Below are 144,179 nucleotides of genomic sequence, written 5' to 3' on the forward strand. Positions count from 1 at the left end.
CGTCTGCACAACTCTGCTGGTTTGACAGAACCCTGTGAATAGAACATAATTGTACCATATTGTTATTATACAGTTACATTTAAATAATGCCACTTGAAACCTTAGTAGCCTTAGTGTTATGAACAGCTATGAAATAAATTGTATTATGTATGGAGATATCACCGTTTTTACCTGTCAGACAGATTACGAAAGCAGCAATGGGGATCATGATGAACACCAAAGATAAATGAATAGCGACACACAGAACTTCACTGATCTACAGTATGACAGTTTGATGACATCACTACAGAAGATGGGCCAAACCTCCAATCACTGCCTCTTATCTTGTCACCTCTCCTGTGCTGTCCCCGACTCTAGAGATGATTATTGTTCCATTTGAGAAGTAGAGTAACGTTTCTTATGATTATATTACAATGATAGAAACAGTCTCACTATAAAACCTTCAATTATACAGTGAAATATTGCACTGTTGGGTCATCCTACTATGCACCACGTCTCTGTACGTGTGTGTATGTCTGTAATCCACGTAACTCGAGAACTATTTGTCCTGCCGACTTCAACATGGCATTCCACACCACCACACTGAGTGCAGTAGCCGGTGTGGAGTCCATCCGATAGTGATAGATTGTCGTGTTGAAATTAGCTGAGGCTTTTGTTTTAGATTGTAGCTCGATCTCTCTATCATTTTGTTTGCTAGATGTAGATGCCTAGAAATACTCTAACGTCTTCAGGTCTCTGCAGTTTTAAGACATGCTTCCTTCTCTCCATCTCCACTGATATTCCAGTGGCTTTAAAAGATGTCTCAACACTTGGACGTTTGTAATACACGTGAGCAATAAGCTTGAAGGCAGTGTCTCCCACTGAGAGCTGATCATGTTGTAGTTTGGGGTGCTGTGGCTACAGGACAGGTTGACTGAACTATTCATTTTCTCCAGCAGGTCAGCTGGTGTCTGATGAACAGTGTTTTTCTTTACTGGGTGACAGATCTGTCGAGAGAAGAAATGTATATATGAGTATATGATTAAAGTAAATATACTTAAGAGTTTTACATCAAATTGAAATATTCACTCTTTGGAGAAAAAGAAAAGATGTACCGATACAATATGATTGCCATATTGTATCAGTAATGGTAAATGCATTATAAGTTAAAAGGTATTATTCGGCATAGCAAATGTCAACATAATATTTAATATAAAAGACTGGTATCTCAGCTTTCTAGAGGAAAACAGCTAGGCTACATTTAATTAAACGTTTTACAAATGAACCTTTTATTCAGCAGTGTGATGCTGAATTTGATTTAATGCAATTTTATTTCTGCTGCTTGTATATCCTATCAGCTTCAGGGCAGTGTCTCCCAGGGAGCGCTGATACCAGATAATAGTCTCATAGCTTTGGATGTTGTGGCTGCAGGTCAGATTAATATGATTGTTCAGTTCACCTACCGTCCTACCACATCAGCTGGAGTCTGAAGAACTGTTTTTTCTCTGCAGAGTGATGCTCCTGTAGAGAGATCAACAGACAATGAAAATGTTACCTACTGGTCAAATAGGGCTGGTGCCATTTGACTGTCAGGATAAAATACAAGAGTGATAGACATTTCCTGGAAAAACAGCCTTTAAACTGTATGGAGACAAGTAACTCACATTTAGAACAGAGACGACATTACATTTATACCAGCACTAACAATTCAATACAATATTTTAAGTGATATATCATCCAAGCAATGCAGCATTAATTTCAGTACAGAGATGAGAATACTAAAGTTACCATTAATCCAAAACAGTGGGAGGATCCTTATGAGAGCTCTTTCCATGTTGAGTGATGGCGTTGACGCTGTAGAGTGAATGAAGCGTGAATGAACTGAGGAGGAACACACCATCCCACTCAATTATGCTCCTTGCTGAAGATGTGCGCGACCAACCTGTAGAAGTCGAGAACGCTGTCCCATGGCGTCTTTCCGCCAACTTGTTGGAGCTCCTGGCAAAGCAAGCCAGAGCGCCATGGAAGAATCAAACCCCATCTCCAGTCAGTGGTGGGCAGCCAATAATTTCATGATTAGGACGACAACAACAGAGGTCTTACTTGTTCATCTTCACTGCGCCTGTACATCCTGGTACACTAGCACTACCAAAACCCTAAAAAACAACTGCACAAAATAAATGTCAGATTGATTTTACCCTCGGTGGCCTTGGCTGGAAGAGAGTCAGTATCACCATCAATTGTGTAGGGTGGAGAAGATGCATAACAATTTAGCTCCTAGGTATCAATGTACCTGTAATTTCACAATCACGCCACTAGAGAGAGCTCCACCAATTTGGTACCTTTTACGTTCAAAATATTCTACTGTTAAATGTTCTGTCTACCTGTAGGCTATAACTAAGTTTATTAGCTCGTGAGTTATCTTTACGTCCTCCAAAAAGAGCTGTCTCAGCAGCAATAGAAGCTTGTTTTAAATAGAAGGTAACAGAGTCAATAAGCCTATTTATTATATATTTTTGGGTCTGTGTTTAAAAAATAAAGTATATATTAGCCTATATGATGGGTATATGTTAGGTATTTTGTATGTATATTATATTGTATTCCATGATCAAAAACTCAAACTGATGATGCTATGCTACAGTAGCCAACTTGACTGAGTAGGCCATGTCTGATCATGATTCATGATAATGTCACATGTGTTGAGACCACCATGTCTCCAGTATGATGTTAGTAATCGGTAGGGTTATCATAGCAATATGAAGACTTGTCAAAAGTTGTCACTATAACAAATACAGGTGGAGTGTCCCAGCATTGTTGTGGTTTGTAATCAACTGTATTAAATCTTAACCGCAGAGTATTAATGAGACTCAGGTTGCCCCTACAGGACACTATGAGAGAGACTTTAATAATAAATACCCCACTGGGGTTTTTGTTCAGCCCATCTGTTTGTCTGTATCACTGTGGTATCACTCACAGCACAGAAATACAATCCATTGTCCTCTGGGATCAAAGTCTTCACAGTGAAAGTTCCACTGAAAGCATCAGGCTTGGTGGAAAGAGGATTTCTCGTCAGTGAAGCCATGTTGATATTCAAGCTTCTTGTATGGCATGGTGAGCACTACTTGTTTCATTCCTTCTCCTGGGAGCTGTCTGTACCAGTCCATTTGGAAGTAGGAACCATCTTTAGTGTGACTGCAGTTTATTGTAGCATTGCCACCCATGATTTTCCATACTATGGTGGGCTGGTTGACAACAGCTGCATCAATAAGAACTGTGTGCATGATAGTGAAAATTGCCATTAGTGAAGTATTGCAAATAATTTTGTTGGAAAATGTTATGCCTTGATATAATTTATGTCAATAAATGTGTTGATAATGTTAATAATTCAGTCCATGCAATAACTTCAGTATAGCCTGCTAGCTAGGTTCTGCTGCACAGCATTCCTTTTGCGCTTCTCTCCTGCAGGACATTCAAGATTCAGTCAAGATTGCTTTATTTGTCATTCTTTCCAACTGCAGCAGCAGAAAAAAACGAAATTGTTTTTTATGTTTTTTACATTACTTGTGATGCAGAACAGCACTAATATCAAGCTGAGTAGGCTAAGTTTGAACATGATAATGTCCATGTGTTGGAAGACAGAGAAGCCAGTTTCCAGTATGACAGTCTGTCAGCAATCAGTGTTATCAGGGATATGAAGACTCGTCACAGCGCATTTGCTATGACAACAGGAGATAGGAGTGTCCCAGCATTGTGTTGATGTGGTTTGACATGAACGACAAACCCACAATAGCAAATGACACTGATCACCCCCTCAGTCACAATAACCCCTGATCACCCCCTCAGTCACACTAATGCCACCAGGGCAAAGATTTCCGATCGAAATAGGAAATATGACGCTTTTATAGTGAACTGTCTCGACATATTGTTGTGTCTTAATATGGATGTACCTGGGAGATTCTATGTTATCGTCTTACCATGTTCCGTTCGTTTTGTTGTATGCTACTGTTCCTTGTGTCCCATGTTGAACAGGCTGTGAAAGCAAAAGATCCCTCTGGGACAATAAAGTCTCTTCTATTCCTCATTCTATTGATCGTACTCTAATTATAGGAAAATCAACCATTGGATTCATAACTATTAATGAGACTGGATGTCCCCCTTCCCCCTACACCTACAGGACAGAGAGTACTGCAGACTGGTACTGTGTCACCATGTTCACTTACAGCACAGAAATGCAATTCACTCTCCTCCAGAATCAAATGATGTGAAACTGCCACAGAGTGCATTATGCCTGGTTGCAGATCATTTCTCCTCACTGACAGAGTTGTAGACTGTAGAGGGAAAACCGGAAAGGTGTGGGGTGTGTCAGTTATGCTCACCACCACTATAGTATCCGATAATAAGATACGGTAGGCAGGCTCAATTGACCTAATCAGAGCACTAAGTAAATGGAAGTAAATAGAAATCATGCTTTACCCTGGTGGCACAAGGTTATAGGCTATGAACATTAATTTATCCCACCCCAGTGAGTATATGAAAATATTACAGTAATTTGACAGCACTTCCCTTGAGCGTCCTGTAGGGGGACCTCCAGTCTCATTATACTCAAACTGCAGTTATAATCACATGGTTGAGTTGACAGTTTAATAGAGGATCAAACCACACCATCACACAATGATGGGACACTCCCACCTGTTGTCATGTCAAATACACCATGAAGCACTATATAGGCCTACCACTGAATGATGACTACCGATTACTGACAGTCTGACAGTCATACTGGAGAGACTATGGTGCTGTATCCGTCTTCCAACACGCCAACATTATCATGATCAAACTTGGCCTATACTCAGCTTGACAGTAGCACTGTTCTGCATCACAGGTAATCTAACATAAAAAGACACTAGACTAGGTCATGAAGTCCAGAAGAAAAATGCAGATGTTTCATGGGAAGCTGTGTATAAGTTACAAATAGTTTTCAAGTATATGCAAATGTGCAAATGTACATTTCTCTTTACAACAAACATCATCATAGAAGATCATATTGATATAAGTGATTTCAATTAAACGCTGTTGCATTATTGGTAACTAACTCATGCACACATGCAGGTATAACGAGTCACAACATCATGATCAGTTTAACATATCGCCAATACTCTTGCTCATTTGACTTGATTGACCCCTAGTGAGGTAGTAATTCATCCTCTCTGTGCCCATGTGTTTGGGCCGACGTACTAACAGTTCGACAGGCAGGGCAGGAGTCTCTAAAATGCTTTTTTATGTTGGCTGTGGTGACCATGCATGTATTAACATTAAAGAAAACTGGCAGACTACTGTATAAATGGGAATCAGGGCGGTGCTTAGTTAAGAACTTTTGAGCCCCTCCTGATGGTTTTAAAAGGCTCACGTTGTGCATATTCCTATTCCGATCTGTGGATATGAGGTTCTTCTCAGTTGTGGGAGTTCTCCTCTTAGCTAGTAAGACATTTTAAAAGGCATCACTCAAATGAATTATTTCATAATTTGAGTATATTATATTCATGTATTTTAACCCTACCTTACAGAATTCTCTCGTAGTGTGGAAATTCAACAGACACCATTTGCCCTGAGCCTCAAGGGGGATGCCTCAGTCACTTTGCACTGTGAACAAGATGATGACCAGTTCTACTACATGTATTGGTACAGACAAAGAGACGACAAGAAACTCCAAGTACACACTGTCAAGACCTCTGGTGCTGAAATCCTTCCTAATGATACATGACGTTGATGCCAAAGATTTGGCACTGTACTACTGTGCCTCAACTAAACCACAATGACTCAGAGAGCCTTCACAGCTCAACAACAACCCCAACAAGCCATAGCAGGAAAAGAAAGGGTGCATATCATGGTACAATTCTCAGTCAAAACAATTCTGCATGACCTGGGAGCAATGCAAGTTTCTCTGTCATACTGCACCATAGGCATTAGGCACAATTCATTCTCTTTTCATTTTCATTAACTAAATTGAGAACACTCAACTTAGTTATGAACATGAAGAGTGAATTGTGCCACTGCTTCAGCATGACAGATACATGTGTGATTGTGCCTAGTTCTTGTAAAATAAAATTAAAATAACATTTCAGAACATACACCAACCTTAACAGGGTACATTTAAGATTACACACCCATGGAGTAACAGGTACAGTCGCTTATAATACTTGTTTGACAGCAATGTCATCATCAATGTGTAAATTAATGTTTGTTTTCTATTAATAAGTTGTATTCATGAAAATTAAAAGTTCCTATGACAAAGATTTGGTGACCCCCCTGTAGTAACTCTGAGGACCCCCTAGTGGTCCCGGCCCCCCTTTTGAAGACTCTTGGCCTTTAGGGAGTTTGAATCTGACCACCTTCGCATCTGAAATAAAGCATGAAAATGCCAACGATATAACTTAAAAACGAAAAGTCTTACATGTAGTTTAAAAAAATTCTGAATTATAATTAGTTTAGATTAGAATGATGCAAGTGGGGAACAATGCATGCCCCATCTAGTTATGCAATACCTAAAAAAGAAAATGCATCCGTTCTAACCTCTATTCTCATTCCATCTCAGTCTGTGCCAAAACACAGATGACATATTTGAACAGGGAGGTTCCTTCTGTAGCCCCCTGGTTATGATAACTAGTCACAGCATTTTATTGTGTCTATACGTTGTGTAGATTCCGCTCTTTAAAGGCCGGGATTAATATGATTACTCAAATACTTTTGATTACTTTTACTTAAATGATAAGGCAAAAGCATGGGTTTTCAATACAAATACAAATGTTTGACCAGTGACTTATCACTCAATGATTATTGATCAATATACAATATATTGTATATTTGCAGTCTTTCAGTATACTACAATATTTTGTCCCCACAGGTCAATGCCAGGATGTCACCCAGTTCCCTGAAATCAGCTGGAGCAATGCATACAAATCTGCTGAGATGAACAGTACTGCAGTAATACAGTATATATAATAAGATAGCTATCTATCATTCATATCTACTGTATGATGATATGTAGTATGTACTGGTACAGACAGGGTCCAGGAGAGTCCATGAGGCTCATTGTCTACTACGCCTTTGCTGGTGGTCAGATTGACTATGGGATTTATAAAGATAAATATTTATCCACAAAGGCCTATGGGATTTATAAAGATAAATATTCTTCCGTAAAGTCCTTAAGTGAGCGTGTGCTGCGTCTCTCCCTTACCGTTAAAGACTTGCAGCCGGAGGTAATTGGCCACTTGTGATGTGGTACATTTTAGAGGAATTTCAAAATTGAAAGTCATGCGTACTGCTCATAATCAAATTGTGCAGTTACAGTTAATCACACTATGCAGACAACATCTTTAAATGTGCCAGCATTGCTATTCAATGGACATGCATGTCCATTGAACACATTGAGACTACATGTACTGTAGTCTGTAGTGTACCATAGTGTTTCCACGTCACTTCCTTTCTCCTCCTCAAGCATCAGGAAGCTCAGCCGACACCCGACAGGCATATACTGTATATTCTCATTGATGTAGCTAGCCACAGTCATATTCTACTCAGTCTCAACTTCGAGTTAAAATTAGCTCTGTGTTCCGTGTTGGTCTCTTAACCAATTCACTAATACATTTGGCTTTGATAAAACATTTTAACCACTCACCATTTCAGTAGTTTCTCTTATGTACAGTATCAGGCTTCGGTCTCAGCTTCAACATCCACCAGACTTCATCTGCACTCTTCAGAGTCCCAGGAGACAACACAGCTGATCTGTACACATGTGATTAACAGACTATAGAATGATGCTGTCATTGCTGTGGTACCAGAAATCACCTGGAGAGATAGCCCTAGAACGGCTCTTGTTGTTACATACAGTATGTACAGTATTTCACATACAGAGCCATATAACACAATCCTTTATTTGTGGTAGACCGTTACCATGTGCGGCATGAATGTGATAAATGCTCCGTTTGTACTCACCCATTAAATTATTCCAAAGACGTGGAGTGAAAAATGGTCCTCTAGTTTTATATCCATGTGAAAGTTCTGGCACAAAACGCGTATTTAGTGAATTATCTCCACTTTTTCAAGAGATGCACACGGACGCCTTTCTCTCCGGCGAGGGGACAATTTTAGATACTTCCTGTTGTTTACCATAGACACACAAAAGTTTGGGTCACACAATTGGCAGGTGGTGTGATTAATTACCCAGCACCTATCGCAAAGCACCTGCCAATTGTGTGACCCAAACTTTTGTGTTTCCTTGGTCAATTTGTGATGACGTCTTTGGTAAACAACAGGAAATATCTAAAATCGTCCCCTCGCCGGAGAGAAAGGCGTCCGTGTGCATCTCTTGAAAAAGTGGAGATAATTCACTAAATACGCGTTTTGTGCCAGAACTTTCACATGGATATAAAACTAGAGGACCATTTTTCACTCCGTCTTTGGAATAATTTAATGGGTGAGTACAAACGGAGCATTTATCACATTCATGCCGCACATGGTAACGGTCTACCACAAATAAAGGAGGGTGTTCTATGGCTCTGTATGTGAAATACTGTACATACTGTATGTAACAACAAGAGCCGTTCTAGGGCTACTGGAGAGACAGCCATGAAAATCATTGGATATCTCTAGGTCAAGTCTGTAACAACGGAAGAGTCGTTTAAAGAGAATTTCACTGTAATTGGTGATTTGAGTGGGAATACCTCAAAGAACGAGTCTCTTTTCAAATATCCAATTACTGAATCAAGCTAATTATTGAATTAAAGCTAATTATGCTAATTATGAAAATTGCTGAACATATTATGCAAGTTGCATCAGGCAGTTGCTATACATGCTGGGGATTCAGGGAACCATAGGCTACTCAACATTTCTAACATAAAACGTGTTGGTCACGGTTGGTGTAGGCCTACTCATAGTCAACATGTCCGGTGGGTGGTGTGATTACCCAGCACCAATCGAAACCCACCTATCAATTGTGTGACCCAAAAATGTGTGCTTCCCTGGTCAATTTGTGATGATGTTTGTGGTGAACACTGGTGATCAAAGGACGTTTTGGAAGTTCGGTCCATCGGTCATTCTGGGCCCCTTGCCCGGAGTGAATAGTTCGAGGCTCTGGAAATTTGGAAAGGATAAAATAGGCTAACAGTTGACTAACATTGTCCCCATGTCAAAAACCTTCCGACAGCGTCCTATAGCCCCCCCTCATAAATCCTCATAAAAACCTTCCGAACTCTGTAAATTAAATATAAAATGCTCTTCGTTAAAATATATCCCCATATCAAACTCTAACCCCAATCAAAATGAATTAAGCATCAACATTCTTTTCACTTCAGGTTTTCTTACCAAGTAGCTAGGTTGTAGGCTATGCCTACACCTCATGCCTCCAGGTCCCCAACAAACACTCAAATCAGGCTTCTGGACAAAAATGAGGCCTCAATCAACCTGGCCATCCCTTTTAAGCACTACCCTTAAAGGGGCAGTGCTACAGTAGGGTGTTTGTTCATTAGCAGGAGTGTATAGGTGAATCGCAATTCAGGGTGTTCATTCACCCTACAAGGTGCGGTAACGTTAATGCATGGCCTAATGAGAAAGATAAATGTGCTTGCATGTCAGAAATTTCGTTACCTGTGTGTTTTGAAAGAATTTCTTTCACCACGGCAAGAGATGTCACATAAGGTGGAATTTTATTCATGACTAAAGTTTCCATAGTTGAAGTAACTTCCTTTATAAAATCTCCCAATATTAATGACGGTAGGGGCTATAGCCCATGTTCAAAAATGATGAAAAACGAGGTTAATTGTTTTTTTTTTTATAAAAAAAACGATGGGCTATAAACCATGTTTTTAGATTTTTTTCAAATCCTCAAAAATTATGAAAAACGGCGTGCTATAGTATGCCGTACGGTAGGGGCTATAGCCCATGTTCAAAAATGATGAAAAACGAGGTAATTCTTTTTTTTCAAAAATTCAAAAAACGATGGGCTATAACCCATGTTTTTTTAATTTTTTTCAAATCCTCAAAAATGATGAAAAACGGCGTACTATAGTATGCCGTACGGTAGGGGCTATAGCCCATGTTCAAAAATGATGAAAAACTAGGTTAAAAAAATATATTCAAAAAACGCTGGGCTATAACCCATGTTTTTGAATTTTTGATTCTTTTTTTTCAAATCCTCAAAAATGATGAAAAGCGGCGTGCTATAGTATGCCGTACGGTAGGGGCTATAGCCCATGTTCAAAAATGATGAAAAACTAGGTTATTTTTTTTATATTTTTTTTAATGATGGGCTATAACCCATGTTTTTTGATTTTTTTTTTTTTTTTTGAATCCTCAAAAATGATGAAAAACGGCGTGCTATAGTATGCCGTATGGTAGGGGCTACAGCCCATGTTCAAAAATGATGAAAAACGAGGTTAATTTTGTATTTGTATTTTTGTATTTGTATTTTGTATAAAAAAATAAATCCATTTCTGTGGTAATTACTTTTAATATTCTGCTCAGATTGTATGTGTTTCTAAACATATGCATAGACAAGTGTGAGGTGAAGTTAAGTAGCAGTACAGGAAATCATTGTTCTAATCCTTGAAAATGTGAGGGTTGTTGGTGGCAGATGTGAAACTGCAGTGGTGTATAGTACAGCACTAAAGGAGAGGATGTGGTCACACAGCGTAGGCTGTATCATGTTTAATTCCAAGAAATGACAGATGTTAAACCTTCAACCTTCAACCACAAGCCTTGCAAAGAACATCTGCCTTTCTGCAACCACCATCTCTGCACTCTGCAGGTATCTGTGCAAACCTAAAGTAGTAGAGGAGGCTGAACAAACAGTCAAACCTAAAGTAGTAGGGGAGGCTGAACAAACAGTCAAACCTAAAGTAGTAGGGGAGGCTGAACAAACAGTCAAACCTAAAGTAGTATAGGAGGCTGAACAAACAGTCAAACCTAAAGTAGTATAGGGAGGCTGAACAAACAGTCAAACCTAAAGTAGTAGGGGAGGCTGAACAAACAGTCAAACCTAAAGTAGTAGGGGAGGCTGAACAAACAGTCAAACCTAAAGTAGTATAGGAGGCTGAACAAACAGTCAAACCTAAAGTAGTAGGGGAGGCTGAACAAACAGTCAAACCTAAAGTAGTATAGGAGGCTGAACAAACAGTCAAACCTAAAGTAGTAGGGGAGGCTGAACAAACAGTCAAACCTAAAGTAGTATAGGAGGCTGAACAAACAGTCAAACCTAAAGTAGTATAGGGAGGCTGAACAAACAGTCAAACCTAAAGTAGTAGAGGAGGCTGAACAAACAGTCAAACCTAAAGTAGTAGAGGAGGCTGAACAAACAGTCAAACCTAAAGTAGTATAGGAGGCTGAACAAACAGTCAAACCTAAAGTAGTATAGGGAGGCTGAACAAACAGTCAAACCTAAAGTAGTATAGGGAGGCTGAACAAACAGTCAAACCTAAAGTAGTAGAGGAGGCTGAACAAACAGTCAAACCTAAAGTAGTATAGGAGGCTGAACAAACAGTCAAACCTAAAGTAGTATAGGAGGCTGAACAGTCAAACCTAAAGTAGTAGGGGAGGCTGAACAAACAGTCAAACCTAAAGTAGTATAGGAGGCTGAACAAACAGTCAAACCTAAAGTAGTATAGGAGGCTGAACAAACAGTCAAACCTAAAGTAGTATAGGGAGGCTGAACAAACAGTCAAACCTAAAGTAGTAGAGGAGGCTGAACAAACAGTCAAACCTAAAGTAGTAGAGGAGGCTGAACAAACAGTCAAACCTAAAGTAGTATAGGAGGCTGAACAAACAGTCAAACCTAAAGTAGTATAGGGAGGCTGAACAAACAGTCAAACCTAAAGTAGTATAGGGAGGCTGAACAAACAGTCAAACCTAAAGTAGTAGAGGAGGCTGAACAAACAGTCAAACCTAAAGTAGTATAGGAGGCTGAACAAACAGTCAAACCTAAAGTAGTATAGGAGGCTGAACAGTCAAACCTAAAGTAGTAGGGGAGGCTGAACAAACAGTCAAACCTAAAGTAGTATAGGAGGCTGAACAAACAGTCAAACCTAAAGTAGTATAGGGAGGCTGAACAAACAGTCAAACCTAAAGTAGTATAGGAGGCTGAACAGTCAAACCTAAAGTAGTATAGGGAGGCTGAACAAACAGTCAAACCTAAAGTAGTATAGGGAGGCTGAACAAACAGTCAAACCTAAAGTAGTAGGGGAGGCTGAACAAACAGTCAAACCTAAAGTAGTATAGGGAGGCTGAATAAACAGTCAAACCTAAAGTAGTAGAGGAGGCTGAACAAACAGTCAAACCTAAAGTAGTATAGGAGGCTGAACAAACAGTCAAACCTAAAGTAGTAGGGGAGGCTGAACAAACAGTCAAACCTAAAGTAGTATAGGGAGGCTGAACAAACAGTCAAACCTAAAGTAGTATAGGAGGCTGAACAAACAGTCAAACCTAAAGTAGTATAGGGAGGCTGAACAAACAGTCAAACCTAAAGTAGTAGAGGAGGCTGAACAAACAGTCAAACCTAAAGTAGTATAGGAGGCTGAACAAACAGTCAAACCTAAAGTAGTATAGGGAGGCTGAACAAACAGTCAAACCTAAAGTAGTATAGGAGGCTGAACAAACAGTCAAACCTAAAGTAGTATAGGGAGGCTGAACAAACAGTCAAACCTAAAGTAGTATAGGGAGGCTGAACAAACAGTCAAACCTAAAGTAGTATAGGGAGGCTGAACAAACAGTCAAACCTAAAGTAGTAGAGGAGGCTGAACAAACAGTCAAACCTAAAGTAGTATAGGAGGCTGAACAAACAGTCAAACCTAAAGTAGTATAGGGAGGCTGAACAAACAGTCAAACCTAAAGTAGTATAGGAGGCTGAACAAACAGTCAAACCTAAAGTAGTAGGGGAGGCTGAACAAACAGTCAAACCTAAAGTAGTATAGGGAGGCTGAACAAACAGTCAAACCTAAAGTAGTATAGGAGGCTGAACAAACAGTCAAACCTAAAGTAGTATAGGGAGGCTGAACAAACAGTCAAACCTAAAGTAGTAGGGGAGGCTGAACAAACAGTAAAAAAGGACACGCACATCTATACCTATATAGGCTGGGTGCTGGATCAAAATAAAGTAATGAATGAAGAAATGAAAAAATCTGCACACCAATTGATGCTCCCAAAATATCTTCACTGAATGGTAACGTTTCGGGCCCTTCCTGTGTGTGTGTGTGTGTGTGTGTGTGTGTGTGTGTGTGTGTGTGTGTGTGTGTGTGTGTGTGTGTGTGCGTGCGTGCGTGTGTGTGTAAAATTGTGTCACCGCTCACCAGCTTTAGAATCTGGTTTATAAATACCATGTGTATTAGTCTGAGTGGAATACAAGAGCACAGATGCAAAACATGCAGGTTTTTGAGATAGCTTTTTCTTCAGAATCACATGCATGGCTGTGAATTAACCATGAGGACAACACCAAAACTATATTAATGTAATATAACTATATTATTATAATATAACATAATATAAATGATCAATGTGTATGATATTGCTACTTTTAACATTACTTCAATAAAGGAATATAATATTTTGTAGTGCACTGAGATCCCTATGTAGCTAGCTGTACATTGTACACATTTAGCCAAAAAATAAAGTGTATATCTGATTATCACCACTTTTACATTTGTATACAATTCGTTTTTCTTCATGAAAGTTTATTCAAATGTTGAGTGAATTTCAGAAACCTTGGGCAGTTGAAACCTGTTCAATTTCCATTGTATAAATCGAAGTCAGTGAGAAAATCATCCCTGTTTAATACATCATCTGGGGCCCTATTTAGTCATTTGTATACTGTGCCCAGGGCCAAGGTCAAGTGTCTAGATTCTAGAAGAGTGTTTGTCTGTAGTGTACACAGTAACATCCCAGTCCATGAGTACACTTTTTAAAGTTAAAGTGATGAAAATATTTGTTTGTTAGAGTAAAAGGTGGAATGACACGTTGCAAAGACACTAAACCACCACAGAATTAAGAAAAATATCATTCTTATTATCAAATAATTACAAAGAAACAAAACAAAACACAAATACAAGATACAAATCACGGTTCTGGTGTAGTCACCTCACAATAGAATGTACAATCCTTGAATGAATATTTTATATCTGCATTAGAGCACTAAAACACAATTGTCTGAAATGGTACAACAATCAAAGAAAACTTCAATGGGAATGGATTGGTATATTCTTTGACTGAATCTCTTTAAAATAGAGAACATGTTGCATACTATGGGTCCAACAAATAAAAGAAAGAATACATGAAAAATTAGGGAGAGATAGAGAGAGAAAGAAAGAGAGTCGGAACAACGTGTGTGTGTGTGTGTGTGTGTGTGTGTGTGTGTGTGTGTGTGTGTGTGTGTGTGTGTGTGTGTGTGTGTGTGTGTGTGTGTGTGTGTGTGTGTGTGCACGTGCGTGTGTGTGTGTGTGTGTGTGTGTGTGCGCACACGTGTTTGCGTGCGTGCAGTCGTGCACAATGTACATCTTGCCAAAGTTTTGCTGTTTGCAGTCATCAAATATACTATTCACAGTGACAGCTAAACTTGCTTTGGCAACCAACTTCTTTCTATTACCCCCAGTTCCCATTCCTCCTAATGTTTTAAGTAGCAGTATTCAAAAACACTCCCTGAACAAGCATAATTATGCTGTAGATTAAATTCAATCTGACAGATGTTCTACCTATCTACACCTAAAAGCATATTGTTGCTGTTGGACAGATCATACTAGTGTACTGTGTCACACAAAGTAACAAAACTAGCTGATCTACAAGCACAAAGAGAAGGAGGTAAAGTGTGTCTGTGAGTTCCATATAGAACCAGCTCGTGACTAAATAATGATACATTGTGATCCATTGGAACACAGTTTCTTTTTTTCATTTCCGGAAAAATAACAGTTTGACAAGATTTCCGCCAATATGTCCCTTTTTATGCATTGTGCATGTTTTATCACACAAGTCCAGTAGGATTAGGGTTGTTGTGGTATTTTGAATCCTGTTGCCACTTGCCAGTTCCATAAGTTCAATGTTCAGATGTTAAAAACGCAACATGCAGTCCTCCAAGTTGGTCCTCCAATGTTAGCGACAGTGATTTACCCCCATTCCGTCCAATAGTCTTTTTTCCAGTGTACGGCTCTATCCCAGCCGGCCAACCTTGTCATTCCTCTGGGAATGCCTGGTACAGCTGGCACAGCAGAAACTGTTGTAATAGTGGTTGGAGCAGAGACGGGCATACACTATCAATTCACAGTTGGCAAGCTCAGGCTGGTCCACGCATTCTGGCGGCACGTCTATAACTAGATAAGACATAGGAGAGGAAACCTGTGTTATTTTAGGTCGAGAAAATAACAGGTTGAGATGGATTTTCATCGATAGGTTTGAGGTTGTGATGGATTTTTATCAATAGGTTTACAGTCTTTAGTATAATGTCAGATTTTACACACATCGAGATGATCAGAGGGTAAATAATTACACTTTTTATTTCACCTTGCTGAGTGTCTTTGTGGACCTTGACTTCAGCCGTGGCACTGACAGAGTAGATTCCAGTGTATGCGTTACAGGTATAGGTACCCTCGTCCACCGGCTGCACATTGTTCAAGATCAGACTCCCGTCTGACGACATCAGAACATTCCGACCGTCTGGACGCACTGGAACACCATTTCTATGGTGACACAGGAAGAAGCCATGACCCAGTTCAGGCTAACTGGTCTTCTGATATTGTTAGTGGTTCAAGAGGTTTTTTTTCCTCCTTTGATAAATCTCCGTGAGATGGTAAATGGTAGAGGCATGACATTGAGTGGAAGTTGTGTGCATTACCTCAATTGGCCTGACACCATAATTAAAGTTCATAACTAGTCTATCTGTGGGTCAATATTAGACAGAGCTTATAAAAACTGACATCTTGTTGAGTTTTAACCCATTCTGAACGGGCACACATTTTGGTGTTGGCATCATATTATGCTTTAGCTATTGAACAATAGCAGATCTACAAGCTCATAGCGCGCCACCGAGTGGCGCGCTACGAGCTTGTAGGTCTGCTATTTTTGAAAAATCGAAGAACGACTGACATTTTTTAAATCTGATCTCAGGTCAGAATGGGTTAATAATGAAACTGTCCGGATGTAATAGACATTTTTTTAATCTGATCTCAGGTCAGAATGGGTTAAAGATATTTACCAATTAACTTCAAAAAGGCATGGCACGGCCAGATAGGCCAATAGACTAAAGTAAACATCCGTTGGGCTACTTTTCACAAAATGTGCAATTTTTTTTGTCTGGATTAAGACATGAGAAACAGTTCAGTCCTGTTCGGTCTAGCAGGATAAACTTAGGACATTGATGTATTGAATACCTGGACCATCCCACGTTGACATTTTCTCCTGACACCACACAGGGGAGCACGGCATTGCTGCCCTGAGACACCTGGATGTTGTTAGGAGCTGTGGTGATCCTCAGTTCTGCTACAGAATGATACCAGGTCAAGATGAACAGCATTATTATCAACTTGATAAATGAATGTAAATACTGTACAGAGGAGATATCCAAAGGAGGACTGACTTGAAACCATGTATTTAGACATTGAGGTGAGGTCTGAAGGTGGAAGTACTTTCCAAATGTTGTGATATGCACCTTGACTATCCATTGTTTCATCTGGTCAAATACACTAACTTAATGTTTTGTAATAATGTTATTTGATCTCAATCTGTATGGTAAGAGTACATTAATACAATATAAGTAGCACACATAGAGGTTGGAGGTGGTGGTCTCCCTATTGTTACATTGAGAAATGTAGACCCTGCTGTTGGGGAATAGGACACCTATTGGTTTACAATGTCACAATCTGTTTACAATCTGGAAAAAATGTCAAAAGACCTGTCTGGGAGCATCATTGTCACAAACTAAAAAATAAATAATCAACTTTGTTTTGAGCGCTTTACTCATTTCAGCTAGTCAGCAGATGGTGCTGATGGTGCCATCAGTATACCTTGGACTCTGAGCTGTAGCTGCCTCTGCTCCAACTGGTGGTGGGTAGAGGCAGTGCAGGTATAGACCCCTGAGTCATCAGACTTGAGCTGGGTAATGGTCAGGGTGCCATCTGTATGCTGTGTGTGCCTGCGATGAACAGTCAGACAGTCAAACAAGACTCATGTTGACAGTGGTTCTCAAAGTGGGGTCTACTGTGGGGAATGGGAACCACTCCGTGACCAAATGCATACCAAACAGGGGGTCCTTGAAATTAAAAAAGTGTGAGAACCACTCATCTAGAACAGTGGTTTTCAACCCTTTTCATATCAAGGTCCGTTATTTATTCGGCATTTGAGCCACTCAGACCACTGGTTGAAAACCACTTTTCTAGAACATGACAAGTGGTTTGGAAAAGATTGAGAAAATGAGTATTGAACACTATAATGCAAGCTACATCAGTCAATGTTACCTGGATGAGCTGAGGGCCTGTCCGTCTCTGGTCCAGTGAATGTTCACAGAGGCGAGGGCTGAGGCAGGCAGGATGCTGCAGGGCAGGGTGGCGGTTTGTCCTGCTCGTATCTCCAGCAGAGAAGATCCTGATCGCTCTATGCTGAACCTCAGGGAGTATCGATTCACAGGTATAGGATTTAGTTTTTGTTTATGTGTGCATGTCCCGTTCACCATGTTTGGACCTGCACACACGAGCACATACCATACAGTAATAAAATAGTATTCATAATATTGAACCTGTTGTCCACAATTCACTTCTGCACATGGATGTTCCTAATATAAGGTGAGGGGAAATTACTTCTCTTTCATTTGACTCATTCTATTAGGATCAATGAGTGCACTGGGAGCAATTAGGGGTTCAGTCCATGTCTTGCTCAGGGACACCTCTACACAAAGCCTGGACATGGACTACCTTCTGAGCCACTGGCGCCCCCTAATGGATATACAGTATACTGTACAGTAGAGATTAAAGATGGTGCTTACTTGGAAGATGGTCCATCACCTGGCAGCGGTGGAGTTGGGACAAATGGAGGTTCTGTGTCGCCCGCCCGCCCGCCCGCCCACACGCACGCACGCACGCACGCACGCACACGCACGCACGCACACACACACACACACACACACACACACACACACACACACACACACACACACACACACACACACACACACACACACACACACACACACACACACACACACACACACACACACTTTAGAAGCTTTACAAGATGTGCATGTTGTGATACACTATGACAGACTTTTCACAGTATTAGTTTAGATTTATACAGCATAGGTTACACATGATTTTGGATTGACCCTTCAAATTATTGCAAAAACGTACAGTATTTTAGTTGCTACAGTCAATCTTTTCTAGAGAAACCAGATAACCAAAACCAATTTCAATTTGACTATTCACAGTTTGAATGGGCAATCATTCTGATGTCAAAAAACATATATGCATGTACATATATACACACACAAATACATACACATACACATACACACATTATTGTTTGCATTCACTGTGTTGTATACTATTATACTAGAGGGGTGCTATATTACCTGAGACACCTAAGTATATGTAGCGGTGGTCTCTAGTCTGTTCACGAGTAGCTACACACAGGAACCAACCTGAATCTGACTTCATGAGAGGACCAACTAACAAAGAGCCATTAGGCTGCTGGTGATGCCTGGGAAGAATATGAAAAATCACACCTGTGTGAAGTGAGGGGCGCTCTTATCATCATACATCATCATACACCACATTTCGTGCTCAGCTAATCAAATCATCACTACGTGGTACACACAAACACACAAAGCTGGGCATCAAAAAGGGAAGTGAATTTAAAAAATCACACAAGTGAGCGGCGCTAATATATTAAAGTCTAACTCATGTTGATTAGGTGATGTAATGGTGATATAAAACGCCCCTCAAAACAATTCAAGATACATTAAAAAAGAATCAGAATGAGTTTAAATCAATTGGTCTTATCTAAATGCCTCTTCAAATGAATCCATGAGCGGCTGTGTGATTTCACTAACCTGCTAGTGGAGAGAGGAACACCATCCATTCTCCACTCCACTATAATGGTGGAGGAAGGAGGTGGAGTGACTCTGCAGGGCAGAACCACTGTCTGGCCCACCAGAGCTTCTACTGTGGAGGGGTCCGTCTTATCGATGCTCACTCCTCCTAGGGTCAAACTGAAGGAAAGTAATGGGGTGCGAGACAGAGACAGGAAAGGAAGGAAGGGAGGAAGGAAGGAAGGAAGGAAGGAAGGAAGGAAGGAAGGAAGGAAGGAAGGAAGGAAGGAAGGAAGGAAGGAAGGAAGGAAGGACGGACGGAAAGAAAGAAAGAAAGAAAGAAAGAAAGAAAGAAAGAAAGAAAGAAAGAAGTCACTTTATGCTCTACTCTTGGTACTAGTGCTAGTGATGATCACCAAAGCAGGCATAAAGATCAGCCATAGTCTGGCTTTCAGTAGAGGGCTGAGAAAGAGAGACAGCCTTGGGCTGTATGAAGAACATGCACTGACAGTACAACCCACCCAGAGAAAAGGAAATTCACATACTCAATCTACCTCCAAGTGTTAAGCTAAGGGTGGTCTACGGGAACACTAGGAAACTGTTTGGACAATGTAGATATGGAACCTTCCCAGTAGCATGAAAGACAATAGGAACTAAGAACAAATATTTGATTACAATAACAGGTTCCTCATGTAATCAATGCAATAATTCCCAGGGATATTTTCCTGCAATACTGCCAATTGAGGCTGCCCAAAAAGTTGTCCTATACCACATCTACTAAAATGAAGTGCAATGTGTTGTCATAGGAAAGGAACTAGCATGGAACAGGACATAATAAAGGTGTGAACGTGGAGTTTAGTGACTACAGACAAACTAGAACGAATGGAGCATCACAGCAGATCCTTTTATTTGTTTAGTCGGATGACATCAAAAGGTGACAACAATACAAGACACAGAACTGGTGCCTGACACAGCAGTGAGGTAGCAGGCACCAGAAGACGGACACAACCGTAAGGTGTGAGCTACGAGAAGACAGCAGAGAGTCCCAGAAACAATGCAGAAGTGTCCATTTAAGGTCGCTGTGAAGTCCTCGACTTCTCCTGAGATTTTAAACAGGAGGTGAAGCATTGGCTGCTCAGGTACAGTAGGCATGAGCGAGAGAGAGCTAGGCGAGAGTCTGTGGCGCATTGGGTAGTGTATAGCGACAGTGTAGCAAGTGGTGTATTTCTCAAAGCAAAGTACAAGCCTGAGCAAGCAAGGTTTTATAATAATCATCCAAAAAATGTGCATCTAACTAAGAACATGTATGCATAGTACTGTATGTGTATATTATTACACTACAAAAGATTGTGTGGGTGGGTGAGTGCATACGGTTTGTCTTTGGATCGTGTGAGTTTGGGCTCCTTTCGGCACACCCTGGACCTGCTCAGACTTCGGGCGAGGCCAGGACCGAAAAACGGCAGGTTCCTTCAGATGGAGTATGATGGCAGCTGGCCAGAGCGGGAGGCCACTGGCAGCAGGAAGGTTACGGGGGTTGGGTTGGGGTAGAGATGACTAGGCTTCGATCCCAAAGTCCAGATAGTATCTTACCTGGCTGCTGGACCCGTGTGCTGCACAGCAGGAAAGGAGGCGGGCCTACGGGCATGCATCCTGATCCTAGCCCGGTGGGCGTGGGTGGCGGCACTGGAGCCCTGCCGTCCGCTGGGGTTTGAGCCGCCTTGTGTGGTGAAAACCCTGCTCATGTCACGGCCAGCAGCGGGCTGCACGGCTGTGGACCCTCCAGCAGTGGATCCTTCTGCTCTAGACCCAGTAGCTGTGGTTCTTCCACTTGTGGCTCTCCCAGAGCCTCCAGAACCCCTGGAAGTGGCCCCTCCACCGGTAGCGACAGGTCCCGGGACCTGTTGGCCCGGTCTGCCTGGCTGGCACGCCCTATGGCACTCGGCGCGAGTCATGAAGTTGTTGTTGTTGCCATGGCAACCCCCGTACCAGAAGTGGACACACTTGGCAGTGATGACGTCATAATGGTAACGGGTTGTCCAGCCAGAGCAGGAACCGGCAGCACGGGGCAGGGAGCAGGTAGTGCGCTCAACTGCGGGACAAGAACAAGACAAATTCAATCAAATCTCTGCATCTTAACTGAATCATTAAACATTTTGTCAACTCTTTTTTTGCATACATGCGTAGAACAAGAGCAGGGCAGAGGCAGTTATTTACAGTACACACTACACAGATTGTGACTTTGGCTTCACAGAGAGACAGCATACAAAACAGAAAGCAGCACAACAAAGACAAAATAACAGAACCTTTAGTTAGTATAGTAAATATAATAATAAGTAATAATAATTCAATTCTAGGACAACTGGTACAAACCAATGATATCTAGCACCAGCTCTCTTATTTTGCATGCATCTTGCAAAACCTATGGTTATTGCACCATACGATTACACATTGTTGTAACTTCGAGCCAAGCAAGACTAAAGGAAAACAGGGACCAAAGTTTGCATGTGAACTGAACTATAGCCTGAGGAAATACATGAGGGTTTAGCACCATGCAATCTCTTCAACTAATTTGGGTATCCACAATAAAATAAAAATACTGTCCCAAATGTAATCTTAGGTTGCATAAACTCACTGTTATAGAAATTACACAGTACAGTACCACAGCTCCAAGTGTCACAACATAAAATGAGAATACCCATAGATCGCCAGGCAAAGTGTATAAAGCAATATCCCTGCCCTCAACAACCACCCCTGGGTGAGGCACTTAAACCAGAGTTATGCTTTGATGACAGTGTACGACCATTGCTCAACAAAACCAATGCATTTTCAACACTGATCTACAATAACTTAAATATGGCCGCCTACCTGTAGCAACTTCCAGTGACTTATCCAGGGTTTTTTTTTAGATCTGTGATCTTTAAGATTTCCTTTGGGCATTTAATGCTTTATTCAGCAGGTCAGTGTAGAGAGACAAGAAACCAGGGGAAGGGAGACGTGCGAGACAAGACAAGGGTCGGTCACCAACTGCCCCATCCACCATACATGTGGTACATGTGCACTAGCCACCTACTACATTGTGACGGTGTATATCCATGTCTTGCCAGTGTTCACTGCATTCTCATTGATACGCCTTTGCACAAATATCCTTATAGTTATGCTTATGTATTTCTGCTTTAATTTGATTGTGCCAGTGAGAAAGAGACAGAAAAAAGCAGGGGAATGACACACGGCAAACCGTCCGGCCAGCCGGAATTAGAGAAGGAATTTTGCGCCCACGTGGTAAGCACCCTAACTATTCGGCTGTGCGTGTTTTCTTGTGCTCAGTAAGAGTGACTCCAATTTGAAATCTTACTGTGGTTGGGGGGGTCTGGGCAACCCTCTCCATTGGCACCTCCAGCAGGGGTGGTCCGGTCGAAACAGCAGCCGTAGGTGGTGGTGCGACACTCCACTCCGTTCTCAGTGGGAAGGGACGGAGCGGCCTGAGGGAATGTCAGAGACAGAGGAGAGGGTGGTGATGAGAGCCAGCCATCATAAGAGTCCTACAGAGTCCTAGCCCTATATTTGTTACTGTTCTATTGATGCACCTTGTTCTACAGCTGCATCTGCTGCTATACCTATACTGCACATACCTGCTATTATATATGCTACTATATAAGTTATACAGTATGTAACTAGACCATGAGAAAATCTGATTATTTGACCAGTTTCTATGTCTAGTCTTCCTCCCTTTCCTGAAAACTACAAATGATGGATATTCATCTTGAAAAAAGTGTAATAATAATCACCCATTTCCATACACCTGTAAACCTGTGATATGACAATAAAGCTGATATGGTATTTAATCTGTACTAGTGTACATTTACATGTACATGACATTATACTTCCATATGTCCCTCATCAACAAGGTTTGCTTACAGTGGGGACCCTGTACTCCTGACAGCCCTCCATGTTGAGACCCTGGGCAGTGGTCAGGCCATCTTGACAGCAGCCATATCTAAACACACAGTAGAGAAGGAAGCAGACTAAATTTACTTAATCTAACCATGGTGTCAGGTTCAACACAAACTTTGTCAAAGAGACCAGCATCAGAATAGAAACAAAATTCCAAACAATGATCAACAACAAGATAGGCCTACACAACAAGTAAATCACAACCATTCACAAGCAATGTAAAAAAAGAACACCAGTGTTCCTTTATAGATATAAGCAATGAAAACAGTTTGTACTAGACAGAGCCACAACATTTCTTGGCTTGGCCGCCGAGTAGTAATTATCGTGTTCCATACATTACATAACAGGAAAGAATTCCCTGGTTATGGAGGTGGTCACTTGAGCATAAAAAACCTCACACCCGTGAGAGACACTCTGTCTACAACAGACCCCATATTTTTCTCAATATGTCCCTCTCTGGGAGCCACAGAGTAATGAGGGGTTAGGTTAGGGTTCGAAAGCTTGGTACCTGGTGTTTGCGCAGGAGGGCAGGGCAGGAACATGAGGAGCAGGGCCGGGGACTGGGCTCTGTGAGCAGCCCTGTCCCGTTGGGCCCCTGGCAGCGGTGTGTCCGTCGAGGCAGCATCCATAATAGGACTGGCTGCAGTGGAGAATAGGGGCGGAGCTGTGAGGGTCGTAGACTGTGTTGCTTTCGGTTGGATCTGCTGTCTCTGGCCTGCGGCCTGAAAGGGAAGGCATGCAGGAATAAGCAGGTTGAATTCACACACTAAACACAGTCAGTGTCAGCTGTCAATAACGTAAAGTTATTTTTTTCTTTTGTATGCTATGCTATGCATGCGTCTGTCTGTCTGTGAATATCCTCTTTCTTTCTTTCTTTCTCTCTCTCTCTCTCTCTCTCTCTCTCTCTCTCTCTCTCTCTCTCTCTCTCTCTCTCTCTCTCTCTCTCACACACACACACACACACACCATGCATATTTCCGTATTTACAGCTGTACATTAGGGACACAGAGCCCACACTGTGTGATGGCCTCACTTAACGACATGTTCAGCCACCTCCCTCCCTCCCTTTTAGATGTCCTCTCCATTTTATTAAACTATCTCATTAGGGGAAAGAATGATGAGAGAATATTGGGACACAAAGCAGAACGAGACCACCACTACAGTGTCAAAATGCAAGCAAAGAGGCTGACATAGCACGCAACAAAAACTTGCAACCTCTCAATTCCTGGCCACTGGTGCATTACGATGCTGGAGAGCGCCCAGTACATGCCAGAAACACCAGAGCACTGCCCGGCACTCACTATCACACTCCAGTGCCTCGCAGATATTTTAATCAGGCTGACAATGACCACGGCCCCCCTGAAAACATGCCAATCAGCCTTGGATAATTAGTGCTAGGGACAGTGGGCTGGGTGAGGACAGGGGACCAGTTGGGAGGGACAGCGGTGCCATAAGGAGGGCCTGCCAATGATTCAAAAGAGATCGTTTTGGTTACAAACTAAACGTAGTGCTTTAGGTAGACTATTATTAAGTAGAATATTTGTATAATTATAATAGCATGCATGGCATAGATTCTTCGCACGGTTATATTCTAGACCAAGGAAGTGTCATGTCATGAGGATTAATGAATACACAGCCATCTGAGTTGGAATACAACCATTCTCTCAATCTGATAAGGTTTACAGTATAATGGTGTGTTCTAAGGCCTTTAATTAGAGTCTTGTTACAAGACGAAAATCCTAGAAGATGAAAGAGGCATAGATCCACACACCAATGCAACTAGACACAACTCCTTGCAACAAAACAGTTTTAAGGACACTCCACAGTCCACACCAATGCAACTCCTTGCAACATGCAACTACTCAGAACCGTTTGGTTGCAAGGAGTTGCATGGCGAATCATTGGTGTGGTTTGGGCTTAAGGAAATAAGGCTATCAAGTCCAGTGATGTATTTTCAATATCTTCTCAAAACACCTTTATAGACTTTCTTTTACTACATGATTGGTCTGTTTTGCTGCTTTTATTATGTTTCAAGGACTCTCATATCCATTTATGCAATTTTTTTGTTTTCTGTGCACATTTGTATCATTATATGTGCTTTTTTATTTTTCTTGCATTCTCATATGCTTTTATATTTCTTTCATATTTGTAATCCTTCCTATATTATGTTTCTCGCTCAATTTTCATATTGCCTTTCATATTTACAGTAATACTGTGTGAAGTGCTTTGTAGCGCTTTTAAAAGTGCTGTATGAATAAAGTGTATTATTATAATAAAATAATAATAAATCTGATGCTGAGATCAAAGGCCAACCTGTCGCACGGTCTGGAACGTAGGCCTGGAATCCTGTCTGCGTGTTGTCATGGCCTCTTGGGTCCTGCATGCTAGGCACCACTGGACACAAAGTACACATGCAAAAATTAGTCAAATAGGTCAGCCTTTTAAATACCTTGCAGCAGGTTCACAGTGAGGGCCACCACAGTAGAGTTCACTGAATTTCTGTGCAATTGAATTAAGTTAACACCCCGATCGCCTGGGGTTATTTAATACATTAAATCATAGTGCCCGGCGTTTTATAGTAGCGGAGCACTTTTACCGACGGACCGGATGTTATCCTGGCTGTGGCTGTAGCAGCTAGATGTAGCCAAACGACAACAATGGTAGGTATGATTAAATCTACCGCGACTAGCGCCGGGACCACGGTGGGCCGTCTAATACATGATCTTTGCTTAGAATTAGACGTTATGATTTAGATCGAGAGTTATTAACGTTTTAAGATTTTTGGCTAAACAGGGGGGGAACATATTCGATGACGTCCCACTGTTGTGCAACATCGATTGTTGCGCAACAGGCGCTCCCAGGCTGTGGAGAGATGCGATCGGTTTTGATATCAATAACCGCCGTCTTTTTGATCAATCTTCGTCCTGGGTGTTACTAATTGAAAGGACGGTGAACTTCGTCCTGGGCGATCGGGGTGTTAAGTAAAGTTCACTTCACTTCGGTTTAATGCAGAGTTCAGGGTTAGCCAAACACCCAAAAGGAAAGCTATAGAATCTCAAAGGGATTATTCCCGTTTGATCTTATCCTAAATGATTCCATGTCTCCTCACCCTGTGGGCTGTGGCAGGACTGGGTGTTACAGCTCTCCACTGTAGAGGGTTTGGGGTTGGCGTTGCACAGTTCCACTGGATACAGGTTCCTGTCTCTATCTGAGCAGAACACCTGACGCTCCCGAAGACCAGAGGCACAGCTCTTAGAGCACTGTGCAGAAAGATGGAGGGAAAATCATCACTGATGGAGGCTGGTTAGCTGAAATGCCTGTTTCAATCTAAGGCATAATATAAACAAAACGGTTTCTGAGTGCTACCTTCCTCTTTGAGTTTGAGAAAATCATCAGTAAATCTGTCAATAATTATTTATATTATATCCAGCTATATGTATCAATATCTATAATGTGTGTCTATATCATGTACTTTGTGTGGGTTTATCGTTGTCTCTTCACAGATGTGTATTGCACACTTGCACAGTATAATATTCACTCACCAAACCCCAATCTCCAACTTGCCAGCTGATTTGAGGTGGGCAGGGAGTCATCTCGCATGGCTGGATTGAAGCCGGGCGAAATAAGCTGCTGCAAGAAGTCTCCTCCAGTTTCATTCCCCCGGGACCAATACAGGTAACCTCCCTGGTCTGCTCCCCTGTTCCGCAGGTCACTGAGCACTGCACAGGTTAAATTACACTTAATGCCAGTGATTCTTAAACTTTTGCATGTCAAGGACCCCTGAGGGTCCCTGGACCCCACTTTGAGAACCACTGCTTAATACAACACAGCCTTGCGGGTTACATTTGTCACTATTCCTCTTGGATTTTACAGTGCAGTTGTACACGGTTCATTGGAAGGGTTCATTGTATGCAGGATAAGCTGAAATCAGAACACATTGACTCACCACAGTCCACCTTGCGACCCGGTACTCAAAACATTTCTGCATGTTGCAGGTCTGCAGAGTGGGAGGAGCCTGTGAATAGGCAGCGCAAATGGCGTCCTCCACCACACGGGGTCCCGAGGTGTCATGGGAGGCACACTGAACGCTGCGCAGCTGGGAGCCTCCGCCACACGTCACAGAGCAGGTGTTCCACTCGCCAGTTTGCCAGCTGGGATGAATGACCACCATGAAGTGGAAGTTAGGTGACAGATCAAACATGGCATTGGCAAAATGTTGAGTTTCATTCCAAGATTTGATGTTAAAATCCTGCTAATTTAGTGCCGAAGATTGTACAAATCGATTTGGAGTTAAATTAAAGGTAGCGTAAGTGATGCAACTAAAATATTTGTGGAAAGGTTAAAGCTCTACACAGAATATTAACCATTGCTATACACTTTGTTCAATAACAGTCTCTATTTAATAAACAGAAAATACATTTTCAAGTGGGTTTCACCCAAGAAGCCCTTTTATTTACCCGTTAATCAGCATCAATTTTATATTGTTATTGATACTGAATGTTTAAATTTGTCTGCACATTTCTGTGTCATCCTTTCCAATTTCACATGTTTATCCAGTATCCAGTAAATTGGTATCTATCCTCTATGAGTTATTTTCCAAAGAAAATAATGAATGTGACATTACAACCGTTTGTTGTAACAAACAGTTGTAACATGCAACCCACTGTGCCCAACTAGACATGTGTTCTCAAGCAAGTTACAACATTCACCCATCCAAGTAGCCAAGTAGCCAGCTGAGTAGCAGATGGTTTGTATTCCTGGTTAGTAACATACACTATTTTCTAGAAGAAACACATATTGTAGAACAGACAACAATAACAACAAATAAGGACAAACAAGTTCCAACTATTACAAATTAAATACTAATATACTAATATATTATACATCATATCACAAGGATGTGTGTGAAGAGAACGATCTGAGATAATTTTTAAACCACATCTTTAAGCTGGGGACTAATAATGCCTGATTTATATAGTTGCATACCGGTGTCTGTCTACAAGCTTACAACGCATATAAGTGCGTTGTAAGCTTGTAGATCGGCTATTTTTTTGTGTGCAACACCTGCACGAAACTAAGTATAACTCAGGCTTATGGGTGTAGTGATCTCAACTCGAGGTTCAAAGGCGTCTCAGATTTCTGAGCAGCCGCTGCATCAAAGTGGAGGACCAGGAAATACCACAGAGTCACTGGAGCCCCGGCTATTTACTACCAGGCCTCTCTGATGGTGGTGGTGCCTCCTTTCATGGCTGCCACACTTCACTGCCAAGATTAGAACTATAAAATGATTAACTTGATTGTTTTTGCTAGATGCTGTGATTATGGGTATTATACATGATTGTAACGATTATAATGATTAGCAGAACAAAACTATTTCATTGCTTTTTCTGGTCTTACAGTACATCAATGTCAGTGCCAATTCTAGAGAGTTAAATTACAATACACTATTGCCGTATATGAGTCTATGAAATCACTTGTAACTGGCTTTTTATTCAACCCGGTGCTTCTTTAATGTGGATCTACTTAGGACCAGTGGTTGCCCAACAACCACTTTGTCTTTTCCGTACAACTTTTCCCCCAAACATGCTGTCATCTCCACATGCAGCACCCATCACACAGCACTCTGGTATGTACACATCCCATCTCCTTTTGTACATTTTGATTAACAAAATAATAGTTCAGCCATAATTTACCTTGAGATCTCCCATCCTTGTAATGGCTGTAACAAGAGGTCATAACAACACAGCTCAAGGCCCCTAGGCTACATAACCCTTAACCCACAAACACCTCATGTGTGCAGTTAACATTGACAACTACATTAATGGACACAGACAAGAGCACTTTATAGACTTGACTGGTTTGCAAAAGCAGTCAGACAGCAGCCCAGCTCAGTGATCAGAGGACGGGGCCAGAGGTTAGAGGTGAAAAGTCGGGGAAACCTTTGAGGCAACTGGTGTCAAGTGGCCCCTTTCTGACTCAGGGAAGATGTCTTAAGTGTGTCTAACATAAAACGAGGGCATCAAAACAGTTTAAAGAGGGATCTCTGAGCTGGACAGTTGTCCCAAGCGGTTGTTCTCCTGACCCCAATGTGGAAGAACAGACTCTCATGCTAAAACACAGACACTAACTGCTAAAGTCAAACACATCCGAGGAGGAAGACTATGTGCAACTTTGAGCTAAAGTTATTGACTTAGATATTGACTGATTTCAGAAATTGATCAACAACATGCATGCCCTTGAGTAGCTCAGCTTCCAATAATAGAAGACTATAATAGAAGGCATGAATGTATGAATATAAAGAGCATGCATGCTCCAAAGTTTCCCTGAGTAAAACCAGGTTCAATTATCAATTATTATTAGCTTAATAAATGACATGGTTTCATAGATCTCCCCCTGTGTTTGAGGTGACACACAATTTCACTAAGACTACACAAACCCTGTGTTACCTGAATATATAAGTTCTGGGTCTTTCTGAGGGCCTCCACAACTGTGGTGGATACAGGTACGCCATCCTTTTTAGACAGTCACAACACGCCAACAAAGGTGAGAACTACACTGAGCAACATCTACCTTAGAACACATGCAAACACAAGAACACATTTTAATGTATTGTGTTTTGGATGTATTGATTGTACTATGCATGTATATTGTAACCTTGGCTACATTGGAAATGAGGACTTGCAATCAATTGTACTTCCAAGTATAAATAAAGGTGTTGTAGAATCCCGAAAACTTAATTTGATACACTTTAACTACACAAGTCTGGGTTTCCACCCAAACAATAGCAGTCAGAACAGTGAGTGAGTGATTATGTGTTTTTGTCACACATGTTAAACACATGTTGTCACACAACTTTTACAATTTGACACATTATATAAAAGACTGGGTGTTAAATTTACTTCCAATGGTTTTCATTTCCCTTACAGCTGCTGAACAAAGATGAACCAGGTCTCCACATCATGTGTTTAGAAAACCCACTCCTAATCAACTCATGATCTGTGAAGGACTTCCTGTCTCACCTTTGAGTTGTTGGGCACAGATGAGGGTTGCAGGTGCGGTTGTTGGCGGGTCGTGGCAGAGCAGCACAGAGGTAGTCAGGGTAGGCCTCATTATCAATGGCACAGAACACCAGGCGAGACTGGTAGCCTGATGGAGGACAGGCAGAGGTTTGAGTCAGTAAAACAAGGAAGAGGCCAGGTTGTAATTTCAGTTGACGGAACACTATATTATACAAACCGTAAATAACAGTGCATAAATGTTATATCCTCTAATGGACACATTATAATGTGTTATAATCACATTATAATCACATGTAAATTAAATTATAATAAACTTTTTAGAAACGAGCTAGCATTTTAGAGCAAAACAGTCATTGGAGTATCTTTTGTGTGTGCTACTGTGAGTCATTTAATGTTTTCTTGTCAGCCAACGTTTCCTCCACAACTCTGACCTGATCCACACTCCTTGCTGCAGGCAGTCCAGGAGCCAAAGCTCCAGTAGTATCCCTGTCTCGAGCGTCCAACAGGCAGGTAGTATTCATACTCCACACCCTCGTTAGGCTCCTGGCTGATCAGCTAACAGGACAGAGACATGTCATCAGTCATCACACTCTGGTATATTGAATTGTTTTGGGTCATCGCCATATAGGTATCACTCACTATAACAGGTTTTTAATTACCGGTAATATGATATCATGCAGGTAAGTGTTGGCAGATGTTGAACCAAATATCTTTCTTTCAGTGACAGTTATAGTTAGTTCAATTCAATTACATAGTATTGATACAGGTCACAATTAGAGAACAGAACTGCACTGAGTGCACTCACAGTGTGAAGTCCTTTATAATAACTGCATGTTTATGAAGAATTATGAAGATAATAAAACAAGACAAATAAAATAACAGCAGGGTAAAAGCGGGCATTCAAAACACACAGTCATACATGTCTTACCTCAATGACAAGGGGTTCGGTGGTGGGACCACGACCAATGATGGTCTCAGGGGTGTTGTCACCCTCAGGGCCACGCTGGTAGTACAGCATTGTGCCAGCGACAGGTGTGGCCCGTGAAAACTCAATTACCCAGTGACCATTCAGGTAGTACTCGCCACGCAGATTCTTGATAGCTAAAGAGACATTGTCATTAGATTAACTAATGTCTAATCTTTCTGGTATGCAGTAGAACTATACGGTAATTTTATAATCACATGTGTTTTGTATAATAAACAGTTGCTCTCAAGGGGAGGTCCCTCTACAGACCAGAGAATTGAATCATTCTCTCATAATGTGTTATGTTGTCAGGTCTTGCAAGGACTCACCCAGGTAGTTGCGTGTGGGAACCGTTTCCCTGATGCTAATGGAGGTGGCTCCAACAGGGATGATGAACACCTGGTTGTAGCCTGGGATATAGAAGAGATCATTTTTAGGTGTTTCATAAAACAGTCCAAATCGATCTTCTAATAGTCTAGCTGTGAGTCAAGTTTGTAATAATGGTAATAATAATAATAATAATAATAAATATTGTTCAATTTTGGTAGTTCAGTGCAAAGCAATTAATCTACCAGAAATTATAGATAAGAACAGAAAAAGAGAAAAAATAGTCATGTCTGTGTAGTGTGTACCTGTAGGCAGCGTACGCAGGGAGAAAGTGTTCTTGACAAGAGAACAAGATTGGCCATTGCCCCCACACTGCAGGCAGGGGTCCTCCTGCTGGTTTGACTCCAACATGTTGTCACATCCCAGACGCTGAGGTCAAGGAAACGGGAGAACAAGCATTAAGAGGAAGGCTTAAAAGGGTGGAAATATTACCAAATCTTACCAAAAGGCTATCTAAGGTGGTAGACAGGCAAACATGTGTAAACACAAACACAATAAGAATTGGTAAGTGCAAAGACAATATTTGCTATGCAATGCATTCAAAAGGCAGACAAGCAAGATTAGGATCCAGGCCTGTATAAATCTGGATTTAGAAAGGTTTTATTTGTGAGCATGGATGATCTGGGGAAATGGAATGTGTTTTGATTTGGAGCAATCTGAAAACTAGGTAACAAAAAACATGACACCGGAGGTTAAGGTATTTTCTAACAAAGGTTACGAGGATTCAAGAAAAAATATAAATTGTCATTTGGACTGTAGCCAGACAAAACATTGCTGAAAACAACATTATGTTGGAGTTTAAATGACTGAGGCATTGAAAACTACAAAAGGTTTGCTGCGATAATTATGTGAGAACTGAATGTGTTTGGCCAATGGAAAAGAGCTTGATTTTGATATGCCACACACTTTTATCCTGCTGGTAAATCCTATTCACTGGGTTTATTCTGGTTAATACTAGTGTATTATTTGACAATTCATGAAAGGAATTCAAGCACTGCTGTGTACAAAGACAAAATAATTGAATCATGTGTATCTCGACTCCATGACAGGTCAAATTTTGAGCCCCCTTGACTTGCATTATAGGAATAAAGTTTAAATATATATTTTGTTAAATATGTGAAAACAAATGGTCAAGCGGTTTGTAAGATTAGCTCTGAACAGAAACACAACCAAAAGCACACACACACACACACACACACACACACACACACACACACACACACACACACACACACACACACACACACACACACACACACACACATACACACACAGGGCTAATCCACTTCCGGTCGAGTGAAAATGTGGCTTTTCAAAATAAGAGCTCAACTGGAAAAAATGCTGGCGTGAATTAGGTCCTAGTTTTTCAATAAATGATAGCAGTAAATGGATATTGTCCCCATCCAGTCCCATGTAAATATCACATGTCAGCCCGTCCACAGTATCTCATCTGTATCTCATCCCACGTGCCTACCTTGCAGACGCCATCCACACAGACATCCTTCCGTCCAGGATGGCAGGGTGTACCATCGGCCACAGCGCTGCGGTGGCGGTAGAAGAAGTTTTCTCCTCTGGGTATGCAGTTAAGCTCACATGGGTTGTCAGCTGTAAGGGTTAGAGACATATCTTCATTTATTTTGAATTCTCAAATAATCAATCGCCCAAATACATTGTTAGGTTGGCCCAATAAGCAGCTGGAAATCAGCACAGAGTCAGGAGGTAAAGTGTAACCATATAGAGCGCCGAAGTCCTGACGTAACTCGCTCATCCCGACGATTCCCCTGGTTCACGGAAGTAGTTTCTCTATGGAGAATAACATGGGGTGATCTTAATATCGTCTACTATAAGCGTTGTGGTCCAAAAATAAACAAGCTGTCTCGGCGTTATTGTCAGGGAGGTGTCTCTGTATCGTTTGCAACAGTCAGTCACTCATATATGATACAGTCTGCTTCTAGCGAAAATCTAACTAATTCAGCAGCAGTAACATTAGCGTTTTCTCTCAGTCAGTTGATTCTTCATATCCATGTGAGTGAAGCGGCCGGGATGACATGTTTATTTTTCAAACACAGTTCTTATATGAATCAATCTAAAACTCCTCCTATGGTGATTTCAATGCAACTAAACAAATACATGAACCTGGGGACTGACGCCCTCTACTGAAAGTGACGTCAGACTTCGGTGCTCTTTGCTTTATTCACCAACGTTTTACAGGAATTTGAAAATGGCATCAGCAGCAAAAATGGCATAGTGGCAGCAGGCAGCACCACCATGTCCTATCACTAACTAAAAACTGAGTGCTTCTTTTTGTTTAATGGCAGTTGGCATCCAGCTTTTTGGTGCATTACCGCCACCTTCTGATCCAAAGTATGGATCAAACAAAAATCTTACTGATAAAACATAACTACACACTATTGCAAAAAAAAAACATAATTATAACAATATACACTAGATATATTGGACTTGCCCATCATGACGAAACATTTCTTTGTTTCCCCAGGTGCCAGCGCAAACATTAAACGCCATTAACAATAAAGAGACAATATGACGTAATGAGGCACATTATGACGTAAGTTTTCCCTTCATTGTCAATGGCGTTTACAAAACAAACATTGAACTAAAGACAAACATTAAACTATATTGGCTTGATTTTACTTGAATTTGACTGACTTTAGACACCGACTGAATTGGCCCCTGACCACTTCTGTGAGGTGCAAACTAAATACACACCCACCAACGTCCGAGAAACCTGCTATTATTGGACTATCACTGGCATAATGTATTTTCCACTTTAAAAATCTATTGACTGTGGAGTGTCATTTTGGGCCCATTTCGACAGGCGCCGTCTTTAAGGAGAGCTGGTTTTCTCTGCGGAGAGAGTTCAGCACCACGGACAGTGGCTAGTCCGTGGCCGTCTGATTGAACCCGTTCGGCGTTCGTACCTGTTCACCTGCTTAATCAAGTGATGGCATCTGTGTCTGATTAGGAAGCGCTGACACATGGGTTCAGCCTTGGGCTATACAAGTTGAAGCGCTCCTCGCAAAGATACACTCACTCTCCTGGGAGAGGTTAAACACTCCACCTTTGTCAGATGTTATGGTTTTCTGACTTTTTTTATGGAATGTTAGCCCTCTCTTTCAGGCAACATATAGGACATCACCTCTACAAATCCTTTCTTTACTGGAAACCTCCCGAACGAGGAATAACTTTGTACTTTGGATGCCTTACCCTCTTTGTTTTTTGTTTGTTTTTTAACTTAACTTTTTATCCCACGATTTTGTAACCCATTTTTCACCCCTGTGTCAATTATCTAATGTGATCCTGGGCTCTACACACCCTCCGCCAACCTAGTCCCCATATATGAGGGACATGGGGAGAGCAACGGACATGAACTCATGCTTTCTTCATGCCTGAGTGTCCAAGTTGCTCCTTTACACCTGACAGGGGGAGTTCCTTTCCCCTCCATCAGGCGCCCCGGCTGGCCAGGGGGAGGCAGTTTAGTGACCAGGATTACTGCATGTTTTTGTGAGGGTACCTACAGTACCCTAGGGGAGAACATGGAAACTCCACACAGAAAGGCCCTTTCGCCAACCCCGCCTCGGGTATGGGCACTGATGACGCGGAGGAGGAAACACGCCGCCAGCACCCACAGCGTTCCGAGTGGGAATCGAACCCAGGACCTTCTAGCTGTGAGGCGACAGCACTACCAACTGTGCCACTGTGCCCCTTACCCTCTTTGTTAATTTCCCTTAAAATAAAATACTTTATTGTACACAATAAAATGGACTGTGCTTATTGGCATAGGTCAGCGCTTACCTGACCTACACAGTAAACAAACAGTACTATAAACCACACAACCTATAAGTGCCTGCGTGGAGTATGTACGTATATGAATTCCGGTTTATACTCCGACCCATACTCAGAATTATCAGTCCCATTCCCTCCTGTTTAGTTACTCACCTCCATAGTATGGGAGCCACTTGTAGCGTTTTCCCTGGAAGTCAGTTCCATCAAACTGGGAGCACTGCTCTTCTCTGAAATCTCTAGATCCCTCTGGACAGTCCTGTGTGGAAACAAACACATAATGGAGGCGCAAAAAACCACTGAAGAGGGTAGTTTAAGTCTTTATGATGACATCATTGATTGATTGATTGATTGAATACTTTGTTAACAGTTTTCATGGACAAGCACAGGGTTGCACAATACAGTACAAGGTCTGCTAAAATGATTTATCCAAGAAATCCTACTGATTTATCCAAGAAAGCCTACGGCTTGTTTCCATTGGTGTCCTTTTGTACTCAATACATCAAAACATTGATTTCACGATAGACAAATATACAATACCATGCTAAAACATCATATAAACGAGTAGAAAACAAAAATAATAATTAATTAATAATGAATTAATTCATTGGTGAATTAATAATTATTGAGTCATGTTATTCACCTGGATGTTGCAGGAGCGGTATGACTTCTCTGGTCCCACACAGTTGTGACCTCCATCAGTCCTATTATGAGAATGACAATTAACAATTGCACATTCCACTCAGCCTGCTGATACAAAAACTAAAACATGTCAAAACAGTCATTACACCAGTGGTTCTCTATTTAGGCCACAGCCCCCCATAACAAATGGACCCACCCTTACCCATTTGGTTCCATTATACTGTTCAGAATTGCAGACATGTTGTACAGTAAGGCTGCATTTGTTTTTTTAAACATAATGCATTTAACTGTTTTTAACTGTAATAAAGTGTCTTTTGTACTAAGTAATAAATGTATGTGGCCAGACTGCGTGTTACGCCTTTTGCACCAACAAATCATAGTAATATCATTCACATTGATGTACATGGCATGTATAATCAGATTAGTAAGTAACTTTGTGTTGAAATAGGCTGTGAAACAGAGCGGTGCACTCATCATGCTGAGCTCTACTGTAGTGCTTTTGCAAATGTTACACTTCAGAGCAATAGTTAACTTTTATTATTGAATCGAGTGCATGTGTAATGAAAAGGTTTCTAAATATATCAGATATTCTCCATTGGTAAGTGACAAGTGTGTGTTTCCTATTGTATTTGTAAGAACGAATGACAGCGATGGAGGACCCATGATTTGCAAAATTGTCCTAGAATTCATTGCATTAAACTGGAGCTCAAGGTGAGAAATCACTGCTTTGTTTTCCGCTGGAGGTAGGCAATGCGCATTATCTGTGTTTAACTCATGTAAAGCATGCATCTGCCAAATGATCTTCTAGTTGCTGCATTATTAACATGTAAAGCTCTATCTAAAGCTCTAATGACAGGATGCACAGGTGCGTCTTATGACTAATCAGCCAGACAAAACTAAACACAGACCAGACCAGGCTCCATTCCCACTCTCATTCTTACTCAGGTTTATCGGAAAATAACCTCAGTTCCTGAGTGAGTGAGTGACTAACTGAATGACTAATTGGGCATGTCAGAAACAGTGCCAGCTGGAATACTGTAGTGTAGTGGGATCATATTTATAGGATTGTTTACGAGGATTACAAGGATTAAGGACTTTTATCTTCCCTAATGTTTAATAAATGGTATTTTCATAATATTAGGCCTTCAAATTAATAAACACACTTCCAGACACCTCAAATAAAAGTGAACTATGCCACAATACAGTGCTTCTTAAAAATGAGTATGAGTATTGTGTATGTAAATGTCATTTAGGTAATATATTGTAATAATATACACTGAGGCAAATGGCGATATGGCTCAACTATGCACAACAATAGGTTGTCCTTGTTCTTAAGTTGTGCTGTCGGAAAGAACGCATACTGTATCGCCTCCAAGTACATACCAAGTTCTGAACTATCAGACGAACTGTGCTTGAGCATGTTTGCAGTCCCTCCTTCCAGTGGAAATAACCCATATTCTCATAACATATGATTAAGAGGCACATTGTCACACTTTATTTCAAAATAGAAGTAGTTAGTCCAAAGTACTAAGATAGTGGATTGATTTCAATTGTTTTTTTGTATATGGCTGTTATAACTAGGTTTAGATTTTCTCAAAATCTTAAAGGTATGGCAACAGATAAGGCACTTTGGTCAACTCTGTTGTTTTTAAATGTGCACTATAAAATAAAGTTGGATTAAAATATATGTACATAGTCATACTATAGTCCATATCGATATCAGTTGCGGAATTACCTGCTCAAAATGTATACAATATATTTATGTTTATGAGACTGTGTGTGTGTGTGTGTGTGTGTGTGTGTGTGTGTGTGTGTGTGTGTGTGTGTGTGTGTGTGTGTGTGCGTGCGTGCGTGCGTGCGTGTGTGTGTGTGTGTGAGTGGCTTTGGAGGAGTTATTACATCTTGGGGAAGAGTGGTGCAGAGGAGAGGTTCACAATTTTCTGCCTCATAAATGCATATCACTTCATGCAATTGCAAGAGGGAACATGCCACCTGGATTCCAGCAATATGATTTATGAACAGAGCGCTTACTATTTGAGCTGGCACAGGACAACCTGGTCTTCACTCTATCCTATTTATTTTTTAGATGCTCTGGAATGTCAAGGCAATTAAGGCAAACATAACACTGCCGGGTTATATTGAACATGTCATATACTATAGCGTGTGATAAAGAAATACATAGAACATCAGATTTTGGTTCAACAATTCCTTCACAGCCTTTGCCTTTAAGATTTCTAACCTGTCCAAACCAAACCTTCAACCCATCCCCTTTAGTAGTCAACGCCCAGCTCAGATGAGTCCTTTTCATGCTAAACAACCACTCCCAGTAATCAGTTCTGGATGTAAGACAAGCCCACTTCCTGTGAACCTTTTCACTGCCAAGAACACACACAATCTACTTCTGAACCTCTCAATTAGCTGCATTCTTCGAAGATGTCTGTGTACTCATGAACCTCACAATAGCACATGCGTGCGTGCGCACGCGCGCGTGCGTGCGTGCGTGCATGGCATATTTGAGTGTTCACATGCCTGTGGATGAGCTTTGGCACGTGCGTTTCAACGTGTAAGTAGGCCTACATGAATAGTATACAGTATACATGGGGTTATGAGCATGAATATACAGTATATATATGGGGATATAAGTACATGAATATAGTACAGTACATGGGGATATCAAAGCAGAAGTAAACAAACATTGTCTTACCTCACAGTGACGCAGCGCCTTGTCCTCACAGTCACACCACTGCCACAGCTTCGACTGCACTCTCCATATGGACCCCACGCCTCCCAGTAGTCTCCATTGGGTACCTGATAGACAAATATTTTAGAGTTAAATAAAAAGAGATTACACTTCAAGCTCCAACATATTCTAAGAACAAACACTAATGACTAATAAGGGTGAGCCAGCTGTATTATGTTTTGTGCAGGGGTCATCGCCATGCTAGCTTACGGGTCCATTTGGTTCGATTTGTGAAAATAAAACATTGGGGAACCACTAGTGTACTAGTTGGACTCCTAATGTCTTGTCTTGTCTTGTAGCAAATAAGTGTCATACATATTTTGAAGAAAACCTGCACTCTTGGCATTCAGTAATTGGGTCTTATGATCAAAATAAGAACATTATGATTATAATGATGTGTAAAACAGAAAATCTAAAATTTGCCATGGACAAGATCAAGTCTTTGCCACAGACACAAATTGACTCAAAATGGACCGGGAAAGGGTTAAGGTTAACTCATTTTAACCTTGACAGAAAGAAAGCAAGTGAGTAAAATGACAGAGAGAGGGAGAGACTTAGTGAAAGAAAAACAAAGAAAGAGAGGGAGAGGTACATCTTTACATCATCAGCCAAGAATCCACTACACAGTCAAATCCTCAGTGTTGATTTAACTGAGAGTGTACAATACATTTGTACACTCTCAAGAGTTACAAATAGATCAATTAACACTGAGAACTTTACTACTGTGTACCTGGGGTTTTTGAGTTCTGTACACATTTTCCCAGCATCCATGTACTGTACTCTGATGCATTCATTCAGACTGAAGGGATATTTACCATAAGAGCTGGAACCAAGAACAGCTGAAGGACAGCCAGAGGCGCCAGCATCTTCATTGTTCACTGGAAAGAAACGAAACAGCAACAGTTAGTCATGATGACTAATATACTGTATACCCGAGGCGGGGGTTGGCGATAGGGCCTTTCTGTGTGGAGTTTGCATGTTCTCCCCGTGTCCCCTAGGGTAGATACCCTCACAAAAACATGCCGTAATCCTGGTCTCTACCTCCCCCTGGCCAGCCGGGGCGCCTGATGGAGGGGAAAGGAACTGGTCGGAATAACGTGTCCCTTCCACGCGCTATGTCCGGCCAGGGAAATTCCCCTCTGTCAGGTGAAAAGAAGCAGCTTGGACTCCTCATGCATAGAAGGGGGCATGAGGTCAGTCCGCTGCACCCCCAGGTTGGCAGAGGAAGTGTAGCGCCCAGGATTACATTAGATAATTGGCACTGGGTGAAAAAGAAAAACTGGGTTACAAACTGGGTTTTAAAAAAAAGAAGAAAAAAAAAGATGACTAATATAGGTTCTTATACATTAGGCAACCTTTCAGAATGCATGCCAGGACAACAACTCTGTTGACAGGAATCAAAGGGACACCCGGGGGCAAAAATATGACATTACCCCATTTTCCAAGTGCAATCCAAAATCCTGAGTATTCATTTAACCACATGATACCTAGTGTCACTATTCTGGTGTGGACATTTAGCAAAAATAGCCAATTTTGTGAAATTGTAGATCGGCCATTTAAGCAAAGACATTTAGTGTAGAAAAATGAGTTGGTCCCCTGGACTGAGAGTCCTGGGGACCCCTTTCAATGAAGTAGGCCTATATAGGTTTTTTGTGAGGAAGGGTAGATTTATTCTTTAGAATTCTGTTATGCTTTATTTCAGATAGTTGAGTGTAGAGAGAGAGAGAGAGAGACAGGAAACACAGAGAGAGAGACAGGAAACACAGAGAGAGAGACAGGAAACACAGAGAGCGTAGGACCGTGCAAAAGGTCTGGCCGGCTAGGAATCGAACCAGGGACTCGCTATTGTTATCGGGTCACTCTGGGTGAGTTAAATAGACACTCAGGATTTTAACCAGTTAACGTGCATATACCACATTCCACATAATTGCATTTGCAGGTTCCACTTAACCTTAAGATTCAAAATGTGTCACATGTTATACCCTCTCTCTACCCTTCTATTTCCCCGATCTCTCTCTCTCTCTCTCTCTCTCTCTCTCTCTCTCTCTCTCTCTCATTTGTTATATAGCTTTACTAGTGATTTATAATAGAGAGCAAATGTTAGTTCCCAGGGAACCATTGCCCTGTATTGTATATCCTTGGTACAAAGACACCGCAAAGTTTTACATGCCAGGGAGCTGTCTAGATTAGAAGGATAGAGCACTGGTAGATAGATTCATACAAATTGAGGCTATCGGTCCTTGACATTTCCCCAAACAAAATCCAAGCCCCCCCCTCAGCAAGAGAAATTGGAATGGTATTACTAAACAGCAGCCTTAATCACCTTCCAGCATCTCACTTACATGCTTAATTGAGATACGAATTTATGCTTCAGTATGTGTACAGTATGTGAACAAACATGGTGTAGCATAATTGTTCAGTTCAGCAAGACGAGAGTTTTTAGAGTTTGTTTTGTACCATGGGATTTTCCCTGGCAAAACAACAAGGGGGGCAAAAATGGATGCTCCTGCCAAGACATTTGGCAGGAGACATTTCATCTGCAGTCGAGGACACATGAATATGCGAAAGGTCAGTCTCACGTCAGAGAGGGATTGGGACAGGCCAGTGTCAGACCAGGCCAGACCAGTGTCCCATTTACAATTTAGGCATTTAGCAGACGCTCTTAATCCAGAGCGACTTACATTTAAGCAAGAACAAAGCATGGGAATACATCACATAAAAAGCATTTATCATGAAACATGCGTAAGCTAAGAAAGTAACAGTGGAATATTTATATAGTGAAACTATACATACACTATACATATAAACTATACATCTTTACTACTATGCTATATATGTGTACTATGGCGTGCTATGACTACATACAATACAATTACAGTGCTGTCTACATAACATGCTATAAGTCTGTATCAAATGCTATATAATCCAACAGAAATGCTATCTAAGGGTTTAGGGTAAGTGCTAAGGGCCATGATGGAGTCTGAAAAGGTGGGTTTTCAGGCTACGGCGGAAGATTGGGAGTGATGCTGCAGTTCTGACTGCAATGGGAAGTGCATTCCACAGTTTTGGAGCCAGAAGGGAGAAGAGTTTGGGACGTGTGGAGCGTTGTCCCGGCGTTTTTAGTGAGGGTACTTCCAGCTTCCCTGCGTTGGCTGATCTGAGTGCGCGGGAGGGTTTGTAGGGTTCAATCATACTTGTAAGATATGGGGGAGCCATACCTTTGGTTGCTTTGAATGCCAGCATCAGAGTTTTGTATTCTGTGCGGGCAGCGACCGGGAGCCATGTGTTGTACACACAGATTTGACTGCTCCATGTGATTTGGACAAGTTATGGTGAGTCTTATTGTAGCTACACAAACCACTATTCTCTCAGCAGAACATACACAAGTGTGCACTGCTCTTCAGAAGACCTATAGGCTGCGTGGAATGGACATGGACATAAAGGGGAACCAGTGAATTTCTGATTCCCAGATGGCCGCTACTAAAACTATGCCTTTACCCAAATGATTTCTAGCATACTGAAATAAGATGCACACTCTACACACAGAATAGATAAATGCATGCAAGCATGCATGCACATACAACACACACACACACACACACACACACACACACACACACAATGAGGTAACAGACAACAGATCTGTCACTTTCATATCTGCATCAATTCAAAGTTAAATGTGGAATTATTGAACCATTTAGTCTTAGTAGCCTAGTAAGGCCCTAGTTAATTACATCATAGTTTACTTAGCTATATGATAACAGTTCACATCAGTGGGTACCGCGCGTAGGCTATAGGCCTATGGAACAATAAAGGTCAGTGCAATGCAAATTAATTATGCAATGCAATCCTTTATAATAACCACAATCACTTAACCACTGCCACTGCATGGGCAACACATTGCGGGTGCTTTACAGGCCGTTTTGCCTGCTGTTGTATGCCGACTTGTGTGGATTTTTTTTTTGTTTTTGTTCGGCACCACCAGCATCGTGCTGGTATTCATTGAACGCACGTTCGCGGTCAGCGGCCCAGATCTTGATTAAACCAGAGTCAGTGAGTAGGCCTATGTGAAATTATTCCATTTAAAGTAAACCCTTTTTTACATAACAACTTTAGTTTTGCAAGCCTGTTTCGCTCCTAAATGGTCTCAAACCATGCCATCCAATAACACTATAGATTAGAACATAGAACGTATAATTATAAACAACTCACCCAGAAAAAGACGTTTAGACGTGTTTCTTAGAACTCCAAAACACCTGGTGGGTGAATCCTCGCCCCGGGACTCAGTCAGCAGCTATCAAACGCGAGTCTGATCTGGTGTGAGCTCAGCGTCCTTTTCTAAAGAAGCGCTCCGCTGTGCAAGTCGGGTTTGTAAAGTTGAGCCCCCTTTTGCCCTCGCTTGTTTTCCAGCACTAAATTGACAAGAGGAAGAGCTTTTAAAGTCCGGTGGGTTAAACCTCCTCTGCCGGCGTCATCACTCGGCTTATAATCACCGCAACGCGTACAACGCAATTATGGTGCGCTGATGACAGAAATGGGAATCGTTTTCAGGGAGACAGACTGTAATTTCAGACTATAAAAATAACAGTTAATCAACGTGTTCGTTTGTTGTAAGATCGCCACAAGCATACACTAGATGGGGTTTGTGAAAAAGTTTATTTCCACTTTTCCCTGACCAACGCATCATTATCATGCGCTCCCACGGTGCGCTTTTGGAACTGGGTAGACCTACTGTTGTAATACCAGGGTGCCAGCCAGGGTAATCATCCAAACTTCTAAACTCCAAAGTCATCTCTTTTGAAGATTTGATCCACAACACATGCGCACAAGAACATCCCATAGCCAAATTAAGACAGAAGTCTATAATTATTTTTGTTCATCTCAAATGTGAAATGTCACATTTAACCATTCCCAGGGCGCTGGCCTATGTGGCCAATATTGATGGGCTGGGCGTGTTCTCTTAAAGCGCAAATAACATGCATTTTAAAACTGCTTTTAATAATCATATTGTCTATGTCCCTCAAAGTTATTTCTAATGGTTTGAGCCTCAATCACCACTCTGATATAACCAGGCCTTGTCAATTCTTTCTGGACTTTGAAAGCAGTTTTAGCTGCAGTACCACACTGTCCTGAGGTGGAGAGGGTGCTGATATGCAGATTATTTAATATTTGAGTCATTATAATACTCATGCTAGATAAAACCAGGCTTGTTTCCATTCCATGCCAGCTTGGAAAATCAACAATGGTGGACATTGTAAACAAAGTGGAAATGCAAATTTGCAACTGAAGACTGAAGAAATGGAGGAATTATACAAAGTAGGGTGACATTGATGACATCACGATGAGGCCAAAATCAGTCGAGCTGTTTCTGAGAGCAATTTCCATTAAAACACCCATATGACATGAAGGCCTGATTGTTCAAAATTGGTTATTTGTGGGGATAGAAAACACATATGGGAGCCCCAGAAACACAAAAGAAATTGAAAAAGTAGAATTTTATGTTATAGGTTCTTTAATGTTATTGTTTTATTGTCGTTATGTTGTTATTATAATGTGATAGGGAGCAAGTTGAGCAACCCCTATAGGCCTACTAGTGGTTTGAGCTTTGTGAGCTATTTTGCAACAATAAAATATTATTTAAATAAGTGACTAGACTGACTTTGACCCTGCATGGGGTACTTTTGTTTAATCACTCTCATCGTCATATGCACAGTGATACATTGATTACTTTATCAGATAGCTGACATCTGTGCACAATGACATTACTGGCCTTCGGTCATGTATTCTCCATGTGTGTAATAAACTTCAGAATTGATACTGCTGGTGTCATCTTGTTCTGCACGCACGTGACTAAACTGAAACATCACTCGATCAGCACCCTTAGCTAGAGGGAGACGTATAGGACCACTGACCACATGGTTGGTCAACTATAAATTCACAACAGTAATAATCATGGCAATTCCTGCAGATATTCAACCCACCAGTCAATTTGTGTCAGAGTGACCAAAGTTATCCTGATATGCTGCTGAAAATGTGCCCATAAGGTGCCAGTACAGATCAAAGGCACCAGAATACCAACAAGCAGTGTCAACTCTGTATAGGAAGAAAATTGTTGACCATTGAGTTCTACAGCCACCACAGTCCAAGCTTTGGTGGTTCCCGTTTTTTTGAGGGGTGCGTGCAACACCTCCAAATTATGTCATATGGCAGCCAAGGTGGGCCAGTGCCCTGGGTGGTCTGCATTAGTGCTGGATAAAGAGAGCAAGGCCAGCCTTACTGTCCTTGACAGCTTGCTTTACAGATGCTGGCATACACTATAGGGACAGCAAGTCGCAGCAGCTCCAAGGGGTGCCCCCTTGGTCTCCATGAGATGGCCAGAAGCACATGCGGTTCGAGACCAGAGCATAATAGTGACAACAGAACCATTAGCATCCCGGGAAAGTCCAAGGGAGATTTTCCAATAGGCCTATGCCCCGGGGTGCATGTGTGTGTGTGTGTGTGTGTGTGTGTGTGTGTGTGTGAGTGAGCTGGCAATTTATTGACAACATGATAGTCACTCACATGTTAAACACGACATGAAGTCTGGAGAGATAAGACATTATTTTGGGTTTTAAAGAGGAAACCGCTGTAGCCACCATGAAAGCTATGTTTAGGAAACTGCCACCATATGTTTCACAAAGCTTTCTCTCTCTCCTCCCCCTTTCTTCTTTTGGAGTTAGGGTTTTGGAAGAAAGGTTCAACCAAGCTGCAATTGTGAAAAGTCCTGTGGTATGGAAAATATGTATTTGGGTGTAATCTTAACAGCTCTTGCACTAACTTTCTACTGTTTACAACTCTTAATGATTGCCCTGTTTGTTCTTAGCTTACATACATACAGTATACATATACAGGTGTGAAGGAAACCGTGGGGCCAAAGGTTCCTCTCATATATAATGTAAACAAACCAATGGAATAGTCTTAAAATGCCAAAGATGCAACATAATGACAATGCCAACTACTGGTGTTTTCCTCTTATGACAGACATTTATTGTGGTGTGGCTGTGGATGTGGGTTTTATTATTTTACTTTGTTTTTTGACATATTTAACTATTAAAGAAATGTGAGGATCAATAAAAGGTTAATTTTATCTTAAATGCCCGATCATTCCTGCCAGGGCGATTACTGATGATTTAGTTTTCCTGGTAAATGTATTGAATGTAAGAAATGACAAAATTAATTGGAAAATGTCAATGTTGCTCTCTGCCCCTGTCTCTTGCAGGATTTGTATTGCACTCAAGAAAGCTAAATGTATAGGAATAAAATACCCATTGGTTAAATACTTAAAATCTTTAAATACTTGAGTTTATTTTTCTGTTTGTTTGTTAATTTGTTTTTTCCAAGCAACATTTTACAAATCCTTTCCTCTGGCTTTCATTCTGATCCGGTCTGACCCTCCTATAAAAAGACATTTTTAGCACTTTGATTCTTCAAAAGACTAAAAAAAGGTGGCCACCCACTTCTTCGGGTCACTCAATATGTTGTGATAAGCAAGGTCTGCATTCCAATAAAAATCTTTTATAAGGGCAGTGTAGTCTGGCTGCCAAGCACATTCCTGCTGTTGGTTGTTTAATTATAGAAAACTAATGAGCTCACAATGCTGTATGTGTAATCTATTGACTGCTTTGAAAAAGACCCTCTTCAACCGAGTTCCACATTTTCCACATCCACTTTGTTTTTTTTGGAAGCCATCAATTTTGATTCCTGGTCATTACGTCTAGCCGTGGCTTTAAAAAGAGCACTAAGCCACAGCATTTAAGTTAACATTGGAATTACCTCAGCTTTACATTGGTCCTCTACACTGGACAAAATGTACACACACAGACACACTTGTGACTCAGACATAATTTAAACATATACATTTGCTGTACATTCAGGAAAATGGATCTGCCCGGCTTACACGCCCAATCCCTTGAAAACCTGGCACAAACGCGAATGTTTCAGTATTCAGTTGAGTATGTGGAAATGGAAAGGCTGACAGCCTTTCCATTTCCATCTTAGATCCACCTATAGAGCCCGACGCCAGCCCTGCTCCCATCCACTCCCTCTCGTCTCTGAAAACGTCCATTCATGCTTCTTCGCATGACCACGACTGTACAGTACATGCAGAGCCCGCTCTAACAGATTTTGAACTATCATGCATCACATTAAGTTTCACAAATCTGTTATATTTTGCATAAGTACAGTATGGTTTTAAAGATGCCGGCTGAGCTTCCGTGCCTGTCTCTCTTTGGCATTGAAGGAGTGCTTGGTTTCCTGTAGCTGATCTATGATCTCCTTGGCCTCTTTCATTTCCACAGCAAGCTGATTGTATTTCTCCACCAGCTCCTGGTTCTCCCTGCGGAGTTCCACCACCAGCTGGCTCAGCTCCTCGTTCTGCTTGCCACAATGCACCTTGAGCTGCTCCATCTCCATTAGCGTCTCCTCCATGCGCTGCACAAGGCCCTCAAGCTTGTCCTTCGACATCCTTCACGCTCCTTCCTTTCTAGTTTCAACTTCTTCGTTGTTTTTTTCACGTCTGGAAATACAGATTGGGGTAGAATATGGCGGTTTTATAGTCTCCTTTCGCCCACTCAACTACTTGAGTGTCTGTGTTATCTGTCTTTGTGGTTACTTACAGTAAGTCTAATCCCTCCAATTCCTTGCATGTCTCACATGGAAAAGTATACCGTAATCCCCTTAGAAGAACTATCCTGGGAGGCTTCTGATCCACACAGGTGGTCACGCACAATTCACTTCAACACACCCTCCACTTCACCCAGTCTGAGGATCTGGCTCCTAATAATTGCATCCCAGCTGAGCTACAACATTCTTATACCACATTGGAGACACGTTCTGTGAAACCACAGCATGGGATTAAATAATCGGTGTAAACAGCCATATTGTGCCACTGTCTTGGCCCAGTGGCGAGTCCAAATGGTCCCCATGGCGAAAGTTAATACTTTCAAGCATTCTAGGCGGAATGCCAATCACTTTGGTGTCGAGCTGGCAACGGGGACAGGCACGGAATGAAATGCCAGTATTCACCAGTATTCCATGGAATCTCTGCAATGTTCAATTTCCCGGTTGTGCAATTCTGTTGTGTCGAACCAGATGAGCCTATGCTCAATATGGACAAAAGAGGAGACTTAATAACTTGTAAAGAAAACAGCAAAGGTATAGTTATATATATATATATATATATATATATATATATAGATGATTTCAAGTGAAATGGCCACAATCAAAAAGTGGTGTATACCCCTAATAACCACAAAAAGAATTAGGGATAACTTATGTAATCATAATTTAAAAAAAGATAATATATCATTATATAGCATAGAATATAGCATTAGCATTGAAAGAATAAAGCCGTTAGTGATTTATACTGGTTGAGCTGCACAAAGATAAACCTCTTAAGACAAATTCCAAGTCCAATCCAAGCAAGCCTAATGTAATTTAGACAAAAATATATACTTAGTTTTGTTTTATTTTTTATTTAAAAAAAAAGGAACAAAATCTGAAATGAAATTGCATACACATGTGAAATACAGAAAAAATAAAAGGTCAGTCACCCAACCTTTTTCATGGAAGAAAAACAGTCGCAGCATATGTATTTTAATATTCCCATTGTGTGCAGATTTTGCCCCAGGAAGGAAGCATTACATTTGAGTGCATTTAAAGAGCAATCATTGAAACCTTATCTCATGTATGAGAAGCCATGGATCCTAGCGCTTGCAGGGTTCCTACACATTTCTGCAGGTTCAAAATCCTCTGACATTTCAGTGGCTGTTTAATGTGATGGAAACAGAGCAACAGGGCCACTGAATTTAGTCAACACTACTAAATATCACTTAACTTAGGATAGTTTTTCACAGCTTTATGAACCGATATGGTGTCTACAGTACCAGACTGAAAAACTTTTTTTTGGTCCTATTCCAACATTTTCCAGGCTGTTAAGGCATTTTCTCGACCTGTGTAGGAACCCTGTAGGATAAGCCCCAATCTTAAAAGTTTCACCTCTGCATATCTTAACAGCATTTGCCAATTTATTCTGCATCATTTAAGTCTTCGATGCATGAAGTGCACAGTCCAAGACAGCACCAGGAAAGCAAAGTGGGTGCAGCAGTAGCCTGAAGGTTAGAGAACGGGCTCGTAACCGGAAAATTGCAGGTTTGACTCCTCAAATGAGCTGGGGAAAAGTCTGGGCAGGGCAAAGTGAATAAACAACACTGTTCACTGCCCAAATGTCCACTAATGAAGTGCCCATGAACAAGGCACTGGACAGGTCCCAGATGAGACTGTGGAAAACCCTACCCTAACCCTGAAACTACGTACCCACACTTTTTATTCAATTATTCGTTATGTGTGAACTTGGTAAAAAAAAACGGTACAAAGGTCAATAGTGAATCTCTTGATGAGGCCACATCACAACATAAATCTAAAAGGTAACTCTACACACGTTTTCCACATCAAAATGATCAACATTTTCCATATATCCTGTTGTGTATGAGCTGTTGTGCAGAGTGTCTGATAAACCTTGGGCTACACAGGGCACGCAACAGATGCATTCTGTTCACGGAGGACCTGCTGGAACCAGCTACACTGAATGCAAGAATCAATGTATAGGTCGCGTTTAAGCTTTGTGGAGTTCTGCGCAATAATTTCAAAAAAGTTTATATTTTTCAATGGTACGCTTGCCAGAGGGAGGCTACGGGTACATCACCAGGGAAGGAATGAGGGGATTACATATAAAATAAACGGCTGATATGGAAAGTTGTATTATAAAACCAATAAAGGTGCAATCAATAATGATCTGGACAGATATGCAATGCGTATGAAGAGTAAACATGCATAAATGAATGCTGCGTACTGTTCCTCGGAGCGGACCACCCAACCATTCCCGGGACCACATGGCGGTAGTCTCGAGTCGGGACCAATTGAAGTGTACTCAGATACGGATCGCTGTAATGTGAAAGCATTGAATATAGTTGAACGAAGTGTACTCGGGTGCGAGGACCAGGCAGTCGTACTCAGTAACAGTTTGAATCAAAGAGATGCAACAAAAGGCACACCTATGGGCACATTTTCTCTGTTAATCCCCATTCAATTGTCTTGTTTAATTGTGTATTTGTTGCATTACTCTTTTCTATTTTATAAAGGATGAAAAAAAAACATCCCCTCCCACAAGCCAACCATTTCCCCCAACAAGCAGCAGGAAAAAAAAGAAAAAAAGATAAGACTCATTTAAGAGTCACGGTGGAAGCATGCTCTTATGTGACAGCTCATACACAATGGAAGAACTGGAAACACTCAACTTTACAATTCCAGTATTATCATCATTATTACCGTTCACAGAATGTCACATTATGTCCATAAAAATGAAATGAAGGCCTTGGAGACATTGCCATTTTATGAATTAGTCCCTCATATTTCCTCATACTTGGATTGCCTTTGGTAGGTAGAAGTAGTTCAGGTCCCAAAGTCAAGCAAACCTCCCTCAAGCCGCAGTCAAACCATGGCCACACATCGCCTCATAAGAGGCGCAAGATCACTTTTGCAAAACAAATGATCAAATGAAGGAAATTAAAAATCATAGCTTAAAAACAACAATTGTTGTTATCCAAGGCAGAACAAAAAAATTACTTGTGTCCAGTCATGAACACACACGTAAGAGGAGACGGGTTCTTGTGAAAGATCCGGCAGGAAGTGGGGAGGCCCCGAGGCTGCGCGTTGTTCCCGATTGTGAGGGGGAACACAGCTTGTTCACCAGACAGTTATGGGTGCGGTGGGTGGTGGTTGAGGGTTGCATGGAGGCCAGAGTCCTGCTAAATGTAGTACTGATGCAGTGCTAGTTGTTCCATGAAGGGCCGTACCAGGTTGTCTGTAGCGAAGTAGAAGACCAGGCCGAAGAAAATAGAAATGGGCAGGGCTGGAAGAGCCTTCTTGAAGATGGCGAGGAGGAGGAGGGTCAGACATAGGCCCTGTGTGGAGGAAGGAGATTTTCCAATCATGAAGCATGAAAAGAGAGCAATGACATGCACATCCCCAACCCAAGTTTTGGCAGGTGCTGAGTGCTGAGTGACGAACAGTATACAGAATAACAAGAAAACGCTCACACACTGAGGGCTCCAATGCAATCCAAACATGAATCATATCACATAAAATCTAAATGTGATATCCACCATTTTAAAGGATACATCCAATGATCACTGCAGTTAAGTACATTATGAGTTACTGATCTTTGCTTTTGAAATATTTGTTTTAGAATAGAATCTTGAATTACTGGACATATTTATTCTAAAATGCATTTACACTACTTAGAGTATGACTGAAATCATACATAGGAGAGTGGTTGCAAAACTGATTCCGCTCTGACAAAAATAACACCGTTACTCAGCCTAAAAACTCCTACACAAAAGTGTTGAGAGACCGATATGATTGTGGTCGAGTCAGGCACCAAAACAAACTTAGGTTGTGTTGCAGTCATGACAAGAATGGCCACAAGACTTTCCATCTGGGCCCTCAACATTTGAGAATGTTCTGTTGCCTTGTTTTCAGTTTATTAAAGTGACTGTTAAGGTGCTCCTGTAGTGCACCAAATGGTCTCTGTATGCCATTCTGTGTAAATAAAGCAAACATGACTTAAAATGAATATATGGATGTAAATAATTGATACTTACACCAAATCCTTACAATACATCCTTGCAGTTTGCTTGCATGAAATTAAGACCTTTCTTTTAACATTTTAACTCCTTCCCATATGCGATTAATTTCAAGGTTGGGTCTGTCACGCCACACTTTTCAGTCGCAGAGAGCTTATTTTGAAGAGCCGCCAGCTGATTTTTCATTTCCGGGGCAGCCGCTAGTTACTTTCGCTTTCGTCAGAAGCGCTAATAGTGCCGCGAGGTCCTGGGGATTTTTTATTGAGCTCCTAAACATCGTTCTGTATGATCACCTCAATCAGAGCTTCAATTCCGAGAAAAAGATAATCGCTAAAGATACAGTGGACGGTGGGTAATTATTCAATGACGTCACAACGCGGAAGCAAAGCGTTGCCAGAAGACGGAGACGCCAAGAACTGGTAAATATAAGACTGGTGATTCTGGATTAATAATAATAACTTGTTCAATGTCGTTCTTGGCGATCGGTGACTTTTAATAAAACTCTGTGTGCAGTCTGCTTTATATAACTTCATTACCTTTGTCAACAATTACATGTCCCATTTGACACTGGGTTATACAGGTAGACAGAGACATCTTATCAGCACTTTACAGTCCTCTGGGCTGTGGGGATCCACAGGTTGAGAACCCCTGCTTAACAGTATATGGTTTGCATCATGGGAAAGTATGTGTACCAGTCTCAGCTCAGTAGATATTATCATTCTGTACCAGAGTGGCAGTGCTGCCTATTTGATCAAGTATTTAGTTGTCCCTACTTGTTTACTTAGAGTAGACAAGAGGCACCTCTTAGGTAGCAGTATGATGGCTTCGTCAGCCTGAGTTCTCTGTGTATATGGTTACAATGTCTGTAAATGTTTGGGACAAATATGAATGTATTGTATATATCTTATGCAATGGATATACTTTGAGACTTGTCCATATCACTTTTGTCAAAGTCACCTGCTCGGCGACAGTAATTGGGACTGAAGGTTGATGGGCCAGGTGTGGTATGTCACACTATATAAATTGTCTACTCATTCCTTGAAGGTCTGAGGAAGGGCTGCAGCCCGAAACGTTACCACTTCAATAAAGATATATTTGGGAGCATAAAATGGTGCAGATGTTTTTCATTTGTGAATTTATTTTGATCCAGCAACCAGCCTATAATATTAGGTATATAGATGTGTGTGTCCTTTTTGTTCAGCCTCCTCTACTAAGTGCTGCCTAGCCCAACACTAAAGTAAACGCATGTGGTTACTCACAATGAGGATGGCCACAAAGCAGGCAAGTGTGGTGTTCCAGTCTCCGCTGGCTGCAGCCGAAGCCTTCCCCACCAACATGCTGTAGAAGATGAAGTCTCCCAGGCCCAGCTTTACACCCCCTGAGAACACAACCGCATTCACTTTTAAGCATTTTAATGATTATTTCAACTTCTGCTCTGTTGGAGATTACAGTGGAGAGACGGGAAGAAGACATTATAGAAGAGATCTAACGTTACACAGGTCTCAAGATGGATTCAAACCTGGGGTGTCACAATTATGTGGGTAATAGTGCATTGTGGATTCACCTAGCACATCCATGTTTAAAAGGTAGTGTAAATGTATGTTTTTGGGGTAAAACTATATATTTGTTAGAAAGGTTAAAGCTCTATATTCTAATAGTAGTAATTGTTATAGTCGTGTTCCTTCAACAGGATCTCCCTTTCTCTCCCGCTCTTTAGTAAACAGAAATTTGCCAATTTCAGCCAATCAGAAGAGAGTACCCATTTATCAACTTCAATTTCATATAGTGTTCTAAATTCCAATGTTGTCTGCTCACTTCTTTGTGTCTTATCACCAGTATCCAATCAGGAGCGAGAACTCCTAAATACTGTCTAAACAGCTGGTATAACGACCTGGAAATGCATTTTTGTTTATTTTAGAGTTGGAGAGCAGGGAGACCCCTTATACCGGGACAAACACTCTATAGCAATGTCTCTTTATCAGAATATAAAGCTCTTTAACACCTTTTTTAACAAAACAATGTGTCTTTATTAATGCTTGCTTGACCACCTTTCAATGCAAAATGGCCGCAGCATAATTGTTCCAAGATATCTACATATATGACCAAAATCCCAATCAACCAGTAGTAAGGAGAGCAAGGCTCTGACAATTATTCCTACAGTGATCCTAACAGTGGGGACCCACAAATGGCAGGGCGCCACATTTAGGGAGGGATACAAATTTGCTTCTGGACTGTAATTATACAGTAAAACTTGGGTTCCTACCTAGTATTTTCTTGGGAGGCTTCGTGTGAGAGAAGGAACAGGAGGGCCCCCCGAAAAGTACAGTTGTGAAAACTAGTAATTGGTGTGAATAATCACATTCAAATCTGCCATTACCAAAACCAGTCCCCGCTGTCAGACATAAAAGGTTATTCAGAGACATGTTCAGGAACACACACGCATTCATTTCACAGAAAAAGAGAAAGTCATAAAACATTCCTATAAAGACTGAGATTAGGGAACTGGAAGATTACTACATGTAGCAATGCAAGTAAAGACTGGTGTTCACAGAATTTGTCTACTGTGAAAACAGGGCAGAGATTTATACTGAGGCTGGGGCAAGCAATAGTAAGAATAGTAAGTATTGTTGTGGTTGTGTAGATATGACAGTAAAATGTTTACAATTTATGGAAGTTCCATAACATTTTCTGTTTTGATTGATGTTATATTAATTAAGCTTTATGGTCCGTAGTTTAAAGATAGATGGATATTAGTATAAGCCCAAAGCACACCAAAGGGTCGCAATGCAACTCCTTGCATCCAAGCGGTTGCGAGTAGACGCATGTAGTTGCGTCGACATGCGCCACCATGTGCCGACATGCAACAGGACATATCATACCGCTGACGAACGCTAAAACCGTTTTGTTGTGTCTCGACAAGGAATTACAGCGGCCAAGACAAATGCCACTCAAATACCCACCCCCACCTGCCTCTGATTTGGCATACCGAACGTCCGCTCTGTGACGTACATGGAAGCGTCTGTGGCTTCCTTCCCTGTAAGATGGCACTTGAGAGACCCCAGAGCCAAAGGACCTTTCGGTCTATGGCTAGGAGACGCATACAACCGGAAATGAACTGGAAGTGAAAATTTTGCCTGGCATCCGCCTCCATGTTATCAGATTTAGAAAAATACATTTATCTTGGGTTCAGATCGCGTTTTTGGTCAAGATTTTCATGATTGGCTGGCCTCTATGGGAGACTAGCCCTATACGGCCAATGGGACACTAGCCCCACTGCCAATGGGACACTAAGCCCGCTCTCCTCTCCCCCACCACACCATATTTTTTTTTGTGTTCAGGAGGGCTGGTTGTCTGTGTGTGTTTAAAAAGAAAATGTGTCTGCTGTAATGATGGACAAGTTACAAAGTATGAATCATTTTTGTTACAAACTCATTTTGGACATCAATCTTTGAGAACACATCTAAACTTTAATCCCTGGCCATCGGCAACCAGTATTGCCAGAAGATATGAGATTTGATAATAAAATAAGTCACTGTAAAATTATAAAAAATACTACAGTACAGAATGAAAAAGAAAATATTGATTTACCTTTGAACTTTTCAACCCAAAAGGCCGCCTATACATATCATCCCCCACCAAGGTCCATGAAACTCCACCCATCCATAGTACCAGACCTTTTTTGTTCAGACAGCAGTGCTTATAATACCCTGGCTGCCACGCATGTATGCATGAGGGGTTAAGTACGACAATTCTAAACGTGATTACGTCTGAGGAAGACACAGAGCACCTCCCAATTCCCTGATCGTAATTCACCCTGTGTATAGTGGCAAATACAGTAAATTATAGATTAGGGGATAATTACTGTCAGTTCCCCATAACTTACAGTGGGCCTTGACTGTGGAAGTTAGATTCACATTGACATAAATGTAACTACATTCTCTGCAATTTCAAATGCAACAGTGTGGTGAACATCAGTTATTTTGCCTTGCTTTGGTGCATGCATACACTTACACACTCATGTGTGCATGGCTGAACAGGGTTTTATCTGTATGTGTATGGACGCATGTCTGTCCCGTTTAAATTAGACCAACCGCAGCTCATGCGGCTACGGCGCTACGTGCATGACGTGACAAAACAGAAGCACCTCAGTCCATGGAAGCATGAAGTGCCTGGTGAAGTAAAAGTGAAGATGAACTTGAAAGTTGGGTTGTATTTTAAAATCTACTTATGCATTGTATGTAGCCATATGATAGCACGTCATAGTACATATGTATAGCATAGTATAGTATATATGTATAGTTTATATGTATAGTTTCATTATATAGATATTCCACTGTTACGTTCTTAGCTTACGCATGTTTCATGATAAATGCTTTTTATGTGATGTATGATGTTTTGTTCTTGCTTAATGTAAATCGCTCTGGATTAAGAGCGTCTGCTAAATGCCTAAATTGTAAATTGTAAATGTATGTGCTATCTTAGTTATACAAATAATTTTGAGGGGTGCTAGCCACTCCTATGCACGGCTTTGTGTGTTTGACACTACTCATGTCGGAACTTACCCCCAATCCATTCCGTGATGCTGAGTGCCAAGCAGGGAAGCTTTTGGTACCATTTTTATAGTCTTTGGTATGACTTGGTATGCCAAAGACTATTGAACCCCCGACCTACAAACTCAGGGCATATTCTCCAACCACGAGGCCTATCTATCTATACTCACAGTTCAACCACACCGGGTGGTCCAGAGGTGTAATGTCAACTCCATACATACACATAAAACAGAAAAGGGACCATAATCATGGCATTGCCCCTTTAATTGCAAGTCTCCATCCTCTTTAACTTCTTGATGCTTTAGCCTTCTCTCATGGTGGTCTTTTGTACTATAATGTATGTCACCAACTCAGGGATTTTCACTTTGTTTTATTGCCTATTTATATCATTCAGTGATGCCAGCATTACTAAGAGTTTTATTTACTTGACATTAATTAATTAATTCTGAAAACGAACTAACCTAAACTAAGAATTGATGCACTAAATGCAACCAAACTAAGTAGTATTGAGACTTTCTGCACTCACTCTCCTCATCGTCATCCTCTACAGGGGGGCGAGCAGAGGGCATCTGTTGAATCTGTCTCCTAGTTTCCTCTGTGGACTGGAGGGGCCCGAGCTGGTGCTGCTGCTGCCCCACCCAGTTGGGTGTGAATCCTCCTTCCTCCTCTGGCGGAGGACTCGACGGCGCCGGGGGAGTTGCTACTGGAGACGATGGATTTGAGTCTACAACACGTACAGACAAATGACAACAGATTACACAGAGTGCAGAATTAGAGTAAGGGATTGGATAAAGGATATTTAAGAATCCATCCAATTATTTACACACACACACACACACACACACACACACACACACACACACACACACACACACACACACACACACACACACACACCTTGACTCTCTTGTGGAGATGCTGCTTCTGTTTCAGTTGAATTCCTCTTAGGAGGCGGCCATTCTGTATCTGCCATATTGACTAGCCACACCATGGTAGCTGTTATCAAATGACGACAGGCATACAAAGAGTTATTTATTCAGTTCATGAAAACAGCACAGCTTGTGTGTGTTATTCCCTTTGCCACAATAAGTGACCATATTCCCCACCATTTCACATTTGAACATACTATACTTCACCCCAATGAATACAATTCTTATTTATGCGTTTTATTTATTAGCCAATATCTCTGTGCTATCACCATGCAAATATATAATTAAATCTTAACAGAGAGTAAAAGATAAATAATAATAATAAATCTTACAGGAGTAAATGAGAGCTGGAAAGATGGGCTCGTCCCGCTCCTGAGCCGTCTCCACCAGGATCCTCAGAGGGCCTTTGGGACACAGGACGGCTAACAGATCTGTGGAGGAGTGGGGGACAGATTCCAGACAGACCATGTTATCAGAGAACAGACAAAGAGCTCTTTGAGAAGGTCAGTGTGCAGAGATGACATATGTGATAACCAGAGGCCTGCGTTTTGAGTGATTACATCCCGTGTTTCTGGTTTCACTTACGGTGGCAGGGCAGCCTTGTGCTTAAGGGAGTCTATCCCTTATCATTAGATCATAGGTCTGATCCCTACAGCAGTTGATGTCAAACTTTATTTGTCCTTTGGCAAAAAGCTGGGCCCTGTCCTGATGTTTATTTCTAAAGCTGCCATGTGCTGTATACAAATCCCAGCTAGATGACTAAAATGTCAACACAAGCAAAACATTTAACATGAGGGGCTCAACCTAACCTGTTCGAGGGACCTGATGTAGTATGGAGTTTGCTTGGCACAAAAAAAACAAGAAAAAAAAAACATACAGAAATATACAAATACAGTACTAAATTAATAAAACAAAGAAAAGAGTCGCCACACACTAGCATGTGTTTAATAAAAATAATGTAACTTTCAATAAATAAAACTTGTCTTCAGGGTAATAATGATATTCTAACACTATTCACATTAACATGTACTGTTTATGCTGCAGTGGTCACATTTGTTTATATCTCTCAAAGGAAATCACATTATTTCTATGCCGTCTCAGCAACGTTTTTGGCAGACTGAGAAACTGACAGTGTATCCAATGGTCTACCTCTCTGGAAGAAAAGGCAGCTTGCAGGCACTTCTCAGATTTGTTTCCCCACATTTTCTGTTTGCAAGTGGCAGCCCTGAAGCCACATCCCTTACTCTCAGTAAAGCATGAAGAGATGTTTGTCATCCCTTATTGTGACACTCTACACACCACTATACCACTAACCTTTATTGTGACACTCTACACACCACTATACCACTATCCTTTATTGTGACGCTCTATACACACACTAGTATAAAACCACAGTAAAAAAGACTTTTCCGTCATCACTTTTTATCCTCAATATGTACTTTACTCAGCCAATCAAATCATCTCTATGGGGTGATCAGCCAATCAGATCATCGCTATGATTCACACAAACACATGTTCATATATGGCCATGGGACCCTGTGCATTGACTGCATTGAACACCACAAGTTCTGCAGCTGCACCCAGCATGTGTCAGGGGAAACAAAGCGTGAAAAATCGCATCGTGAATCTGATATCAGTGAATAGTTAGGTATAGAACTGCAAAACATTGAATGTGCATTCACTGCATCATGACATATCGATCACGATATCTCTGAAACGGCATATTGTGGAGACATTGTATAGTCAACTATGTTTATCACAATATCGCCCACACCTGGCGGATGGTAACCGCAAGGTTCCCAATTCGAACCCGGGCTTCCCCAGAGTTAGTGTCGAAGTGTCCTTGAGCAAGACACTGAACCCCTAATTGCTCCCGATGTGCTGGTTGGTGCCTTGCATGGCTTCCGCCGCCATCGGTGTATGAATGGGTGAATGTAATGCACAATCTATGTAAAGCACCTTGGTTAAAGGCACTATATTAATGCACCATTTACCATTATTAGTTTATAGAGGGTATGTGCATGCATAAAGTGAGTGGCAAACTAAGGTTGGGCGATATGCCAATCGTCTGTCTAAAAATCGGCGATTGACGATCTATTCGTGTCATTAAAGTAAAGTGAGAACAGCTCACTGCAGGTCGCAAAAAAGCCAGATCTACAAGCTCTCAAGGCGCCGCGTCCTGCCTGTTTTTGCAGCTCTGTTCGCTACGCGTTGAGAGCTTGTAGATCCGTCTGACGTCTGGCGTCGGAGGCTCAGAGGGGCGCCCACATGCTGCTGCTGATTCACAGGCTCTGAAGGCGCCGCGTCCTGCCTGTTGCTTATACAGTATAGGCTCGGGGATCGTTAGCTTAGCTTAGCGTTAGCTTAGCTTGTAGCTACTGATTCAACACACTGAACTTCATCTATACTAACACTATCAGCCTGTTTTTTTTTGTTTTTTTTTCCCCCGACTTCACGGGTGGCGCATTCGGATTGTGATGAGACACGAGACAGCAGTGTGCATTCTGTTGTGACTGTATATTATTAAACTGCATGGGTCTGGACTCCGGAGCGTAAACAACATGTAGGCTACAGTACAGTAACAATAGCCTTCCTCGGCTCGGCTCCCTCGGCTCACAGTGAGCAACTGAGCATCTGGGCTGCGGGGACTGGGAGTCGGGACCATACCATTATAACGGGAGGAGGGGATTTCCACCCGGCCGCTGTTAATACTTTCCTGGCCCAAATTGATTCATATGTTGCGCACACTTTACAGGTTAAAAATCGTCCCGAAAAATCGCCTAATAAAAATATTCGGCGATTGGATTCGTATATACGCGATTGACGATGTATTCGTATCGTCACCCAACCCTATGGCAAACCGTGTGGCAATGTGAGTTTACCGTCATTTAATGCAAACGGATAGGACTTTTTTTTTGATGTATGAGCTGTCAAGGCCAGAAAGTAGATTTTTGCCTCTCAGTAGGGCAGGCGTTCCCTCACAACTTCCGGGTATTATGATGATGTCACGCGCATACCCTCTATCTGTTTAACTCATTGAGACAGATTCTACAAATGCATTCTAAATCAATAGCCAAGACAGACACACCAAGACGGTGTGTGTGTGTGTATGACCTTGCATGAACCATCGTACTGATCGACTTCAAATCGGCTCGTGCCAAACAAAGTAAGTGGGCTGGAGGGCCAAAGACATGGAAGGCGAAGGAACATGTATGTTTTACCATAGACGGATATGACGGCCAGTATGAGCCAGGCGGTCCACTCTGGCAGGTACTTGATGAAGACCAGAGCCATGAGGGCACTGATCATGATGAGGTAGGCCTGCTGGAGACGCAGGGGCCCCTTCCAGTGGATGCAGATCATCCCCACTACACCAAAGTTCCAGATGATCACCGCCAGAGTGATGTAGTCCATGGCCACATTGTACGTCTTGAAAACCTCTCTGTCAGAGAGAGAGAGAGAGAGAGAGAGAGAAAGAGACAGTTAAAGATGAAGGGAAAGAGACAGTGGAACAGAGAGAAAGAGACAATGAGTGAGAGGGACAGTATAGGAGACAGACAGGAGTAGAGGGAGGGGGGACAGAGAGAAAAATGTAGAGAAATACAAAGAGACAGACAGAAGGGAGGACAACAATTTAATCCAGAGCAGAGTTGCGTCAGAGACACCTACCTACACCTACTTAATGATGAGAGAGTGCAGGGAAAGGTCAACATAATGTCTAACACTCTAACTCTACTTGACCTTTATCTTTTCCTTTGATCTCAATCTAAGGGGAAGCAGGTTTACGGCCCAAAGGTTATGAATCTTTACAATATGTTCTTGGACAGGAAGGATAGGAAAAACCTAGAGGTTAACCACATTCACCCTCGCTCCCTATTTTGGTAAGGGTGAGTATTATTTGTAGGACTGACTGGACTTACTTGAGGTAGATGTAGGAGAAGAAGAACAACAGGAGGAGAGAGGAGAGGAACAGCCAGCCTTGAATCACCTGTAGGGTCAAGAGGTCAAAGCCATGAGGTCGGAATTACCATGGTGTTTCTACCCACAGACACCGCTGCAGTTCATTGGAGCGATTTGCATCTTATGGAGGCCGCCATATTGACTATCCAATATGGTGGAGGCAAAGCACACTGCCACTCAAAGTGACTACTGGGGCCTGGGCCGTGGCTCAGTGGTCCAGGCACCTTGGCTGGTAATCCAGTCTGGCAGTGTGCCGCGGGTTCGACTCCCGATCCCGACGGCCTTTACTGCATGTCTTCCCTCCATCTCTCTCCCCATTTCCTGTCAGCCTACTGTCTGTCCCTCCATAAAAAAATATAAAATAAAGGCGAAAGCCACAACAAAAAAAAACATTTAAAGTGACTACTGGCCAATCACAGCGCGTCATTTCTTAAGTAGGGACACTAGGTAGCCCATACTGTACCTTGTAGCAGCGGTTCTTGTAGAGCAGTACCAGCACCAAAGTCATGACGATGATGACACTGATCATGATGATGGCGTTTAGAATAGAGTTGAGGGCTTTCTGCCCTACGGTGTCCGTGTCTTCAGTAAATGGTGTGTATATCCTATGGATTGCATTAGAGAGCATTATTTCAGTGACATGTCCTGACCAGTGATGGTGTACTTGTTCAAGATTATTCGATTAATACAAAATGTAACAGAGAGAATAATCGCCATAAAAATACACTTATATTGGTCAATAGATTAATTTTCCATACATTTTCTAATAATTAATACACATTTTAGTATTTTTTGAAACATTTTATATATTCTGTATTTGAAAAGACAACATTTACATCATAATATTTTAGCAACGATTTGCATAATAAAAGCTCTATAATAAATTGCTGAAGTTTTGATTGAACCATTATGAGTGTTCTTTATTATAGGCCGTTCAGTAATGTGGTTGATATGTTTGCAATTATACAGCATTGTCTCCATCTAGTGGTATGGCACAGAACTATTTTCTAAAAAATCTAATAACAGATTCCTAGCTCTGAATTATATATATGGGGTCCAGCTTCAGCTTGATATTGTTGGCAGGTGGATTGTTGAAGGAATTAATAACTACACTTTCAGCGTTTATCATTATGCTTTTGCCAATTTGCTCCTTCATTACTTAAAATAATTGAAACAAATGCCTTTGACAATCACTGCATACACAATCACTTGTCAAGAGTGTAAAATTAAACACTGTTAAGGCTCATTCATAGTCTGGATTTTCAGTGGTGAGGTGACCACCGGAGCTGAAATAACGTTGAGCGGTGGTGAGTAAAAACAGAGAGAAGGGCTGGGGCGGTGGTTTTCTCTTCACCGCGGCTCGAGACGTTATGTTGTAGTTCGGTGGTCACCCCACCACCGAATGAATAATGCTTTACAGTGAGCCCACAATCGTCAGAGATTATTAAACATATTCATGCAATAGCTAAACTCTGAATTAATCAAAAATACAAGTCAAGTGTAAATTTAAAATGTTGTTCTGGCAGGACACTAAATTACACTATGCAGTGGCTCACAATCACTGTGTACAAAACTTAAAACACTAGAATTACTGCTGCAAAACCTCATCTACTCCTCCAACTCCATCCCTTTGGTTTTTGACACATGTGCACCCTGAATGGGTTTCAGTTAAATTAATCCCCATGGGCCACAAGGCCATGAAGTGCTCCCTTTGTTTAATCACATTCTGTGCATTTTTCCATTGTGTTATGCTGTATTGCTGCTGGAGCAGGGCGCATCCCTAAGTAAGAGTAGAACCATGCTGCCATGCTCTACTACCATCTGACAATATAAGGTTATGGGTGATACCTGACAGAACTGCAGTAAAGCTTACATGGCCCACTTCTAACATTTAAAACATTAATCCATGAAGTCATATACTTTGATTCTATACTGTTACAACTAAAACTTACTAATGATCATCTTCATTTGCTCTTGTGAGCAAACATTACTGGAGTTCACCGCTAAAAGTGAACACTAAAACCTAACTAATGCCACCGCACTCACAGTCGTTGTCCGTCGTTCTGCGTGTAGAAGCTGACCGACTTGATGGTCGCCACGACGACCACCATGCAGAGGGTGACGGGGACGAAGAGCATGATGACGTGCTTGGCGCCGTACTTCAGCGTCATCTCCTCGTCCTCCTCTTCCACGCTCTCCACCACCCGGGGCTGTCGGGCTGTGGGGGGCTGTCCATTCTGCTCTGCCCCAGTCCCACTGCCTCCTCCATCAGTACCACCATCAGCTCCTCCTCCTCCTCCTCCTCCCCCCCTGGACCGGACTCTCGTTACACCAACCTCTTCGGATGGCTGACTGGGCTCTGTTGCCTCGCTAGTTGGCTGGGGGGAGAGGGAGAGCAAAATCTATAAAAAAAGACAGGGTATTGGTCTTCCACACAGTACCTGGAATTACATAAAACAATAAAAAGAAAATCACACCTGTGTGAAGTGTACTCTTATCATTATACATCATCCATCATCTCATAAACAACTGAATTGATTTATGATTGGTTAGCTCGTCTAAATAGGATGTACATTTTCCCTTCATTGTCAATGGCATTTAATGTTTGTGTCACCACAAATTTACAGCATATTTAGCAGACAAGCCAGACATTCGACATCATTTCTCCTTTCATTGTCAATGGCAAATATGAGACGTGTGGGACAACATTTAGGTCATATTTGGCGGACATTTGACCCATTTCTCCTTTAATTGTCAACGGCAAATATGAGACGTGTAGGGACAACATTTACGTTAGAGACCAGCGGATGAGCTTTTTTGTCACCCAAATCCACGTGCGCATTTTCACCACCGTGGTTTATCCAATATTAATTTATAATATATTTGAATGTCCCAAATCCACCCTAAACTGCGATTACCCGCGGCAACCGCGGCTAAATCCGCCACCCGCTGGTCTCTAATTTACATCATATTTGGCGGACATTTGACCCAATTTCTCCTTTCATTGTCAATGGCAAATATGAGACGTGTGGGCTGTGGGGACAACCTTTACATCATATTAGGCGGACATTTGACCTAATTTCTCCTTTCATTGTCAATGGCAAATATGATGTGGGGACAACATTTACGTCATATATTGCAGACATTTGACCCAATTTCTCCTTTCATTGTCAATGGTAAATATTGAGACGTGTGAGGACAAAAGCTGTATATAGGAGGGGCTAGTGCCCCTCAAAAAATATATACATTATCTACCTTAATACCAGCGGTCATCAGCCACTGGAGTAGTGTGGTGGTGTTTATGTAGAAAAACACATTCTCACTGCATTGATGTTTTCACGTTTTGTTTTGCTAGTCCAAAAACATCGCTGTCTATGAAAACAAACCATGTAAACACCAAAATACAGCGAGACTCAGGGCATTATGTTTGATTGATTTAAGTATTTATTAACAGTTTGCAGAATGGGTACACAACTCTAATACAAGGACTGTTACTGTGGACGACACACTGATAAAGCATTACACTTTTACGGGGGGGGGGGCACAAACTGCAGGTTGAAAAGACCCTCAGCTCTGAACTCGGTAGAATCTGCACCTGGCTCGCTGATAACAAACTATCCTTACACCTGGGAAAAACTGAATCCATTCTCTTCGGATCAAATAGTAATCTCAGCAAGGCAGATGGCTTCTTGGTTAGAGTGGGTGACAATATTATCACACGAAAAGATCAAATTACCTACCTAGGTTCCATCCTGGAGGCCAATCTTTCCGGTGATAAAATGGCCACCAACGTAATCAAAAAAGTCAATCAAAGAACAAGATTCCTTTACAGGATCTCCTCACTGGTCAGCAAAAACACCTTGAAGACCTTAACAGGAGCCCTCGTACAAGGTTTCTTTGACTATGCATCCACCTCTTGGTACCACAGCACCTCAAAGGCCCTTAAAACAAGGCTCCAGACCTCCCAAAACAAACTGGTCAGGCTCCTACTTGGCCTCACCCCTGTAAAATCCCCTCTGTAAAATCTGAATCCAATCCCCCCCCCCCCCCCCCCCCCATTTCCCCTCACTGTATATGTATCTTTTCCCTTTTTGCTTCCTATATGATGAATTCCTGTTCTGTTCTTTAGCTACATAGAAATGTCTATTTGTATGTCTCTAAATGTTTTGATGAATTGAACAATGTGGACCCTGTTGTAAACAAGTGTAATGCTTAATTGAGTCATCCACTCACAGTTAACAGTCTTTGTATTGAGTTTGTGCTTGAAATGTACTGTAAATTCTGCAAACTGTTAATAAATATTTCAATCAATCAATCAAAGTTTCGAATTGCAGCCGTCCTTTGGATTTTGGAGGCAGTTTCTGCAGGTAAACACCACCACAAACTCCCTCCAGTGGCTGAGGGAAATTAACTATATATTTATTATTTCATTAAGTATTGTAAACACAGGGAAAAGTTACATACTATATAATATATATGCTAACATAGTTATTTGGCCATGCAACGTTTGTTTTTCAGCCTTAAATATATGTAGGAGATTCACTGAGCAGAGCACTGCCCTCATTCCCACTCACTCAAATGTTATGCTTTGTCCCTGCAGGCGAAAATAAAGAGAGCATATCAAGGACACAACAAACTAAACTTGCCTGGCAAGTCAAGACACGAGGAGTTTCAAACAACCTTGGCAGGTACGCATAAACAGAGACATATCTCCAGAGACCATTCTGCATAATTTAAGAGCCATTCTGCAAAATAAGAGCCACTGCTTTACAATAGTGTGTTGTTTATGTTCGTCAAACCCAGGGCCAAATGCAGAGGCTGGTCTCTTTACTATTATGTTCCCCCAGTTGGTTAGGTGGCATAGATATACTGTAAGCTATATTCTGAAATCGCTTTTAAGCCAAGAATTTAATGTGCCAATATAGCTGCTGCTTCAGTGAGACAAAAACTAAACTTTGCCTGTCCCTCCCATATAAAACCCTAGATGCCTCATTCGCCACCGCAGTTCATTGGAGTGACCTGTATCGTAGGGAAGGCGGAAGTGGGCCGGAAGTGCTGCCACTTAAGTGACTAATGGCCAACCAGCGCGTCTTTTCTTGGACGTATCAATTCAATTCAAATGAGCTTTATTGGCATGAAAAAACTAAATTACATTGCCTCTGAATGATTGGCCTACCGAACAACCCTTATGTGACGCGTGCAGAAGCTTGCCTTCCTCGAGATACAGACGATGGAGGAGTCAACCTTTCTATGTCTATGGTGTTTTAGCACTGCTTCTGTGAAACCTATTAAAACCAGGAAGGCATCCGTGTCATTTTAGTGTTGTCTATTACAGAGTGGTACATCTATTTTTGGAAAATTTGAATTAAAAGAAATCTTGAAAGTGTACGAATAATTATGAATTACGAAAACGTTTAACTACCGATATAGAAGGCATTTGTGGAATCAGCCTCAGGTCTTAATGGGTTAATACAGCTAAAGTGACATTTAGAATAGGAAACATAATTGCTGGACACAATAACTACCACTCTGCTGGGTGAAGAAAAAGAAAATTAGCTGTTCATTTCCCACAATGAATGTCTGGTGTGTGATAAACAGTGGACATTGACTGCTGCCACTCAGTGAACTGTGACAGGACTTTGTCCACTCTGTTGGTTAAGGAAGACACGCCTAATCAAAGAACAGTGACTGCATAGAAACATTCATAATCATATAAGATAAGATGAACGTTTATTGATCCCCCGGGGGACATACTGCCATTAGTTTCTTATTTACTTCCCCATCACTTGTTAGCTCAAGATGAGTCATGCCAGTGCCTGGCATGTTATGTCAGGCTAAGAATAACATTCAAATGGGTAACTTAAAAACGTATACTGTACAAGGCTTTCTACTAATTCAAACATCTTTGTAGAAATTGTCAGTCTTGCATAAATAAGTTGCATATTGCAGGTAAACAGCAGCAATTTCTTACTGTGGTGTAGATGTTAGCCGCAATTTGTAAGACTAGATTTATTTTTATATATAATGGGATGAATCTAAAATTGCATTACCCTCCATTGACCAAATTGAAATTTGACTGAATGGGTCACCTGACTTTCATTGACTGAATTCCGACAAGCGCTTCCAAACTCCAACACATAAATATAATCACCTGCATAGACAGAAAGTAGCTCATGAGTCATTACATGTATTGTCTACAGTGGATTTTTATGAAACAAACACTTTTGAGGATAATTCAAGCTTGCCCTACAGCTGCAATGTTGGTGACTTTAACGTTGTTAATACAAGCAATTTCAATTTGACCAATGGGCTGTCAATGGAGGGTATTGCATTTGCAACTCTAGATTCATCCCTTTTTTTTAAAGAATCTAGTGTTGCAAATGTGCTAGTGTAGATATGCAGCTGTTTGTGCTCCATTAGCCTTTCACTGAAACGCAAATCATTTAAAATGCTAGCTCAGTTATTAGGAAACACATTAGAACTGCACCGTTAGACAGAAAGGATGGCACATTCGTTTATACTGACCATATTGTTTTCAACATCCACTGCATTGTTCGCCATGGTTGGCAGGGCAGATACTTGTCCTCACATGCAAACCAAATTCTTTCGTCCTGATGAGAATAAGAAAGAACGTTTGGAATGGATAACAGCACACCAGAATGGAGTTCAAAGATACATCTTCGACAGAATGGAAAACAATGTTCAGAAAATCCAGGAATTTAAAATCGAGTGACCGTTCGATTGCACAAACAGTCAATTTAGGAATGAATATGAAAGCAGCCATCAATAGGGACCCGGGCTGGTTTTACGTGTTTCTTTTGTTGTAGTCCCAGCTGTCATTTATCCAAACCACGATTTACAGAAACAGAGCCCAGTTTAATGAACATCACACTTAGGGACTTCAATATTAACACATTCACGAGCTGTACGGTACTTTTGGTGAGATGAACTAGCTTGTTGAATGGAGAGTCGGCTATTCATTCACACGGACATAAATACATCATGCTGGTGACAGTGGTGAATGTGCAGCTGTTTAATCTCATGGTTAACCCGATGGGCAATGGAAGCAGGTGCCACTGCTGCCACAGTATCTGCCATTAGTACGACCACTAGGTGTATGTATCCACTGACAGGTGGGTTGTATTAGCAGTAGCAAGCTAACGTGGCTAGTTAGCCAATAATGTTAAGATTGCACTGGGTCGGCGGCAGAAAACTTGGTTTGCTAAAGCCCAACGTACTGTGCTGAACAGGGCTCTTACCTATGATCACCAACAGAGAAGATGCTTGATGTAGAAGTTTGAAGTGATTTAAAGAAGCGTTCACACCGTGGTACTTTCCTCCAGTCTCTTTATTGTTCCTGCATGTCGGCAGCGTCTAGTGAGCTAATCTAGTGAGCTAATTTAAGACTTCCGGTGGACGATCTCTTCAAAATAAGAGTACCCTCTAGAGTATTGAAAAAAAGTTTAATTTGCACATTAAAACTACAAATTAAGCATTTAAATGATGCTATATGATGCTATAAGACACACATTATGTTTCTGTGTAAGAATAAGTAATTAAATCCTTATAATAATAATAATAAAGTTATCTAAATGGATAAATGCTATTCACTGGAGTGCATGGACTTTATAAAGTGGACACTGGACAAAAGACGGCTCCGCAAGGCAACTATCTGGACATACCCACGCGTTCGGGGAGATGTCCTATACCACACCCCACTCTCCGCTAAGCGGGAGAGGTGTAAAATTCACAGCAGCAGACCTTCTACTGGGGTCAAGGCTGACAAAAAGTACCGTTTCCGGACCCAGAATGGACACTGGACAAAAGACGGCTCCGCGAGGCAACTATCTGGACATACCCACGCGTTCGGGGAGATGTCCTGTACCACACCCCACTCTCCGCTAAGCGGGAGAGGTGTAAAATTCACAGCAGCAGACCTTCTACTGGGGTCAAGGCTGACAAAAAGTACCGTTTCCGGACCCAGAATGGACACTGGACAAAAGACGGCTCCGCGAGGCAACTATCTGGACATACCCACGCGTTCGGGGAGATGTCCTGTACCACACCCCACTCTCCGCTAAGCGGGAGAGGTGTAAAATTCACAGCAGCAGACCTTCTACTGTGGTCAACGCTGAAAAAAGTACCGTTTCCGGACCCAGAATGGACACTGGACAAAGAGGCCTCCGCGAGGCAACTATCTGGACATACCCACACGTTCGGGGAGATGTCCTCTACCACACCACACTCTCCGCTAAGCGGGAGAGGTGTAAAATTCACAGCAGCAGACCTTCTACTGGGGTCAATGCTGACAAAAAGTACCGTTTCCGGACCCAGAATGGACACTGGACAAAGAGGCCTCCGCGAGGCAACTATCTGGACATACCCACACGTTCGGGGAGATGTCCTCTACCACACCACACTCTCCGCTAAGCGGGAGAGGTGTAAAATTCACAGCAGCAGACCTTCTACTGGGGTCAAGGCTGACAAAAAGTACCGTTTCCGGACCCAGAATGGACACTGGACAAAAGACGGCTCCGCGAGGCAACTATCTGGACATACCCACGCGTTCGGGGAGATGTCCTGTACCACACCCCACTCTCCGCTAAGCGGGAGAGGTGTAAAATTCACAGCAGCAGACCTTCTACTGGGGTCAATGCTGACAAAAAGTACCGTTTCCGGACCCAGAATGGACACTGGACAAAGAGGCCTCCGCGAGACAACTATCTGGACATACCCACACGTTCGGGGAGATGTCCTCTACCACACCACACTCTCCGCTAAGCGGGAGAGGTGTAAAATTCACAGCAGCAGACCTTCTACTGGGGTCAAGGCTGACAAAAAGTACCGTTTCCGGACCCAGAATGGACACTGGACAAAAGACGGCTCCGCGAGGCAACTATCTGGACATACCCACGCGTTCGGGGAGATGTCCTGTACCACACCCCACTCTCCGCTAAGCGGGAGAGGTGTAAAATTCACAGCAGCAGACCTTCTACTGTGGTCAACGCTGAAAAAAGTACCGTTTCCGGACCCAGAATGGACACTGGACAAAGAGGCCTCCGCGAGGCAACTATCTGGACATACCCACACGTTCGGGGAGATGTCCTCTACCACACCACACTCTCCGCTAAGCGGGAGAGGTGTAAAATTCACAGCAGCAGACCTTCTACTGGGGTCAATGCTGACAAAAAGTAACGTTTCCGGACCCAGAATGGACACTGGACAAAGAGGCCTCCGCGAGGCAACTATCTGGACATACCCACACGTTCGGGGAGATGTCCTCTACCACACCACACTCTCCGCTAAGCGGGAGAGGTGTAAGATTCACAGCAGCAGACCTTCTACTGGGGTCAAGGCTGACAAAAAGTATCGTTTCCGGACCCAGAATGGACACTGGACAAAAGACGGCTCCGCGAGGCAACTATCTGGACATACCCACGCGTTCGGGGAGATGTCCTCTACCACACCACACTCTCCGCTAAGCGGGAGAGGTGTAAAATTCACAGCAGCAGACCTTCTACTGGGGTCAACGCTCAAAAAAGTGCTGTGCCTTGGGGCATTGACATGAAATCACTTTCTCTACGCAAGCTAAGTCAGGTCAAGGAGTTACCTCTAGCTTTGGAATGGGTGTCACTTGTGTGCGTTGATTGCATCTGTCTGTGCATTTATGCATTTGTTTGTCCTGACGAAACTTGATTATTTCTCGACTGTTTATTTTCTCGTATGACACGACATAGAAACTACTTGTGACTACTGTCTTTGTGTGCTGTCGAGCGGATGTTCTTTGCATCAAAGGTATAGCCTGCTGTGTCATTCGATTCATTTGTCCAGATATGCCATTTATGATCTTTAAGGATGTACAATGACGCATATGGTGGCCTGTCGAAAAATACACACATACTGGTCAAAGCATACTCATTTTGGTGGTACAGACAGGATAAATTGAACGTTTTTGGAATTTTTGTGCCAGCTCTTAACAGGAGAAGTAAGGTCTGTGGGCTGTTAATTACTTCATATGTTGATAAGCTCTTTTCCTGCTGACATGTTTCACATTGTTCAGATTGAGCAGGTAATATTTGTGCAATAGTGTCTAAGATGCCTTTTTGTGACACGTCAAGTGGCTGCACTATGAATTGTGACATGTTCTTTGTAGATGGTAAGGCCTTGTCACCACATTGAGTACAACTATACAGACTAAGACTTTTCAGGCAAAGCAGGTCATCTCCAAGGAAAGGAGACCGAAGTGTGTATTCTACAAAGCTGTTTAATATGGTGCATTCTTCTGTCCTAGAACATTTCTGAGACACTAATGACACTGATGTGTTGGCTAGATTGAATTTCTCAAGTTTCCGTCTAAATGTTGAGTCCTGCGCTGCTGCTTCTTCAAGCCGTGTGTGACATTTTTTGATAGCAGATGTCTGTTGTAGAAATGTTAGAATTGGTAATGGTATAGCTTCACACATATTGTCATTTAGACTTTCATTGCATAAAACCACATCATCATCATCTTCTTCCAAATTGTCCTCCGTTATTGTTCTGTTAATTGCTTTCAACTGTCCAGGCACAGAATGTACAGATGTCTGTATGTTTTGCTTGAACAACTGTGTGGACACCACACATACTCAACCAAACTACTAGTTTGTGTATAAAATCTAATGGGTCATTGTGCATTCCTAAGGCCAAGTAAGATGCTATTCACTAGTTGTTGAGTGACACCACAGATTGTTTTGCAATCAAATGTGTGACCTGGATTTTGAAAAAACGCTTGAATGAGAGCTGCTAAATTCCCCGGCATAGATGACAACTGAACCATCGAAGTAGGTGTCAATGGTTTCAATTTATCTTGTACTACTTGTAGATGCAGTATACCCACGCGTTCGGGGAGATGTCCTGTACCACACCCCACTCTCCGCTAAGTGGGAGAGGTGTAAAATTCACGGCAGCAGACCTTCTACTGAGGTCAACGCTCAAAAAAGTGCTGTGCCTTGGGGCATTGACAATTATTTAATTAACGAATTAAATAACCTTATTTTATTCTGAAGGCAACCGGATGTCTTAAATTAGCTAGCTCTCAGACAGGAAATTCTAAATTAGCTCATCAGACGGAGCCAAATATCTGTCTGAGAGTGGAGCCTGCCTGGCAAATTACATGGGGGGTCCTTTTTGTGGGCTTGGCCGAAAGTGGGCGTTACCAAAAGGTGGGCGTGGCCATGGCCGCCAGAAGTCTGTCAGATTTTGACAGCTTCAAATTAGTGTTAAACATAATATAACCCAATTGACTCCAGTCCTCTCTGTTTAATATATCTATAATGAAACTATATAAACTATGCATATACCATGAAGTGCTATGACTACTAGCTCTGGTCCATAGCTCTAATGCGTTTCATTTAGAGCTATGTTACTCTAAACTTCCCCGCTCGCATGAATGCAGACCAGCCTCTACTCTTTGGCGTAAATAAAAAGAACGTTTTTGCTACACATAAAAACAAAGGCGAGTTGTGTCATTAGAAAGCCTACTTTGGTAATTGGTTCTAGTTCTAGTGAACAGAAATAATAAATAAATAGACTTGGTAACCTAACTGTAGGGAGTGCAAACACATTAAAGAACCTGGGGGTTATCATCTATGAAAAGGCAACACAATGAGCAGAAAATAAAAATGAACCATGTAAATACAACAAATTGAGCAGAGCACTGCAGGGAGTTGAACCCCATTCCGGTAAGCCAGAAGTACCACAACCAGTGCCTTGGTTTTTGTTTTGTTTTACGAGGTCCATTCGTTGAAATGTAAATGTTGCATTGCAACGGTAAAGTAATTTCACAATTGACATTGTAGGCAATAATTAATAACGGTATGGCACCAGGCCAAAGCCATGGGGATAGAGTATGTTTTGCACTCTGAGTGAGTGTGTGTGTGTGTGTGTGTCCGTCAGTTTGTTAACAGCTAATCTCCAGCACCATTAACCCGGTCGATGCCAAATTTTGCACACACACTCCCTGGATGCCAACGATGAACCTCTGTCCCAAATTTTCCAGAACGGCCTGTATAGCACCACACATTTTTGTATGCCCTCCGAGACTATGGACTATAGCCTTTCGCTTTTCCGCGATTTAACCTTTTTTCAAATCGTGAACAATGATGAAGAATCGCGCACTATAGCATGCCACTTAATGACCTTGGGGTCATCAAGGTCATTGATATTGATCAATAACCTTGAGCAGTATAAATGACCTTCAATAAGACTAGTAAATGACCTTGACCAGTATAAATGACCTTGACAAGTACAAATGACCTTGACCAGTATAAATGACCGTGACCAGTATATGACTGACCAGTATAAATTACCTTCATGAGACTAGTAAATGACCTTGACCAGTATAAATGACCTTCATAAGACTAGTAAATGATCTTCACCAGTATGAATTACCTTGACCAGTATGCGGTCCGTGACCATGGACTATAGCCTTTCGCTTTTCCTTGATTTTCACCTTTTTTTTTTAATCCTCAACAATGATGAAGAATCGCACACAATAGCGCGCCGCTCAATGACCTGAGACCATGGACCAATGAACCATGTAAATATAACACATTGAGCAGGGCACTGCAGGGAGTTGAACCCCGTTCCGGTAAACCAGAAGTCCGACACCAGTGCCTTAGTTTTTGTGTTGTTGTTCATTTACAGGTCCAGGTGTGCATACGCATGTGCGCCTGTGCGTGTGTAGGTGCATTTGTGCATGTCTGTGCACGCTTCAATGACCACTGTTGGACCCCATGGGGATCAAGGACCTCAGGGAGCCACCCATAATTCACAACGGTCACAGCGAACTCTGTTGCATCACAACTGGTGGCCAACAGTCGTAACCAACACCGCCACCGACCCACAGGAGAATACCACCGCACAGTGGTATCAGACCAACCACAATCAGCCAGCCCTCAAACCAAACCCTTCGACCTAGAAGAACTCGAAACTGCAATGGGAAAGTTGAAACCCGGAAAAGCAGCAGGGATTGATGACATACTGGCAGAAATTATACAGCACCTGGAACCTAACGCAAAGACCTGGCTCGTAGGGATGCTGAATACATGCATGGCACAGAAAACCATCCCTTCTGTCTGGAGAACGGCCAAAGTGGTTGCAATCCCTAAACCTGGCAAAGACCCATCATCCCCAAAGAGCTACCGACCCATTTCCCTCCTCTGCATCACCTACAAGAGAGGCTGCTACTCCAACGCCTCATGCCACTCATAGACACCAAACTGACTAAAGACCAAGCTGGTTTCCGTCCCGTCCTGTGCTGGACAGAGCTCAACCTCACCCAACACATTGAGGATGGGTTTGAGGGAAAACAAATAACTGGAGCAGCAACTGGAGGGCGAAGCAAGCACGCAGGCAGCTTGTGCCTGCCTGCGTGCCTGCCTGCCTTCCTCATGTGGAAGCTGCATAGTTGAGTTTGTGTGTGTGTTTCTTTTTCTGTCTTTCTTTCTTAGGACGAAGATCAAGGTAGACGCCGTTGGAAGGCTCAACACAAGCCGATGCCCCTAGAGATCCATCCCAAAGCTTCCCTCAGGGAGTCCAGCAAGCCAGCTAGCCAGCAAGCCCGCCCAGTCAGCCAACGCAGCCAGCCAGCTCCGCCAGTCAGCCAGTGTAGAAAGTCAGGCTGCCAAGCCAGCGCACATCAGCCCTTGCAGTCAACCATTGTAGCCATACCAGCCTTGCTCAGTCAGCTCAGCCAGGCCTCTCTCGAGGCCTGGCTCTCTGTCTGCCTGGCCCGGTCTGCCCCGCCCTGCCTTGCAGCAACAGAACCAGCCTTGCTGGCAAGCCAGCCAGCTCAGAATACGAGCTCAGCAAGCCAGCGCAGCTGGCAAGCACGCAGTTAGTCTAAACCAGTTTCAGACTGGCAGGCCAAGGCAGACAGACAGGAAGACCGAGGCGCCTAGGCAGGCAGACAGGCCAGGAAGGCAACAAAGTGCAGGCAGGGGGACTGTCCGGCCTAAGGCTGCGCTGCAAGGGTTGGAGCCTGGCCAGCTCCTGCTGGTCTAGACTGAGTGGCTGTGGCTGCACAGTAAGGCTGCGGTAACCTAGTCTGGGCTTGCTGCTGCACTGGCTTGCTCAGCTCGCATTCTGAGCTGGCTGGCTTTCCAGAAAGGCTGGTTCTGTTGCTGCAAGGCAGGGCAGGGCAGACCGGGCCAGGCAGACAGAGAGCCAGGCCTCAAGAGAGGCCTGGCTGAGCTGACTGAGCAAGGCTGGTATGGCTGCAATGGCTGACTGCAAGGGCTGATATGCTCTGGCTTGGCAGCCTGACTTTCTACACTGGCTGACTGGCGGAGCTGACTGGCTGCGTTGGCTGACTGGGCAGGCTTGCTGGCTAGCTGGCTTGCTGTGCTCCCTGAGGGAAGCTTTGGGATGGATCTCTAGGGGCATCGGCTAGTGTTGAGCCTTCCTATGGCGTCTACCTTGATCTCCGTCCTAAGAAAGAAAGACAGAAAAAGAAAGACACACACAAACCCAACTATGCAGCTTCCACCTGAGGAACCGAGACGCAAGAAAAGAACTGAGCGTCACTTGGGATGGTCACAAACTCTCCAACCATACCCACCCCATGTATCTTGGAGTTACACTGGACAGGACACTCTTCTTCAAAAAAACACCTGGAGAACACAAAAGCCACGCTGCTGAACACATGCATAGCACAGAAAACCATCCCTTCTGTCTGGAAAAAGGCCAAAGTGGTTGCAATCCCTAAACCTGGCAAAGACCCATTATCCCCAAAGAGCTACCGACCCATTTCCCTCCTCTGCATCACCTACAAGCCTATCCCGTCACACCAAATTGGTCGACACAGCCCTAAATGACACCTGTGGCATCATCATAGGATGCATCAAGACAACACCTGACCCTGTCCCAACACCTGTTTACATTCGAGGGTCGCCGGTCCTCTCGAACGGAACAGTTTAACGTCATGCCCAGGACGAAAAGATATAGAGAACACCAACATGACAAATAACAGCAGGAAGGCATGGGCCACAATCCACCGTCTTGGCAAAGACCACACCACCCATAATTCACAACGGTCACAGCAAACTCTATTGCATCACAACTGGTGTAGTTATTGGATGGAGCCCGCACACCACCAAAAAAAAGAAAAACAACATACTATAGTATGCCCTCCGTGACCATGGACTTTAGCCTTTCGCTTTTCTGCAATTTAACCTTTTTTCAAATCCTCAACAATGATGAAGAATCGCGCACTATAGCGTGCCACTTAATGACCTTGACCAATATCAATGACCTTGAGCAGTATAAATTACCTTCAATAAGACTAGTAAATGACCTTGACCAGTATAAATGACCTTGACAAGTACAAATGACCTTGACCAGTATAAATGACCTTCACCAGTAGAAATGACCGTGACCAGTATATGACTGTGACCAGTATAAATTACCTTCATGAGACTAGTAATTGACCTTGACCAGTATAAATGACCTTTAGAAGACTAGTAAATGATCTTCACCAGTATAAATGACCTTTAGAAGACTAGTAAATGATCTTCACCAGTATAAATGACCTTGACCAGTATGCGGTCCGTGACCATGGGCTATAGCCTTTTGCTTTTCCTTGATTTTCACCTTTAAAAAATCCTCAACAATGATGAAGAATCGCACACTATAGCGCGCCGCTCAATGACCTGAGACCATGGACCAATGAATGAAATACAACACATTGAGCAGGGCACTGCAGGGAGTTGAACCCCGTTCCGGTAAACCAGAAGTCCGACACCAGTGCCTTAGTTTTTGTGTTGTTGTTCATTTAAAGGTCCAGGTGTGCATACGCATGTGCCCCTGTGTGTGTAGGTGCATGTGTGCATGTGTGTGCACGCTTCAATGACCACTGTTGGACCCAATGGCGATCAAGGACCTCAGGGAGCCACCCATAATTCACAACAGTCACAGCGAACTCTGTTGCATCACAACTGGTGGCCAACAGTCGTAACCAACACCGCCACGACCCACAGGAGAATACCATCGCACAGTGGTATCAGACCAACCACAATCAGCCAGCCCTCAAACCAAACCCTTCGACCTAGAAGAACTCAAAACTGCAATGGGAAAGTTGAAACCCGGAAAAGCAGCAGGGATTGATGACATACTGGCAGAAATTATACAGCACCTGGAACCTAACGCAAAGACCTGGCTCGTGGGGATGCTGAACACATGCATGGCACAGAAAACCATCCCTTCTGTCTGGAGAAAAGCCAAAGTGGTTGCAATCCCCAAACCTGGCAAAGACCCATCATCCTCAAAGAGCTACCGACCCATTTCCCTCCTCTGCATCACCTACAAGAGAGGCTGCTACTCCAACGCCTCATACCACTCATAGACACCAAGCTGACTAAAGACCAAGCTGGTTTCCGTCCCGTCCTGTGCTGGACAGAGCTCAACCTCACCCAACACATTGAGGATGGGTTTGAGGGAAAACAAATAACTGGAGCAGCAACTGGAGGGCGAAGCAAGCACGCAGGCAGCTTGTGCCTGCCTGCGTGCCTGCCTGCCTTCCTCATGTGGAAGCTGCATAGTTGAGTTTGTGTGTGTGTTTCTTTTTCTGTCTTTCTTTCTTAGGACGAAGATCAAGGTAGACGCCGTTGGAAGGCTCAACACAAGCCGATGCCCCTAGAGATCCATCCCAAAGCTTCCCTCAGGGAGTCCAGCAAGCCAGCTAGCCAGCAAGCCCGCCCAGTCAGCCAACGCAGCCAGCCAGCTCCGCCAGTCAGCCAGTGTAGAAAGTCAGGCTGCCAAGCCAGCGCACATCAGCCCTTGCAGTCAACCATTGTAGCCATACCAGCCTTGCTCAGTCAGCTCAGCCAGGCCTCTCTCGAGGCCTGGCTCTCTGTCTGCCTGGCCCGGTCTGCCCCGCCCTGCCTTGCAGCAACAGAACCAGCCTTGCTGGCAAGCCAGCCAGCTCAGAATACGAGCTCAGCAAGCCAGCGCAGCTGGCAAGCACGCAGTTAGTCTAAACCAGTTTCAGACTGGCAGGCCAAGGCAGACAGACAGGAAGACCGAGGCGCCTAGGCAGGCAGACAGGCCAGGAAGGCAACAAAGTGCAGGCAGGGGGACTGTCCGGCCTAAGGCTGCGCTGCAAGGGTTGGAGCCTGGCCAGCTCCTGCTGGTCTAGACTGAGTGGCTGTGGCTGCACAGTAAGGCTGCGGTAACCTAGTCTGGGCTTGCTGCTGCACTGGCTTGCTCAGCTCGCATTCTGAGCTGGCTGGCTTTCCAGAAAGGCTGGTTCTGTTGCTGCAAGGCAGGGCAGGGCAGACCGGGCCAGGCAGACAGAGAGCCAGGCCTCAAGAGAGGCCTGGCTGAGCTGACTGAGCAAGGCTGGTATGGCTGCAATGGCTGACTGCAAGGGCTGATATGCTCTGGCTTGGCAGCCTGACTTTCTACACTGGCTGACTGGCGGAGCTGACTGGCTGCGTTGGCTGACTGGGCAGGCTTGCTGGCTAGCTGGCTTGCTGTGCTCCCTGAGGGAAGCTTTGGGATGGATCTCTAGGGGCATCGGCTAGTGTTGAGCCTTCCTATGGCGTCTACCTTGATCTCCGTCCTAAGAAAGAAAGACAGAAAAAGAAAGACACACACAAACCCAACTATGCAGCTTCCACCTGAGGAACCGAGACGCAAGAAAAGAACTGAGCGTCACTTGGGATGGTCACAAACTCTCCAACCATACCCACCCCATGTATCTTGGAGTTACACTGGACAGGACACTCTTCTTCAAAAAAACACCTGGAGAACACAAAAGCCACGCTGCTGAACACATGCATAGCACAGAAAACCATCCCTTCTGTCTGGAAAAAGGCCAAAGTGGTTGCAATCCCTAAACCTGGCAAAGACCCATTATCCCCAAAGAGCTACCGACCCATTTCCCTCCTCTGCATCACCTACAAGCCTATCCCGTCACACCAAATTGGTCGACACAGCCCTAAATGACACCTGTGGCATCATCATAGGATGCATCAAGACAACACCTGACCCTGTCCCAACACCTGTTTACATTCGAGGGTCGCCGGTCCTCTCGAACGGAACAGTTTAACGTCATGCCCAGGACGAAAAGATATAGAGAACACCAACATGACAAATAACAGCAGGAAGGCATGGGCCACAATCCACCGTCTTGGCAAAGACCACACCACCCATAATTCACAACGGTCACAGCAAACTCTATTGCATCACAACTGGTGTAGTTATTGGATGGAGCCCGCACACCACCAAAAAAAAGAAAAACAACATACTATAGTATGCCCTCCGTGACCATGGACTTTAGCCTTTCGCTTTTCTGCAATTTAACCTTTTTTCAAATCCTCAACAATGATGAAGAATCGCGCACTATAGCGTGCCACTTAATGACCTTGACCAATATCAATGACCTTGAGCAGTATAAATTACCTTCAATAAGACTAGTAAATGACCTTGACCAGTATAAATGACCTTGACAAGTACAAATGACCTTGACCAGTATAAATGACCTTCACCAGTAGAAATGACCGTGACCAGTATATGACTGTGACCAGTATAAATTACCTTCATGAGACTAGTAATTGACCTTGACCAGTATAAATGACCTTTAGAAGACTAGTAAATGATCTTCACCAGTATAAATGACCTTTAGAAGACTAGTAAATGATCTTCACCAGTATAAATGACCTTGACCAGTATGCGGTCCGTGACCATGGGCTATAGCCTTTTGCTTTTCCTTGATTTTCACCTTTAAAAAATCCTCAACAATGATGAAGAATCGCACACTATAGCGCGCCGCTCAATGACCTGAGACCATGGACCAATGAATGAAATACAACACATTGAGCAGGGCACTGCAGGGAGTTGAACCCCGTTCCGGTAAACCAGAAGTCCGACACCAGTGCCTTAGTTTTTGTGTTGTTGTTCATTTAAAGGTCCAGGTGTGCATACGCATGTGCCCCTGTGTGTGTAGGTGCATGTGTGCATGTGTGTGCACGCTTCAATGACCACTGTTGGACCCAATGGCGATCAAGGACCTCAGGGAGCCACCCATAATTCACAACAGTCACAGCGAACTCTGTTGCATCACAACTGGTGGCCAACAGTCGTAACCAACACCGCCACGACCCACAGGAGAATACCATCGCACAGTGGTATCAGACCAACCACAATCAGCCAGCCCTCAAACCAAACCCTTCGACCTAGAAGAACTCAAAACTGCAATGGGAAAGTTGAAACCCGGAAAAGCAGCAGGGATTGATGACATACTGGCAGAAATTATACAGCACCTGGAACCTAACGCAAAGACCTGGCTCGTGGGGATGCTGAACACATGCATGGCACAGAAAACCATCCCTTCTGTCTGGAGAAAAGCCAAAGTGGTTGCAATCCCCAAACCTGGCAAAGACCCATCATCCTCAAAGAGCTACCGACCCATTTCCCTCCTCTGCATCACCTACAAGAGAGGCTGCTACTCCAACGCCTCATACCACTCATAGACACCAAGCTGACTAAAGACCAAGCTGGTTTCCGTCCCGTCCTGTGCTGGACAGAGCTCAACCTCACCCAACACATTGAGGATGGGTTTGAGGGAAAACAAATAACTGGAGCAGCAACTGGAGGGCGAAGCAAGCACGCAGGCAGCTTGTGCCTGCCTGCGTGCCTGCCTGCCTTCCTCATGTGGAAGCTGCATAGTTGAGTTTGTGTGTGTGTTTCTTTTTCTGTCTTTCTTTCTTAGGACGAAGATCAAGGTAGACGCCGTTGGAAGGCTCAACACAAGCCGATGCCCCTAGAGATCCATCCCAAAGCTTCCCTCAGGGAGTCCAGCAAGCCAGCTAGCCAGCAAGCCCGCCCAGTCAGCCAACGCAGCCAGCCAGCTCCGCCAGTCAGCCAGTGTAGAAAGTCAGGCTGCCAAGCCAGCGCACATCAGCCCTTGCAGTCAACCATTGTAGCCATACCAGCCTTGCTCAGTCAGCTCAGCCAGGCCTCTCTCGAGGCCTGGCTCTCTGTCTGCCTGGCCCGGTCTGCCCCGCCCTGCCTTGCAGCAACAGAACCAGCCTTGCTGGCAAGCCAGCCAGCTCAGAATACGAGCTCAGCAAGCCAGCGCAGCTGGCAAGCACGCAGTTAGTCTAAACCAGTTTCAGACTGGCAGGCCAAGGCAGACAGACAGGAAGACCGAGGCGCCTAGGCAGGCAGACAGGCCAGGAAGGCAACAAAGTGCAGGCAGGGGGACTGTCCGGCCTAAGGCTGCGCTGCAAGGGTTGGAGCCTGGCCAGCTCCTGCTGGTCTAGACTGAGTGGCTGTGGCTGCACAGTAAGGCTGCGGTAACCTAGTCTGGGCTTGCTGCTGCACTGGCTTGCTCAGCTCGCATTCTGAGCTGGCTGGCTTTCCAGAAAGGCTGGTTCTGTTGCTGCAAGGCAGGGCAGGGCAGACCGGGCCAGGCAGACAGAGAGCCAGGCCTCAAGAGAGGCCTGGCTGAGCTGACTGAGCAAGGCTGGTATGGCTGCAATGGCTGACTGCAAGGGCTGATATGCTCTGGCTTGGCAGCCTGACTTTCTACACTGGCTGACTGGCGGAGCTGACTGGCTGCGTTGGCTGACTGGGCAGGCTTGCTGGCTAGCTGGCTTGCTGTGCTCCCTGAGGGAAGCTTTGGGATGGATCTCTAGGGGCATCGGCTAGTGTTGAGCCTTCCTATGGCGTCTACCTTGATCTCCGTCCTAAGAAAGAAAGACAGAAAAAGAAAGACACACAAACCCAACTATGCAGCTTCCACCTGAGGAACCGAGACGCGAGAAAAGAACTGAGCGTCACTTGGGATGGTCACAAACTCTCCAACCATACCCACCCCATGTATCTTGGAGTTACACTGGACAGGACACTCTTCTTCAAAAAAACACCTGGAGAACACAAAAGCCACGGTCAACACCCACAATAACATCCTGTGAAAACTAGTGAACTCCCAAGTGGGGCGCAGACCCACAAACAATCCGTGCAACTGCCATGGCCCTGTCTTTCTCTACAGCAGAGTATGCCTGCTCAAGCTGGAGCCGATCACGTCACACCAAATTGGTCGACACAGCCCTAAATGACACCTGTCGCATCATCACGGGATGGGTCAAGACAACACCTGTCCAGTCCGTGCCTTTATGCGCTAGCCGGCACCTCCCCCCGCACATCAGACGACTGTGTAACGCTCAAGATGAATGGAAAACACAGGAGATAGACAGTGAAGTCTGGAATGAAATGATAGAGAACACCTCACACACACAGTTTCCTTTCGTGGCCGTTTACATTCGAGGGTCGCCGGTCCTCTCGAACGGAACAGTTTAACGTCATGCCCAGGACGAAAAGATATAGAGAACACCATAATGACAAATAACAGCAGGAAGGCATGGGCCACAATCCACCGTCTTGGCAAAGACCACACCACCCATAATTCACAACGGTCACAGCAAACTCTGTTGCATCACAACTGGTGTAGGTATTGGATGGAGCCCGCACACCACAGGTATAAGAAAGACGTGATGCAGAGGAGGGAAATGGGTCGGTAGCTCTTCGGGGATAATGGGTCTTTGCCAGGTTTAGGGATTGCAACTACTCCAGCCTTTTTCCAAACAGAAGGGATGGTTTTCTGTGCTATGCATGTGTTCAGCATCCCCACAAGCCAGGTCCTTGCGATAGGTCCCAGGTGCTGTATCATTTCTGCCAGTATGCCATCAATCCCTGCTGCTTTTCCGGGTTTCAACTTTCCCATTGCAGTTTCACGTTCTTCTAAGTCGAAGGGTTTGGTTTGAGGGCTGGCTGATTGTGGTTGGTCTGATACCACTGTGCGATGGTATTCTATGTGGGTCGGTGGCGGTGTTGGTTACAACTGTTGGCCACCAGTTGTGACCAAGACCGCCACCGACCCACAGGAGAATACCATCGCACAGTGGTATCAGACCAACCACAATCAGCCAGCCCTCAAACCAAACCCTTCGACCTAGAAGAACTTGAAACTGCAATGGGAAAGTTGAAACCCGGAAAAGCAGCAGGGATTGATGACCTACTGGCAGAAATGTTACAGCACCTGGGACCCAACGCAAAGACCTGGCTTGTGGGGATGCTGAACACATGCATAGCACAGAAAACCATCCCTTCTGTCTGGGAAAAGGCCAAAGTGGTTGCAATCCCTAAACCTGGCAAAGACCCATTATCCACAAAGAGCTACCGACCCATTTCCCTCTGCATCACCTACAAGGCTATATGAGAAGCTGCTACTCCAACGCCTTGTTGCCACTCATAGATACCAAGCTGACTAAAGACCAAGCTGGTTTCCGTCCCAGCCGCTCCTGTGCTGGACAGAGCTCAACCTCACCCAACACATTGAGGATGGGTTTGAGGGGAAACAAATAACTGGAGCAGCATTCAGAGATCTCTCTGCTGCCTACGACACTGTCCAACACCGCACAATGGTCAGGAAAAGCCTCCTCAACAACAGGCGCTTCTATGTCCAGTTAAATGACCAGAGGAGTAAATGGAAAGCCCAAAAGAACGGCCTCCAACAAGGTAGCGTGCTCGCCCCCCTCCTTTTCAATATCTACACAAACGACCAGCCACTACCCAATGCCTAATGCCAGCGTTTCATCTACGCCGACAACCTCTGCATTACGACCCAACAAGCAGACTTCCAGAAGATTGAGTCTGTCCTTGAAAGTGCCCTCCAAGAAATGTCAAGCTACTACAATACAACCACCTGAAACCCAACCTATAGAGAACACCTCACACACACATAATTTCCTTTCGTGGCCGTTTACATTCGAGGGTCGCTGGTCCTCTCGAACGGAACAGTTTAACGTCATGCCCAGGACGAAAAGATATAGAGAACACCAACATGTCAAATAACAGCAGGAAGGCATGGGCCACAATCCACCGTCTTGGCAAAAACCACACCACCCATAATTCACAACGGTCACAGCAAACTCTGTTGCATCACAACTGGTGTAGGTATTGGATGGAGCCCGCACACCACAGGTATAAGAAAGACGTTCTTTGTTGAAATACTGACAGCGTTTCGATCCATTTGATCTTCATCAGGTCATGTGTACACAAAACATACACTTTTATACTAAGGGAGTGCCCCCATTAAACAATCAAAATACCACATTTTGGTGCCCCTCCCATCACTGCAGGTGTGACACGTCAACCCTGAGTGAGTAGGTGGGGACCCAGACATATTGATGTAAATATAGTCTGTTCAGAAATTGTAGTGCCTCTCATAGAGCTTGTAGGTGATGCAGAGGAGGGAAATGGGTCGGTAGCTCTTCGGGGATAATGGGTCTTTGCCAGGTTTAGGGATTGCAACTACTCCAGCCTTTTTCCAAACAGAAGGGATGGTTTTCTGTGCTATGCATGTGTTCAGCATCCCCACAAGCCAGGTCCTTGCGATAGGTCCCAGGTGCTGTATCATTTCTGCCAGTATGCCATCAATCCCTGCTGCTTTTCCGGGTTTCAACTTTCCCATTGCAGTTTCACGTTCTTCTAAGTCGAAGGGTTTGGTTTGAGGACTGGCTGATTGTGGTTGGTCTGATACCACTGTGCGATGGTATTCTATGTGGGTCGGTGGCGGTGTTGGTTACAACTGTTGGCCACCAGTTGTGACCAAGACCGCCACCGACCCACAGGAGAATACCATCGCACAGTGGTATCAGACCAACCACAATCAGCCAGCCCTCAAACCAAACCCTTCGACCTAGAAGAACTTGAAACTGCAATGGGAAAGTTGAAACCCGGAAAAGCAGCAGGGATTGATGACCTACTGGCAGAAATGTTACAGCACCTGGGACCCAACGCAAAGACCTGGCTTGTGGGGATGCTGAACACATGCATAGCACAGAAAACCATCCCTTCTGTCTGGGAAAAGGCCAACGTGGTTGCAATCCCTAAACCTGGCATAGACCCATTATCCACAAAGAGCTACCGACCCATTTCCCTCTGCATCACCTACAAGGCTATATGAGAAGCTGCTACTCCAACGCCTTGTTGCCACTCATAGATACCAAGCTGACTAAAGACCAAGCTGGTTTCCGTCCCAGCCGCTCCTGTGCTGGACAGAGCTCAACCTCACCCAACACATTGAGGATGGGTTTGAGGGGAAACAAATAACTGGAGCAGCATTCAGAGATCTCTCTGCTGCCTACGACACTGTCCAACACCGCACAATGGTCAGGAAAAGCCTCCTCAACAACAGGCGCTTCTATGTTCAGTTAAATGACCAGAGGAGTAAATGGAAAGCCGAAAAGAACGGCCTCCCACAAGGTAGCGCGCTCGCCCCCCTCCTTTTCAATATCTAAACAAACGACCAGCCACTTGAAACCCAACCCATCAAAAACCCAACTATGCAGCTTCCACCTGAGGAACCGAGACGCAAAAAAAGAACTGAGCATCACAAACTCTCAAACCATACCCACCCCATGTAACTTGGAGTTACACTGGACAGTTTAACGTCATGCCCAGGACGAAAAGTTATAGAGAACACCAACATGACAAACCCTACACTTAAACCCTCTATATTTAATAAAAAACAATTCTGGACAGGAATCCTGTATTGCAGGGGTGCCCAAAAGGTACATCGTGATCTACCAGTAATCACAAAGGCTGTGCAGGTAGACCATATGGCATGCCCCTGTATATAATCTATCACTTGAATTAAGGTGACTTGACACCAGCTCAAATGTTGCACACAAACATCAGTAGCAAAAGTACAAAGTTATTGTGACAGTAATAATTGCTATAGTGTGTGTTCAGTAACAGGAATATTCCTGTCTCTCCAGCTCTTTAATAAATAGAAAAGGGTTTAATCAGGAGTTGTAGTAGCCACAGGATAATCTAAGCGGTGGATATTGCTCTTGTCTTCATGTCTTTATGTATGTAAATTGTCTTGTTGTTTGTGTCAAATGCGTGTATATGTGTTCTGCATATACTTGGCTGCTGTGTTGCAAGATAATGGGAGTTACTGATACTATGGGAGTGAATGGGAGTGAAAGGGAGGTATTGTTACTATGGGACTGATACTATTTGAGTGAATGGGAGTGAATGGGAGGTACTGTTACTATGGGACTGATACGATGAGAGTGAATGGGACTGAATGGGGTGTACTGTTACTATGTGACTGAATGGGAGTGAATAAAAGTGAATGGGAGTGAATGGGACTGAATGAGAGGTACCGTTACTATGGGACTGTGTTTAACAAAAAACTGGAGAGACCGGGAGACCTCTGTTACTGAACAAACACTATAGCAATGATTTTGTCACAATATAGAGCTATTTAACACTGTTACTGAACACACACTATAGCAATGATTACTGTCACACTATAGAGCTATTTAACACTGTTACTGAACACACACTATAGCAATGATTACTGTCACACTATAGAGCTATTTAACACTGTTACTGAACACACACTATAGCAATGATTACTGTCACACTATAGAGCTATTTAACACTGTTACTGAACACACACTATAGCAATGATTACTGTCACACTATAGAGCTATTTAACACTGTTACTGAACACACACTATAGCAATGATTACTGTCACACTATAGAGCTATTTAACACTGTTACTGAACACACACTCTATAGCAATGATTACTGTCACAATACAGAGCAATTTAATTTAGGTAACCAAATTGACCCCAATAGTAGATCTTTACACTCTCAATAGTTCAATTGTTGTTAAGCATCTGCTTAATTTCCAAAAAACTACACAATTAGAGAATGTAGAAGATTGCTACTTTTGATCCTTGGATTTTATAAAGCTGATTGTAGCATAGCGATAGTGGTTAGTGACTGAGCTTTGTTAACATGAGTGCCCGGGATCGTTTCCCACCAATTTCAAAGAATGTTTGTTGCTTCGTGCCAATTTTCACAGAATGTTTGTCCTTTTACCTACCAGACAATACTCTTCTCACCTCTAGTCGATTATTTATTCAGCGTTTGAGCCACGGACCAACATTTGAGGCCATCTAGTCTCTCAGACCCATTTGAGCCACTGACCACCATTGTGAGAGTCAATTAATGTGAAATGGTGGTCCGTGGCTCAAACATGTTATCACTTTTGAAGTTACTTGTTGTGTTTAGATATGTAAATACTACTCTTTAAAGCCGTGTTTCGGTAGTCGAGTGGGTACTGTCGACGGTTAGTAAACATTGAGGCCGGGCATAGTTGTTTATAAACCTTCGACACTAACCATTCGGCTACTGAAACACTGTTTTACAGTTTCGTACAAACATCATATATAAACATCATAACAAGTAACTTCAAGTGATAGACGTTTGAACACACAAACAACAACAGCGTTAAGTATTAAATAACATTTATCACTTACTTGCTCCGAAGACCGATGGTGACGTGGCACTTCCAAACAAACACTGACCAAACCTACCTCCACGCGTCTCTTCCGTATTTGAGGGCGGCGGCACTTCCTTCCGGTGTGAGGCCACGCCCGCGAGATTTAGTCATATTGCCCCTACGTTACATCCGGGTCCCTTGGTCCCATCCGCTTCTAATGCAAAATAGCTACATATGAACGCGTGAATCTTCTTTTTTTTTTTTTACAATAACGTTATTTGTCAGAAAGGAAGCCATTGAGGGTCAAAATGGGTCTTAATGCTTCCAACTCATATAACTGTCACCAACAACACTTTTAATGATATTACATGAAGCAGACAGCCCTGTGATGAAACCTTTAGCATTACACTGTGGTTAATACGTTTTTATTCACAATTGAATGTTATTGTACTCTTAATATATCATGGTGTAGCACAGCACAGTAGATTCATATTTCAATCGATCTGGGATGTTAAAATTGTGCAAAACTCTGTTCAATGAATGGCCTCTTCTGCTACATTAAAATTACTAAACATTAAACGTTACTTATACCTGTTATTGAGACTCCTATAGAGCATGTTGACATGGATAGCTTGGTTAGTAGTATCTCTGTTAGTTAATGCAGTTTGATTGATTCAATTAATAGCCTATTTTATTAGACAAAAATGTAGAACAGTAGTGTCATAGAGTGGAAAATGCCATTTGGTTTAATGTCACAGAATGCAGTGCCACGTAGAGCAGCATGATAAATGGTTAACTTTATAGTGTGTTCAAAAATGGCAGATCTGCAAGTTCAGTGTCTTGAATGAGATGTGCTGTGAGTTTGCATATCTGCTATTGTCCAGCATAGGACCGTTGCACAGTGAAGTATAGACAAGGCTTTAGGATTTATAAGTCGTTTTTAGAATATAATAGAATATTCACTCCAGTGAATAGCATTTATCCATTTAGATAACTTTTTGATGTTATTTAATTACTTATTTTTACACAGAAACATAATGTGTGTCTTTACAATAACTGTAATGTAATAATAATACTAATAATGTAATGTAATAATTATTAATTAAATAACCTTATTTTATTCTGAAGGCAACCGGATGTCTTAAATTAGCTAGCTCTCAGACAGGAAGTTCTAAATTAGCTCAAAAGACGGAGCCCTGCATGTCTTGGTTCACACAGAACATCCGGTGGCTGCTACTGAAGGCTACTTCCTGGGGGGGGGGGGGGGGGGGGGGGCATTCAGCATGATCAAAATGATTAGGCCTATATATAATTTATTTTTGTGAAAATAATGTCGTATAATAATAAGAATTATTATTATTATTATTATTATTATTTGTATGCATGTATATATTTGTACATTTTTGTATCCAATTGTTTATTTTATTTTCTGCATGCTTTTTTATATCACCGTGAAAAATGACATATAGCCTATGCATGGGTCTAAAGTTAAAGTGTTTTACTTTTAATGTGACAAAAGGTTACTCAATCATTGTAGAAGACTGATTAAAAATGTAATCACAATGTGTGAGAGGGGGGGGGGGGGTCGCCGGGGGGTCGCGGGCCGTGGATGGCATCTGAACATGACGTTGTATACAAAATTACAAATACATAGATATGCTGGTCATCCAAATCAGATGATATTCAAATATCATGCTGACATCATGGACATGCAGGTCTACTGCATCACGCCAAGTGTCAGGGGTGCAGGTGTTGTGTTACACATAGCAAAAACCCTCAAGGGTCCGTCCAAGCATATATTACCATTTCTAAAGACACGGAGTTATCATAGTCTCCCTGTCCATGTCATGCAGTGCAGTGAAAGGAATTAAATAAGCTATTGTGGTGATGTATAGGCTACCGATAATATTGTTCCTTGAAAATGTTTGTTTGGTTGTCATGATGCATGCCAATTTTGTTTGAAATGTTACATTAATTCTGGAAAACCTTTTATACATAATTATCCTTCGTGTAAAATAATATGAATCTTCTGTTTATTTGGAGAAAGGTTTTATAAGATTTACAGGGTTTAGGATTTTGTATTTTGACAGGTTTAGGATTTTGTATGTGAAACAACTTCTTCGATAGGCTGATTATTAGGCTAATTTACTTTTCTTGGCAAAAAAAAAAAAAAAAAAAAAAAAGGAAACAGACAAACCGGCTATAGTAGCCGGTTGTATACTTTCTAAAAGGTGCCTTTCAAAACATGTGCTGTATAGGCTAAAACACAAAATAAAACAAAGTTAAAACAGCAACATAATTGAGCAATATAGCCTATATATCCTATACTATAAAGCAAGATGAAACATCATAAAGCAAACTATAATAAATGATCTATTATACAGACGGTCATTCTCGTTAAAAGTTCATGCACAACTCTTGACTCTTGTATGAAAGTGTGAAAGGCATTATCAAAGAGCGGGGTTATTTGAAGCGTCTATATGGACGCCAAGCCTGCACGCCTGAGGAGCGCTAAGCATCCCATCCCCATCTCCCTCCCACTGAGGGGTACCGCGGCAGCTGAGCCACATTGCTTTTTACTATTTTCCACCTTTGTGTTGCGATCGGCTTCCAGTCTGTTTCTCACACCCACCCTGGTCCCCCCCCCCCCCCCTCCTCTTTTTAGCATCTGAAAAGACCGCTGAGTGAGAATCGATGGCGCAGAGGCCCGCTTGACAGGACAATAAACCACAAAGACGGGGTGAGTTTTTTTTGTTGAATTGTGGAATTGCTCTAATGGTAGAATGATACGGGAATGCTCGGGGCGGGTGTGCGGGCTATGATATTTATACACAGACGTCTTTTGTTATTGCGATGAGATTTACAGCAGGCGTCAGCTCCCGTGGTCACCCCCTCTAAAAAAATAACAAGGAGCACCCATACAGCCCCCCTCCTCATCCAGCATCGTTTGGAACATTATTTTTAGATGAACATACATTCACCTTACCCATATATATTTGAGGACTAATGTATCGCCGTATTAATTCCCCGTTATTGAGACAGAGAATAGCCTAATACCATGCTCTTGCCGCCGCATGTTTTTGATGAGGGTCGTTTGCCTATATTTCATTGGGCGATGCGGCACCTTGAGGGTGTTAATGCGGTGGCTGCGTTGTAAACAAAAATATGTCAGTGGGATCGTTGAGGGGGGTTCGTCTTTTTAAGGGACCTCCCCTGAAAAATTGAGCGAGCGAGCGAGAGAGTAGGCCAATATTATAATTGGCTGCACTGTAGCGGAGCTTTTGCACATTCCTTTTTACTCCAGCCATGAGGAGAAGCACAGGAGGTAGCCATGACTTTACAACTGACTGAGGCGTTCACATTTGTGCCTATACCCCATGCGTGCTTTGCAATTGATAACCCATAACAATAGCTTCCTCTTCAGGCTACTGATACCCGGGCATCATCAATAGAAAAATTATGGTTGTCATTAAGTCTGGTGTATTTCCAAAAATCTCATCTATCCTGATTCTAAGCGTACACACCCTGCAGGAATGAAATTGATGAATCATATGCTATTATTGATCTCATCATGTCTCCCTAGTGGAATTGAAATGTGTTTTGGCTGGTGGTGATAACCTCATATGACCCCACAGACCGTGGGTTTGTAACGCCACCCCCCTCTCTCTTCACAGCCTTCCCACGCTGTGAGACACAGTGATGCCCCAGCAGCAGACAGAGAACCCACTGGCACCTGCCGTGCCCACCTCCAGCAGTTGAAACCCAGCCAAAACTTCCCATGAGGCCACCACGAGAACTCAGCCTGATCGCTCTGTATGGGGCCTCTCACATATGAAGTAGGTCCATAAATTGTTGTCCCCACTCCCAGAATGGCAGCCAGACCAAGAAACTCTGCAGCTTTTTTCATTTTCATTTTTAGGGGAGCTAGAGCTAGCCTCTCCAACAACAAACATTGGCTGATGATTGGCTGATCACCCTATAGCGATGATTTGATTGGCTGAGCGAAGTACATGAGTATTAAACTAAAGTGAGGGCAGAACAGTGAAGACAAAGTGAATGAGCACGGAATGTGATGTATGATGATGATGTATATATAGCGCCCCTCACTTCACACAAGTGTGATCTAAAAAAAACCCACTGGTGGTTGGCTAGTGTACTGTAGGTTTTCTCCTAGGTTTAATGTTTGTTTTTAGTTCAATGTTTGTTTTAAAAATTGACAATGAAGAGAAATTAATGTTTGTTTTGTCCCTATTAAGTAGACTGACAGACAGTAGACAAATAGACTGACCTGATGAAGATCTGTCAAGATCGAAACGTGCGGGCCCTACCTTCCATATTTGTCCCTAACACAAACATTAAATCCCATTAACAATAAAGAGAATTTAATTTGTTTTGACACTGTTTGTTTTACATCATCATTACATCACCTCGGCGATCCTTCCTCGATGTTGTATGATAAGAGCTCCCCCCACTGCACACAGGTGGTTTTTTGAGGGTATATACAGGTTTAATGTTTGTTTTAAAAACGCATTTAATGTTTGTTTTAAAAACGCCATTGACAATGAAGGGAAAATGTACATCATCTTGTCCCTAACACAAACATTAAATGCCATTAACAATAAAGAGAATTTAATGTTTGTTTTGTCACCGTTTGTTTTACATCACCATTACATCACCTAATCATAGCAACATGAGTTAGACTTTAATATATTAGCGCCCCTCACTTCACACGGGTGTGATTTTTATGATAGGCTTGCATAATCTCAATGTATTGTGATTTTACTATTTTAAGTGACCTCATCATTCCAATCACCTTGGTGGCCAGTCTTGTAAATGTGTGTACATACTAAATGGATCATTTATATTTTGCCATATGAGTGTGATGCCAACTGAAATGAAAATCATTTATTTTTGGTTATATACAGTAGTTTGATGAGGTGATGAAGTATAAATTAAGCTTAATTACACCTCCTTTAACACACAGCTGACATGGAGGATGATGATGGGACTTGTCTACTTGATGTACTGTGGTGAGTCTATGTTTAGCTGCTATGGTGTGTTACGTTTACCAATTACAGAGGATGTGTAAATGGTAATTGTATGTAGTCATGTTCTGCTTTAACCAGTTTAACCCTGTCTCTCTTTTGGACATTATAGGTGAAAGTTAGAACATTTTTGTGGCTAAGTGGTTAAAGCTCCATGGACAGAACACATGCAAATTAGAAAACGAAGATATTGGCTTAGCAATAGCTCAACCTCCTTCTCAACCAATACCAACAGTTCCCATGTGTAAAATAGTTGTGGACTATAAGTCAAAGTCTACATTAATATAATACACAGTTTCACTCTGTAGTGTCTGTGTAGAATAAGCCTATACTGTAAAATGACTTCAATAATTTATGTGTGAAATTGTCACCTGGACAATTTCCCAGGAGGGGCGAGATCAACTTTCGTAGAACATTGTACTTGGTAGTGAATAAAGTGATTCTGACTAACCTGTTCCCTATTCCCTCTGCACTCTGCAGTGACCCCCAGGCCCTGAATGACTTCCTTCATGGGACCAATGAGGTAACAAATATCTATATAATATGTCTGCAATAGAGAGGTCCTGAAATGAAGATCAGTTGATGCCTGAATGAATTTCTTGGGCTGGGCATGACATATTTATTGGGGGGTTGGGGGGGAGTTGATACTGTGAAACTGAATTACAGTGTAAAACAGCCTGGATTCCTCTTTATGCAAGGCCAAACATAAGAAAGCATATTTATTTTTATATTTTACCATGACTAGTATAAAAATCCACTGTGGTTTGGCTTCATATTATGTCACTGTATGCATGTGTGTGCATCATGACTATGTGAGCGCAAAGCTCAAAAGCGTTTGCTGTTTTTAAAACATCATAAGTATAACCTGACTTACTGTATCATGTCTTTGCAATCCAAAAGCTACCCGAATAGTTTGATTCCTCCATGGTGCCTCCGATTTGGCCAGGCGACCCAACAAACACAATTCATATAGAATCTGACAGGGGAGGGCATCTCTGTCACTGCACTAGCTATTACAGTTCGGTCAGGGAGCCTGTACAGCAGGAAGTGACATGTTCTTCTACACTTGTTAAGTGAAAATAAGTGGCTGGTGATGCCATGTGTATTGGAAGAGATACAGTGTTTGTCTACACCCTCCCCTCAAGTCCAACAAGCATGGTTTGACAGTGATGTGGGGGTTGGGGGGGAGGGGGGGGGGGGTGCTGTTACACTGTAAGCATTTATCTCCTTGACAATGTATGTGAAACTAAATCCAAGAGGCCAGTTGTGACTGGCTGCTCACACAGTCACAACTGAATGGTTCCATCACCACCATGTAAGCCCCAGTCTATAAAAAGCCAAAATTATTTTCCCACTGTTATGCCGCATGCATTTCACACTATGACTATGCACAGCAGCCTAATAGCCTGAACCGTTTCCTTCTACCAGCTACAGACAGAAGACCTGCTCATTAGCTCCTCCTCTGGGGAGCCTTCGCTCTTCACAGATGCCCCGGTGAGTGTCTGGATTCAACGGCAGCCAGCCAGCAGCATGACGTCAGCCATCACAACAACCATCACTGTTTACCCACGCATGAGAAAGGATTTTTCTTTTCCCTTTCTAGCCTGTAACCACAACCTGTTAACTAATTAGACAATGTCTTCCCTCTCTCCACTTTCTCTTTCTACTCGCCCTCTTTCCACCCTCTCTTTGATTCTTTCTCACCCCTCCCTGCCTACAGAGCCCTGAATCTCTGTTGGGAGATGACAGGGACTCTGGGGACACACCTCCCCCTGGTTGTGTGGACCTGTCATTCCTGGAGGAGGCCCTCTTGTCCTCGCCGGATGGAGGAGACGACCCACAGGTGGTGCAGGGAGGGCCCATGGAGCCAGGAGTTGAGAGAGAGGAGGAGGAAGCTGCAGCAGGAGGGCAGGAGGAGAAGGAGGAGGAGGAAGAGGAGGTGGCATGTGATATTCTCCAGCAAAGCTTGCAGGAGGCTGACATTACCGAGCAGACTATGGCTCTGGAGGCTGGTTTGACTCAGCCTGGAGATGGCCTGGCCCTCTACTCCCCGGGCCCTCTCCTATCTCCACCCACCATGCCTTTCCTGCCCAAATCCACAACCTTGCCTGTCACTCCCGCCTTTCCCAGGGACACCCAGGCTGCAGTGGAACCTCCCCAGCCCTCACTGCTGGCCGTGGGGCCCGGTTGCCCTTCACTTAAGCCTACCGCCCCTCCTCAGCTGATGGGTCTTTTGCCTGGAAACGTATTCCCTGCTCCTTCTCCAGAGACCACCTTTTCACTGAGTCCTGCTGCACAGAGCTCTAGTATGATCATCCACAAGGCTGTGCCCAGCATGACAGCCCGGCCGCTCATTAACCAGACACTGAGGGCAGCAACAGCAGCCACAGCAGCACCAGGCATCCTGTTCCAACGTGCTCCTCTTCACATCCAACCAAAGCTGCCCATCAGCATTCAGCCTAGATTGGTTCAAATTAGCCCCAAGCCTTTTGGGCAAAAACCCTCCCCTGGTCTGACATTTGTGTCTGGGACTGGCTCGCCAAATATTTTACTATCCTCCGCTCCCGGCCCTAAGGCTCCACCTCCACAGACTTCACAGCAAATCCCCAAACCTGTCAGCTTGCAGCTAGTCAACCAGGGCGGCTCCTTCGTGCTTCAGCCTCAGGGACTCTTCCAAGGTCAGAACCAGTTCCTTCTTCCAGGCCAGTCCCCTATGACGATCACCCAGCCTGCCGGCACAGCACATCCCCTGCTTACCACCCCCAACCACCAGGGAACGCCTGTCCACACCATGAGCCCTGCCACAGGGCAGCTGGTGGAAGGCTCTCAGATCCTAACTGTGCCCCACAGGCAGATCAACTTCAGCCCCGTTTTCACCACCCCTACAGGGCAGCTGGCACTCCGCCAGGCCACAGTTCTTTCAGGACCGCTGCACCTGCAATCGGCACCTACCGTCTTCCAGACCTACACCTCTGGCGGCCAGGGGAGCCACCGAGCCACCCTGGTTCAGGGCCCCTCCCTGGGGAACCACATCACATTGATCAACAGCTCTGGGGTGCTACCTCCAGATCTGACTTCTATCTCTATTGTTAATGGAACATCAGTGGTGCAGGGGCTGCCTTTTGCTGCCCAAGCACATGGACCTGGGGTTACTGAGGGACAGCTTAGCCTCCAGCAGGCCTCGGTGGTGCTGTTGCCTGACAGAGCCATTGCTGAAGAAAGGAGCATAGCAGAAGAAACCTTTCACCAACTTCCGCAGGTCAGATGGATTGATTTGTCAAGTGTTTAACTGTTTTAGCAGCTTCTTTAAACACTTTCAATGTTTCAATGTTTCAATAATTCACAGTAGAGTTTACTCTGAATTACAACATATTCATATTGGGGGAGGGGATCCCAAATTTAATCTGTCATCTTTTCCAATAGCCCTATGGCCATGTTCTCCAGCATGTGGTATCTGTGCAGCCCACAGCTACAGGGGGGCTTGAGTCTCCCTCACCACCTGTAGTGGCTGTCCTACAGGCTCAGCCCACCCCGGATGCTCCTCTGGTCCCTGACCCAGCTGTGGAGCTCCCTAAACTCCTGATGCCTCCAGTAGACATGACCCAAGTGGTGGAGGAGGTGACCCACTCCCTGACTCAGAACCAGGCCTTCATGCAGCATTTACAACAGGCAAGACAGACAAGGTCACATTCACATCGTCACTGTACTCCATGGGAACTGTGGGTTAGAACAAGACATATAACTAAATATATTCTCACAAATTCTACAGACATTATGCCAAAGTTTTTACAGTGACAATTTAAGATAATCTAATTACATAATCTAATACAATTGACCAACTAATAGTGATTGTATTGTAAATGTAACAGAAACTTTGTGCTTTCAACAAACGTTAATCCACATATGGTATGTGGTAAAATAGCTGGCTATGCAATAGTGATGGTTGTTTCTTTTCATACTTTTCCTTTCTGTTTTCTTTCAGCAAGCACTTACACCTTCTGAAGTCCTGGTGGGAGCTCTGCCAGTAGTGCCCATGGAATCCCTCACCTCACCTGCAGCCGATGAGAGGGAAGGCCTGCCACAGTCACACACAGTTATCAGTCAGGCGGACATCGTTACTGTAATCACAGACCAATGTGTGGAGGCGTCTCTGCTCGCCTCAGACCCCGCCTTGCTGTGCTCCTCCTCCCCTGCTCCTGTTCAGAGCAGTACCATAAGCACGGTGCCAGGTGGCTTCTCCCCATCAAATGGGAATACGGTTTCTGAATCAGAGAACGCAGTCCTGGTGCCCCAGACTCAGAACCAAGTCCAGCCCCAGGTTCAGCATCAGGAGGTGCAGGTCCCACAGGCCTTAGATGGCCACATTCAAGTTCCACAACCTTTACATCTCCATGTTCCACAGACCGCTGTCTCCCAGCCTCAGGACCAGGCCCATGTTGTGTCCCAGGGGCACCATCCAAACCAAGTTCCACACTTCTCCAAGCCTCAGGGCAAAATCCAGTCCCAGACACTCCATCAGTTCCAGATCCCACAAACTTCAGTTGCCCATGTTCAGGCCTCCATTCCCCAGATCCAGGTTCCACAGGCCCCAGTTCCCCAGTTCCTTCAGCATCATCCCCATGGCCAAGTAAAGCATACAGTCCATGTTCTGCAGACTTCAGCTTCGCATATCCCGGTCTCGGTTTCCGGGCCTCAGACCCAAGCTCGACCCCATCACCAGGTCCCAGTAGTCTTCAGCAGCCCGTCCCCCTTGCCTGTCAGTGTCATGGTGCCTCAGCAGCAGCCCGAATCTCTGGCTTTGACTAACAGTCTCTCCAACGAAGGGCAAGACCCTGCTGTCCAACAGCACACACAAAGCAGTGAGTCTGTGCTCAAAGATACATCTCAGTATGTTAAGACAATATATTACAAAGGATATTGGTTTAGATGCGATTGTGTCATTTCTTTTAACTCTTTATCCCTCATGCTGATGTTACCATAAATGGCATTCACCTTTGTCACTCCTCCATCATCATCATCATCAACATAATCACCATTACCACACATAACATCCTCTTTATCTCATCAACATTCTTATCGATCATGAACACATCAGAACCAACAGCTGCCTTGGCCATAGAGGGTAGAGCTTTTACTCTTGACATCCATCCACCCTGTCCTACGCCCCAACCCATCCAAGCTGACGTCCAGGTTCCCAGGGAGCATACACAGGTGCCTCCCATCCCCACAACAACTCAGCATAGTGACATCAAGGTGAGATAAATACTAAATATTCCACTGTTGGTTGCTTTGTGGGTCTAATTCTGATCAGGGATTTACATTTGAATTTATTTGACTACCACAATGCGATATTGCGGACGGCAGTGGCTCAGGGGTAGAGTGGCCGGTAGAGCAGCCGGATGGGAACCATGAGGTTCCCAGTTCGATCTTGGGCTCCCCCAGAGTTAGTGTTGAAGTGTCCTTGAGGAAGACTCTGAACCCCAAATTGGTCCTGATGTGCAGGTTGGAGCCTTGCATGGTTTCCTCTGCCATTGGTGTAAGAATGTGTGTGAATGGGTGAATGCAATGCACAATCTATCTACATTTACCATTTATATTGGAGGAGTACATGTGTATTTTTGTTAAACACTATTATTAATTTTTGAAAATGCACCAACCACATCCCTTGATCTTGTGTGCGTCCTTGTTCACTTGCCAGCTGCTAGGTCCTGGGGTGCAAGAAGCTAAAGAGAAGTTTTTGCCAGCTATGCGCAGGCACAGGTAAGAGTCCACAGTGTTTCACCCGGGTTTGTAGCGCCTACACGAACACAATTGACCCGTGTCCGGGGTAGGGAGTCCGGGAGGAGAGGGTGAAAAATCTCACTGCACATATTCCTACCGGCTGGGGCGGCCCCTGTAGGGTGTGTTAGGCAGGAGGCTCTATATCCTCTCGGTGGGGGCTCCTCACTGGCAGGTCAGTCAGTAGGATACAATGACAGTGACAACACAGCAATGTGTGTTGAGAGGAATCAACTCAATTGACATAACATTGGGGAGAAAAAAGTGGTAAAACGCTAAACTGAGTCATACAGTTTAGTTTTCTAGTTATATATATAATATCATAATCATTGCTGTCAGGAGGAAACCACCTAACTGAATTGAAGTTTATGATTTTTTTTGCCTAGGCCTATAAAATCAGTGCTATTGAACACCCTTTATGTCTGTGTGAACCAATGGAAAGTAGTAAAAAGTGCTTGGGACAAAACCACTTAACTCCATTGGACCCTCAAACTGTCTGCTAAAGCAACTAACTCCACCACCTCTCTAAGCTGATTACCACCTCTCCCCCTTTCATGCAAGTACCGGTAATTGACAATATATAAAGTCACAACACCAACTTTGATGAGGAAGTATTGCTTTGTTTTAAAAAACATAAGGTTTTCTTAATTTCCTGAAAATTTAACATTTTGGAGTTTTTGGACAGCAGAGATATCTTTTATTTCCACGATAATAATAATTAATTTGTAAATTATTATTGAGACTGTTTTCGCTCCTCTCTGTCCATCTGACAGTCTGAATCTCCGGCACCGCTAGACCGATTGGTGTGAAATCTTGAATGCTAGAGATGCATGGATCGTGATTAAAGCCGAAGATGTCACGGATACCTGTGGGCCGGGTAGATTTGGTTAATAAAACAATTACATATTAATAGCGTATTGATTGCACAGGTTCCAGCAGCAGTTGTATCTGGATCACAGAGCAGTCCAGAACCCCTCAACCTCTCCCTTCTCCACCTTGGACGATGCTGTGAGGCGTCTTCTGCCCTACCACACCTGTGCTGGTCACCTGCCCTCTGAAGGGGACTTCAGTTTGGGTCAGTGAGCAATGGTTAACCCTGTTACCCTATATATATATTATATGAGTGTGTGTGTGTGTGTGTGTGTGTGTGTGTGTGTGTGTGTGTGTGTGTGTGTGTGTGTGTGTGTGTGTGTGTGTGTGTGTGTGTGTGTCAGAGGCGTATCTACAATAAGGCGAGGGCAGTCCGCCTGTCCAAAAACATTTCTGGCCTGGCCAAAATCCATACAATGAGAAAAAAAAAAGAAGACAAAAAAAATTAGAACTATTAGTGGACAGCTGATTGGCCGTCGCGGTAGAGCGCGACCCTCAATCACCCATTGGAATGTAAATGCATGCATTTCAGCCTTTGTATACTACTCGTCTGGCATGTATATCTCTTTGAAAACCTTTAGTGCTACGATTGTGCGCGGGGAGACGACAATTTACACATCTTGCCTGTCCAAAATGTAATTCTTGCCTGCCCAAAATGTAATTCCTGGAAACGCCACTGGTGTGTGTGTGTGTGTGTGTGTGTGTGAGTGTGTGAGTGTGTGTGTGCGCATGCCACAGAGTGCTCCTTTCTAGTTGATACTAAAATGTTGTCAATGTGTCACACAGACATTAGTTTGCTAAGCCTAATGATAGACTTTTTTTCTGTCCATGAACAGTGGACCAGGAGTTTGACACCGTTTCTGGTTTCCTGCTGAAACGCACCAAGGACATGGTCAACAAATACAGGCAACTATTTATTGGAGAAGCCCAGGTGATATGCAACATACTGTACTGTACTACTGCTCTGTTTCTCTGACAATGTGTAAGAAACCGTATTTCGTATAGCCTCAGTCAAATCAATGTGTAAGAAAGTCTTATACTGTAGCCTCAGGCAACTCAATGTCAAACTTATTTATCTAATTGATGCTAGTAAGTAACTTAAGTACATTTTATTTATAAAGCACCTTTCGAAACAAAGTTACAACGTGCTGTACAGTGACACAATATAAAAACAATAAGGTTAAAACAAACATAGTAGTATAATAATGAAAAATATATAATCAATATACTCAAGGATAAAAACAGAAACAAAGCAAACAGACCTGTAGAAGAGATCAAGCGACAACATTAAACTGCTTTTAAAAATGTCAACTGACTTGGAATTTCTTAAAGGCAAAGGCAGGGCATTCCACAAAGGAGCAACCACTGCAAAGGCCCTACACCTTTTGTCTTCAACTTGGTCACCAGGATTTTTAGGAGACCTGAGAGGTCTCACATTATCCTTTGGTTAAAAGATCAAGAGTTTCCCCAACACTACAAGAAAAATAACAAATCCACAAAAGTTTAAAGAAACTCAGTGGCTAAGCCTGACATGGGACAAAAGCAGTAGCTCCTGTTTGAATACTCAATAACTTTACCATCGATGCGTCACAACACTTATGCACTTCATCCAATTAATTCCATGCTCAATAGAAAAATGGGAAATCAAAAATATAATTTAACGGAACGCCAAACAAAAGACCGCACCCGCACGCACCGCCAAAAAAATCTGAAATCCGTCTCACAAAAGACAAAAAAGGGAATCCCGAGCCAGGTTTCCCACCCCCGCCTCAGATTGGCCCCAATGTACCATACGTCTAACCTGACGCTGCCAGATCCAAGAAGCTTGCTACACAAATTTGTTTCACAGCTTATTGGGATCTGGGATCTCGGAAGCAAATTCGATGACGGGGCTGTTCCTTTTTTTCAAGATACTTGGTAGATGATTGGATGGGACCAGCTGTCTATCACCGTGTGGGCGTGCAAACACAACCAATCATATTGACGTGTCTATATAGCTTCACATCCGGTTTCGCACATATCCCGCCCTTAGCTCACGCTGATTGGTTCGGTACGGAACGGATCGGTGTTAGCTGAACTCCCTGAGAGATCCCAGATGGAAGCTGTGTTGGGGAACATGGTTACCCAATACCGCCCCCATCTGGCAGCGTCAGGTTACCATACGTCACAGGGAAAGCCCCAATTTACTTCAAGACCGGCTATCACAACCGTGCGCGCAACAACCAATAGGCTCTAGTAGCCGCTACTAGAACTTAGTTTAAAGTTGGAAAAATGTAATACTCACTTCTGGACCGAGCCACCATTTGTCATAGCTGGCTCTTGCTATGACAAATCATCAGGAGCAGGAGACAGTCGAAAAGTTGAACAATGTATGTTTATTAAATAATAGGCCTAGACATTAACTCAAATAACTGGAGGACAACACAACCGGGCAACAAATCCTATGAGGTGTGGAGTCAGTAATCAGTGGTGTGGTGGTGATGGATGTGTGGAACATGGTGTGATGTGTCTGTGGATGGAAAGAATAAGGTAAACATCAATAGTAGGACATGGCGGCAAGCAGGCAGTGGACAGCAGGTCTGCCTCCTCTGGATCTCCCCTCTCAACTGGCCGGAGCGTTGCATTTATAGCCTCTGGGAGACACCGGGCCCAGGTGCTCTCCCATTAGCCATCAGGCAAATGCCCTACCCAGGCTCACCTACAGGATGACAGTTAGGCAGGCATATACTACCCATATGTGTGGGGCATCACAGATATAAAGTGGGGCCAGTCCATGAAGTGCCTTAAAAGTGGTTAACAGGATAAAATCTACTTAGTGTTAGTCAGGATTCTGGCTGCAGTGTTCTGTACTAATTGGAGTCTGGATAATGAGGAGTGGCTCAGCGTTGTGTAGAGTCCTTTACAGTAATCAAGGCGGGAAGATACAAATGCATGCAGAATTATTTTCTAGGCTACACTTAGTCGGACCATGGTGTGCCGCAACATAAATAGCCAATCCGCTATTGGCATGGGACACTGTCGTACGATGAAGTATAACATCAGGCATTTGGGTTCATTCACTTTCAGCACAATCTAATAATCTATATGTAACCTTCATCAACTGAATTTACTGAAAGTATATGGTTATGTCCAATCCCTTGCAAGTATCTTGTTTTGTATCAGGACTTGAGTTAAATTAACATGCTTGTGTGTGAATATGCATTTAGGACTAGGAGGGATATGTGAAGAGACCAGTTTCAGTTTATAAATTAACCAGTAGTAATATTCTTCATCACCATTCTTGTTACATTACAGCAAGAGAGTCCATCAGCAGAGATGGTGATGCTAGAGCGTCTGTTCCTCCAGGCTGAAAGGTTTGCTCTGGGGGAGGACAGACGGAGAGCCCGCCGAGACCCAGGTCAGTGACAAGCTGTGGGCAAAGCTAATGTGCTGCCAGGATTAAAAGCACATTTGGGCTTTTAATCCTTGTAGCACGTTACTTGCACCTACACAACGTACAATTTGTAGTGTAATATCTATTGTTTTAACTGACAAAGCACTAAATCTGTGACGCCATACTGTAGCTACACAATTTCTATGTTTGTGAAAAAATATTCCATATCCCATTGTGGCAACACATTTTAATCAATGGGAAAGTTTTGCCTTTGATACTGTGGAAGGCCTTCATAAAATTCTCCCTCATACATATATATGTAGCAAAATGAAATGAACATCCAAACAACAAACAGTATAGTTGGTGTTGTTACATTCTTGTAAGGACATCCTGAATGAGAGCGTTTTCATTAACTGTGCTTACAGTTTTCATCCAAGGCTAATACTTTGTTGGAATGAGGCCATGGCAAAGTAAAGAGCTAATTTAGTCATTTGTTCTATGCATGAGCAGAGCACAATTGGAGGAAAGCTCTCCCTTAATCTGAATGATATGAATGACATAAGAGATTATAAAATTAAAGTTTGACATTGTATATACATTTTCAGTTTTCTCAAAAAGGGGATCCTTGAAATACATTTTGAGAACCAGACCTTGATTAGTTTTTACTTATTCCACAGAGCTGTTCATGATGGCCCTGGCTCCCAGTTCAGCGTCTTCCTCTCACACCTCCACTGCCTCCTCCTGCACCTATTCCTCAGTCAGCCCTTCCTCTCCCCCAGCCTGGACGAGGGTCTCCGACAGGCCCCCGGGCCTCAAGACGTACTGCTCCAGCTCCAGGGGGGCCCTACGGCTAACCATCAAGCAAGAGTCTGGTGGCTCCCGCAAGGTGGTTCACAACTCAGCCTGCGAAGCATCGGGCCATAAGAGAGACCATGCAGGGCAGCTGACCAATGGTAATGGTGGAGAGGCTGTAAATGAGCGGATGTCTTCTCAGGTGGGCAATGGAGCACCTTCATGTCCTCAGCACAGTGAGGAGATATTCAATGGTATTCTACTATCTGCTAAAGCAGCCGTCAAAGTCCTGCCCTGTGATAGGACCGCCGAAGCACCAATCACGGTGCTAAGTTGTAAAACAACACCCCCGATCCCTATTTCTATGCCAGAGCCACAGGTTGTCTGCTTCGACCTGCCTCTTTCCAGAGATGTCAGTGGCCCAAAACTGAAACGCTACAAGGCTGATTCGCGGTGTTCCAGCCCATCAGCCCCACAGCCACCTGTTCAAGAAGACAACATGCTCAGTGAACATCTACAGAGTGCTATCGATAGCATTCTGGAGCTGCAGCGCCTGCAGGGTCCCAACATGGCTACACAGACTCCACCCATGGGCCCCGTGGTTGGGGGGCCTCGCACCGGACCGGGCTGTCACCAGCATCTTGGTGGGGCGTCAGTGAGGTAATATCCAGAGACAGATTATCTCTAGTGTCCATTCGTAATGACATACTGCTGTCTGTCAGCAGACTACGTTGTTACGCTTCATGCACGGAAGTATGACAGAAGAAGCAAGGCAATGCTTCCTGATAAGCATGGACGTTTGACAAACCTGTCATCTGCTCCCAAGAACCAAAACGGAAAAGGTTTGAGTCGTTTAAAAGAGATTATATTCTGTGGGCATCTGAGGTCCCCTTCAAGGGAACAGATAGTGTCAGGACAGAAAGGAGGTATAGGAAAATGAAAAGAGGCACTAAAAGTGATGCATACCAGACAAACAGCACTATTTATCTATTAGTCCCATAGATGTTAGATACTTCATTTTGATGTACATGTTTGTGGAGAAAAAATATATTTGAATAGGAGCTATACTGTTTCAGTGGTAGTTTTAAAGTCATTCTGAGGTTTACGACACACACACTGGTGTTACCTTCATCAGCATATAGTATATAAGTAATAGTAAGGACAAATGGTACATGTGGAGTAGACTGAGATTATTCAATAGTTTTCTATAAGATTCCTTTCAAAATGTGAAACCTTTCCTTTGCATAGTGCCATGCTTCCAGGGTATTTATTTTGATAATCTGTGCCAATGGGTTTTAAGATGCATTGAGTTGCATTGGTCCATTTGAGAAAGGCAAGCAAGGTTGTGTACATTTTCTGCAAACGTATGAATGGATTGGATAATGTCTGAATTTCCTTAATTTGACCGTGTGTGCCTGGGTTTGAGGCTACCGTTTGTTTGAGATTGAGCATCTCATTGCTTTTGTGAAACTTTGCATTCTGTGTCTGGACAGCAACATGAAATCTGGCAGGCTGCATCTTTGCTTATCAAACAAACCCCAAAGAATTGGCAACCTGCTACATCCTGAATACACCAGCAAAATAAACATTACATGTTGTGTCTCTTACCCATTACATGTCATTGATCTGAGCCTGTCCAGATAAAGAGAACAAAATAATTACAAAAAAGAATAACCCAAAAGATTGACAATGATTCAACAACAATGTTTTATCACCCATGCTGGAGTCTGACTGAGATATATTTATAGTATTTCTGTCTGCCTTCAAAGACAACAGCAGTTCCCATATGTATTAAGATGCAAGCAATAATAAGGAGATAGGGTTGTTAGGAGTGGTGGTGCAGTAGAAGGGGAGATCTTTGCCTGTCCTGCTTAATGTTGTCCAGCATAGACCATACATCTTGAAGAAATATCTGGTGGGATTAGGCTACCTTTACATTTCTAGGACCCAAGACAACATTCCGCATATTTAATATTTATTGAATAATAAAATGTATATATCATCTTTGCGTAACCCTGGCAGCTCAGAGCCCTTGGATTCTCCTTAACATTTCATGGTTAAATGCACAAGTGTGCACACTATATTTGAACTCTTTGACTGCCATGCATTTTTTTGAAATTAGGTTTTAACAGATTTTAAGGACTAAGCGTCTTGTAATTTAGATTAACCGGTGTGGGAATTTCTTTAGCAGAAGTGTGTTTTTCCTTGACAGCAGCATTAGAGCTTCTCTTCTTGCACCATGTCACAGCCTACCAAAAAACTTTAATAGTCAGCTTCGCAACCACATGTTGCGGTTGTTTTGTTTTTAATCATTTGCTTTTTGTTCATTGTACTTATAGGTGAAGTTTGTTTTGTTTTCCCAAGCCACAGTAATGTGATAATTTGCAACATTTTATGTTAATGTGACAATCTTTATATTGTTGTGTGTATAAATTATTTTCACTAAATGTTTGTAACCTGTCCACAAGAGAACACGGAAGGCCATAACAATACCATGATTTGTTTCATGCTCCCTTAAGAAACGTTAATGTAAGTCCTTCTAGAAGCTCAATAATGTCATTTTATTTATTTATGAATTTTAAATCTGCTTCAAAATATTTTGTTTGAAATGTAGTTGTGGGTCAATGTTTGACAACTAATTAGAAATTATTCTTAGTATATGCCTTATTTTAATTGAGTGTACATTTAAGGAAACGAGTGGATACTGCAAAGCAGCGTGACTAATTGAAGATAACGTTTTCTAATGAAGTGTTTCATTCCAAAATGAGATATACCATTTTAAAATCACAGCTAGATTCTCTTGAAACGATTGAACATGTACCGTAAAGTACATACTTTAAAAAAAAAGGACCACAACTTAAAGTCTAGGTTGAATAGATTACTTTTTACAGAAGGGATCCTCTATTTTGTAAAGCTATTTAAAGTTCAGGTAATTCTTTTTATCTCTACCAAAATGAATATGTAAACAATATTTTGGTATAAAATTCTTCAGACATTGTAACATTTAATCTGATTGTAACTATACTTTCAAAATGTGACATTTCAAACTGTCCATCTAGAAATACTTTGAGAGATCAGGTGTTATATGAAAAAGGCCTTCCTTTCTTGAATTGCAATTTGTCTTTCTTTTTTTAAATACGTTTTTGTAGTTAAAAAGAAAAAAAAAAGTCTTCAGCTGGAATGAACAAAAGGAGTTGTTATAATATGCAGTAATTTAGCATTGAGAATTGTTGAAACCCCAGCAGCCAGAGTGGATACACTATCAGAATCCTGCCCAGAATCAGCTCCACATTAATCTACAGCATAGTTGAGAGCCAAATGAACAGAAAAATCTAATGTTGAAGTGTGCATCCACCCCAAGCGGGGTTTAAGGTCTAATGCAGTAAAGATGTCAGAGCACAGGGGGGGGGGGGGGGGGGGGATTTGCACCCCTTGTCAACGCATGCTTCGTTAAAAAAATAACTTAAATGGATTTTTAGGTTGTTATTCTGAGAAATTTCTCTCAAGACACATGCACCCTTGTCTTAATGCAAATCCTGAATGTTCAAGGCCAATGAAAATGCAATCCATCATCATACAGTTTACAACCTAGAAATACATTTGATTAAAGTTCCCTTTACTGAAGCAGACTCATGTGCCATTATCATTTCCATGTCTGCAGTGTGAAACATGATCATGATCATTATTGAATACATGCCCATACAGAAGTCACATCAGCATGTTGAGCCATTTTGCATCATTTGTTTAAAATGTTTAGTTTCTGACTGGACTGTGAAACCAGGGGAGGCCATGTTTGTAATCTACTTCAACTTCGGAAACCATTTGTCTAACAGATTGTTCTGATGCCAAAATCAAGAGGCCTTAATTCAGCAAAACTAGATTGTAAACTAGAGAGAAAAACATAATCCAAGTAAACACTCCTTTGACCCGAATGTCATGAGTGATTCATATATAAAATGTTAACTAAACACTTTTGTACTCATTTTTACAGACTATTTATTAAACTGTGATTTTGTAAGAAATAAAGAAAACTGAAAATGTTTTGTAGTCATTGTTGTTGGCACACACACACACACACACACACACACACACACACACTCTCCACAATAATGGATTCCATACATTTGCGCTGGAGAATACAAATAACTTTATTTTAATTAAAGGGAAAAAACCAACGAGGGGTTTGATCAAGACAAATAACATAAATCTGCTGGTTGACCATTTAAATTTTAGTATAAATAAAGCAGCCATGCTCAAAACATGAATAAATGATGCACTGCAAAAGAGGGTTTTGGTTATAAGGCCATTGTCATAATTCAGCTACTTTTTGAAGACAATGAATTGGCACATTATCTTATTGTCAAATTCAAGTAAAGACAGTTAAGCTTACGACATGGTAAAACATCTAAAATAGTTGGAATGGTGCTAGTAAAAAAAAAAAAAAAGAAGCAATGAGCTCATGTTCTGATTCTGTGTCACGTCTCGTTAGGGGATTAAGAGGCACACTAAAACACGTGCCATTGAGGTGTCCTAACTGAAGAGGGGATCAGATGCAAGACATGTTGACCTCACGTTCTGGGTTTTTAACTTTCCATTCATTTTACATTTCTCAGCCTAGCTTTCTCTCCACTTCCAAATAAATACTGATGGATGATAATCAGACTTTAATTCATATCACAGGAGGGGTTTCTCAGAAGCCTTTTTGAGTCCAAGTTCAACTTTTAAATATAGGAAGCGGGGATGAACTGAACTCTTCAAACTTCAAGACCTTTGTAAACCCAAATCCTGATCTCATAAGACAAACTGAATTATCAGTAGTGTAAAATACATTTTCTCTGCAAAGCAAACAAATTCATAACGGTTAGGGCTGCAAGTCTGCACAGGGAACTATAAATAGTTTAAATACATTTTGGGAGAAATTCCAGAGCTGGCTGCAGCAAATTCTAAAATAATCTTATTCTATAACCTTTGGATTTTTTTTCCTTTTTTTTTTTTTAAATACAAAAATAAGTGTTCATGTAAAGTTAGTGGCTGGCGTTCCTCTTCCTCTCCTTGTTATAGTGTTTTGGTAGCCAGGCATTAGCCAGACTGATAACATGGAGCAACATGCAAGTGAATCCACATTATCAGTCTGACTAATGCCAGGCTAGGGTTTTGGGCCAGCTGGTCTCTGGGTCAAGTTCATTCAGACACCAGGGTGGTAGACTAGAGTTCATTCAGACACTGGGATGGTAGACTAGAGTTCGTTCAGACAGAGTTATATTTGTGTGTGCATCCTTTTGGACGAGTCAAAATTCAAAATGTCCTCAACCTGGCTAACATGTTGTCTTTCCCATCCTGTGCCAGCCGGGGCAGTTGTTGGTTCAATTGAGATGGATAGGGAGGTTCTCTCCGTACTTTAACAGGAACTTGCTGTGGTTGTGGTATACAGACCAAAGGGGGGGCAAGTGACGGGGCTTCATGTATGTGAGGAAATGTTGTCGCCAGCGGCGTTCCAGCTCCATCAGGCCTCGCAGGCCTTTCTCTGCATTGGCACACACCACCTTCAGCCCATGGGGTATGTAGGCCTCATTGAAAATCCTTTTGATGTAGGGACAGAAAAAAGCCACATAAGATTAACTGTGTCTGCATGAGTGTTTAACAATTCTTTTACCCTAACCTAGCAGATCTATACATTTACCATGAGAAATGTATACACTTGCCCCTACTGGAAATGTAGAGCTTCTGTTAATAGTGTGGACCGGGTCCAGCTGGGTCTCACCTGGTCTCAAGGCCTGAAGCCGTCTGCAGCGCATGTGGACTTAGTGGCGCATTCCACTCATCACTCTGCACACTTTCTGCCTCCGACTCAACATCGCAATAAAACCCTCTAACGACAGCCTCCAGTTCCTCGCGTCGGTTGTCCGGCAGGCTGTCCCTGGCAGTGAGAAGGGCCCGAGCAGCCGAGCGCACGCGCCGCCGGTCTGAGTTCTCCAGCACGCGCACTCCCTCCTCGCACCCCTGGGGGGCGCCGTACTCCTCGGCCAGCTGTTGCTTGAGCATGTTGTCATGGACGTTGGAGGCAGCATGGCAGGCGGTGCACAGCAGCAGGATGTCATGGGAGTTGTGGTCCTTCATCTCGTTGGGGAAATGACGCCTGTACTCATGTGGCACAATGTTTTTCCTATAGGACAAGTAACACAATAAAGAGATTCAATCAATTGGGATTATGCGTCTGGTGGATTTAAGCGCTTGTGGAAATAAGTGATAAAACAATTTTTTTAAATGACTCACTCGACTTGAACACCTATAGCAGGGGTGGGCAAGCATGTTGTTTAGATCGATCAATGCCAAAGGACTTTTTTGATCAGAGCAATTTGAAAACTCTGACAAAAATATTCCCTCATACCGCCAGCTGTCCAATTACACCAGCATATCAATGGTCTAAGTGTTATCCATTTAGTTCCAGGCTACGCATAGAGACGCATCGAGTATCAGTTCAGGAAGAGACACCATGATAAAAATATATAGATTCCTCATTGGCCGCTCCAGTTCGTTGGATGCGTGTCGACGGGAGGGTGGAAGAATTTACACTGGGAGAGGAAGTACGCCGGAAGAGTCATGCCTGAAGAAGACCGAAAGCTTGCCAAAAATAAACTGATTGTGCGCAGATCTGAGTGTGCGGAGCTTCCCTTTATTTTTCCTAATACTCCTTTTGTGGCTCCAGCACCTCTCTAAAGTTTTTTTCAGCAGATGAGCGGTGGTTCCTTTTCTATCTTTCTTTTTAATAACTCCCATCATTAAAAGCACTCAAATAAAAAATGCAGCACTAGTAAGTAACTATTTCTTCAAGGCATATATGATATGCCAATGAGTATAAGTATCTTACACGTGCAGTTTAAAGATGGAGTGCTGTGAATTTTGTACTCCCATCTATGAGTTCACATTACTCTAATAGACCCCCAGGTGTGGTTAGAATTTTTAAATAAGTCTTCCCTGTGTATTTTTGGTTATAATCAATATCATCCCAATCCACAATATCATTCCCCCCCCCCCCCTTTCTCCTAGTATAATCATAGTACCTGATCATGTTTTAGGAGGGGCCCAGATGGGCACCAGTCTAGTAGTATAATGATATATTATTAAACAAGGGTTGCATTAGTCTAATTAGCAGCCTACAATAAGACATAAAAGCAGTGGCGGTTTTCACTTGTCTGGTGCTGGCCATGCAAATCTCATGCAAGAATAGGTTGCCCAGCCCAGAACTATAGCATACATAAAATGTTTAATTTGGGAAAAAAGAAAATTGAAACTAACCTAATGTACGAATCAGCTTTGCCACACACAACGCAGAGATTCTCCTTGGCTGTGAGATAGTAATCCTGATGAGAATCAGGACGTCCCGAGGGTTCAAACAGCAACCGTACTATGAATGGGTCTTCACTTTGGAGCTCTGGATCACAACGACACAAGAAATACATTCACGGTACATTTTGGCTATTAGTTCATTTACAATGAGTGCAACATAAATACAAAAAAAGACATCATAAAGATAGTCATTTTGTTTCGGGAAGGTTCCCTGAAATGAAGAAATTCTAAACTAATTATTTCATACTGCCACAGAAGAACACTCGTGTTCTGGAAGCTAAAACTCGCCCACCATGCCTCGCATAGATTTTGGCGAGGCTATAGACTTGAGCCAGTGTGTACTGTACACTACAGCCAAGCAGTGTGTACTGTACACTACAGCCAAGCAGTGTGTACTGTACTGTACACTACAGCCAGCACTTGAACCGATGGTCAATTTACTTGGATATCATGACTCACGAGTGACGACAACCACTGTGTGGAGTTTTGTGACATCTTTCTAATCTACACCAATCTCACAGTGCACCCACACTTTCCAAGTGGAGTAAAGGCAGATTTTAATTTCTGAACTCACCCCCCCCCCCCACCCCCACAAATTAATGCAGAATCGAATACCGTAATATTGTCACCAGTTACGCTATGTGAAGAAACTTGTCGGATTATCCAATTTCAGTTAAGTTACAGCATATCCGCTTTAGACCACATCAGAAAACTGCGAAAGGAGTAGTCTAGTGACTCTAGCCTAATGATTTGGTGCATCTATAAAGCAGGCGTCTAGCGGCTAGACTCTAGCCTAATGTTCTGGTGCATCTATAAAAGGATCAGAAAGAATGCCTCGTATCTGCTAATCTAGGAAGCTCTCCGTGGTTTTGACCTGATGGATATACTAAGCTCTTCATTTCTGACTTAAACATGCCTCTCGGCCCAGGCCGTAGCGTAACGGTCTGGGCACCGGACTGGTAATCCAGTCGCAGTGTGCCGCGGGTTCGACTCCCGGACCCGACACGGCCTTTACTGCATGTCATCCCCCCATCTCTCTCCCGTTTCCTGTCAGCCTACTGTCTGTCCCTTCAAAAATCAATAAAAAAGGCGTAAGCCGCAAAAAAAAAAATCTAAAAAAAAAAAAAAAAAAAAAAAAAAAACATTCCTCTCGTTCAAAATATGAACACGAGGGATTATTCAGTGGCTTTATCGTAATGATAGCGAGGTAAGCAAGCAAAAATATTCCTCCTGGTTTTTGTCCGGAACGGAAGGGGGGCTTACAGAGTAAAATCTGCCATATCTGCGCGGCACCCCGGGCTGTTATTTTGAAAGAAATCCCGGCGCCGATTGTATTAAGGAAAACAGGAACAAACAGTTCTAATTGGAATTAAACAAAAATGGCAAAATATTATTATAAAGTTACATCATTTAAGATGAGTTTTACTTTGAATTCATGTAGGTTCTCTAGCGTACCTCCTATTCCTTTGGACAGGTACCACATAGCTTTCTTTTTGTCACAGGTACACAGTGGCTGGCCGTCTGGGGCATGTAGGAAGCAGTTGTCATACAGAGGCGATTTCCTGTTCAGAAGCACAGAAGAGTAAAAGTGGGTACTCAAATAGATATTGATCACATTTTTATTTGTCAGATATCAGTTTCTTTTACTTTCAAACTGATTTCAGTTTTATTTATTTTGTTTCCTGGTCCATCTAGCCCTCCAGAAATCCTGGACTGAGAGGGCTCATCATTTTAACCATCATTATAGGTCTTGCCAATAGATCACTCGTCATTTAAATTTTATGTCACACAAACACAAGATAGCAGACACAAAAAAAAAAAAAAGATTTTGTCCACACAGCAATGCAAACAGCGTTTTTATCTTATCTTTACTGTAGCTTTCCTAAAGTCAGTTTTCCCTGTGGATGAAAAGCCCAAATGCATAGAAATAGCTGTTTAACAAAAAATATATAATTATATATGCAGTATATATATATATAGTGTAATATAGTGTGGTCAACTCTCTCACCTGGCAGAATAGCCTGGCTTTTTCTTATTGTTTTTACGAGGGTCTGGGACTTGCTGATCTCCAGATTCTGGGCTATCACAAGGTGGTTTTCTGAGTCTCTGTCTCCGCTCTCCAACTGCGGTTTTCCCCTCTACTGTCCGTTGTCTGAAGGGCACATCAATCAGGCCCTGGCAGCAGGCAGCCAGCTGAGAGTAGGTACACCCAGTAGTTGCTGGGGAGCTGGCTCCAGGGTTAAGGCCCAGGAGATGGAAGAAGATGGCGATGGAGACCTGGGAATCTCTGGCTGCATATGTCATCTAGAGTCACAATGAAAATCATATATTACTGGCCGATTATAAAAAAAAACAACTTCTAAGCCATATTGAATGGGTCAACTATAAACTCGTTAGATGGGAACATAAATGAACAGGATGCATTTTGAGCATCCTGTGTTACAATACCAATGGAACAGCAAAACACCTGCTCCAGGGTCAGCTGGTCAGCCTCCCAGTCACTGCATCGCAACTTCAGGGATTTGTCAAGAGACACATTCAACACATCTGCAGCCAGCGACTGCAGACTGAGGCCATTATTCAATGCAACTTGCCTGCAAATGGGAAGACAGGGGTTAATGAAACAAAAGACAGGCATGAAAATCCTTTAAGAGTGAGGAGACTCCCCGACACCTGAAATGAGTCACAACAGTGCTGTACCCCTGTCTTAAGGCAAGGTAGCGCAGGTCGACCTTCCCCCCTAATGACAGGCCATATTCCTGGGTCAGACGCTTCCCGTCTTCATAGCAGCCCACGCCAACCTTCAGGATATGGGGGTCGCGGAGGACTTCAATCAGGCTGAGTGGGAAGGACTGCTGGCCACCACGGAAGGACACCAGCCTCACCAGTATACAAAGGCCCGAGTAGGATGCAATCTGCAGCAGGGAGACTGCAGATACTCTGCCGTTTACTGAAACCTAGTGCAGGAAAACAAAACGATTAATAAAAATGACACATTTTGAGGAAGATGAGTAGGTTAATGATTCGCACAGGTCAGATAACAGCTTATAAAACTGCCAACTAGCAAAAAACAGAAGAAAATTTGAAATTAAAACAAAAAAAGCATTTTACTGAAGAATGTCTTACGGCCATTACGGCGTTGTGCTTTACCCATTCACAGTCGAGGCCGAGGACAGGGAAGAGGGACAGTTCCTTTTGCAGCGAGGGCCACAGATGGTCCCACTGTTCTTCAGAGCTCACAATCACTGGCTTCACCCCCAGCAGCTGCTCAGGAGACGGCAGCCAAACAGAAGGAGACAGTTGAGCAGTTGCGGTTTGACAACTAACAGCTTCAATTTCCTTTTCAATGCAATGTAGTGTTGGAGTAGGCCGACAATCCAAGGCCTTAAGTTCTTTTTTGACAGGAGTTGATGATGACACAGGTTGTTGAGCTACAATTTGTGCAGACAGACACTCCACAGTGGTAACTTCTTCTTTGACAGGACACGAAGCAGGTTGAGCTAAGGTTTTTGTAGACTGGCACTCCACAGTCGTAACTTCTTCTTTGACGGGACGAACAAGTTGAGCTACCTCCTGAACGGGAGGCAGCTTCTTTCTCTGCGTCCGAAACACCCGCCATAATATGAGCCCTCCCAAAGAGGCTCCTATCATTGTTGTTAGAATGGTGGTTAGGGACCCTCGTGGTGTCATCACAGCTTTTAGTGGCATTCGTCTCCTTTAGCAGGATGAAAAATTGCAAACCTAGAATGGTAACACAGTTGTAGTTGCCATTGGTGGCCAGATCAACATGCGATGAGCCCTACAATTAATGAACACCAAAATGCTACCTTTTGCCTCGTCGTCAATGGGCTCCTTTGCCACTCTGGTTCTGCATCCCCCTGTAAACCATTACACTCGGTCAGCACTGCGCACACACGGTCTTTTTTGATTAACATCAAAGCATTGTAACTGTTAAAAGAATAAAGGAAAAACAGCGCCCTCTTTTCCTTTGAACTTGACGCAAGTCAACAGTGTCTCGAGACTATACCTCCATACAAACCCAACGAGGGGTACTCATCTATTTACGTTGGCATTTAAGGCTGCTAACGTTAGCCAGTAACAGTAGGTAGTAAGACCGTTTAAAACCAGCAACGCTGGAGCTGGAGGACAAAACGCACAGACTTAATTCCATCCCGTCATCTATTTCGTTGTCAGTTGGACGTGTGCCAACTTCCATGTAACGTCGATATACGAGGTTCTATTGCTGCACGCACTCACTGAGGTTAAGCTAGGCTAACTAACAAGCTGTAGGGAGTTCAGAGTCCAGACAGAATACGCAATAACGAAGGTTTGGTTTACACTGTCTGAGGAACACTGACACCTCTGGAAAAACAGACACACTTCTGTTATTCGTTGTATATTTCACACCTTACCTTTGCGTTTCACAGCACCTTAGTGACTGGCTGCTGCTTGTCCTCCCAGCCAGCTCTTCCGGGCTGTATTTATAATGATGATGGGATATGGGCAGCTAGCGCCGCCAGTGGATGGATGGATGTATGGATTGTTCTTAGCTCTGGGACCAGAGCTAGAACATAAGTTGTTACTTATGTTATGTTCATAACATAAGTAAGTAGACATGTTATATATAATCATCCTCTGACAGGCCATGCAGATTTACTGCAGTGAGCAACTTTGTTCCACAGGCCTGCCCTATAGTTATATTTCATACTATATAACTATATTTAGGCTATACTGTATATGTGTATGTTTGCTTTTGTATCATGATGTCCACATGCAATACTACTGCTCTGCTTATTTAATTTAACAAACAAGAACTTTTCGTCCATGCAAGGGTTCAAATAAAGCATGGGAGAACTTTCCCTTAATTTTAAGAACTGTGGGGATGTGCATACCTTTTTGTTTTTCCATATGCTTTTGTATCATGACAATGGGGGAGAGAGAGCGAGACACAGACAGACTAGACACAGAGAGGTTAAGTAGCCTATAAAGCTTTGGAGTTGTGTTGCCTTCAAAAACATGGGTTTGTGGTAACAGGAGTTACAGGACACACCCAAGAAGTGATAGCAGCCGCAGGAGAGTAGAAAGAATACAGTCGAGTATGTCCCCACAACTGCATGTCTGCATCCATTTGTAGTACATTTCAAAACTTGAGGGACTGTTCTTCTACTCACTGCAACACTTCTCCCCTTCCTCCACTTAAGTCTCCACCTCTGCTTCAGTCTTCCTATACTTCCTATACTTATTTGCCAACATTCACTTACATTTATAAGTATAGTAGTTATACATTTTATATACACTTATGCATTTATACAGGGAGATGAGAGATCCCCATTGTCTTATGGATATGATTCATTCACGCAACATGGAATCACAGAGATGAAAACATATTGAACAAACATTGTCTTATTTAAATATCACCCACTCAAACCACCATGGTCCAGTAGCCCCTTTCGGGACCCTTACCGTCTCTGAAGTTTGGACGACGGTAGGGTCCCTGAGTAGTTCTTCCACTCTCCACGCCGTGCTGCGCTCTGCTTGAGTGTCAGTGAGATGTTTCAAAGATGCATAAAACGGCTATAGGAGACCGCCGCAACGTGTATGAAATGGCATTAAGTGCCGATGGCGTTAAGTATTTTTTTTTTAAGTTTTGGCTGCTCTGAAATTCTCTCTTCCTCACTTCTCATGATGTTGAAACATCTCACCGGCACTCAAGCAGAGCGCAGCACGGCGTGAACGGAGGCTATATACATCTGTCTCCCATGGAGAGTGGAAGAACTACTCAGGGACCCTACCATCAGCTAAACTTCAGAAACGGTAAGGGTCCCGAAAGGGGCTACATGGTCCAGTTGGTTGGTTGCAACTGTAACATGGCCTCTGGGGGCTGATATTGGGGAACTTGTTCTTGCGTGTCACCCATGTTGTTTGCCTTATGACATGTTTAAATAGGTTTCACTGTATTAAGGGATCCAGTCAGATTTCTTCCAGTTTAAAGGTATTGTACTCGAGTTGGTGCTCAGCTCAACTCCAACTTTTGTATGTGAAAGAAACTTCTTATTAAAGGAAACTTCAACAATGACTATTTGACAGAAAAGATTCTCATATCTTCATAGGATTACTTTAACGGCATCGAATATGCACCACGTGAACCTGTTTAAAGTTATACACACATCACACAGATGAGTGTTCCCAGCTGCTCCATATAGGACAGTCACTGTTGAAGTTTTCTAGGTAATGTTTCACAGTATGCTGTGCTACATACATATTTTGTAAATAATACAGACAAATATATTTTCCTCTACCACCATCAATTTATTCAATCTTTTAGCTTCAATATTTCCGGAAAGAAGTGGAATATAATAAATGAAATAATTACAAAATGCAAAAACAAAAGATCAGAGAATAGATCATATTCACAGGTTTGATTAAAAAAACAAACAATAAAAGCCTGATGAAGCAAAATCAGACAATGAAAGACAGACTGATTGAATCTCCCCTGTCCTTTCAGCTGCAAACAGTAGACCAAAACCAACACAACATTGTAGCTTTATAGTGGTAGCTACATTGTGGTACAGTAGCTAGTAGCTTTAGGGGTGAGCAGAGCAACCCTGTCTTTTGGCCACAGCTTTTATAGATAATGCAGCCACAGACTATGTCATAGTCCCCTGTGAGGTCAAATAATCAACTATGTTTAGTGCTTGTGCAAAACATAAATTTAGAAATCAACTATTTAAAAACAAGATAGAGTGTGAGTGTGTGTGTGTGTGTGTGTGTGTGTGTGTGGGGGGGGGGGGGGGGGTCAGGGGTGGGCATAGTGTTAAAATACAAAATGAGGATATTGCAACAAATGAAATGAAGACTGACAATTAAGACAGATGAATTAAGAAGTACTGAGGAGTACTAAAACAATAATAATAATAAAAAAGATAGTAAAGAGAGAGCCACTGGTATAAGAGGTAACCAGTCTGGCACCGGCACCGTTTTCTGGGCGTTGATTGTTTCTGCAATGATACCCTATATTTACAGTGTGATGCTGAACATCCAATCATAGGATGCAATGAACGTCAATAAACATAATTCTTTGAAAAAAAATAAGGTAAAACCCCCAAATAAAAAACATCAACGTAAAGCAGCTGTCCCTTCACACAACCTTTCTTTACATCACATTACAAATTAGCACTGTCGTGAGCCTGTGTACTGGATAGATTCTTTATAGATATACATATATATATATATATATTCATGTATAATATATATGGTCATTTCTTGTATACACGCACATCCACTCATCTCACTGTAGCTAGCCTTTGCCTTTGGCAAGATTACTTACAACTCTTCTGTTAAGATTTTCAAAGCTATTTAAAATATACTTAATGCATAAAAATAAAGATTTTGGCATTCTCTCTTTATTCTTCTGATTTTGAAGTCTATTTTCTTCTTTTCTTTTTAATGAGAACCTCTGGTCTGTCTTGGAAGCTCAGTTCTCTCGTCTCAGTGCTTACAGCAGTTCATCTGCCAGGTGAGGGAAGAGTCTTGTCTCCTGCCAAACCAGGGGGGGGGGGGGGGTGAGGTGGGGAGGTTAGGAGCTGCATTAGGGAAGAGTGAAGGTGGTGGGGAACAGGGGAGGGGATAGGAGGCACTACACCTGAATCGAGTTGCTCGTTATGTGTCCCTCCTGAGATAGTAGGGGCTGAGAAGAGGGGGTTAGAGGGGGCTCAGCTCCGCTCTCCACAGGGTGACCACGGCCAATCCGAAGCGATGACAAAAACAAATATAATACAGATGCTAATGAAATGCCTGGTGAGCTGCGCCCCTTAATGACTGCCACTTGTTTTTTGTCCAGAGCTCTTGCTTCCATAATGATTTACTGAATGCCCCACTTATTATACTCCCAGCTTCTTTTCCCCTCTCTGCTTGCCCACAGAAGCAATGAGAGAGAGAGAGAGAGAGAGAGAGAGAGAAAGAGAGACAGAGGGCAGTGTCCAGTCTCCGCCCTTCTCTCCAGTCTCTTCCCAGCCTTCTCTACTCAACGTATTATCATCAACCGGTCCATTTCCTTATCTTTGCTCCCCCCAAACGCTAAACCCCCACTTCCTCCCCCGAATCTTCAGAGCTGGATCTCGAAGGTCTTGTGCAGCTCACTGGAGAAGGGGTTTGTGGGTGAGGGTGTAGTGCGTTGGCGGGATCGGCTCTCCAGTGCGGCCCACTGGGCCTCGAAGGCGTCTGCCGGCGGCTGGGAGGGGGGCTGTTGGGCCGGGGAGGACGGAGCCGGTATTGAGGCGTGGGTGGCAGAGGCCCAGCCATCTGCCCCGTTGAAGGCCGCAGTGCCGTTAGACGGCTGGAAGGGAGCTGGGGCTGGGACGGGGACATGGATGGCCGCAGCCAACTGCAGGGGTTTGTTGAATGGACTGACGTTGCCGATAGGAACTGCGGTATGGGCGTCATACTGTGGTATGGTGGCAATGGGCGGGACAGGGACCGAGAAGGGCGGCTGAGGCTGCACAGCGGAGCCAAACACGTTAGCCACCATCTGCGACGGCGTGATGCCAACCACGGGCACATTGGGCTGGGGAAATGGCAGGCCATTGGACATCGGGTAGGGAGCCTGGGCCTGGGTGTGGTAGGTTGGCTGGCGAGGGGGAAGAATGGGCACTGCAGCGGTGGGTAGCGAGGACATGAAGGCCACGGGTGTTACGGAGGCCACAGGCACAGGGGAGGCAAAATGCTGGGCAGGGACTGCCGGTGCTCGGACAGACTTGGTCACTTCTTCCAACCACCGGTCGGCTTCCGACGGCGTGCGTTTGTGGGAGGGCAAAACTGGAGAAGATGTGGGTGGAACCACAATCACGGAGTTAGGGGTCGCCCAATCACTTCCTGTTGACAGAAAGCAGTTAACAGTGAGTGAATGAAATGATCAATGATAGAAAACAACTGAGTGTGTGTTGGTAAAATTGGCACAGAAATATTAAAGAGCGTTAGTGATTTTCTTTTAAAAACATTAAAATAAACGTTAAAACTCAGTTAAAGCTCTATATTTTGTGCCTTTTTTTTGTTGAGTCTCCCTATCGCTCCAGCTCTTAATAAATAATACATATTCAGGTCGGGTTAACCATTTTGTCCAATCACGAGAGAGAACCTCCTGGATTGGATTAAAAAGCTCATTCATCACCAGTTCCAATTTTGTCTGTTAATTGTCTCCACCAGGCCGAAGGTATGGGGAGAGAGTATGTTTTGCACTCCATCCGTCCGTGTGTGTGTCCGTCCGTCCGTCCGTCTGTTTATAGCAAATCTCCGGCACAGTTAACCTGGTCCATGCCAAATTTTGCACACACAGTCCCTGGATGCCAACGATGAACCTCTGCCCCAAATGTTCCAGAACGGCCTGTTATAGCGCCACCATGAGGCAGACATTTGTAAACCACATTTTTTGCTTACTCCTCCGGATTCTGTCCAAAACTCCTGCAAATCGTTACACAGTATGGCCTGGGCCATGGCTCAGTGGTCCAGGCACCTTTGGCTGGTAATCCAGTCTGGCAGTGTGCCGCGGGTTCGACTCCCGATCCCGACGGCCTTTACTGCATGTCACCCCTCCATCTCTCTCCGCATTTCCTGTCAGCCTACTGTCTGTCCCTCCATAAAATATATAAAATAAAGGTGAAAGCCACAAATTCTTCTTCTTTTTTTTAATTAAAAAGAATCCTTACACATTACGTCATGTGTTCAAGACGGATCTGTCCGATATTTCATATTCCATCCTAATTGGCTAACATTAGCTTTCAAAGTTTGGAACAAAAAGCTGCATGCAATTTCTGTGAAATCTTTCACAGACTTTCCTACTAGGCTGAGGAAATCCCACCCTTTTCACATTGGCCTGTTATAGCGCCACCAACATTTTTGGAACAAAATGCCTCAAATTATCCAATTGCTATCCAAGACGCAGAAGAAATGGCACCCTTTTCACCTTGGGCTCAGAACGAAAATACATCGCATGGATGCAACTGGGACGTATCCTCAGTGATGTATCCCAAGGTCATCAGGGTTTCGGGTCTCGCGAACATCATAGCCGCAATGGTTCTGCAGGCTCCACCGCTGGGCAACGGTAGTACTGCAGGCTCCACTTGCGGCTCGAATGGCCCTCCTAAAGGCCTCACCGAAGGTTTTTGGGCTTCCTCCTCACCGAGGATGCAGGCTGGGGCGCAAACCCAACCTGTTCCCGGGGTGCTGTCTACATTCCGCCTGTCACCCGTCTGTCCGGTGGTCACCAGACTATACCTGGTTGTCACAGTCTATTCCTATGAGTCACTATAAATAGAATACCTCAGAACGAAAATACATCGCATGGATGCAACTGGGACGTATCCTGATGTATCCCAAGGTCATCGGGGTTTCGGGTCTATTCAGCCAATTATAGCGCCCCCAGGAGGCCACAACCTGACCTGGCCTGGTGGAAACCTGTGCCCCAAGGGGCACTTTTTCTAGTTATTTATTTTGTTTCCAATTCCAGGAGACTCTCTCCTGACATCTATTTTAACAAAACAAATATCACTTACACCACCTTCAACATTGAATCTTTACAGTATATAATTGCCCCAAATACAGGGACAATCAGACTTCATAGAAAGTCAGTGCAATAGTGCGATAGAAAACACGTGAGAGACTAGTGCAAGACCAACTGGAAACATGCATATGACTTTGGATTTCATTTCAACGGCATACTCCAGAGCATATCACATGACATGCATATTAACATGTGAATGAGATGAGATGAGACACATGTGAACCGCTCCTCTCCCTCTTGCTTACCTGGCTGGGCTGAGGCAGGGGCCGTTGCTGGGCTCTTAGCCCAGGGGTTAGTGTCTCGAGCAGGCAGTGGAGGGGGCAGAACTGGGGGGTTAGCGGTAGCAGTAGCTGCAATAGTCGCAACAGGGAAGGCGGGAGCTGTGCCGTTCACTACAGCAGATAAGAGATATATGCTAGAACGGGCAAGCTTGTGATGTGGATGTCGTAGCATAAGCTAAATATTAGACATGCAGTAACATTCACATGCAATGAATTAGAAGTCTTTTACATGCATCATACATACATACATACCTGTACATATTGTTATACATTTGAGAAAATATTATGTTAACAGATTCAATTTTAAATAGACAGAAACACTACATGTTTCAACGTCCCTCTGTAATTTTCTGCACTTAAGCTAATTCAATGAGTCTAATAAAGCCAATTTGAAATGTCTTATATTTCTCTGTAAAGTTTGTCTCATTTGTCTGTTGTGAACATGTGTTAAAGCCACACTCCAAACTAAATTCCCCGCCTGGGACAGATAAGTCTTTAATAAGTCAGGAGGTTACCTGGGGCGACAGGAGACTGTGGGGACGAGGCCGGTTTAGGCATTGGTGCCGAGGAGAAGGGGTCCTCTGGGGGCCCGCTGAACGCTGTGGTGATCTGGGTGCACAGCGAGCTGATGCTGTCTCCTTCTCCTTCTACTTCTGGGACTGCAAAAGGAACAACAGAGAACAAATCTAATGAAGCAATAAAGGGTAACACGGGACCTGTGGATGTTTCTCCCCTACACCTTCTTCACTCAGCTAATGAAACCATGTGCCAAAATAAAGATGAAAATATGAAGGGGAGAGATCGACAACCACCCACTTTCTTTTCTTTTCTTTTTTATAATTTTTATCTCACGATTTTGCAACCCATTTTTTCACCCCCAGTGTCAATTATCTAATGTAATCCTGGACTTCCTCTGCCAACCTGGAGAGGGCTGCGGACTGACTTCACGCTTCCTTCTATGCATGAGGAGTCCAAGCTGCTTCTTTTCACCGACAGGGGGAGTTTCCCCGGCCGGGTGTAGCACGTGGAAGGAACACGTTATTCTGACCAGTTCCTTTCCCCTCCATCAGACGCCCGGCTGGACAGGGGGAGGTAGTTTAGAGACCAGGATTACATTCTAAATGTTTTTTGTGAGGGTACCTAACTTGGGGACACGGGGAGAACATGCACACTCCACACAGAAAGGCCCTTTCGTCAACCCCGCCTCGGATATGGGCACTGATGACATGGAGGAGAGAACACGCCCCCAGCGCCCACAGCGTCCCCAGCGGGAATCGAAACCAGGACCTTCTAGCTTGAGGCGACAGCACTACCCACTGTGCCACCGTGTCCCATCACCCACTTTCATTTGAGCAAAAAAAGCTAAAGGAGATTTGAGGGAACAGATCTTGGCTTTGGCTGGTTGATTTATCTGCACTACCTGCAGCTATTATGTTGAGGTAGACTAGAGGATTTCAGTTCTGAAAATATAATAGGCCTGTAAATTATTCACAGTTGCAGGTGAAGTTACAGATGTTTGTGGGTGACATTCCATTTACTTCTTGTAGGTGTTGTTGGTGAAACAAAAGGGCAAACAACAAGGTAAGTGTAAGCTGTGTGGCTTGAACTCTTTTACAGTCACTGTTGCATTTGCTTTGGAAACAAGTTACTGACTATAAAGAAAAGTCATCTGTGAGAAGGCAAACTACAACCACAGTTTTATGACATATGGCACGACTCACCTGTGTTTTTGATGGGGAAGTCAGTCTTGCGCTGCATGGTGGAGGGCAGCTCGCAGCGCAGCGACAGCTGCCGTTTGAAGGGCGAGGTCTTCTGGCTGAGGGCTGGAAATCCTCGGAACGAGCCCTGCCTGGCCAGGGCCTCAGCAGGTGCATGCCGGCGGGGGATAACCTGGGGCCCCAGGATGCCGCCTGACAGGGGTGGAGAGGACGAGGACGGGGATGAAGGGGAGCCTTGAGGGGCATTCGATGAGTTGGCTGCAGCTGCATTCGAGGCTGAGCTTACAGGGACAGCAGCCTTTATGTCCGTCTCACCTGTTGCAGGAAGGGATGATCAGAGTTACATTAGAAAAGACTAGATTCTACATAAAACAACAAAACTCCATCCAGAAGGTAGCATCGCAAATTGGAGGGTAATCAATTCCTCGGACGGACGTTTTTTCAGACGTCGGAAGCATGTATTGACCTTTAGTCTCAATTACAGTGGTTTTAATGTTTCATACCTCTCACTGCTAATGTTTAGTTTATGTTCTCATAAACACACTCTGGAGAAGCTACGTCAAATAAAACAAAATGCTACATTGACCATAATGTCGGTCCCTAATGCTGGGGAACAGATCCAACTACTTTCAACCTATTTTGGGCAGGTAGGCATTAGGCAAAAAGTTTAAAAATATTTTAAATGTTTTCAAAACGCTTCCTATAGAATGTAAGAAACCCAAAAATCTGTAATATGTATTGCTGCTGTTGTACATCCCATGACCTCTTTTTTTTTTTTTTTTTGTCTTTTGTTTTTACTCAGTTTTCTTTTACTGTTGATGTTTCTGTCCTATTGTATGTCTTGTTTGTCTTTTGTGTCTGTCTTGCATATTCAAAAATTCTAAAATAAAGAGTTAAAAAACGCTTCCTATGAATTAAGATGGCTAAAGAGGCAGTAAATAATTGTAAATGTAAACATCATATGGTTGGATTTATAATTTGAATTTAATTATAATATAACCTAGATGTCTTTTTTCAGGACTGCCTAAGAAAACAACTGACAGATTACAACTTGTCCAAAATGCAGCAGCCAGAGTTTTAACTAGAACTAAGATGAGAGAACATATTACTCCAGTTTTGGCATCGCTGCACTGGCTTCCGGTTGTTTTTAGGATTGATTTTAAAATGATTTTACTTGTCTATAAAGCTCTCAATGGTCTCGCACCTTCCTATCTACATGACTGCCTGCCTAAATATGTCCCAAACCGCCCCCTAAGGTCTTCCACCGCCGGCCTGCTCGCTTTGCCCCAAAAAATGGCAACTAAAAAATACGGGGAAGCAGCTTTTTGCTTCTACGGGCCGTCGGCATGGAACAAGCTCCCACTGTACCTTCGTCAGGCAGCCTCTGTAGACATTTTTAAAGCTCAGCTCAAGACCCACTTCTACAACATTGCCTTTAATTGATCTTATATATTTTTTTTTTTCATGTCCTCACTGTACTGCATTACTGCTTGTTTTTTAATGTCATTGCCTTGCTTTTCTTTTATTCTCCATTGTTCTGTAAAGCACTTTGAGCTGCATTTCATGTCATGAAAGGTGCTATACAAATAAAGTTTTATTATTATTATTATTATAATAATTTTGACAATTTTTAAGGGTACTTATCAATACAATCAATGCTGGCCTAGTGGCGAGAGGGAAGCATTGGCTTGTATTATTTCAGCAACAAAGCATGAAGTTCATATAAATCCAAAGTGGTGCATACTGCGTACACTGCGTACATTACCACAGGTGGCCCCAGTGGGTTTTAATCCCTAGCCGAGGCTGCCCAGTCACACTCCTATAGACTTCTCAGCTAGTACATGTTTTACTGCATGTTTTAAGTTACGTGCAATAACAGTTTGTGCAATAACAGCTGCAATACATGTTTCAAGGTGCAATAGCAGGAAGTGTGTGTGTTTTTGTTGTATTCGTTGTCTTCAGATATTTTAGTGATTTGATGCACTGATTGGTTGGCACTTTTAATTGCGTTGTACATGTTACAATGACAATAAAGATCTATCTCTATCTAGTATGTATTATTCAGTAAGTAGTATATAGCACTACTGGGAAGTGGTACCATGAAAACAAAGACATGTAGAAACACACAAACATGCAGACCTTTCTTGGCATCCTGTAGCTGCCTCATGACCTCCTCCCTCTCGGCCGCCTCAGTTGCCGTGGTGACGCGGAAGGAGCCCTCGCGGGTGAAGGTTGTTCGGTTGGCGTCGAAGGTGGCTGTCACACCGCACTCCTTCTCTCGCTTCTGCTTGCGCTCCAGACAGGCAGCAAAGGCACAACCCACCGCATGGCTCAGACGCTCACCCTGAGGAAGCACATGAACACAAACGTCGTCCATCAGGTCTTTGAATGCCGTAAACATTTGTAATATTTATTATAAATATATCCAAAGAGGATTCTTTTCTCAATGGCAATATAAATTAGAATACATGACTAGAACAGACGAGAGTAGACATGCACTGACATCTGTCAGTGCATGTCCTGGGTCTGGCCAAAGATTCTTATCCTTATGCTGTTTTGTTTTGATACAATGCATCATATTCCACTCCATTCTAAATATATGCTCTTCTATTCCAAGTACTACAGTAGCAGTGTGTTTGTGTTGGGCTCTCACCGAGTCCTTGACGGCCATGAAACAGTGGCAGATCCAGCGTCGTGTGGTTCCATCTCTGCAGATGTAGGAGAACGCCCGCTCAAAGTTCCGGTCTGGAGCGCAGAATGACACCTTCTCTATTGTCTGATCAAGGATCAGATCCTGCAGGAGTACATTTCAAGTTTTCTTGTTAACATTACAATTAAAATGTTACTTACAATACCCAAGGTAATGGAAATAATCACATACATAGAATGCAGAGAGAGCAGTATAGTGTCTCACGAAACTAGGATTCCAGGTAAACCATGAACCTAGCATGTCTAATCAATATGCTAAATAACAATCTGCACACTGAAACTATACCAGGTAAACAATGAACCTGGCATCTGTCTAAATATAATAATCTAAATTACAGTCATGACAGCGATTATGCAGACAAATATGTATGCATAGTAGTCATATCTTGGTCAGACGCTAGCATCTTATTACTACTCGTATTATGTTTTTGCTTAGTATTGTATATTATTGTTAGTCTTTAAATGTCTTGATGAATTGAATACACAGGACCCAGGAATGGGAACAAGCTCTGAGTGCGTAGCTGGGTTATCCTTGGCATTAGCATTCTGTTGTATAAATCTGTGCCACTCTGACTCTTTTTGCATTATTGTAGTATTACATTATTGTAAGTATAGAGGGTATGCTTAAAGTGAATGGCACATCGAGTGATAAATCGAGTGGAAAAGCAACAGGCAAAGTGAGTTTAACATTGTTTAATGTTGTTTAATGCAATCAGACTTTTCTGTTTGGATGCATACCCTGAAGAAGGCAGTTGTACCTGCCGAAATGTTGGTTCCTACTCTGCATCCTAATAAATAATCGGCAAATAATCAGTGTGTGCGGCCACTCTTTTGTCTTCTTAAGACTTAATTCTTTGGATGCATGGGCTGTCAAGGCCAGAAAGTAGTTTTTTGCCACTCAGTAAGCATTCCTGCATAACTTCTGGGTTTGTTGATGTCACGCGTGACGCGCACTCTCTATAGAGTATTCAATCAATCAAATCAATCAATCAAGAGAGAGAGAGAGAAGGCGGCAAGGGGTGAGGTGGAGTCTGAAGAGGTGAGTCTTCAGATTACGGCAGAAAATTGGGGAAAAAAGTCTGCCGTTCTGACTGCAATGGCACCGTTTTGGAGCCACCGTCCGGTGTTAGCTGATCTGAGTGAGTGGGAGGGGTTGTAGGGTTGGATCAGGCCTTGAAGGTACGTATAGGGGTGCCATGCCTTTCGTAGCCTGGACTCCAGGCTCTGGAGTACAATGGCGGCACCTGGTCATTAAACTCTTATCTAAAGTACCATGTAGTACCAACTCACTTCCAACAGATGGCACTCTAACATTGAAATCATACTTCAGTTATCAAGTCTGATGTGCTTTTGCAAGTGCAGCAGAGTGCAGATTTCATCAGAGGAGGAAGCTTGGGAGCTTTACCACAATGACAGCAATTCACTTTCCTGTATAAACTGCTTCAACCAAGTTAAGAAACACTTCCTCTTTATTAAAAACCAATAAAATACATACTTCCTGTCCGTTTTCTGAGTTTGGACAAAACATATTTACACTCCAAGTTCTCAAAAATATAGATAAAAGTAAAGATAGATAGAAAATATGAACAATATTCAGGCTTCTTTGACTCTGATTGATACGGAGACTGCTGTGTGTGGGGAGGAGGGGATTGATTGATTGATTGAACATTGTAGTGTAGAATGGGTACATTTCAAACTAAATGGTGGGGGGCACATGCATTCAGCATTACCTTTGTTTTGTCGTCTACAACGCGGAGGCCATCTGCTGACACCCACAACACAGCCCGAACTGCTTTCTTCCCAGCCTGAAGAAAAACACACAGGGAGGAGAGAGATGGACAAGTGAGAAACACAGAGATGGATCAAAGACCAGTCTCTCCACTAACCCCCAAAAAAGGGACTGACCTTTAACCCACGTTCTTACATACCTATAACATAATACACGCACACACACACACACACACACACACACACACTCTCTCTCTCACGGCACCTGGAAACAAGAGGAAAAGGCACCGTGTGTGAGAGGCGAGCTTCCAAAGGAAGAAGTGAAGAAGACCGAAGTCGTGAGTTGGTGTTTCCAGTGTTGCCGTGCGTTGTGACCGAGAACCCAAAATGCAACGAAGGAAATCAAAGATGATGATGTGAACACAGGCACGATGAAAGGAAGTAGACAATGGTGGCCCGTGTGTTAAAACAACGAGGATAATGACAACAGCACGCTCAAACACAGACAACACTTATTCAACACAAACTGCTCATTGTTCCATTTCAGCTCTGTGGAAGAGCAGCTGATGGGAGAAAGGGCGCGCCCAGACGTCCAAACACACACAGTGCCCTACCATTATCCCACCCCACCTGTCACACACACACACACACACACAGTGTTTGCTTCCGTTTCAGTACAAATCCAAACCCCTAACCCCATGTCGTGTTTCTCTTCCCGCTTTCAGAGGTTGTGATCGAAAGGGTGATGTGAGACATGAAAAGTGAAATAAATAAAATAAAATAAGAGAAAAGAACAGAAGCACACACTCAGACGCACACAAAACAGAACTTACTTTTGAAAAGAAGCCTTTGAAGAACTTCCTGTCCTGGAAGTGGAAATTGATAAGGAGGGGGGGGGGGGGCGGGGTGAGGAGAAGGGGTCAGGGTGGGAGAATTGGGGGAAGGAACAAGGTATGGAGAGGTTACCGATGATGTTCTTACAAAATGTACCGAGGAGGAGCCCAAGCGGTGGGTGTTTGGATTCGATTGGGGTCGAGGTGGAAGAGAAGCTGGGTCGTGTGAGTGGATGGTAAGCGATTGAGTGAATGGTTGGACGAGTGAGAGAGTGAGTGAGTGAGTGAGTGAGTAATGGATGCGATCAAATGGAATGGCATGGGGGAAGTGGGATGGTGGGTATCAAGACAATTTCCAGATTAACAGCCAGGGCGATAGGTGATCTTAAAGCCAGTATCATCATCACAATGATTGGTGCTTGTTAGTTCTACCACACTGCGGTTCACCAGACATTACACCTCAATGCCCAATCCCCAACACCATCACTCACCAAGATATTTCCACTGCTTTCCCTGCAGAGCTGCTGCCCCCCCCCCCCCCCCCCCCCTCACAAACACACATTCTCCCCCGCCTGGGAGCGTATCAGACACCCTATGATACAAGACTACAGGATTCCCGCAGCTGTGTCATCAGAGCCCTTCTGGATAGGGGAGATAAGGTTGAGATTCAGGTGAGAGTGGCTGGGAGGACATGGAGGTGGGAGTAGGGAGTGATAATCCTAAATCCTTTTTTCTTCCCTCACCTCAGATGCCCAAGAGACCAAGATGATTTTCAGATTGTTCGGTCGACAGAAAACGGATTTCCCACAGAGAATACAGACCAAGATAGTTTGACCCATGCATCAGCTTAGCTTAGTGAACGAGGCCGAGGAGTCAGATTCATTGTTAAATAAAGTTGAGTCTGATAATCATGGCCTGGTTCTCTGCTTAGGCTGCACAATTAACACTGTAGCAGTACACTGCTTACATTTCACATCCTCTTGACAATTGAGAATACAATAAACAATGAACATTTTATACATGTATGCCCACTGTACTTTAAGACAGTCCAGATGTTCATCAACACAGACTGCAGTAGTTAAGACTATGGAGTCAGTCCAGACTTGCATTCATTGCTGAATGGCACGAGTCACAGTGAGGGGTCAAGTTTATGTCACTGCAGTGCCAGCTGTACATGAATTTATCTTTTCTTATGCTTCTTTTTAGCAGGCTGTGTTGGTAGTTGTGCAAGTGCAAGTGTATATTGGCCTACAGGTGGCACTAGAGAAAAGGCCAAAGGGTCAACTAAATAAGCAGGGTTCATTCTCTGAGGACCAGCCACTGAGCCAGTAGTTTACGAAGTATAGTTTGGTATCAAAGTGTTGGACAATTGGACGGGAAAACATTCAAGTAAGGCTGATATTGCCTTTGTTAGAGCCCTGCTGCTAGCAGAGCTAAAAATGTGTGCCACTTAGCTCCTGTTACTGGGTCATGGCGGAGGAGATGGTAGTCAGTATAGCCTGTTAATTCATGATTTAACATGTTCCCAGCATTTAGACATTCACACCAATGTGTAAGTAGTGTTAGTGTGTATGTGAACCAGTCATGCAGAGCTCACTTAGGTACAGTCAGTTAGTCAGACTAAGTTGAGGTTAAGCCTATTGCTCTAATGTGTTAAGACAACCAGAATGGGAGGGAAGTGTGGGAACAAGGAGGGACATTCAGGTGTTTCACAGGATCCTCACAATAACATAAACCTGCTCAAAAGACAAAACAAAAGTAAAAACAAAAACAAACAATGACAAGAAATTAAGCCAAAAAGAAGATGTAATGACAATGCGACATTAAAGTATTCAACCACTACTATATATATATATATATATATATATATATATATATAAATAAAGGATATTTAGAAATTCTATACAAAGATAATAGAGGATAGTTGGATGGAGAAAGGACAGGTTCTGGGTGAAGATCAGGGATGAAGAGTAAAAGGTAAAGTAAATATTAAACAAGAAGCTAGCTAACCTTCAAGTAAGGCTTATACCAAGGGTATAACTCAATTGTATATAAACAGCACCAGTATTAGTGTAGTAACTTGTACAAGGAATCACAAAATTCACCTGCCTGTTCTGTCATTCCCCCAACCCACACCTACAGTCAGCCAGACAAAACTTTACCAGCATTTGGCAAATCGCTGGTGTCAGTTTTCACGCCCTACACATCCGTAGAATGCATTACCGGTGACAGCCCTCATGCCTTGTGCAACATCCATTACAGAGGATGTCTTCTTGGGCAACATCTGACAGAGCTTATGCCAATCAAAATAAGAAAACCCAAACCCGAGCCATCTACTTTTAAGCTTAGTCATCATAGTTGGGTGCAGGGACTTGATTTTACCTGACAGGTTGTGTGAGAATCCTAAAACCAGCCTGAAGGAACAGTGGTGGGAGGAGCTTTGCACACACACACACACACACACACACACACACACACACACACACACACACACACACACACACACACACACACACACACACACACACACACACACACACACACACACACACACACACACACACACACACACACACACACACACACACACACACACACACACACACACACACACACACACACACACACACACACACACACACACACACACACACACACACACACACTCTGAGCTTACAAAGTTAAATCCTGTTCCTGTGGTCATTTAAACTGGGAAACCATTGTTCCGATGGGAGATCACATACTGTAGTGTACAGTGTCGGAAACAAGACAGGGTCTAATAACATTGTGGATCTCTGACATCATGTAGCCAGTCTATGACGTTAGTCATCTATGACGTCAATGCACGTCATTACTCTTATGTCAGTAATATCCATGTTTTGACATGGTTTTGGGGCTGTTTGTCTGCCATTGACTATAACATTTAATTAAATTTATGAAATTATATTATATTATATATATATTATAAAATTAAAGTATGAAAAAGTTAAATACTAGTACTCCAAACAGTACTCATAAAGTTTGTTAAACAATGTCCATAAAAGCATATAAATTATAATATGTCAACCTTTGTCAATAGACATTAGCCACCCATCAATAAAAAGCCAAACTAATTTACCAGTGTTTAACTGGTGAGAATGAAAATAGTTTTTATACAATGAATTGTATACGGGTTACTGTAATGTTTCTCTGAGAACCAGTCAGATCCAGCGAAACACATGAGTGAAGTCATCTGTGTGTTGACCATTCAGACAGGATTTAAACCGGAACGCAAAGAAACCACTGTACATTTAGACAGCTTGTATACTGGACCAGCCACTTTGGCAGGTGATCAACACCTAATGCCAATATGTCTGGGAAAATAGTAAAAGTGCCTCAGGAATTTTGGCTTCCACCAGTCTCTGTGGGCGATGGATGTACAGCTTCCTGCCTGTTACCAATACAAAGTAAATACCATTGGGTTTGATGATGGCATCTCATGTAGGGAGAGAGGCCCACCCAGACTTTCAGGATGAACTACACTGCTCTGCAGTTATCCACTGGAAACAACAGAAGAACTACAATTGTTATTGTTCTGATCTTTCTGAAACAGACACCGATACTTAGTGCCTCATTTGTCAATACTAAGTAGCAACCTGATATGTGCGCACAGGTAGCACAAAGGTAACACACACACGCACACATACATGTCTGTAATTCTTGTATGGTCTGGCTCAGGTTTAAACCCTTTATAAATCAAGGATAAATACATACAGAGCGCTGACTACCTTTACACTGCACATGTTTGCCTGTGTAGCGTAAATGAGCTATCATCACGTGACAAAGTATATGGTATCTGATCAGTGCTTAGACTTGTGGACTTCGGAGGCATTTCCAAAACTGGTATCATATTGAAACGACTCTGAGAACAATACACTCAACAGAACATAAGAGTACACCTCCAATACTGGGCCCAGGGCCAGTGGCAACAGGAAGTGACATCGTGTTGATGACAGCAATAATAAAAAAAAAGAAAAGAAAAGAGTGCAGCCTGGAGGCTGGTGGTGCCGCAGTGCAGCTTCCATCTCTTCCAGCACCTCCCCTGTGAGTCACGGGTCATAGAGCTGTGAGAAAGCCCTCATTACAGTCCTGAGGTTGCCAGGAGGAGAGTGGAAACGGCTAAACAGAGCACTGAACTCTGCCATCAGCGTCTCACATGCAGCATATAAACGTATGGGCTGACAGCGAGACCACCTACATGTAGCCTCCTGCATACGCAAGAAAAGTTGAACACGTGCGACACGAGCGATTGTTTCTTTCTTCCTGCACATTGCAGCAGGGCGCTAGAGAGGGGGCTCAATCACTTCTCCCAGCCTTGTGTAGCATCAACCTGATGCTGTGAGACGGCAAGGTTGTGTTTGTGCTGTTTGCCAATGCCAAAGTCTGTTTTGTGCACTGTTACCAATACAAATTAAATTAATTTGGCTGCGATGACTTCTCTTCAACATGGGGCGGCCCACCCTCCAGTCTTTCAGCGGCAGCACTATTGAACGTGTTAGACAGAGAGCAACAGAAGAACAATACTCCCAAATACACAATACAACTCCTTTTCTCACACCATCTCCCTCCCCACCTTTTCTATGCACCTCGATCCCCCCACCTCACTTCCTGCTCACTCCTCATCTCCCTCATTAACCAATTCACACTCATCCATGTCCCCGAACAATTCCTTTGCCCTTTTCTCCAAATCTCCCTCCAACAGTTCTCTCACATTTTACTCTAGTGCCCCATAACAGCAGCTGATGCCTCAGGGCCTCGATGACGAACTGCCTCCCTTTCACCGGCTTACAACAGTTACTCGCCATGTGACAATGTAGGGGCCTTTATTCTTAGTTTTTAATCCTGGGTGATTTGGTCAGTCATTCCTGGAACCGAAATATTTGTGGCAGAAAAGACACTTGCCACCAGGGGGCAGTTCTACACCCAATGAGGATTTAAAGAGTTTCCTGGTCAGGTGAGCCTGCAGGTAAAACTGCCACCTCCAGTGACAGGGTTCAGCATGGTAACATGTTCCACCTCCAGTGACAGGGTTCAGCATGGTAACATGTTCCACCTCCAGTGACAGGGTTCAGCATGGTAACATGTTCCACCTCCAGTGACAGGGTTCAGCATGGAAACATGTTCCACCTCCAGTGACAGGGTTCAGCATGGAAACATGTTCCACCTCCAGTGACAGGGTTCAGCATGGAAACATGTTCCACCTCCAGTGACAGGGTTCAGCATGGAAACATGTTCCACCTCCAGTGACAGGGTTCAGCATGGAAACATGTTCCACCTCCAGTGACAGGGTTCAGCATGGAAACATGTTCCACCTCCAGTGACAGGGTTCAGCATGGAAACATGTTCCACCTCCAGTGACAGGGTTCAGCATGGAAACATGTTCCACCTCCAGTGACAGGGTTCAGCATGGTAACATGTTCCACCTCCAGTGACAGGGTTCAGCATGGAAACATGTTCCACCTCCAGTGACAGGGTTCAGCATGGTAACATGTTCCACCTCCAGTGACAGGGTTCAGCATGGAAACATGTTCCACCTCCAGTGACAGGGTTCAGCATGGTAACATGTTCCACCTCCAGTGACAGGGTTCAGCATGGTAACATGTTCCACCTCCAGTGACAGGGTTCAGCATGGTAACATGTTCCACCTCCAGTGACAGGGTTCAGCATGGTAACATGTTCCACCTCCAGTGACAGGGTTCAGCATGGTAACATGTTCCACCTCCAGTGACAGGGTTCAGCATGGTAACATGTTCCAAGACAGCATGTTGACTTTGACCATAACAGAGTAATAGGATGACATGAAGAGGGCAATTGTTTTATGCCCCGTCATGGTGGCTAGTTGTACATCCCGAAAATTAACTGGATGACTATTTTCCAAACAATGCTGATAAAGACCTCCAAACAATGCTGATAAAGACCTCCAAACAATGCTGATAAAGACCTCTAAACAATGCTGATAAAGACCTCCAAACAATGCTGATAAAGACCTCCAAACAATGCTGATAAAGACCTCTAAACAATGCTGATAAAGACCTCCAAACAATGCTGATAAAGTGCCAAAATGACAAGCTCATCAGACCCATGAAGATATACCAGCATTTAATTGATGGTAAGTGATAATAAAAACAATAACAAAACCACGGCACACCTACTTTAAATAAAGTGATGGATGAAAAATGCATAATTAATTTACCACCATGTAGCTTGTGGCAGATGTTTTTCTGACCCGTATAATCACGGTTTCGTGAAGTTACGCCAATGCTGCCATACAGATGAGCTTGTGGGCAGGGATGGGGAGGAGGAGGAGGAGGTGAAGGACTGTGGTAAAAGGAAGGTTCCGGAGGAGGAAATGTCATTAGGAGTGGTAGGGGTCAGGGAGTCGCTGTCTGGCAGGAGGAGAAGAGACGGGGAGCTGCTGGGTGCTCCGTCTCGTGCTCTGTGTTACAGGGAGAGTAACTCAATAATGTATCAGGGCCTCCGGCACTGTGTTCATGATGTGAACCGAGTCAGTGTGCTGCACTGTCGTGAGTTTTGCCTTGACACTGTGGTTTGTGGGTATGCATCCACCTCTGCATAGTGTGCACATGTGTCGACACCTATTACACAGTATGTGTACGGCATAGTTTGTTGTTCTTGAAGTCTACATGTGTGTTTTTTTTACATCTGACTTTGAACTTGTGGGATACAAAGACCACATATGCAGGCAGCCAGTGTATGAGTGTGACACATGGTGCATTCCAGTAACTGGATGTCTGTCAAACCATATCATGGTGAGGTCTCAGCCAGCCCAGCACCGGATTAAGATCAAATAAAGTCTGTGTCAATCTCTCTAGGCCAACAGGTACAACCAAGGCAATAAATTCCTCAGTGTTGACGTAACTCAGATTGTAAAAATGGACCTTAGTGGTCCCGCATGAAGCATTTTTATACTCATGAGTTAAATTAACACTTTGACAGTGCATCCTGTTCCTCTGCCAAATAGCTAAAACTGTTCCAAGGCTAGAACCCAGGTATAAATACTGCAGCATAGCATACTTCTTGACTGGTCAAATTTGTTCTCGGCAGTCTTTACGCCTCAATATTTTCGAACTAGCCGAACATCACTACAGAAGACACTAATGGGAACTGTGTGTGTGATTGGTCAGTAATTCAAGTTGCTAATGACTTATTTTGTTGAATTGCTGCATTCAGATCCAGGTGGAAAAATCACCATTCCAGCACTGTATAAAGTGGCCGGGATCTAATGTTCAGAACTGAGTATAAAACGGTAACAGGACAACTCACCCCTTTTCCGTTTTCCTCCCGGAATTTTCCCCAGTGAGGGGTGGGAGAGGCTGGACGGCAGACAGCTGGACTTTGAATTTCTCTAACTATAAACTTTCACGACAGCAGACAGACAGTCTTTAGAAGCACAAATATAATTTATGAAAAGGCTACTATGGTGAAGTTGGTTTATAGAAGTTGTTGTAGGCTATGTGGGGATACTCTGACCAGGTACCATTTGAGTGGGCAAAACCTCACATATACTAAATTATACTTATATAGCCTTTCCATAAGAGTATATTTTTATATTTTTCCAAAAAGGAAAAACGGGGCAAGCACCGGGGTGAGTTGTCCAGTATTCGTATAAAACAATTTAGTCTGCAGGTAACTTGTTTGGTTTCAGAAAAAAAAGGTTGACTTATTTTGAAGCATGCTACCAGCTTAAGTCATCTTAAGAAAATTAACACACAGGGAGTACAAAGCTATCAAGTAGGCAGGCTTAAGCAGCAGAGCCACTTAACAGAAGCAATCTCTGTTGTGTCTAGCCACAACCTAAGTACATTAAAAGATCAAACTATTGTTTCTTTCCTTTCCTCCATTCATGTGTATTTTACTGTCTGTTAAAATGTGTAACGTATCTTCAATGGCTTGCCTTCTATTTATTTTTGTCTTATTGAGCACTTTGTTTGAGCTGTTTTGAAGAACAAATGATTAAAGGGGAAACATTAGCTTATGCTCATAAGACAGAAAAACATTAATTAAAACTCTCAATTTCATGGGCCTTCATAGTGGCCCTTCATAAACTCAATGGGGCAGAACATGCAATCCATACAAGTACACCTAGGGCTTCACATCCTGCGGGTGCCACCCAAACTAAAAATATATGAAGTGCTCTTCAAGGGCTCTTTGGATTAAACCCCACATCAACAGCTAGTAACTATGTCCTGCTGTGAACAATTTATAGAAAACCCTTTGTTCTTAAGGACGGTTAAGAAACAGACTGACCTGACACGAGTCATCCTCCACTGTTAAGTTAAGACAATGACGTGTGGTATTCTCTTTTCATTATGGCCGATTGTTGCACACTGTGCCAAAGATCAGTTGTATTGTTGGTGGATCTCAGTAATGTAAGCTTATTATTCTGTTCACAGGGGATAAGAGTTCAATGCCTAAAATATGAAATGGACTCTAAATTTGAAATGGAACTTCCCTTTTATCCCGTAATTCAGCAAACACTAAGAACGATACCACGATGCCAGTAATCCTGTCATGTGGGGGGACCAAACCACAAATAAGCCTGCTGTCCCACTTCAGGCCCTGACTTTTAAAGGAACGCTGACATAAGACGCGCAGTGAGGCTCGTCCGCAGTGATTTTTATGACCTGGGTGGAGCCAGAAGAAACAAACTGATGACATGGAACACAAAATGCTCCCAATGGTTTCCTCTTTTCCCAACGCTGGAATTTGCTTTAGTGTGTGTGTGTGTGTGTGTGTGTGTGTGTGTGTGTGTGTGTGTGTGTGTGTGTGTGTGTGTGTGTGTGTGTGTGTGTCTGTGTCTAACTCCTGCGGAACCCACGGCGGCCGGCAGGAAGTGCGTGTTGGCCTATCGGCTTGGGGTCCAAAGGAACGGATGACAGCAAGACAAGTGTTAAGAGAAAGAGAGATGAATGGGATAGAAGTGAGAGATGGAGTTAAATACAGACACTGACAGAGATGAATAGGTGCACACAGAGAGCTAGAAAGACGGACAGAGATAGACAGAGCATGAGTGAGAAGAATCAGGGCAGACCCTGGAACCTCTTGAGGATGACTAAAAGGGGCCGAATATGGGTGGAGACCTCCAGAGCCCTTCAGGACGTTCATGTTCAGTAGACGACAAGACAGGAATAAATAGGAGTCTCGCTATGAGGAAACACACCTACAGTGAGCACGATGACAGATGAATGACTACCAACGCAGAGGAAACACGAGCAGTGTGTGGAATGTGGTGGGGGGGGAGGGTGGGGGCGAGGGTTCCTAGAGTGAAGAAGGAACGGAAGAGAGGATAATAGAAGAGAAAGGAGGAGGGGGTGTGAACTTAAGAGGCCAGGGCTTTAAGCCATAGACCCTAGAAGAGCAGCCAACACCGAGGCTCTGTAGTCGATCACCTACCGTCTTGAGCCGCTTGACAGCATCCTCGCAGATGTGCATACCCCGGGACTCATCCACCTCCACATGGCCCAGGTACTGCAGGGACACAGAGAAAGCAGAGGCTAAGTGAGGATGCTCTGGGGAAACATTTTCCAGTGATTAGCCTTTTGAAGTTTGAATTGGGCTAAGACTGCAAACTAAAAATAAATAAATAAAATAAAATAAAAAGTAAACATGGTGTTCACCACCAAAGAGAAAAGGTGACCTGGGGTAGTTCTGAGATTAATGTCATCCACATGAGATCCAGATCCTGTGGCCACAAAGATCTTCATGTGGTCATGCCTTACAGTTACAGTTTTTGGCCACAAGATCTGGGCACGTCAAATCTTATGGCCAAGACAGAACGAACCAAAACACGCTAGGTTTGCCTCAATCTCCTCTGCTGCTGGACTAAAACATACAAAGGACATTAATGCTCAAATATATATAATACTGTATATGTTTCTAAGTTTGAGTATACCCGACGAAGGCCACGGAGGCCGAAATGTTTTTCCGCTCTGGTAATAAAAGTTTTTTTCAAAACGGTGTGCAGACTTCCTCCTTCTTTTCAGTTTATCTCTTTTGTTAAGAGCACCTGTTGAATCTACTGGGATGTGCGTGTACCTCCTGACCACCAACTTGAGTCATGATGCCCATGAGCTGTTAACCTAAGGAAAACACCAGAGGTTCTCTACAAGGAAACTCCTCTCTGTTTCTGGCACAACAAAGCCTGATACTGGTACTAATAGTGTACTAATGATGCACACAGTCACATAGGTGGGTGGGTGAACCAACACATAGGCGGGTGAACACGGACATTGCTGTTCCTTTGGAGTGGTTGCACCACTCAAAAAACACAGACAATGAGAGAGACGTGAGCTCTCTAACGAGAGCATGAGAGAGAACGTGTATACACAAGGACAAAGACAACATGGAGGGGACGATAAGGCTGCGATTAAAACGGGTTTCCTTCCTGTCCTCCACCCTGGTGGTCCAAGGCCAGGTCAACGTGACACAGACTCCCGTCACCTCCTTTGGACCCGACATATACCTACTGGAACCATAGCCGGGTTGAGTCATTTGAGAATGGCCTTACACCCGAAGGACCGGCTGGAACAGAATGAACGGAAGCGGGATCGTACCCTGCTCCAGGCCTAAACCTCCACCCCTCTGTGTGTCACTCCAGAGTCATGTCCCTTGACCTCCCCAACGGCCCCGCGGGACAGAGGCCCGGCGGGCAGGCGAGTGCCGGGTGGGCGTGGGGGTTGAGGTCAGTGCTGGTAGGCGCTCTTGTATTGTGTGTGTGTGATCATAAAGCCAGGGAGGAAGTCCTAACCCTTTTCCTTACTGAGAACACAGAGCGGCGAGCAGCTCCGACCCCCCCCCCCCCCAGGCGCTATTTTGAGAGACAGTGACGTCATATAGGTGAATCACGTTGTCGACCTGCGGGGGCATACACATACACAGTAAAATCCTCATTGTTAATTTGTATTGTAACTCTCAGTGAGTACAAATGCAACCACATGGACCCATTGTACACCCACGAGTTACACCAATACTCTTTTACATTGTACACACACACGGTCCTGTAGACAGAGCTGACACATGGTGAGTAGGTGGAGGTACTAATGGGCATGAGCTGTGGTGACTCTAAGCATATTGTTGCTGTCGGGCAGAAACCTCTTGTTGGTTAATGAGCACCAGTAAAATGACTACCAGTAGGGGCGCTGTTGTGCCATGCAGAAAATTAGAGAGACAGTGCTGCACTGTTGCCTGCTAATGAGAGAGAGAGAGAGAGAGAGAGAGAGAGAGAGAGAGAGAGAGAGAGAGTGAGAGAGCGAGAGGGGGGGGGGGGAAACGTGGCACATTTTGAGCTTGTAGATATATGTTACTGGACAATATGTACACAAATAGTGAAAGTAGCAGATTTCCACCTGACAGACGATATGATGGAAGGTGTAGGACTATCACACACTCTACAGTCCTCATAGCAAGCTAGCAGGCAACCTTTTATTTTTATTGGCGGTTAGCTAGCCTGAGCTAACGTGTTAGCTTTCTGGTCTAGAGGGGTCGCGGCTGAGATTTGCGCACGCCCTGAATGTTTCACCGATCTGTCCGTCAGCCCCGGTCCGCTCATTTGGAGCGACGCCCACCCGGAAGGGTTGACTCCCACTTCTAGACCAGAGCGGCCAATGCATTTCCCCAGGCTTTCATTTTTTGAGCCGACGAAAATGAAAGCCTGGGTACCGAGGCTAGTGGTTAGCTGATAATTATTGTTGTATCAAATGTATTTTAGTTTCCACATTTAACTGATTTTATGAACATGGGAGGAATTGTTCACAACCAATAATCAAGAAAAAAAACATTCTGAGCATGCATAGTGTATCCCAAAGTAACCATAGCACTAGTACCCAATGTAATGTAACCAAATGGACCATTACTGGTCCATTTGGTTACATTTGTACACTCTTGAAGTCATAAATGGCTAGATTAATATTGATGGATATTTTCCATTGCAGCTTGAAATAAGTACAATAAGTTCAAATGTATTTTAATACCAGTGCTACAAAACGGTCAATAATACAGTGGACAGGAAATGAATCATAACAGCAGCCACATCAGAAAAACATCCCGTTTCCCTAAAATAGCCATGAATTATCAATAACACGGAGGCCGGATGTTCATAATCAACATTAACAAAATCAACATTATGTGAATTGGCTCTGTTGGTGTAAGTCCCCTGGATATAACCCAGGCCATAAGCATTCCAGGAATTAATTTAGGGCTTTGGGCTGTGCATTTTCACTTTCAATTAACCCAGCTAGCTGTCAACGGCTTCTGAAACCGCAACAGTCTTTATACACCGTGGAAGAGCAAGTGAAATTGTGTAAATACTTGACCTCCTAAGCTGTTCATGCATCGCTGGACCCTGCAAGTACACACATGCATAACACACTCTCACACGGCTGTCCCTCTCACCATCATTATTAGCCTCATAAATCCCAGACTTCTAAACAAAGAAAAATTCCATTACAAATCACCACAAGTTGTGTGAATAATTGTCTTACTAGGCTGCATATATAGTATACTGTAATTGATCGTGCGTGCACACACACACACACACACACACACACACACACACACACACACACACACACACACACACACACACAGGAAATAGCAGATATCTATGGCATTTTAAATCACCATATGTCCTGTGACTTATGGTGATTTACCAGCAAGTCATTTTAGTAAGCTGGCAAGACACGCGCACAAGCATGCAAGCTAATCCATACTGTACATACTGCTGGGCACGACTGCACTACTAACTTTGGGGGGGCCAGTCTATAGTTTGAATGGACAGGTATCAGTCAAAAGGGAGACATGGAAAAGGAAGGACAGGTGGGGATTCATATGGAATGTCAGAACAGGTCAGATCCATATATGGAGATGTAAGGGTTTGAGGTCAGATGTAGAGTTGCTGGCCGGCTCCATATATGCAGATCTAGGTGATGATCCAGTCTTCTCCATGTATGGCTACCCAGGGTTTGCCATATATGGTGACGTGACGTGTCATGAGGTGTTACGGACTGACGGCCATATGTACGGGTGGCGTGACGGATTGATCGAAGTTTTGCAGGTTTTCATAGTAATCTAACCAACTAGATACTAATCTATTATGAGATTTGTTGTCTGTTGTGAGCTTGTAGATCTGATCTTCCATTTTCCCTGAATACTCTCCCCAGGATAAGGACGCTAGGGTTCATTCATGGGGTTAATTCACAACCAGCCTAGTGAGCCTACCATAGGAGAAAACACAATTGATCTCTTTTACACCACTGGAAAATGAAAATCACTCTATAGTGTGTGAATAATGGCTTTTCAATGCAGATTTTGCATGGAAGCGACACATGCATGCACACATAAAACTGACTGAAGCCAACTGGTTACACAGCATGCAAACACACACATCTCACACACTCACACATGCAAAGGAATGCACAGACCCACACAGCAGGAGTCAACTTCAAGTCCCATGTAGGGCTACTTAAAAGGTGTCATGTATATTTGAGGAAATATTATTTCAACTCACACAATTGACACAATGAATTGACACTCACTTTTGCTGACTATAGGAGAATTAGAATCACAGATTTGTGGAGAATTAGGAGAGTATGGGACCTGTGAATGTTCTGCTGTTGCAGCTCGACTCAGGCAGCGCACCTGTCCATTACAGGTGCACGTTCTATAACACGAAATTGGTGGTCTGAGGACCCGCTATGCGCTTTCCCAAACGTGTAGATAGCAAAGATAGCAATTTTAGGGAAAGTGCATAAACACGCCCGGCCCCACGGACACACCTCCAGCAGCAAATAAAGGAGTCGGCATAATGTATAGTGGGTAGTGTGGCCGCATACCATTTACGGATAGTGGAAACTGCTAAATGCGTAATTCACGGGTGGCAGGTACTACTGGGTAGTGCTAGCCGCTAGCGGGTAAGGCAGGGTGTAAAATAGAGCAGCCCACTGTACACACACATGCACTCCTCTCCCCCTCTGCAGGCTGTGTGTAAGTCATATGGGAGCCGTTGGGTCTGCTAACGAGCAGAGAATCCTCTGACTCTAGGACAGAAACGGGTGCCCCCATCCATCCACCTCAACACTCATTTCACCCTCTAATTCAGAGTTTCCCACGGTATACGCACAGAGGATCAGAGGGCCTCAGGCAGCAGCTCTCCTTGAAGGTACTGGTGGTAAACACAAAGTGGAGACAAGCAGAGAGGGAGCAGCACACCCACACACTTAAAGAAGTAGGCTGTCTGCTTCCAAACGGATCAGAGCGTAGGAGACAGTGAGAGGTAATTTATGGGGAGCAGGTGGGGTGGGAGGGAGGAATCGAAGGAGGTCCAAGATGTGTATGTGTGTGAGACAACTTGGAGCAGGTTTGGAAACTATAGGGCGTCTCAAAAGTTAGCTGCCAATAACATACACATCCATACGGACTCATACAGCACCTTGCTCTCATGAGTCTGTACCTAGTGCCTAGTGTTGAGTTGTTGACGGCATGCCATGAGTCCAGATGCCAGTTCACCACAATTCAACTCCTTGCAAGTTAACATGCAACTACCGGTACTTGCAACCATTATATCCCCAATGGCAGTTGCAAAGAGTAGCATTGGTGCGGTGAAGATTTGTTTTTGGCTTTTCTGCCTTTACATAGCACCTAAATAATAAGAGGATTTAATTGTACAAACTGCTCCAGTGTCTTATCTACCAATAGTAGTGTGAGTCTAAAACAAGCACTTTCTACCAATTCCATCCATCCACTGAAGGTGTTTTAAAGCAAGCCCCAGACACCGAGAGGAAGCATTGAAGCGAAATGGACATGCTGGCCGATCGTAGATACTGCAGCTCGAGCGGCACTAGGCCTAAACCACAATCCAGGCGCATGCCACATATAGGCTCTGGCCTGACAGCACGTTGCATGTTTGAGTGCCATTCATGACGACCTTTGCTGCATGTCTCTCCCCATCTCTCTCTCCCTCTTTCCTGTCTGTCTTCACTGTAACTATCAATAAAGGCACAAAAGCCAAAAACCTTTATTTTCTTTCTTTTTTTTTACATGAACTCGCGAGCCAATATGCATGCACAGTGCTCATTCATGCTTTTGGCCCGGCGCGTTCATTTTAGGCACAAAATGGGCAGAGCCAACCACTTTTCCAACCCAGAAGAAGAGGTGAATAAGGGAGTATGCACTGGGTGAGCAACTCAGTGCAAGTGGATGGGAGGGGAATCCCGGTGCCGTCTATTATTTATAACTCTATGGTTTCAAGTCCATCTGCGGCTCAGCGGAAGCAACACCAGACTCAGTGGCGAGTGTGTGCTGCTTCTGTTCCGTCAGTCCACGTGAGTTAGCGGACCATTTCACTTTGCTATTGCTAATGTCAAGGCTTCTGTTGGCACTCCTACTGCCTCCACCTGGCTCACAGCACCACAACATGACGGTGTGCTCAGCACTCCTACTGCCTCCACCTGGCTCACAGCACTCGCCTGAGTCGTCCATCTATCGACGTACTACTTACACATGTTCTATTTATGTTCTGCAGATTGTAGCCATGTAGAGAGATTCATATCATCTCTCGTCTATTCTATGACTCAGTCTCTGTAACCATGCTAGCATGTACAGTAGGTTGCTCATGTTACTATTGTAGGTTTTTACTGTTGATGTGTCCCAGCACCATTATCAATGAAAACATTTGTGGTACGTACGGTATATGTTCATATATAATATACTGTCAGATACATACTCCGTGCTAAACTCTGTACTAGACATAGTACTGTATACAAATATTCCATATTCAAAGGAATATTCAAAAAATTAAGTTTCGAATTAATGGCATCTGGGCCATGTAACGTTAAACGCCGGCTGGTCTCGCGAGATCACAGAACCGTCAGTCAGAGGCAAGAGGCAGCAGAAGTCTCCCATAGCCTCCCCTCAAGCTTTACTTAATCGTACGACGGTGCAGTGTGTAAACGTGAGCCGATTTAAAAGTCCACAATGTGTCGTTGATGCAACACGTTGTGAGCTCGTAGATCAGTTACGTTTGCCACGTGACACCGGCATACAATGTAGAATAAATCAGCTGCCTCGCTGCCTGCTTATTAACACACATACTTCACTCTGACAGAC

The 144,179-nt window shown here is 43.3% G+C and overlaps 6 protein-coding genes across 14 annotated transcripts in view; 1 reads left to right on the forward strand and 5 right to left on the reverse strand.

The window, feature by feature from the left end:
• Positions 1-14,943: 14,943 nt before the first annotated feature.
• On the reverse strand, positions 14,944-19,206 carry LOC310877992 (papilin-like). The gene is made up of 8 exons (XM_083792032.1): positions 19,043-19,206; positions 18,632-18,690; positions 17,981-18,032; positions 17,457-17,603; positions 17,007-17,134; positions 16,374-16,482; positions 15,508-15,683; positions 14,944-15,317 (listed from the first exon to the last, which is right to left on the reverse strand). Exons 1-8 carry the CDS (start codon positions 19,069-19,071, stop codon positions 15,157-15,159), a joined length of 861 nt encoding a protein of 286 aa, XP_083648158.1. The 5' UTR covers positions 19,072-19,206; the 3' UTR covers positions 14,944-15,156.
• A 700-nt stretch (positions 19,207-19,906) lies between these two features.
• Positions 19,907-39,410, reverse strand: LOC310877990 (papilin-like). The gene is made up of 18 exons (XM_083792030.1): positions 39,341-39,410; positions 38,490-38,593; positions 35,787-35,847; positions 35,300-35,402; positions 32,817-32,947; positions 31,588-31,711; positions 31,285-31,365; positions 30,920-31,092; positions 30,423-30,546; positions 29,992-30,118; positions 26,919-27,123; positions 26,515-26,691; positions 26,082-26,232; positions 25,286-25,366; positions 23,481-23,694; positions 22,937-23,015; positions 22,374-22,500; positions 19,907-21,110 (listed from the first exon to the last, which is right to left on the reverse strand). Exons 1-18 carry the CDS (start codon positions 39,395-39,397, stop codon positions 20,608-20,610), a joined length of 2,622 nt encoding a protein of 873 aa, XP_083648156.1. The 5' UTR covers positions 39,398-39,410; the 3' UTR covers positions 19,907-20,607.
• A 10,031-nt stretch (positions 39,411-49,441) lies between these two features.
• Positions 49,442-68,010, reverse strand: psen1 (presenilin 1). Of its 2 annotated transcripts, none has more exons than XM_083791782.1 (11): positions 67,904-68,010; positions 67,170-67,255; positions 62,691-63,022; positions 61,108-61,249; positions 60,605-60,672; positions 59,906-60,126; positions 57,017-57,115; positions 56,653-56,751; positions 56,282-56,479; positions 52,465-52,583; positions 49,442-50,524 (listed from the first exon to the last, which is right to left on the reverse strand). In XM_083791782.1, the coding sequence occupies exons 2-11, from the start codon at positions 67,203-67,205 to the stop codon at positions 50,369-50,371; spliced, it is 1,470 nt and encodes a 489-aa protein (XP_083647908.1). In that variant the 5' UTR covers positions 67,206-67,255; positions 67,904-68,010; the 3' UTR covers positions 49,442-50,368. The 2 variants fall into 2 exon arrangements, with proteins under 2 accessions (XP_083647908.1, XP_083647907.1); XM_083791781.1 differs by having other exon boundaries at positions 62,691-63,046.
• Positions 68,011-90,693: 22,683 nt separating this feature from the next.
• LOC310877729 (BRD4-interacting chromatin-remodeling complex-associated protein) lies at positions 90,694-103,511 on the forward strand (the record flags this gene model as incomplete). Its single annotated transcript, XM_083791678.1, has 13 exons — positions 90,694-90,825; positions 91,974-92,019; positions 92,515-92,557; positions 93,463-93,528; positions 93,755-95,293; positions 95,458-95,703; positions 96,017-96,893; positions 97,130-97,287; positions 97,733-97,794; positions 98,742-98,887; positions 99,519-99,613; positions 101,977-102,079; positions 102,733-103,511. Exons 2-13 carry the CDS (start codon positions 91,979-91,981, stop codon positions 103,509-103,511), a joined length of 4,155 nt encoding a protein of 1,384 aa, XP_083647804.1. The 5' UTR covers positions 90,694-90,825; positions 91,974-91,978.
• Positions 103,512-107,031: 3,520 nt separating this feature from the next.
• Positions 107,032-114,656, reverse strand: exd2 (exonuclease 3'-5' domain containing 2). 6 transcript variants are annotated; one of them, XM_083791416.1, is made up of 10 exons: positions 114,620-114,656; positions 114,022-114,098; positions 113,345-113,935; positions 112,895-113,151; positions 112,662-112,788; positions 112,203-112,498; positions 111,650-111,756; positions 110,144-110,279; positions 108,609-109,010; positions 107,032-108,427 (listed from the first exon to the last, which is right to left on the reverse strand). In XM_083791416.1, exons 3-10 carry the CDS (start codon positions 113,900-113,902, stop codon positions 108,211-108,213), a joined length of 2,100 nt encoding a protein of 699 aa, XP_083647542.1. In that variant the 5' UTR covers positions 113,903-113,935; positions 114,022-114,098; positions 114,620-114,656; the 3' UTR covers positions 107,032-108,210. The 6 variants fall into 6 exon arrangements, with proteins under 6 accessions (XP_083647542.1, XP_083647541.1, XP_083647538.1 ...); XM_083791415.1 differs by having other exon boundaries at positions 113,321-113,935; XM_083791412.1 differs by having other exon boundaries at positions 113,306-113,935.
• Positions 114,657-116,976: 2,320 nt separating this feature from the next.
• The window catches only part of numb (NUMB endocytic adaptor protein), a 65,702-nt gene continuing 38,499 nt past the window's right edge, over positions 116,977-144,179 (reverse strand). The window contains exons 3-11 of one of the 3 annotated variants that reach the window (XM_083792297.1): positions 137,472-137,546; positions 128,019-128,051; positions 127,188-127,262; positions 125,402-125,542; positions 124,888-125,092; positions 122,752-123,063; positions 121,546-121,689; positions 120,995-121,141; positions 116,977-119,065 (exon numbers count right to left, since the gene is read on the reverse strand). In XM_083792297.1, coding sequence (XP_083648423.1) covers positions 118,299-119,065; positions 120,995-121,141; positions 121,546-121,689; positions 122,752-123,063; positions 124,888-125,092; positions 125,402-125,542; positions 127,188-127,262; positions 128,019-128,051; positions 137,472-137,546 — 1,899 coding nt within the window. In that variant the 3' untranslated portion in view covers positions 116,977-118,298. The remainder of the gene's footprint in view (positions 119,066-120,994; positions 121,142-121,545; positions 121,690-122,751; positions 123,064-124,887; positions 125,093-125,401; positions 125,543-127,187; positions 127,263-128,018; positions 128,052-137,471; positions 137,547-144,179) is intronic. The other 2 variants (XM_083792298.1, XM_083792299.1) reach the window with 2 other exon arrangements.

The sequence above is a fragment of the Protomyctophum parallelum genome, assembly GCF_964188405.1.
Source record: "Protomyctophum parallelum genome assembly, chromosome: 20".
Lineage (NCBI taxonomy): Eukaryota > Metazoa > Chordata > Actinopteri > Myctophiformes > Myctophidae > Protomyctophum > Protomyctophum parallelum.

Bases quoted from the DNA above. Each gene is read 5' to 3' on its own strand.
- LOC310877992 (XM_083792032.1), bottom strand. From the start codon at position 19,071: ATGGATGGTGTTCCTCTCTCCACTAGCAG. The intron at 18,691-19,042 runs GTTAGTGAAATC...TATTCTTCCCAG, and splicing joins GTTCCTCTCTCCACTAGCAG to GCATCACCAGCAGCCTAATG. The intron at 18,033-18,631 runs GTTGGTTCCTGT...CGGGCGACACAG, and splicing joins TCTCATGAAGTCAGATTCAG to AACCTCCATTTGTCCCAACT.
- LOC310877990 (XM_083792030.1), bottom strand. From the start codon at position 39,397: ATGAAGATGCTGGCGCCTCTGGCTGTCCTTCAGCTGTTCTTGGTTCCA. The intron at 30,119-30,422 runs GTCAGAGTTGTG...GTCCTCCATCAG, and splicing joins CAGCAAGGAGTGTGGATCAG to GCTACCAGTCTCGCCTGGTG. The intron at 22,501-22,936 runs GTAAGCAAACCT...ACATTCCCTCAG, and splicing joins AGGAGTACAGGGTCCCCACT to GCCGCTCCGTCCCTTCCCAC.
- psen1 (XM_083791781.1), bottom strand. From the start codon at position 67,205: ATGGCGAACAATGCAGTGGATGTTGAAAACAATATG. The intron at 56,752-57,016 runs GTAAGATTTATT...ATTTGATAACAG, and splicing joins TCCAGCTCTCATTTACTCCT to CTACCATGGTGTGGCTAGTC. The intron at 52,584-56,281 runs GTGAGTGCAGAA...TTGTGTTCTCAG, and splicing joins AGAGGATGACGATGAGGAGA to GGGGTGTAAAGCTGGGCCTG.
- exd2 (XM_083791412.1), bottom strand. From the start codon at position 113,902: ATGCCACTAAAAGCTGTGATGACACCACGAGGGTCCCTAACCACCATT. The intron at 112,499-112,661 runs GTGTTTTGCTGT...TTGTGACTCTAG, and splicing joins ACCAGCTGACCCTGGAGCAG to ATGACATATGCAGCCAGAGA. The intron at 111,757-112,202 runs GTGAGAGAGTTG...GCTTCTGAACAG, and splicing joins AAGCCAGGCTATTCTGCCAG to GAAATCGCCTCTGTATGACA.